At 40.5% G+C, this 144179-nt stretch overlaps 1 long non-coding RNA gene across 1 annotated transcript; it reads right to left on the bottom strand.

Moving 5' to 3' along the window:
- Positions 1–56321: 56321 nt before the first annotated feature.
- LOC141573196 (uncharacterized) lies at positions 56322–94203 on the bottom strand. The gene is made up of 3 exons (XR_012498873.1): positions 94042–94203; positions 58040–58126; positions 56322–56666 (listed from the first exon to the last, which is right to left on the bottom strand). It is a non-coding gene; the product is annotated as an uncharacterized LOC141573196 (long non-coding RNA).
- Between the last annotated feature and the right edge of the window lie 49976 nt (positions 94204–144179).

The following is a 144179-nucleotide window of genomic DNA, read 5'->3' as shown; positions in this document are numbered from 1 at the left end:
AGTCATGTGTGAGCACATGTGCGTACTTGGCTGCCATGTAAAATGTACTTCTTACAATAAGTCTCAAAAAAAGTTCAAAAGTCATTGTTCTAGAAGAAACTCTGAAGGGCCCAGTCCTCACAGGCAGGCTCTGCGTCCTTCACTCCCACCTACACCTCTTGGGGACATCAGAGGAGAATCTGGCTCCACCAAACAGGAGAGAAGGGTTGGGAGAAGTATGCTGGGTGGGTTATGAGTTTGGAAGTTGATCTGCAAAGCTTTCGCTCGGGAGAATATGTGACGGAGTAAGAGGAAAAGTATAGAATAATACGTTTGCAGTCTCCTCCTTCCTTTCTAAGGAGGCCTGGGAGCCTGGCTTTGTGTTGCTGCTGAGAATAAAAGATGAATTGAAAGAGGCCTAGAAAAGGCGAGCGTGTCTCCTTAGTGAAGAGCTGAGCACAAGTGAGGAGGGAGGGAAGCAGCCAAGCCTGGAGGAGTTCAGGAGGAGAGTTCGCGAAGAGAGTGGGGCAGGGAGCCAGGAGAGATGTCTGAGTGGCTGCTGTGGAGACAGCATGGATAGCTGAGGAGGGAGTTTAGGATAATTTGCAAAGAGTCATGCAGTGTATCTTGCTTTAGGCCTGTTTTAAACACTTCCAGAGAGTTTAAACATTTTTTCCTTGCCTTTTTGAACTCAAGCTAGTGCTTCCATTGAATGTCGCCCTAGGAGGAGGAGTCCAGTGAATGGCTAAGCGTCTCCGCCACCCCCTGCAGTATAGACCTGATTCTGCTCTTCTTTCAGGCTGCAGCTCAGGCAGCCTTGCTTCCAGAAAGCCAGTCCTTGGTGCTTCCACAACCCGTGCCTGTCTTGTTCCTCCATCTTCAAGGAAATAGGAATCCAACGGGGTCTCAGGAAACAATAGGGACAAATACAACTTGAAATAAAAGTAAGCATTACATTTATGGTATGGACTATCCTATAAGCTTTATGAGTTTAGAACAGAAAAGATGGGGTCATAACAACAACAGTGCTAAACACTTCCTAGTGCTTTCAATGTACTAGGTAGGCACTGTCCTAAGTACTTTACATATATTAACTCACCTAACCCTCAAAGAGCCCTATGACTTGGATACTCTCATTGTTCCCATTTTGCAGATGAGGAAAACAAAGTACAGAGAGGCTAAGTGACTTGCCCACGCTCCCACCGCAGGTGAAGGGGGGAACTGTGCAATCTTGTTCCAGACTCTGAGCTCTTAAACTGAGTGATACGCAGATGTTTTATGAAGAAGGAGGACTCAAGTCATTGAGAGGAGAAAGGAAACCATTCTGGCCCAAGTGTGAAAATGTGGGAGGGAATGATTTTGGTGTCTTTACTGCCCTATGAAGTAGCACCCTTCAGAAGGAGTGCTGGGAAATCAGGTTGGAAGGCACCTGTGGAGCCTAGCGATGGGGTGGAGAGAGGATGTTGTTGGAACTAAGAAGCCACTCAAGTCTTTGGTTGTAGAAGTGCTGTGATGAAGCCCACTTCCCAGGAAGACTTAGTGTGGGGCCACAGGCTGGCAGGACTGGTGTGTGTGTGTGTACGTGTGTGTGTGTGTGTGTGTGTGTGTGTGTGTGTGTGTGTGGTGAAGAGCATCAGGGGAGGGTGGGAGTCAGGGGGTCAGACAAGCGGATGTCAGAGTTCTGAGACAAAGGCCTAAGCATCTCCATGAGGCAGAGGTGCTCCTCTGTGCCACATGGGTGGGGGAATGGGGATCACAGAGCAGATAAGAGAGAGACTTGAGAGAAGTGATCAACTACCATGTTTCCCCAAAAGTAAGACCTAGCCGGACCATCAGCTCTAATGCGTCTTTTGAAGCAAAAATTAATATAAAACCCTGTCTTATTTTACTATAAGACCCAGTTTTATAATATAATATAATAGAATGGAATATAATATAATAATATAATATAATAATGGGTCTTATATTAATTTTTGCTCCAAAAGATGCATTAGAGCTGATTGTCTGGCTGGGTCTTATTTTCAGGGAAACACGGTAGACAGTGACTCCCAGGGCCCACAAAGTTTCAACCGAGAGGAAACAGAAGTGTCCTCAGGGTTCCAAGACCTTGTGGTAGAATGTGGGAGCTCTGGAAAAGGCACATTCATGAATCCGAAAAGCTACAATCCAAATTGGCAAAAAGGTGAGCAAGGTCTAGGGAGGATGAAAATGAGTGGCCTGTATGCCCAAGACTCCTCCCAGGGTCTGCTTGCTTCTCAGGGTCTGGCCCTGGCCGAACCTGCCAGGCTCCCTCCCTGAGAACTTGTCTCAGATCCCAAAGGGGCCAGGCATTTTCTGACCTGGGGGTTTTCCTGCATGCCCTTCTGCTCTCCTCCCCACACCCTGATTTGCTGGCTTTCTCCTTTTTATCCTTTGATCTTTGCTTAATGGCTACCTTCTCAAGGAAATGGTTCCCCTCACACACCTCTGAAACTAGGTTAGTCCGCACATTATTTGCTTCCATAGCACTTGACACTCTTCTTTATAATTCTCATTGCACTGGTGATTGTTTCATTTAGTTGGCTGACAAATATTTATTGAGCACCTACTATGGGCCAGGCACTGTGCTAAGGAGGCAGCAGTGAGCAAGACACTATTGTGGAAGAGAGACAGATAAGTTTAAAAATATATGCACATGAATGATGTAAGAAAGTGATCTGTGCTATGCAGAGAATTCCATCCTGCTAGGTTGGGTAGTCTGAGAAAGAAACATTGGAGCTAAAGGCTGAATAGCAAGAGTCATCCAAGCCAAGACTAGAGCAACTGCTGGTGCAAAGGCCCTGAGGTGGGAATGAACTTGGCCTGTCGCAGGAGTGAAAGAAGACCTCATGGCTAGAATGTGGTGGTAAAGGTGAGAGTTAGGTGAAATAAAGTCTGAGTGGCCAAATCATGGAAACAAGGGCATAGAGTTTAGAAACGAGGATACAAAGACACAAGCTTTCTAAGTGCAATGGCAGCCATGAGTAAGCTATTAAATGGAGGAGTCATATGATACAATTCACGTGTCTAAAAGATACTATGGATGCTCTAAGGAAAATGGATGGAGGAGGGACAAGAGTAGAAATGAGGAGGCTTGAAATTTCAGCAATCTGGTGAGAGAGAACAGTGGCTTGGACCAGGATGGAGATGCTGAAGCAAAAAGGAGTGGATGGGTTTTGGAGGTGGAGTCAATAGGGCTGCCTGCTGGATTGGATGTGGGAGTGAGAAAGAGGAATCAAGGATAACTTGTTTATCCTTGTAATGGGATGGTGAGGAAGTCATTTCCTGAGACAGGGAAGGATATGGGAGCAGGTAGGCAGCAGCCAAACATCTAGGGTTCTGCTGGGTCATGTTAAATTTCAGATGTCTAGTAACATACTGACCTGAGGGCCAAGCAGGCAGCTCGATGTGTGACAGTCTGTGGTTCAGGGATGGGATCAAGGCTGGAGATACGGATCCTGGGCCAGCAGCCGAAAGATGGGATTTCAAGCCAAGAGCCTGTTGAGAGCATCTGCAGCTTGTTTGCTTTCTGATGAAGTGATGGAGAAGTCATTGTGCCGGAGATAGGATCTCAAAGGGTGGGGTGATGTCCGGGGACACTTATCCAAAGAAACAAGAGAGAAGGTGGTGAATTCCACGTAGATGCTGGTAGATTAGGAGTTCACATGTTAGGTTGGGGAAGGAGTTCCCCCTGATTATTTCTGATATCGTGATGAAAAATGAGAACAGTCACCAGCTGAGCATGAGAGTAGGGGAGGGAGTATTTGAGGTTTGAAGTGGTTGATCCTTTTTTGTTCAATGTCTTTCTTTCTAAAAGATTGTCAGGGGGTGGACAGGTGGCTCAGTTGGTTAGAGCACGAGCTCTGGGCAACAAGGCTGCCGGTTCCATTCCCACATGGGCCAGCTAGCTGTGCCCTCCACAACTAGAATGAAGTCAATGGGCTGCTGCTCAGCTCCCGGGTGGCCAGATGGCTCAGTTGGTTGGAGCACGGGCTCTCAACCACAAGGTTGCTGGTTTGACTCCTAGACTCCCGCAAGGGATGGTGGGCTCTGCCCCCTGCAACTAACAATGGCAACTGGACCTGGAGCTGAGCTGTGCCCTCCACAACTAGGATTGAAAGGACAGCAATTTGACTTGGAAAAGTCTGGGAAACACACTGTTTCCCAATAAAGTCCTGTTCCCCTTCCCCAAATCTCTATGGAAGCAAGAATTGGGTCCTGCCATGTTCATCTCTTATTCCTAGTGCCTTGCAAGTTGCTGCACGTATAGTAGGTGTCCTGTAAACAGTCATTAAATGAATGAAAGAGCCAGTGATTGAATGAACGTTTGAAATCTTTTCCAGTTATTTCATATTGTTGGACTGCATAACAAACCACCCTGAACTTTATAGTGTAAGCAACCATTTATTTATTCGTATCTCTTACCATTCTGCAGCCTTGATAAACACAACTGGTGATTCTCACTTGGGATTTCTCATGGGGATGGCAGCTGCAGCTGTAGATATGTTACAGTTTTTTTATTTGTGTGTCTGGTGCTTGGGCTGTGATATGTGGGCCCTTTGGAGACTGGCTGGGCATCTCTCTCTCCCTTTGGCTTTTCCCTGTTGCTAGCTGGGGTTTCCTTAAGTCACAGTAGTCTTGGGGTAGTTGTACTCATTCGCGGAGGCTGGCTCCCTCCAGAACGAGTGTTTCAAGAGACACAGGTGGAAGTTGCACTGTTTCTTATAATCCAGTCTTACGAATATCACTGTGTCACATCCACTATATTCCGTTAGTTAAAGAAGTCACAGTCCCCCCACCGCCCCAGATTCAAGGGGGTGAGGGAATAGGCTCCACCTCTCAATGGGAAAAAGAATTGATGTAGCTTTTTCAGAGAAAAGACACAATATCCATATGAATGTGTCCTGTAGATCGTGAATTTAGATGAGAGGAAAGAACTAGACAGGAAGTGGAAATCACAGACCGAGACAGGGAGTTGAATTCATGAGAATGGATTGGATCCCTTAAGGGAGAAATTGGAAGAAAGCTGAGGTTCGGAGGGTGTCCTTGCCCTTCTTCCCCAATCAAAGGTTAAAAAAATACACACAGAAGAGAAGAGGGAAGAGGGAGAGGACCTGGGAGGAGAGAGGAAAAGAGGAAGGGAGGAAGAGAGAGAGGGAGAGAGAAAGAGAGAGATTAGAAGATTTGGTATCTAACTAGTTTGTGGCATAAATAAGAACCTACTTATCTGAAGGATAAAAGCAAATTCTCAAATGTTTAATTTTAGAGACTACTAACTCTATTTGACAAAATTAATAGCAGTTGTTGCTTTAGCCCTACATAGAGCAGAACTGTAAAATTTCCTGCTTGGGTTTTAGTTTCTAGTTACACCCAAGGTTCTTCCAGTTTGGTTTAGGTTGAAGCCAGTGACAGAGCCGGTCGGTTCAATTTATTCTCGTAAATATCACCATTCACATACCCCACTGTAATGCTTGATTAAATTTCACAAAACCTTCAAAAAGTAGTGATTTGGGTTCAGTTATGAGTTTGAAAAAAGAAAATAATTGTGCCAGATTTAAAGTTGGGTTTGAACTGGAGTAATTTATCTGGCTTATTCAAACATTTCCTTTTTTCCTTGCCAATTAAGCTAGTTTCCAGATATACTTTGTATCTGAGTCTCAATTTTCATTTAGAAGTGAGATTTTTATCTCTGCAGAGTCAGAAAAGGGAAAATACAAAGCAGTAGGGCCTGTCAAAAGGAAAGGTGACTTCAATGCCAAACGATGAAACGGCAAAATTAGAGAGCCAGAGGCTCTAATGAGGATGAACTGAAAACAGAATAAAAGGCGGCAGAAAATCATGGAAGGGACAGGAAGGCAAATTGTCTCTGTTGATCTGATATGTTTTCTCTTAGAAATAGGATGTAGCAGTCCTGCATCCTTGTATCCAAGGAAAATATTTCATGTATTGCTTTATTTATTGTAGAATCACACAGTGTGTTTGATTTTTTTAAAAAATGATAGCAAAATTAAAGTGTAGTTACCATCCTTTTATATTCGCCAGTAACTATAAATATGCCCTCATTCTTACACAGATTCTTCATGCCTTCTGCTCCAGGCTTAGAGTTCAGACTGGAGTCGGGGGATCAGATTTGGTCTTGAGTCTGTGAACTGTTCATGAAAAACAATTACTCTTAGTTTAAGTTAAATTTCCGCATGTTGAGATGGCTTCAACATGGAGAAATTCAATGCTGATGCTTCCTGTTGATGCTGAAAGATACTTCCAACCTCTTTAGTCCCTATCTTTTGTTTAACATATAAGAACACACAAGCACCAGGATCTGAGTGATGAACGTAATCATTTTATTGAAAAGACAGTGAATTTCACAAGAGATTTTGTAGATAAAATTGTATCGATCCCTTCAAAAAGATCATTATTGATCAATCTATTATTCCCCTCTGCTAAACTCATCCTTGTCATCAATGTTTTGAACTAAACCACACCAAAGTGTGAGACGTCTTTTGAACCTCACTTCCAATGTCTTTGAAATCACTATTCTGGGCTTTGTAAACTTCCTGACAAAATTAGTCCTATAAGTCTGAATAGAAAATATCAACATAGTGACACTGTATTAGTTAGGGTAACCTCATTGCTGTAACAAATAAAACTTCTAATCAATGGCTTATAACAATATTTGTGCTGTTGGGAAGTTATTTAATGTCTTTGTGTGTCAGTTTCCTCATCTGTAAAATGGGGATAATATTAGTACATACCTTATAATGTTGCTTTGTGTATTAAATGAGTCATATTTAGAAGGCCTTAGACCAGTGCCCAGCATACATAGTACCATATTTTGCTGTGTATAATGCGCACTTTTTTGCCCAAATTTGTGAGGGAAAAATAAGGATGCACATTATACATGGGTGGTACTAATTCGTATCTATATAAATGTTTTTAATTCTTTTATTTATGCTTATGAGTTAAAAGTGTAACTCTAGAAATCAATAACAATATCCGTATGCAAAATAATACCCTGGAATATGATAATCGGTTTTCTTGAATTTACCACAAACTTGCAATGACGAAGAGTTCTTGGCCTTCTATGATGTGTAAATATCATAAATTTGTTACCGGTACATAAAATTTCTTGTACCTTGCATTGGTACTTGTGTTTTGTAATTATTTGTTACATAAAATTTCTTGTACCATAATATGTTAAAAAATAAATACTAAAATTCCTTTATAATACAAAAACCAAGTACTTAAATGTAAACAAATAAAAATTTGAATTAAAAAAATTAAAATGAAAGATTTTTTTCCTCTGAAACTTTGGGCCAAAAACATGGGTGCGCGTTATACACAGGAGCACATTATACACGGCAAAATACGGTAAACCTATATAAGTGGTTGTTGAATAAATGAATGAATGAGTAAAAGTTTGCTTTTTGCTCACAGTCCAATGTGGGTGTTCCTGGTCTGTCGGTTTTCCCTGGGCTCCTTTAGGGGGCCCACTCTCCTTCTTGGGGCGCCACTCTCTTAGAGGTATTCAGGGTCCCTTCCCTCCCCCCAGTAGCATCCAGCCTCAGGCACCTGGTATGCCCTCCCCTCGCTGACATCAACATTGGAAATGATCTAAAATTGGCTGAGTGGGGCAAGATCCTGATTCAGCCGCCACTACAGAACACAGACCTTTCTCTGAGAGAGGTAGATCGTGACCCCATGTCCCTGGGCTCTTTTGAGAACTGTGTAAAATAGCACAAATAAAGTATCTGGCACAGTACCAACACATGGCAGCCGCTACTCATCTGTCATTGCTTGTTTACATTTGTTTTCTGTGGTTTAGCTGTTCTGTTCTTTCCTCTTCCTTCCCCCAGCCTTTCCTAATACCGTGTTTCCCCGAAAATAAGACTGGGTCTTACATTAAGTTTTGCTCCAAAAGGCGCATTAGAGCTTATGTTCGCGGGGTATCATCCTGAAAAATCATGCTAGGGCTTATTTTCCGATTAGGTCTTGTTTTCGGGGGAACACGGTCAGTGCATGTATTTGACGTTATTGTTGTAGGTATTTAATAACATTGTCGATAGTGTTAGATCTTATTCCTCAGAACATCCCCCCACCTCATCTGTGCCTTCTCGATTGTTCTGGCCTCTGGAAGAAACTTTCTGGATAAGGATGAGTGTCGTACAAAGGTGGCCTCTTCGTTAACAGGTGCTGATGCCCATCGGCTTTCAGGTTGAATTTTCCTTCGTTCCTTTCCAAGCCTTTCTAAGCCACGATTCCTGATAAAGGATGAGAAGCTGTGATGGGGAGTGAAAGAGGGTGTAGAAACGGAACACTTTATGTTATTATCGCATGTGACTTTTTTCAAAGTAATTTATTTTTAAAAGCATTTGACTATTCCAATAATAAAAGTGTTTTGTAAAAAATCAAACTTCATCATCACATGTTGACACCTTTTGGTTGTAATTATATCCATTTTGTGTGGATTTTATTTAGTTTCAGCCTCAGGTGAAATATTATTCTGCTTATTTCCAGGTACTTGGAGAAGTTTCACCTCAAGGACAGGCTTCACAGGTCACCTACCTCAGACCTTTTGCAGCATCAAAAATAGTTTAATACATTCACATTGTAAAGTACAGAGAATTAAAACTACTGCCCTTGAAGATTTGCAATGCTCCTAAAATGACTAGAGACTCTTATAGTGTTGCTGGAATGGTTGATAGCCACCAATTGCTCAGTTACCTCAAAGACAGTGCAGCAAATGTGGCTTTTCCCCCTAATAACATAGTGTAATATTAAAAACACTTTGTTTTTACATTACAACTCATTACAACAGGCTCTCTGGAGATGAGGCCCAGGCTGTCGCAGGCATGTTTTCATTCACGTTCCCAATTCTCATGTGCTGCCAGGGTTGAGAACCACTGGGGTTGACATTCATAATTCTTCCCAAATCCATAGAAGAGGCACCTGATTATTTTATTCAGTCGAATATTCCAGAAAATGGAGACAATGCGGAGGCTGCTCTGAAACATGAACTCAACAGGCAAAGTATAGTCAATGAAAGCCAGAAAGAGTATTTCTTCTAATCAGCAGCAATGGTTTTACGTACTGCTGTGATGATGTGACTGTCTTGTTAAGCCAGGAGCTCCCAATGGGTGAAGCCCCCACCTTGTCCTCCTGGGACAGGTGGTGGGGGTGCCATGCCCTCAGCTTACTCACACCCGGTCCCAGAAGGCTCTGTGCAGGGCTCCTCCATGACCTACGGATGTAACGTGACTTAGGTGCACTCATTAGTCACTGTTTGCCAGTTTCTGACAGTTCTGACCTGATCTTCTAAAACTGAAATGTATTTTGCATAATGACCTTAGGTTTTAAGTGAGAATAAGGACTTGAGTTCTACATTTTTAAGAGAGTGGCCCTACTCTCTTAAAACTGTGACATACAACATGACACATGAAGATGGGATGCCCTAAGACAGTAGGAGCTGAACACTTAGTCCCCTCCCTAGGCTGGAAGCCCCCATAGTGTTGGCGGGACCAGCTTTGATTCTCTTCTCTGAAGCCTAAGATTGCCTGAGAGGGTCCACTTGGCTTTTGGGGTAAGAGGTCAGGCAATGAGGCTGGTGTCACCCTATTGCTGAGAGTCCTGAGATGGGGGGTATCTGTGAAGGGGATTGGAGCACTACGACCATCATAGGTGGCTTAGTGTGAAATCCTAACTGACCATATTTTCCTGTTATTGGTGAGCCCTTTCCCATCTCCCTTCACCCTCTCATTAACTTCTTATTTAGCCAGTCATTGTGACAAGCAAGGTTTCTTAACTGTGTCCCCACCCAAATTAGAACCTCTGTATTACTGCAGGTAAGTTGTGAAAATAAAGGATAGGTATTGGAGGGAGGTAGCATAAGAAGTAAGACATGTCATTTGCTCACATGGGTGGATGTTCATACCAACATTTTCTAAGCACCTGCGTTTTCCCAGTCCAGGCATTGTTCTCAGGACTAAGACCAGCAGCATCTGCCAGAAATTAAAAATTTTCAGGCTCCTCCCTGGACCTAGTGGCTCCTCAGCTGGTTTGGATGTACATTAAAGTTTGAGAAACATGGAATTAAGACACAAAGATGACTGTCTACAAGAGGCGCCTGGCTTCTGGTAAAGAATACCTCTTGTGTATGTGTGTAAAGAATACTTTTTTAAAAAGGTAAAAACATGATCTCAGAAAAACATATAGTGAGTGTGTGTCAATGACGTATTTAATTCATTAATGAGGGAATCAACAAAATGTCAAAACTGGTTCAAAAGAGGACGGGAAAAACGGCTAAATTTAGTCAGTGGAAAAAAGGAAAGGCTGGAATAAGATCGTAAATTTCAGTATAAAACCGGTTAATGTCCTACAGGAACATAAACACCTTAACTTTTGTCTTTATTTTTTTGATTGGCATTTTCCCCTTTACTGGATAAAAATCATTTGCAGTTTATTAATCTTCTACCAATTAACATCTAACTGTCCAGAATCTGGCCTCTACTCAATAGAAAATAATAAGTTAAAGTTACTTTCCTCTTAGACCTGCATGTTAGATTATGCTTGAATATGACTTGAAAGGCTACGATTATGTTGTTTTTGGATACTTTTTCTTAATTCCGAGAGGAGACAGATCTAAAAATAAATAATTGCAATAAAATATCATAGGTAACGGTAGAAATAGTTAACATGGATGGAGTGTTGGGCACTGTTCTGAGTGTTTCAAGTATGACAATGCTAAGAGGCAGGCCTATTACTGTCCTCATTTCACAGAGGAGGAAATTGAGGCAATCTGGTTCCCGAGCCTGTGTGCGTACTGCTTTCCATGAACAAAATAGCTATGGGTACAGTAGGGTACGTGTGTGTGTGTGTGTGTGTGTGTGTGTGTGTGTGTGTGAATTTGACTGAAATAGAAACACATGCTGATGGTGGACTTAGATACACTCTTATTTTTCATTTCTAATCTAAAATCTGAGTCAGGCAACAAGGTATAATATGACAATTGTCTGTTACGTGGGCTGCCTGGAATCGCTGAGATGGTTTGTATAGAATGCTATGTAGATATATGTGGCCCAACTGTGGCCACTGCTCTTGGTTATCAGACCTCGTGTGTCAGCCCATTGAGCCATCATTCCCAATCCTAAGGCTGAAGCAGTTATACTGGCAAGTCTAGCAGCAGGAGCGCGAGATCTGTGTGTACATTATAATTCAGTGGTGTGGATGTGTCAGTTTTCTTCATGAAAAAAATGCAGAATTTCATTAGAATCTGCCTTTATCTAATTAGAAGGCTCCTTTGGTATCTGGAAACTATTTTAGCAAAAGGCCAATGAGTAGCCAAGAAGACTTGTTCTTTTTCTAATTAAAAAATCCAGATCCTAATTCTCTAAATATACATTAGTAAAGAGTGGAAGGAATGCTGCAGCCCATAACGCCCAGATGAGGTGTTAGTACCCTGCCGTGCTGTTCTGCCACCTCGTAGCTGACATGTGTTTGAAGTTGGAATTATAACTTGATGAGCCAAATTGTCCTCCCAGCCTCCTTTTGATTTGTCACCCTCAACTGCACGTGTAGAACTGTTTTCACATGTAATTGCTCCTATGAGGGGGTAATTGCACCCAAAAGGGGTTGGTTGCACCAATGGCAGGAGTAATTAGTAACAGAAATGCAAATAATTGCAGGCATTGAAATTGCAGTTTTAAAAAGGGGACATTCAGTAAAAGCTTGGCTAAAGATTTGGCCTGTTCTCTTTTTCCCACTGTGTATTTATTGTTTGAAACCAAATTTTGTAATCTCTGGATCTACTTTGACTTTAGACACCTCCAAGGTCCTCTTGGAAATGGTGTATATTATAGGACCAGTGAAAAACTGGACTGACCCCAAATGTCAGCTCATTTAGGAACTAGAAAATGGAATAACTCAGAGTCAAAATTATATATATATTTTTGGGGGGGGTGGTGGTGGGGGTGGGGGGAAGCACAGACGATTGAACAAATGAATTTTTATCGTAACTATGAATCTCACATTTCCCTACACCAAACGCGGGGGAAACAGAGTCACAGAAATAATAATAATGTTAGTTTTTCTTGACTCAGCCTCTACTCACAGAATTTCTGCAGCTGTAGCTACACCTCCTTCCCATTACCAAGTTATGCATAGATGGTGCAGGATGATGGCAGCTGCAGGGACGCATGAGCATCACATATCCCCATGGCTGTGCACACGTCCCCTGTGATGGCCCCCGAGCTCTCCATCCAGACAGCACTGGGCTGTGGCTCTGCTGCTCTGGAAGGCATGTCGGGCTCCCAGGCTGCCCCGCGAAATGGGGAAATACACTGCTGTCCATTTGTGTTACACTGTAACACAGGCCACAAGGTAGCATACCTTTCTGCTCTCAGTGCCCTCCAGGGGTTTTACTGAAACACCCCTCCTTTATTTTGTATTTCAACATCCCCAAGTCTAGCCAGAGACCTGGGGGAGAGGGAGTACAGGGGAAAACTAAGGGTGGGGGGGAAACAGGAAGGCCAATCAGAGGATACTGTGAGCCCCGCACTCTGCATTGTACTCAGAATCACACCTCTCCACTCACACTTGCACACACACACACACACACACACACACACACACACACACACACCAATTCTCCTTTTTAAAGGAGTCTTCTCTCATTAGCTTGTTGGATCTTCATGCAAAGGGACTTACAAATGGGCTCCTCTTAAAGGTCCACCGTCTTCCACCAGTAACTGGACCTGCCTGAATTTCCCTGGAAACAGCCTAAGCTGTCCCTGGGACCCCAGCTACAATGGGACTGGTTGACAGAGAAACATTGCTCTAAGGAATACAGGAAGAGGAGGCAATATTTTATAGCAAAGTGTTTTCCAGCAAGGAAATAGCAAACTCCTATTGATTATGAGCCCATAGGGACCAACATCACCAACAGAATGAAGAAAATAAACTCTGGTGTTGTGTGTATTGTTTAGCATTCTTATATTAGCAAAGCCTTTTCCTTGGGGAATAAGTTTGCTTCATGAATCGATGCCAATCTAACTAGAAGAATGTGGAAGAAATAAAGGAACATGTAATGGATTTTCTTCCGCTAAAAATACACTTTTGTTTTGCTTGCAGGGTAGAGGTGGAACTTGCAACATTTTGGGGTGAAAAGTGGAGGGTGAGGGGTGGTCTCATTTATTGACAAGAAATAATGTGGAGAAAACATTGGACCACCTGTGGGCAGAATGTATTTAAAAACCAAAGTTCGGCCCACGGTGGGATCTCACAGGCTGCTTGCTGCTTCCGGCATGAGGTCTTAGTCAATTTAATAATAGCCACCTCCACCCAGTGCCGATGAAGAAATGTCGGGTTCCATTTACTCCTGCTGTTTGCAGCATCTGGGGGTGCTGCTCCATCACCTGCCAATATAAATTCTCCCTCCTTTATTGCAGACAAATCCATCGTCCAAAAGATTTACTTTGCAGATAAATGGAAAGGCATTAAGTGGTCAAAAATCTAAGGTGAGGGGTTATAAAATGTTTTTGCTACTACAGAGAAAGGCGGTATAAAGAAAAAGAAAATGTGCAAGAATATTTAAGAGGGCTGCTCAGATATGATGGCATTGGAAGAAATCTGGTTGGGCCAACTGTTTGGTTTGTGTAACCAGAGAAGGTACGATCATTCTGAGTCTTAGTAAATCCTCTGAGGACAAGTGGCTGCCCGTGTGCCTCAGAGCTAAAAGAAACCTGGTGACTGTTCATGGAAGGAATTTTGTGTACAGGCTACGGTCAGATTCTGATTTTTCTACCTTGATGATCTGCTGTGTGATCAGTGGAGGGGTTTGACATCTGTGGCTCTGTGTGACGATGGCTTGCATAGACTTTCGTGTGTTGCAGAGAAGCGTTCCCTCTCTGCTTGTCTATGTTAACATTAATTTAAGCTGGGACTAAAGGCTTTAATTGCTTGCTTAGACTTTAAATCCAAATATTACTTGGAGGCAGTGCATTAGCCAAAAAAAATCACATTAAAGTGTCAACGACTGACGTGTACTTCTAAGTCAGAAGGAAGCCGTGGAATAGGGGAGTAGCAAAGCACAAGTGTAATCTCTTGAGAGCTCTGGGTAGACTGATGCAGGCCTGTTGGGTTGTGAGATGGTAGTTTCTGAATAGCATGACCGAGAAGGAGTTCTGGGTCAGCAGAGCATTTCAGGATGTCACAGGCATCTGTTGATTTCCTCTGATTGGTCTTCTTTCTTCTTTGTCAGATAACAGCATTCTCCTCTTCCTTTGGGGCACTATGCTTCTCATACTCCATGTGGTCATGGAAGGATTGAGTTCCCCCATGACCTTTCCCGCCTCCCTAGGGCCCTGTATGACCCATCAGAGGTCTCCATTCTTCAGGGCAGTGGCCTTGCCTGTCACATGATGTATGCATACTAGAAAAGAGAAGGTGTCTACTTTACTCTGGGATTTCTTACTGTAGAGAGTGTAGGAGACTTGTTCTGCCAGAGGCAGTTTTCCCCAGGAGTATGAGAGAAACTGCTTGTAGAACAAAGCCACCACACAGAGGAACGCAGAGCCAAGAGGTGGAGAGAGTTACACACGCTCAGCTTTGAGAGCATCACTAAGGGTACAGATCCAGTCATACCTGAAGGGAAAACACTACTAGTCACAAGAGCCTCAACAAAATCTCTTCGGCTTGAGAAAGTTTGAGTTGGATTTTTGCCATATGAAACCAAATGCACAGGGAATTAAAGAGTAGGAGAGGCCAATGGATTTTAATAAGAGTAGATACAAACTCTGTGTTTTTCAAGGACTCTTAAGTTTTTCAAAGGTCCTACCAAGAAAAAACATAACATTTTCCGTGTTTCTTTGAATGTGACTTTGCTCTAGGATGGAAATATGTAGGTTTTGGCTTTACCTGGGAAAGTTATTTAATCTTTTTGTTTCCTCTTTTGTAATATACGAATAGCAGTAGCACCTGCCTCAGGTTGGTTAATACACGCAGAGCCCTTAGAATGTGTCTGGCACGTGGTGAGTGCTCAGTACATCCCCTCTCGCTTTCTCATACTCTCCCTGGTCTCCCTTCTCTCTTCCTGACCCTCCCTTTCCCACCCCAAGTCTCCACCAAAAGGTGGAAGAACTAGTCTGATAAAGGCAGAAGTGGGGGCTGGGAAGTAACTGAACTAGTGATGGTAGAAGCCTCTTAAGTGAATGGGGATAGAAGAGCATCTGGCACGAACTCATATTCATTCAAAAGTGTCAAGTCTGTCACTCGTGGACTAAACACAAATGAATCATTTTATTCACACAAGCCCTTAATGTCTCTTAACCAGGGAAAATTCAATGCCTGCATATGTTTCCTGGTATAAAATTTTAAAGAAAATTTGAAGGTGCAGAGAAGTCCTTCAACTGAATTGCCCATGTTAATAACTTGGATCAGTGAACTGAATGCGCCTAACATGATACACAATATTAGGAAACCCAAAAAGTCATATTCAGGTTGGTGTTACATTATTTAGCCCAGAGTTGAAGGTGCTTGATTACAGAATACTTGAGATTTAAAGTAAAAAGAAAATTATTTTCCTCACGATGATTTATTATTTTTATGCTAAAATAATGCTATGGTCAAAGGCAGAGTCAATTTCCCATGAAGCTTAATGCAGCTTAAATCTCAGGGACCCTTTTGTGCGTGGCCCTTATAAGGCCCTGGAGGAATAGAAATCACGTATTCTCATGTTCATAAATTTTTGTAAGATTTGCAAAAGTAAAATATTTTTGCATTTTTAAAAAAAGAGAGCCCCCAATGGTACATAAACTATAGTACCCATAAAATTTTGACCCACCCTTCTCAAAGGCCTTGACACTCTTACAATAGGTTTCCTAGTGTGTTATTAAGAACAATAATCAATTAAAAGTTGGAAATGAGACTAAGAGAGTACATACAGCCTTTTAATATCATATTAGGGCATTGCTTAACAAACCCACCAATGAGTATTTAATCGTCTACGGGAATATGTTTTCATTTGACTCCTTTTTTACTAATGCTTAATGGTCCCAGACTTTGTGAAATTACATGTTAACTTGTAGGGTCTTTTTGTCTGGTAGAGATGCAAGTGATTTCTGTCTGGTACAAAAAATAACCTCAAAGATAATGGTTTTATGACCAGTTTTCTTCTATGTTGCAATCTCTTCTATTTTTTTATAACCTGTAAATACCCAGTTCCTCCAATGCTCTTTGCATCAGCTTTACCATCTTACTAGTTTCCGCACTGATGATTTGAATAAAATCTTTGACATGTTTTCATCTTATATTTGTCCAAGTGCTAGGTTTTAAACTTTTTAAAAATTATTCTGTGACGTATGTTAATCTCTTCAAAGAAAATCATTCTGTTTATAATTTACTATGACATGTACAAGTACATGTCACACATCTATGTGATTACCTCATAGGGGTCAGGCTTCTAATTTGGCCTGAGTTCTCACCACAAAATGGGATCTCTTCCATTTTATGGCACAGAGCCCCAACTTGAAGGCGTGCATGTAACTGCTCTGAGCCTTAGTTTCCTCATCTGTAAAATGACGGTTGTTGTTAAGATTATACAAAATGAGGTCTTTGAGGTATGGCATAGCACCTTACATTGTAACCCTAAAGAAATGTCAGTACTGTATCTTTCCTGCCTTAGCCAGTGTCTTTCTAGTTACCCACAGCAGCCCCAGGTCTCCTCAAAAACTCAAAGTGGAAGTCAAAAAGATTATACCCAGAAAGCAATCTTTAAGAGGGTTCAAATGATTCAATGTGTGCACCAGACTACAATACAACACTATTTAAAGGAATATAACAAAATCCAGCATGTAAACTTCACAATGTCTGGCATCCAGTTACAACAAGGAATATTATCAGGAGTAAAGAGGGACACTACATACTACTATAATAAAAAGGTTAATTTACTAAGAAGCTATAACAGTCCTAAATGTGTATGCATCTAACACAGAACTTCAAAATACATGAAGTAAAACTGATAGAACTGAAATGAGATATAGACAAATCCACAATTACAGTTGGAATCTTCAACGTTTTTCTTAGTAATCAACAGAATATATAGACAGAAAATCAGAAAGAATACAGAGACACAAAAACATGTACATAAATATTCATGGGGGGGGCAGCTGGTTGACTCAGGGGTTAGAGCACAGTTCTCATAACACCAAGGTCGCCAGTTCGATTCCCACACGGCCCAGTGAGCTGCTGTAGATTGAAAACAATGACTTGACATGAAGCTGATGGGTCCTGGAAAAACACACTGTTCCCCAATTAAAAAAACAATTTAATTCCCCAATTAAAAAAAAAAAATATATATATATATATATATATATATATATATATATTCATAGTGACATTGTTCATGGTGCCAAAAGTGGAAAAACCTAAATGTCCACCAACTGATGAATGGGTAAACAAATGTAATACAGTTGATAAAGTCACCATGAACACTGAGGTAGCTAATATTGGACCACTACGTCTAGGGGAAATGCAAGGTTAGGGTCCCGTGAGCCTCTAGTCACAACATTTTTTTGTCAATACATAATCTTATTTGATGTTTAGTTATGTTTAAAGTCGTCTTCTTTATTTAAAGACACTTACTTCACTAATGTTGAATCATGGCCAGAAGCACTATAACTCACACTTTACCAAAGCTTACTTGACACACCCATTTTCTCTATAAGGCATATCACAGCCTTCTTGTACTTAGGAACATTAGAAAACATGTCAGCACTATTCTTGGGGGGCCATTTTAAACAGCAAAATCATCAACAAAAAGCACAAAAAAATGCAAAAAACTCCCCCAAACATGGCACTAAAGAGACTGCAAAAAGGACACTTGGATATAGTATGAGAGCTGAAACAAAAAGACTGAGCATTGCCTCGTTTGACATGTGCATTGGGTGACCAATTTTTTGAGTCTGTCCATGTCTGCAAATGACCACAAAAACTCTGTGAGTATTGGTTTTGGGGTAACAAATAAATTTAGCAAGTACAGAATCAGTGACTAATGAGGATTGACTATATATCATGCAATGGAATATTATTTGGCCATAAAAAAGAACAAAGTTCTGATACTTGCTACAACACGAATGAACCTTGAAAACATTATGCTAAGTGAAAGAAGTTAACACAAAAGGCCACGTATTGTATGATTCCATTTATGTGAAATGTCCAGAGTAGGCAAAGTCCTAGAGGCAGAAAATAGATTAGTGGTTGCCAGAGGCTGAGGGTTGGGCAAACAGGGAGTGATCCTGCTACAGGTAAGGGGTTTCTTTTGGGGTAGATTAAAATGTACTGGATTAGATAGTGGTGATTATTGAATATACTAAAAACCACTGAATTGTACACATTGGAAGGGTGAATTTTATGGTATTAAATTATATTTTAATTAATAAAAGATTTTAAAATAAATAATATAAAAGGCCTGAACAACAATATCAACAAATTTGAACTAATTGATATTTATATACCATTCCACGCAACAGCAAAATACACATTTTTGTCAATTAGACATGGAACATTCACTAATATAGAGAATATTCTGGGCCATGAAACAAACCTTAACAAATTTAAAAATATTAAAATCATACAAAATAAGTTCTCTGTTTATAATTGAATTAAATAGAAATAATTTAATTAGACTAGAACTTAAAAACAGAATAACAAAAGATAGATCTGAAAAATCCCCAAATATTTGAAAATTAAACAGCACAGTGCTAAGTAGCCCACAAGTCAAATTGGAAATCACAAGATAAATTAGAACTTTTTGTAACTAAATGCAAATGAAAGCAATGTATCAACTAAAATTGTTCTTAAAGGAAAATTTATATGATTAAAGACATATTAGGAAAGAAGAAATATCTCTAAGTTTTCACTTTAAGAAACTAGAAAAATAAGAACAAATTAAATCCAAAACAAGCATAAAGAAGAAAATATTTATGAGAAGAGCAGAAATCAATGAAATTTAAAATGGGAAAACAAGAGAGAAAATCAATGAAACCAAAACAACAAAAAAATGGTTATTTGAAAAAACTCAATGAAACTGACAAACCTCCAGCAAGATTGACAAAGAAAAAGAGACAAGAGACAAATCATATCAATAATGAAACAGAAGTTATCACTACAAACCACAGACATAAAAAGGAAAATAAGGAAATGCTATGAACAATTCCACATGCATACATACGACAACTTAGATAAAATGGGCCACATCCTTGAAAAACTCAAACTACCAGAACTCATTCAATATGGCATAGATCATTTGAATAGCGCTATAACTATTAAAGAAATTGAATTCATGGTTACAAACCATTCAATAAAGATTACTTCGATCGCAGAGGTTTGAATTCTACCAAACCTTAACGGAGGAAATAAGACATTCTACACAATGTGTTCCAGAAAATAGAAAAGGGAGGGATAATTCCAAACTCATTTGATAAGGCCAGTATTATTCTGATACTAAAACCAGACAAAGATATTACAAGAAAACTACAGGTCAATATTCCTAGACACAAATATCTTCAATAAAATACTAGCAAATGGTATCCAGTAATATAAAAAGATAATACATTGTGACTAAGTGGGGTTTATCATAGAAATGCAAGACCAGTTCAACATTTGAAAATCAATCAATATAATTCACCATATTAAAAGACAAAAGAAAAAGCACATGATCATTTCAACAGATGCAGCAAAAACATTTGGAAAATCAGCATAGAGTCATAATGCAAACTAAGCAAACTAAAAATAGAAGGAAAAGTCCTCAACTTGATGAAAGGCATCTTTGTCCTTTTAACTTAACTGACATTTCTAGAGCATTCCACCTTACATCAGAATACACATTCTTGTCAAGTACACATGTGGCATTCACTATAACTACTACATATCTACAGCTACCATCATATTTAATGGTGAAAGACTGAATGCTTTCTTCTTAAGATCAGTAACAGGGCAAGAAAGTCCCTCTAATTACTTCTATTCAGTGTTGTAGTAGAGGTTGCAGCTGGTATAACAAGGCAAGAGAAACAAACAAACATGCATACAGATCACAAAGAAAACATAAAACTGTCTCTATTTATAGATGTCATGATTGTCTACATAAAAAATGTCAAAATATTTCCAAAATCTACTCAATTAAAAAGTTAGCAACTTTGCAAGATTCAATGTCAATATGAAAAAATAAGTTCTATTTGTATATATGCCATCAATAAATAATTAGAAATTGCAAAAGAAATAATAATAATAACATTTGCATTGGTAAAGAAAATCATGAAACAGGTATAAAGTGAACAAAAATATATGAAATATCTGAATAAAAGAATTAACATCTGATACACCTAACAACATAGACCAATCTCAAAAGCATTATGCTAAGTGAAAAAAGCTGGACACAAAAGTCTACATGCAATATAATTTAATTTAGATACAATTTTAGAAAAGGCCAAACTGCAGTAACAGAAAACAGATTAGTTGATTGCCAGGGTCCAGGTATGGGAGGAGGAGATTGCTTGCAAAAGAGCACAAGGAAAAATTTTGGTGTGATAAAAATGTTCTATAATCTGATAGAGGAAGTGGTTATATAACTATATACATTTTCAAAACGCATACAACTGTACACACAAAATTGGTGAAGTTTATTATACATAAAATATACCTAAATAAAATTGATTTTAAGAAAAGAGAGAGAGCCCCCTGATTGTCACAAAGAGGATGGATTGATGAGGATGATCAAGACTAAAAACAGATATTAATTATTTAGAGACAAAAGCTAGGATTTTCCAAAATAAACTTGAGTGCGAGATAAGAGGAAAGCCCAAGAAGATCAAAGGAAATAAAAAACCCAGAAACAGATGAGCTCCTCAAGAACAGATTTTGTGCCCTAAGATAACTTAACCCTTTCACTGCATTAATTGATTTCAAGTTTTTTTCAAAACGTGTCAAAAATCCACAAAAAATAAAAAGTTGATATTTTGACTATTTTATGCATATATACTCAAACTCCGCAGTAGAGGGAAAGGTTTTTGAGCTCGTGGGGTGAACTCGAATGCCACAGTCAGTGGATGGAAATATTCCTGCGGATCTATCCGAACATTGCAGCAAATGAGTTAAAGACAAGCCACAGACTGACATGACAGACTCAGCAATCTGGGTACACAGTCCCCTTCTTCCTTTTTGTGTCCCACCTTGCTCTCACTTGGGTGCTGTGCCAAGCTGCTGCGATGAATCCCAAGGTACAAACACTCATGCACGTACAACTGTTTCCATTTGCCAGTTGCATTTTTAGGTTCCCTTGAGGACCTGTTCTACTGTTGGTGGAATTTGGTTCTCAGCTACTTTTTGAGGCTGGAATGCCCAGACTCAAGTGGACCCAGTGGCCCATTTGGTTACTTTTTTGGTTGGTGAGCCCATATTCCCATTGAGCACTCATGCAGTGGCCATGTTTTGCCTTCACACGATTCCACCTCGGTAGTGTTGTCCCATGCAAGATTTGGCACTTACTTCCAGTAGTCATCTGAAAATTAAATTTAACTGGTCATCCTGCATTTTTACTTGCTAAGTTTGGCAACTCTCACCCCAGGCCACTTCCCCAGGCTTCTGCCTATTGTCTTTCTTAGGTAATCCCTCCAAAACTGCTTTCCTGAATCTTATTACTTAGCGTTGATAGTGACAATATGTTTACACATCCAGGAGCAAACACAGACTCCCGCCCACAAACTGGAAGAGGAGTTTGCCCTCTCAAGTTCAGGCTAGTCAGGAGAATGGGGTATTTTTTCTCTAAACAGCTGTCTTGTCCCTTCCACACAGGTAATCAAAAACTGCCATATCCCATCTCTTTACCTACAGGAGGGATATTTCCCTTTGCATGTTTAGAGAGAAATAAATTCTTGTCTTAGAGTAGTAGCAGTAAGTTTAAAATGTGACCAATCCAATCTAAGATTGATTTGCTTCCCTCCCCCCACAATTCCTTTTATATACAGCTTGTATAAAAAGATCTCATTTGACCTGACTTTTTTCCAAGTGTGTCTGAATCTAGCTTGAAGGCAATTTCATACCAAGAAAAACATCCTGAATCATGGCATTTAGTACATGAACTAGAAATTCTTCATTGTCTGATTAGTGTTCTAAAGTGTCTTATTCCTGAATAAGCCCATATTTAAACCTCAATCCCAGGATCTGAGAGTGGTGAGATCTGTACCCCCTCACCCCCTCCAAACTGCTCTACGACTGGGAGACACCAGAACCAGAGCACCCTGGAATCCCCTCATCTATGCTGGAGTGCTGGGTTCAGGGCCAAGCAGCCTCACAGACGTCTGTGCCCTGGGCAGCATGGGAGCCCGCGAATGGCCTCAGAGAGCAGAACTCCATGGACAGTGGGAGACCAGACAGGAAGGAAGATGTCTCATTCATTGGATGGATAATGACCCACAACAGCTACCCTCTCCAACTCCAGGCCTGGGTACACGGTTTCCTCCCAGCAATTTGGAAGGGAGAAACCCAACTTGACTGCAATTGTTCCCACATAAGACACACTAGCTTTGGTTATTAGGGAACTGGATAAAGTTATATATTTTATACCACTAAGTTTGTGGTCTGAAACACATAGCCATGATAGATGATAGATAGATAGATAGATAGATAGATAGATAGATAGATAGATAGATGATAGATAGATATCAAGTATCATATTTTATATATTTAAATTATGTGCATTCTTTATTTTATGTTTCTGGTTTGGAAATTTGCTGGAGAAGTAGACAATTAGAGTGGGCTTTTCTTTTCTATTTATGATGGAGACTCAAGAGGATAAAGAGAAAATTAAACAGAAACTGCAGTGGTTTTCATTAAGGGAAATACAAACGAATTGTGTGTGTGTGTGAGTGTGTGTGTGCGCGCACGCATGTGTGTAGCATATATGTGTGCATAGAAAGATGGATTTGGAGCTACCACTTCTCTGCCCAGAGCAGTTATTTAATGATGCAAAACAGCCAGCTTCCATATAAACCTGGATAATACATCTCCTACATCTCCTGGGTTCTCCAATCCACTTGGCCAGCCTTAGCTACAGCAGTTAATCCTGTGGCCTCTTTTGCTCTCACAGTGGATGGGCAGAATTCCTGCTGTAATTCCAGGGCTGATCTCGCTTTCTGAAACAGTTAGATGGTGAGTAGGAGACACATTGGCTTTGTTTGGCCCCGCAAGGTTTTTTTTCCATTAATGATGCAGCATAAATAAATCAAAGGCCTTTTCTGAAAGTTTTGGAATAAAGCACTGATCTTGAGTTTCCACTTTCAGGAAGAAGGAGATGATTACATTTATTTATTAAATAATGAAAGAGAAAAACTGTTTCTGGTTTCTTGTCATTAATCACTTAAACTAAACAAGAGGTAAATTTGTGAATAGCAAAAAAACGTAGAGATTTTAATTATGAGAGAAGTAAAATGGTGAACTGGCTGAAAGCAGGGACCCTGGAGTCAGGTGGCATGGGTTCAAGTTCCAGGTCTGTCTCAGTTTAGTCTCTATAGGACATATACCTAATGTCCCTACTCGTGGAGTGGGGGTTATAGCGGTCCTTATCTCATGGGATTGTTGTGAGGATTAAACGAATAATCTGTCAAGATATTAGATTAGTAAGTACTATGTGTTCTGCTTGTTTGTGTTATTTATTTACTCTTCACCACACAGGCAGAATTGTAAGGAATAACCTGGAAAGCAATAGAAGGGACTTAGGTTAGGAATAACGAAGAACTTGGATAGTTGTTTAAGTTTTGAAATAGTATACCAAAGAAGTTACTTGGGATTGAAAAACAGATGCCTTTGAAAGCAAGATTACTATCTCATGTGACCAGGATAGTTTTGGTGGAAACCATGAGTGCCAGACTTCTTGATCTGGATAAATTGGAATCATTTAGTTGTCACACTGTCTTCTGACTTTAAACTAGCAATGTCACTGGTGTCTATGGTGGATGGTTTGTTATTTCCTAAATGCACGTTTGTCTTGGGGGTAGACCATTTGCATATGAAACCCCTAGAGAAGAGACTGGTAGAGTCAAAGTTTTTTTAATGTTCTAGATAATGATTTACAAGGAAGATTTGATATTCATTTAGACTATTTGGGATGATTCTTCATGCTGATTTAATGCTTTTGAACAAAATAGAAGGTGTCTTAATGTTTGCCTAAACCTAGTTGTGTGATTTGATACATGCTTCTCAGTTGTTTGAACAAATGTCAAGAAGACACAGTATAGAACAATTAAAATAAAAATTTTAAACTAGGTTCTGTGAGCTGCTAGTGGCTTGCTAACAGGAACCAAAAACAATCTGTGGTCAGCTAATCTTTTGACCACAACTAATTCAAAGGATGCTTTGAGATAAGGGACATAAAGTGTTCCACATCTTGGAGCCTGGTTGGTTTTATGGATAACTCTTTTCTAAAGATCAATATACTTACAAACAAACAAAAACAGACAATCTGTAAGAGTTGTATTTGACTCCAGTATTGTCCTCACAGAGAGAGTAATACAGCATTCAATCTATATTCTATTCAAGTCATGGAGTTGAAAGGACCTAAACAATATCCAGGTCAATCCGCTTCCCCATTTTCCAGATGGCAAAACTGAGGATCAAATAACTTAAGAGCTTTATCCAAAGAGAAATAGCTTGCTGGTGGCAGAGCTAATAATTCAGAACAACTGCCCAGCCCTCCAGGGGCATCTCACTCCTCTCTCCCTCTCCCTCACTACACTGCAGGAACAGTTGTCTTCACTCTGTTCTCCTGACAGCCCTGGCTTGGTCCCACTTCAGGACTTGGGACCTGCTGTTTTCTCTACCTTCCTCCCCATGTATATACTCCCCATCAATATACTGTAGCTCCTCCTTCTGTCAGGTGTCACCCCAATTATGATCTTTTTAGATCATAATAATCCTTAATAACTCACCAGTTATGGTCTATTGTGTTACCCTGTTTAATTTTCTTCCCAGCACATAAATATTTGAAGTTGTTTTCTTTAACTATTTCCTTTTCTATTGCTGGCTGCCTGCCATTCGTAGGTGAACTGCAAGAGAGCTAGGGCCTCACCTGTCTTGCTCTTTGCTGTATGTCCTGCTTCTAGAATGGTGTCGGGTACAGTGTAGGTGCTCAGGGAATATTGTTCACTGCACTAGGAAGCAAAAGCTTTTTAAGAGTTGCTCTGTTAATCTGGAATTTATGATTACATTATGTGGCAACTTTAATGTAGCATGAGAATAATAGCTACTCTGTATTAAGGATGTGCTGTATTTTCAAATGTTATGTTAGACCCTTTTCAAATCGCTTCATTTAATCTTCACAACTACTGTAGGTGTTAGGTATAAATATCCTTATTTCAGTGATGCAAAAGCTGAGGCTCTGAGAATTTAAGTGGCGCAAACAAGAGGCAAAGCCCCATTCAAACCCATGATTGTCCAACTTAAAAGTAATCATATCCAGGACTTGCACTATCCTTTATTTATTATATCTGTTCCTAAGTGTTCAATATCAGGGCGATATCAGTAAATACAATTACAGAACACTTACCAGACTGTGAGAGCTCAGAATGGGTTTTAATTTTACATGAATAATGAAACAGTCAGTCGAAAGTACAAAGATACTTATAATTGCATTGATCTTTGAATGTTCAAGTAAGCTTTGGTGTCCTTGTTTGTTTAGGTTTGGATTTGTTCGTTGTGTCTGCGAGGGCTCGTGAGAGGAAAGGAGAAATGGAGTGTCTGTGAGGAGAGAGCTATTGATTGTCTTCATGGGCCAGGAGGACCTGATGCAAAGTTTGGGGTTCAGCCCTGCAGTTGTGCAGGAGGCCATGGCCTGAAGGAAATGGGGCTTATTCATTCAGGCGGTGAATCAGGACTTAAAGAAGAATGGAAAACAGGACCCACAGCTTAGTCTTGTTCGCTGTTCCGACTGCTAATTACTCACTGTCTTCAGCTCTCCAACCTGTAAATGTAGAGATCTGTGTAAATGTTTATCGACAAATAGGTTGGGAGATAATTGAACATCACTTTGGGCTGGAGACTTTTTTTTTCACTCTTTTCAAGGCAAGTATAACTTTCTGCCGTGATTCTTTTTTTTAAAAAGATTTTTATTAAAATATAGCTAATATACAATATTATATTAGTTTCAGGTGTACACCATAGTTATTCAACATTTATATACCAAAGGAAGTGATCACCATAAGTCCAGCAACCATCTGACACTGTACCATGTTATCACAACATTATTGACTATATTCCCCATGCTGTACATTACATCCCTGTGACTTACTGGTTTTATACCTGGAAATTTGGACCTCTTATTCCATTTCAATTTTTCTGTCCCCTTTTAAAATTTTTCAATACAGTTGACATTCAATATTATTTTATATTAATTTCTTGTGTACAGTATAGTAGTGAGATATTTATATAAGTTGAGAACTGACCCCTCTGACTATTCTAGTAACCACCTGGCTCTATACATAGTTGTTACAACATTACTGACTATATCCTCTATGCTGTACTTTACATCCCTGTGACTATTTTGTAGCACCAATTTGTACTTCTGAATCCCTTTTCCTTCTTCACCCGGCCCCCTGACCCCTCCCATCTATCACCCAAACAATTCTAATACCCATCTGACACCATACATAGTTATTACAATAATATTGACTATATTCCTTATGCTATAACCTATATCCCCATGATTACTTTGTAACAACCCACTTGCATTTCTTTTTCTTTTTTTCTTTTTTAAGGAGGACACAGCTCACAGTGGCTCAAGTAGGGATTGAACTGGCAACCTTAGTGTTGCCAGCACCATGCTCTAACCAACTGAGCTAACTGGCCACCCCCCATTTGTATTTCTTAATCCCTTCATCTTTTCACCTCCAAACCCCTTCACATCTGGGAACCATCAAAATGTTCTCTGTATCTATGAGTTTTCTATTTTGTTTATTCTATTCTTTAGCTTCCACATATAAGTGAAATCACATTGCATCTTTCTTTGTCTGATATACTCCACTCAGCACAATACCCTCCAGGTCCATCCTTGCTGCTGCAGATGGCAAGAACCCATTCCCTTCCATGGCTGAGCAGTATTCCATTGTATATATGTACCACCTCCTCTTTATCCATTCTTCCAGCGATGGACACCCAGGCTGCCTCCATGTCTTGGCCATTGTAAACAATGCTGCAATGAACATATGCCCCTCAAAGTAACGTTTTGGGTTCCTTTGAGTAAATACCCAGAAGTGGGATTACTGGGTCCTTCTTTGTCTCTTATTATAGCCTTTGTTTTAAGGTCTGTTTTGTCTGGGATAGAAGGTCCAAGATGGCATATAAGTAAACGCTATGCCTACTGCCTCCCAGGATCACACTAAAATTACAAATAAATTATAGAATAATCAACTTCAACAATCATCTGAAGACTAGCTGAACAGAACCCCTATAACTAAGGATACAAAGAAGGGGTCACATCGAGACTGGTAGGAATGGCAGAGACGTGAAATGGGCTGATCCCAAACCCACAGATAGTGGTTGAACACCAGGAAGGACACCTCAGTGACAGAGTTCCCCTGAAAGAGAGAGGGGTCCCAGCCCAACACTCCCTAGCCCAGAGGTCCAGTACTGGGAAAAGGAGTTCCCACAACATCTGGCAGTGAAATTCAGTGAGGAGTCTGTCTGTCCCAGTGAGAGGAAAGGTGGCTGGAAAGCCAGACACCCTCTTAAAGGGCTTGCACACAGACTCACTCGCAAACACTCACAGTGGAGGGGCGGCAACTTGAGAGGCACCAGAGACATGCAAGGAAATACTGAGTTGTGTGGCTGCGGGACGAGGGCTGGAGGGAGCCATTGTCCCTGTGTGGAGCCTGCTTCATGTATAGCCCACAGGAGGACGCCATCTTTTCTATGTTGAACCTTCCCCTAAAGGGCGAAATTTGAGACCACATTGGTTTGGTAAAATCCACACACATGTGCCACCGTGGTGATATGCTTGTTCCCTGCCCTGCACTAATAGTACTACATCGCTCTGTGGGTACTCCCGGCTCCTGGGCGCTGGCTGTGGAAAACTTTTAGAGCAGTGGATGGCCCACGACTATCTGGGGAGCTTTTGTTGGTGGGCAATGCAGCACAACTTGAGCTGCAACTTTTCATGCATGGCTCTCAGGGATCTCTGGGCCTGAGGCAAGCAGTAGTTGGCTGTGGTATTCTCAGGGCCTTTTGTGAAGTGGTCACAGGCCAGGCAATGGCACAAGAACTGAATATGCATTAACCTTGTAAAAACCACTGGCCATGGCTCTGGACTCCCTGGGACCCCACCTCACCCAGCTAGTGTTGCATCGCCAGAGGCACTCTCAACACTGGGTCAACCAGCCTCGCCTCTGTACATAACGAGGCTCTTTCAATGGCTGAGTCTTACAGGCAGCCATTGCCACCTGGCAGGTGGCAACAGGCCTAGGGGACCCAGGGCCTTTTCTAAGCTGCCCCAGGCCCAATACTGGTGGTATCCAGCCTTGGTTCACAGCAAGGCCAACTCCACATGCCTCTAGGTCTGGCACAGGCAGCAACCAACCACATAGAGCTTTGTGGTTTTTACCAGGTAGTCCTGGGCCACTCACAGGCAAGGCTGAAATTAGCCTGCATGGGAGCCCTTCTCAAGAGACACCAGAAACAACACACCCAGAGGCTGGCCTCAGACCACATTGGAGGACTACCTGGCTAGTCCCACAAGCAGCACACCCAAAAGGTGGACTCAACAGGCACAAGAGCCCACAGGGCCAAAGTCTCCTTTGAGGGGTCATACCCCACACAGCAGCTCATACACTGTGGGCATTGCCAATCCTCACAGTCAGTTAACCTGGGAATCAATTCCACCCACTGACGTGCCAAAAGCAATCAAGGCTCAACTACAACAGGAGAATACACACAAGGGATACTCCAGGAACACATGCACAAATGACTGAGGAGACTGTGCCACTGGACCACACAGGACACATACTACATATGGCCACCCAGCAAAGACTGAGAGACATAGGAGATCTACCTAATACATAGAGGCAAACACAGAGAGGCAGCCAGAATGAGGAAACAAAGAAACATGTCCCAAATAAAAGAACAGGAGAAACCTCCAGGAAGAGAACTAAATGAAACCAACCAGAGACAGGGTTTAAAACTCTGGTTATAAGAATGCTTAAGGAACTTAGTGACAATTTCACCAAAGAGGTAGCAAGCATAAAGAAGGACATAGAAACCATAAAAAAGAACCAGTCAGAAATAAAGAACACAATAACTGAAATGCATACACTAGAAGGAATCAATAGCAAATTAGATAAAGCAGAGGATTGAATCAACAATTTAGAAGACAAGGTAGCAGGAAAAACTCAATTAAAATAACAAAAGAGAAAAACAAAACAAATATAGTTTAAAGGATCTTTGGGACAACATCAAGTGTAACAACATTCGCATCAGAGGAGTATCAGAAGGAGAAGAGAGAAAGCAAGGGATCAAGAACTTATTTGAAGAAACAACGACTGAAAATTTCCCTAACCTGGTGAAGGAAAAAGACATACAAGCCCAAGGAGTAGAGAGAGTCCCAAACAAGATGAGCCCAAACAGGCCCACACCAAGACACATTAGAATGGCAAAGGTTAAAGACAAAGAGAGAATCCTAAAAGCAGCAAATGAAAGATAGCTAGTAACTTATAAGGGAGCTCCCATAAGACTATCGGCTGATTTCGCAACAGAAACTTTGCAGGCCAGAAGGGAGTGGCAGGAAATATTCAAAGTGACGAAAAACAAGGGCCTACCACCAAGACTATCACTGAAAATTGAAGGAAAGAAAAAGACTTTCCCAGACAAGAAAAAGCTAAAGGAATTCATTACCATCAAGCCAGTATGACAATAGATGTTAAAAGGCCTTTTTTAAGAAGAAGAAAAAAAGATAAAAAATATGAATATAAAAAATAACAATAACTACATATGTATCAACAATAACTTTACGGATAAATAGATTAAATGCTCCAATCAAAAAAAAAAAAGGGAAGGGATTAAGAAGTACAAATTGATTGTTACAAAATAGTCATGGGGATGTAGGGTATAGCATAAGGAATATAGTCAATAATATTGTAATAACTATGTGTGGTGTCAGATGGGTACTAGATTTATCAGGGTGATAGATAGGAGGGGGGTTAGGGGCAGGGTGAAAAAGGAGAAGGGATTCAGAAGTACAAATTGGTAGTTAAAAAATAGTCATGGGGATGTACAGTAAACATAGGGAATACAGTCAATAATATGGTAATAACTATATATAGTGCCAGGTGGGTACTAGACTAGTCAGGGGGATCACTTCTTAAATTATATAAATGTCTATCCACTATGCTGTACACCTGAAATTAATATAAAATAATTCTGAATGTCAAACGTAACTGAAAAATTAGAAAAGGGGGTGGAAAAGATGAAGTGGAAGAAGAGGCCTAAATTTCCAGGTATAAAACAAATAAGTCACGGGGATGTAATGTACAGCATGGGGAATACAGTCAGTGATATTGGGATAGTGTGGTATGGTGTCGGATGGTTGCTGGGTTTAGGGTGATCACTTCTTTAGGTATATAAATGTTGAACAACTATGGTGTACACCTGAAACTGATATAATATTGTATATTATCTATATTTTAATAAAAACCTTTAAAAAAGAAAGAAACACTGAAGGTTAAACTTTATTTAACCTAGAGTTTTCCAAATGTACTTATTTGCTTTTGTTCAACATCTGTTAGCATTACCGTAAAACCTTTCGGAATAGTGTTATTGTCCGCCTTCTGCAGATAAAGAAATTGAGGTTAAATCACTTGCCATAGGCCCAGGGTCTACAAAGTGTCCGTAAAGGCTCTGACAGTAAAAGTTTTAATCTCTGAGAGACTACGGTCTCTGGGTGACTACTCCACTCTGCTGTTGAGTGCAAACGCAGCCGCAGACAACTCATCAATGAATGAGCATGGCTGTAGTTTCCAATAAAATGCTCTTTACCAAATCAAGTTGGGGCTGGATTTGGCTGGGAGGTTATATATAGTTTGACGACTCCCACACTAGGCTGTATATCTATCGAAAAGGATGAAAAGCCAGGTCTGATGACTTCACAGTGTCGACCTTGTCCCTACATCACTCTGCTGACCTGTCCCAGAAGGACCCTGAGTGGGAGGCCCTTTGCAGCTTAGCTGGGTCTGAGGCCAACATGGGTCTCTTCCTCAGCAGAAGATGTCACCTGCCGTCACCTGCTGACACCTCCGTTCACCTTTAATGAGCAATCAATATGGATCTCAAGGCCCAAAGAGAAGGCATCCCCATAGGCCTCAGCTGCCAAGTACAAAGCTAAGTGCACTGTAACCTTTTAGGACAAATCAACACCCTCGCAGTTCTGGGCTCAATTAGGCCCATGTGGATTTCTTTCTTTTGTTGTTTAATAGACTTGTCCTTGAGTCAAGAACTTCTGAATAGTGCTGGTAATTGGATAGGCTATTTCTATTTTAGTTCTTCAAGGCTTTCATAATGCTAAAAAGTATTCACAAACCTTTGTCTGCTGCCAAGGAAAAGTTATTTACCTGGGAAAGGAATGCCATATGTGACCTGCCCTGATCTAAAGCCACACTCCCTCGTTGCACTGTCCTTGGGAAGAGGCTAAGAAAGTTCAGTTTTGGACAGAACCAAATGACTGTCCTTATTTCTGGGCAGAGATTGCTCTGTGGAAGCAGGAGTCCTCTGCGGCAGCTGCAAAATGCTTAAGAGTGTTCAGCAAGCCCTAATCAGTTTCTTAGCAAGGCCTCCATTACAGTGTTAACCTACGCAACAACAGAAAGAACCACTTTTGTTTTTCTGAAAATGATAGCAAGGGGTCACATCATGATGTGATGCTAAGGAAGGCAGATAGGATGCTGCTGAGATCTGCTAAAGAAGGACTGATTTGCCTAAATATTCATTAAGAGAGACCCTTCACACAACTGGGTGAATGGGAGGAGGTGGGAGTTTTTTGTTCAATAGTCTAGGAGAGAGATGATGGGGCCTGCTTTTAGGATGTGACTGTGGGGGGTGGAGAAGAGAGGGTGCATTCCAAAGAGAGGAGTCAAGGATAACTCAAGGATAACATTGCTATTGAAATTGTAGGTTGAAATAAACATATTGACAACCAGTTGAGAAATTGATTTGAGGGTAAAATGCTAACAGCAAACAAAATTTTCCTTGGGAAGAATGGGGAAAGATGACAGATCATGATAAGCTAAGCAGTGAGGGTTCAGGGGTAGGGAGGTGGGGGTTGCAGTTAGAAGGACTTCGGTCTCCTCTTACTTTCTGGTAGGGACAAGTGACATCTGCTCAGTATTATGAACGCTGCCATGCAAACGCAGCCTCCAGCCTTCTCTTCTATTTTCAAACATATCAGCCCCCTGAGCCCCTTCCGTGTAGAAATTTGGGGGCTGCCCTCGCCATTAAGCATTCTATAAAATGCATGGTTTCTACAACACGCGTGCTACTCTTCAAAATGAAGATCAGTGACCCTGGCTTTTTGCTTAACTCTAAATTAAACAATTTTTCTGCTTTATAATCATTACCACACACGCGGAGTAATATCTGGATGAATCACCTCCTGCAACAAAGAACAAAAAAAGTGTCTTACAACATAGAGTGTCAACTATCAAGTAGCAACATCATAGAAAAAAGCACTCATAGTTCAGTTGTGACAGTTTCCAAAATAGCAGCTGAGACAACTATCTTAAATATGGAATTCTCCATGCAAAGGCAAATGTGTTTTCTGCTCTCTCAAAGCCTGCCAGGGCTCAGACTGTGTCATAGATCAGTGCCACCAGAACCAAATGGCTGAGGACTTCTGGAAATTGTTGCAACGTCACAGATTGTTTCCAAGGCCTATCAGGGCACAGCAGGCATGACTCATTGTTTTCTTTGAACCTTCTCTCCTTTCTCTCTGGCCAGTTCATTAGCTGCCAAAGGGCTGCAGCCTTGCCTGCCACCTGACATTGCTTTGGGCTTTGTTCCTGCACCACTGGAACTCGGTGGCAAAATCAGATCCAAGTCAGCATCGTCACGGGGACTGCAGAAGCAGCCAGGCTCGGGTTTTAGGTGTTCCTCCACGTTTGGCTTCTTTCTCCTGCCTCCATCCTAGCTCTCTCCTGGACCTGCTCTCTGGGCTCTAATTTCTAACCTATGCTCTGGCTGCCCACCATAGAGGAGACTCTACGTAAGGGCTCTCGGATGCACAGGGTGTGGTCATTACCCTCAGGGTCTAGACAAATCAGCTGGAGAGAGAGGGATGTGAACATATAACAACACTCTCTTAAAAGCATGCAATTGTGTTCTCTAGTCTCACAGAGACTAATGCACAGACGCTCCCAATCAATGGGAGAAAATAAAATATTTTTTCTTGGTGGTCGTAGAGAGACTTCTGTTGCATTTATGTGCAAGTGTAGACAAATGTATATCTGGCTGGTGTGTAGGGAATAGGAAACCTTCATACACTGGGACAGAATACCTTTCAGTGAGGTCGATCAGACTCGTTTTTATGTCACATAAGTGTTAAATGTGGGTTTTTTGGAATTTTTAAATTTTGGGGGGTAGCTAGACCCTGGGATCATAAAAGGAATCTCCAGGAAACTAGGTAATGGTAGGTGAGGGATGGAACAAAAATCTTATATCAGTGTCAACCTGAATGATATGGTCCCAACAAACCCTATTCATTTTTAGTTTCTTGTCCCTGCCCTGCAAGGTGACACAGGAGTAAAACCAGCAGAAAGGATGAACAGAACTCCCAAGGGAGCTTGCACTTCTTTTCTTTTTCTTCATCCATTGATCACTCCACATTGAAGAAATTATATTTTCAGATCCTGGTGAAACTCGTCCACAAAACATTCCATTCAGACTTTTGTCCTATAAGGGAGAAAAAAAGTGGTTCCAAAGAGCTGGTCTTACTGTTATTGTTGGAAGCTCCTGAGTTCTGTTGCAGAAAAGCATCGCCTAATTAGTCAGGCAGCCAGCGAGTTGGGGCTGCTTGGTTTTTGAGGGAACAGGCATCGTACAAAGTGTATCTCTGACAGTTGGGATTTCTGCTTTCAGTTTGCTAACACTGAGCTCCTCTCTGTCGTGATCAAACGAGTCGGGCCCTTCTGTGGTTCCTAGCAGCAGTGAGCATTTAAACACAGGCTTATGTGTGGGATGGGAGAGGAAACCGTTAGGAGACAGGTTTGGGCTAAACTGCAGGGCTGAGCAGTGGGAGAATGGACTTATGCTTATAGATATCAAAGAGTGACTCAGAACTTCTTAGCACATTCACTCCAGTCATTTGGGCTGGGTTAGCTCATTGCCCCTGGTCATCTTTAACTTTTTCCTTTGTTCTCATGTAACTTGTCCTAACCAGTGAACTGTAGTTTAGAACTTCAGCACCAAACAGACATGAGTTCCAATCTGAATCTCCTTGCCTACTTTGGGTGACATTTCTAACTCTTTAAGTCTCAGTTTCTTCTTCTGTAAAATGGGGGTAATAATAGCATCTAGTGTTACTGGGAGGTTCTCCACAGTAAAGTATCGTGAGTACCTGGCCCATTGTCTAATCCATAGTGGGTGCTCAGGAGTTTGTTTTCCTCCCTGGTCCTGACTTTGCTGCTTAATAGCTGTGAGACTTTTAGCAAGTTATTTAAGTGTTCCTGGCCTCTGTTTTCCTCACCTTAGGAGGAGAACACAATAACACCTGCTCGCTGGGATGTTCTGAGGTGTGTCTGGTTAGACGTTCCTGTAGCTCTGGGTGATGACCACCACTGTGACACCTGCCTGATGGCTCAGTGGACAACTTCACAGCCATTGCCTTTGTGGGATGGAAGAGCGTCAGGATTGTGTCTGCGAGGTCAGGGGTGTGTCTTCCTGGAGCTGGGAAAAATTTGCGAGCATGTTCCTTGCTTGTGGAGATGCTGAATGCAAATAGTAAAAACGTTTTTCTTTTGGAAAGTGTGATGGTTAATTATTAAGTGTCAACTTGACCTGGCCACAGGGTGACCAGACATTTGGTCAAACATTATTCTAGGTGTGTCTGTCAGGGTGCTTCTGGATGAGATTCACATTTGAATCAGTAGGCTGATGAAAGCAGGTTGCCCCACCCACTGTGGCGGGCCTCATCCAATCAGTTGAAGGCCTGAATAGAACAAAAAGGCTTACTCTCCCAGGACTAAGAAGAACTCCGCCTGCCTGATTGTCTTCACCTGGGGACCTCTGTCTTTTCTGCCTTTGGACTTGAACTGAAATATTGGCTCTTCCTGGGTCTTGATCCTGCTCACCTTCAGGCTGGAACTTACACCACTGGCTCTCCTAGGTCTGCAGTTTGCAGATTCTGGGACCTGTCACCTTCCATAACTGTATAAGCCAATTCCTTATAATAAATCTCTCTCTCACACATATGTGTGTGTGTGTGTGTGTGTGTGTGTGTGTGTGTGTGTGTGTGTATTCTATTGTTTCCAGTTCTCTGGAGAACCCTGACTAAATACAGAAGGACTCTCATTTGTCGTTTTTCCTCTCTTGCTGCTTCTGTCTTAATCCAGACTCTTTTCATCCCAGTTATAAACAACAGCAGTAAAACTGATCTTTTGCTTTTAGCCCTCAGATGATTCTTTCTAAAATTTCAGTTACCTCTCATCTTTTTGCTACTCAAAACACCCAATATTTCCATCACCTCCTAGAGAAACTGAGGACCCCTCAGTCTGATATTTAAGACTCTCTAATCTGGCCCAATGGTATTTCCCACCATTCCCCTCACAGATTTTTCACTCATCCACTAAGTGGCTCATCACTGTTTTCTAAAGACAATGTGCATCTTCTCAAATACTAGCTTTTGTCCATGACATTCCTCCTGTCTGGTGCGCCTTTTCCCTCAACCTATCCTAAATATCACCTCATTTTGCCATGAGGCTGTTATAGCTATTGCAGCCCATTGGTTTGGGAAACAAGTGCCTGAGTTTCTGAGCTCAAGAATTGTCACAAAAATTGAAGCAGGTTTAATGGCGGAAATTATGTGGCAAATCTTGGAGATATCAAACTTGCGGTAATAGCATTTGTTTGTTTCTTCTTTCAAAATCACATTGGATGTCAGTGAAAGATGTGTTGTTCAGGGGAAATGTTTCTTAAGACTTTTTGTCTGATGGGCATCTGACAGTCGTCTTCAACTCTAATTTAAAAAGTAGAAATAGCGTGATTGTTTTCTTCTAGTTAGAAAAAAAATAAAGAATGAAAGGATAAAGCTGAAAAAAGTAAGGCTAGAAACAAAGATATAGAGAAGCAACAATCACCTAAGTGCCTATACTTCCAACACTAAAAAGAATTATTCCTGATATTTTAAGGTGTATCCATCCTGGACTTAAAAAGGGCATTTAAATTTTTTTGAAAAGGAATTATGTAATATATATATTCTTTTCTACGTTTTTGTACATTACATTCAACAATGTATTGTGAATGTTTTCCACGTCAATAAATATAGATCTAAATAATAATTTTTAATAATCATTTAAGGGTAGACTAAAATGTATTTAATCAATTTTAATATTGACTCATATTTAGCTTGTTTCCATTTTTCAGTTTTCATAAAAAAACCCCATCATGTACCTCTAATTATATTCTTGAAAGAAATTTCTCAGTGTGTGACATTGTAATTTGTATAGGTGGGTTTGCAAAATTGTATTAATTTTTAGAGAGAAAATTTGCATGTGCATTGTAAAAACAGAAGCAAATAGAAAGATAAGCAGAAAGATGATAAAATCACTCACAATTCCATCCCTTAGAGATAAACCATAGCTCCATCTTGAAGTTGATAGAACACTTATTACAGTGTTCTGATGATCTTCTGTTTTCCTGTTTGCCCAAGTGATCACAATTTTATCTGTATATTCATGTAAAACCCATTGATGTCTTCACATTTTACACATTAACATTCTTCTTTCTTAGATATGAGGTATCTCAGCAAAATCAAGATTAATTCTGACGTGATACAATACAAACACCAAGAAGGAAAATCATACTTCTACTGTTCTATATCTTATCGTCTATATATTTACAAAAAACATTTTTTTTTTTAAGCTTTGGGCTCCTGACTTGGAAAATTATATGATGCCGCAAGGCTGTGTCACCATCCTCCAGACACACAGAGTTCACCATACTGGGATCATATATTAGGAACTTCCCACCTACTCACATCATTAGTTTTTTGAGGAAACAGTACTTCTCTCTGGATTATTCCAGGTCTTTGTGTTTTCCTTCACTGCCCCTTCATTATCCGGTACTATGCCTGGTGAGCACCCGAGTTCAGGGAGCCCCCTCAGTCTTCAGATTTCACTCTGTTTAACAGTGTCTGGCTTATACTAATTTGAGTCAAATTATCCATTGGAATAATAATAGTAGAACAATAAGAGAAACAGAGACACATGATATTCATGGGCCCTAGGTGTTTTTGTATTCATGATGCCTTTCCTCCACTTAAAAAAAAAAATTGTAATCATATTTTATAATAAAGATTATTTTATTTCATTTTCTTCTGATTTTAAAATAAGTTAAGACCTTTTCATACACACTGTCTATTGGATAAGGTGCCCATCTGTGTTTTGAAAGCTAAGGGCAAAGAAATGCCATTCTAGAGGGAAATTCTCCTTCTGGGATTGGCCAGGGTTTTTTATTTTTGCACTATAAGAGCTTGATATCTTATAGTTCACTAGAAGTTCAAGCTGTCTGCTTATGTGTGTTATTCTCATGTAATGATCTCACCATCCCCGTGTTTATTGGTACTATTATTTCTCATTATACATAAAAAGTAACCAAGGAACATAGGCACAAAATTAAAACTGAAGTCATACGGTTAGTAAATGGTGGGACTGGGGCTTCATTCAATGTTCTCCTTGCCCAGGAGTCTGTATTTATCCTGAGGGTGTGAGGAGACAGTAAAGCGTTGTTAGCAGGGATATGAGAATGACGGCAAAGCTGGGGTAGGAACTGAGGCGAGACATTATGAGGGTGGGGGAGATGGAGAGAAGTGGGCAGGTTGAAGAGATGGCGAAGTAGAATGTGCAGAGCTTGGCGTCCTGGTGAATGTTGGGGGAGAGGGGAGTTCAGGGTTCGTGCCCTGGCGTCTGCAACACACCGTGAGCTCTCTTTCCCCAGGGTCTTTGCTTCTGACTGGACCCTCCCCCTTCTCACGCCAATCACTCTGCTCGCCATTCCACACTCACCTCAGGCATCACTTAACCTACATAAGGGTAAATAAGTCAGAGATTACGTTAGCATGGAGAGACAGACAACAAACATAATCGCAAATATGATTTACAAAATTTTAGATAGTGATAAGGACTAAAAAACGTAAAATAGGGTAAGAGAATGGAGAGGATCTAGGGGAGAAGGGCTACTTACCTAGAGTAGCCTAGCAAGGCCTTTCTGAAGAGGTGACATCTGGCCTAACACCATGATGAGAATGAGGCGGCTGCACAAACATATGGGAAAGAACGTTCTAGATGGGGAACAGTAAATGCAAAGGGCCCCAAATGGGAAAGAGTTTAAACAGGATGGAACCTAGTGGACAAGAGGAGGGTGGGAAGAGATGAGGTGAGGGAAGTGAGGCATAAAGGAGTTTAGACTTTATCCTCAGGGCACTGAGAAGTCATTATAGAATTTGTGGCAGGGAATTTGTAAGGGTCACTATCCTAACAGAAATCAGATTAAACCACGAAAGGGGTTAACTGAGGGGAATGGAATGAAAGGCCTATAAACAGAGGAGTGGGCAGGGGTTAGGGAACCACATAAGGGTGGAGATAGAGTCGGATTAGGGCGTGTTCCCAGCCATATGTGACAGGATGGATGGCACAGGAGGTCTGGGCTTCCAGGGGCAACAGAGCACTGAGCCACCTGCACATCTCATATGAAGTAAAGAGGCCGGGAAGAAGGAATTCCATCTTCCAAGGACTACCCTCAGTGCCGATATTTGCCAGCAAACTAACAGTTTTCATAAATGTAACACCTTCAGGATTCAGTCAGGAAACTGAGAGGTGCAGGGGGGAAGACGGTAACAGGCAGTGGGGACTGGTGAAAGGGAGACGCCAGCCTGTGAGAGGACGTTCCTTTGAACTGTTACACAACCTGAATTCAGGCTGGTTGGCGGGTATCTGCAGCCACAGCACAGCGTCACAGATGATTTATTCAGTCAGCTTCCCAGGCTTGCAAAACTTTCCCAAGTCCTTTTATTGCTGTGCTCCTATTGCTGACTGGGGGCCAGGAAAGCCATCAGGTGTAGTTTGAGCTGACTGAAGGCCCCGCTGCCTTGCACCTGCTCAAACAAGGGGCATCCTTTAGCTGGCCGGCTCAGGCTGGAAAAGAGAGGTGGCTTCCAAACCTTTGCTCTTAAATATGGAGAGCACAGAGTTCTCATTACAGCTAAATCCTAGGGAGAGAACACACTAGCGGGTTACTCAGGAAAAATAAATATGTAGTCTTTTTTCCCTCTGCTGGTTTTTTGTCTTGTAGTAAGATACATCTGAAAAAACAACAACAAAGAGTGTTGCTCTCTTAAGAAACCTCAGCTGCACCCCCCTCACATTAATCTCATCTGGTGGTTTCCAAATGTTTTTAGCAGTAGAACTCTTCTTACAATCAAAATCTGCCACAGAATCTTAATAAATAACCCCACCAACATCCCAGCGCCATCTCATCTGACTCCAGCCAGTTTAGTAGGACCTGAGTGTGTGTGACTGTATGTAAGTGAGGCTTATCGAGGTATAATTTGCATACAGTAAAATTCACCCTTTTTAGGTATACAGGTAGAAGAGCGTTGACACAGCTTTGTTATATAACCACAATCAAAACACAGAATAGCTCCACCACCACCCCCAATTCCCTCACGCTCCTTTGTAGTCAATCCCCCCCCCCCCCCATTCCCTGCAACCGCGGACCTGTCTGTCTCTGAAGTTTTGTGCTTCCAGAATGTCATATAAATGGAGTCATGCGGTACATAACCTTTTGTGTCTGGCTTTTTCCACTTAGTGTAATGCTTCTGAGAGTCATCCACAGTTTTGCATATGTCAGTAATTTGTTCCTTTTTGTTGCAGTGTAGAAATCTCCTGTTCTTGTGTGGTTTTCAAAGCTGTCCTTTAGCTTCTGAGTCTTTTCTGCATAGAATATAAAACCTCCATTCAAATAATTTTCCTTCTTCCCTAAAATCACCGAGATTGGAGCCCTGGTAACACCATTGAAAGAACACATGACGAGAGAGGTTGTTGACCCCAGAAGTGTCATCGCTGAGTCACACTGCTACATCAGAGCTGGCTCTCCTCACCTCCAAAGTACCTCTGTCTCTTCCCAAGGACTAGAATTCCTTGGAATTTTCTAATCAAAGCACGAGAGTACTGCTTGCTTTTCCTTTTTCTTTTTAAAATTATAATAAGCAGACAAATTCTTAAGCAGGAGAAAGAATACAAGGGAATGCATTTGTTCAAAAATAAATCTTGGCTGGTAATGGTCCTCCAAGGACAGACATGTGGCTCAAACACAAATTCCACACAAAAACTTCAATCAAAAACTTCAGCTTTGGCTACTGTTCATTTGACCACAGTTACAAGAATCTTTTGGATTTTTAATTCTGCCATCTGACAAATAGCTTTTGTTCTCCTCTCAAAGGCCACACCACCTGCTGACCATCTCACTAAGTTGGAACCTGTGTGTGGAAAATTGAGGTGGGGGAGGACGTGGAGTGGGGAGGTGCTCAGGGCCAAGTCACAGAGACTTGGTGCTCTGCTGCGGAGTTTGAACATTACCCTGGAGCCAGTGGGAATGAGCAAAGGGCTCAGGTGGGGAGGATCAGTAGGTCTCTCTACTGTCTAAAGTACTAGGGAAACCTTTTGGAAGTTCCCGCCATGATTCAAGTGAGAGACAATGCATCAGAGGATGATGGAGCAAAGAGAATCCATCTCAGAGACACATGGGATGCAGAATTGATAGAGCCTGGATGAAAGGTGAGAGAAAGGAAGGGGCAAACAACTTAATTTAGCTACCTCCAAAACACTGCGATGTAGGTGTCATTGTGTCCATTTCACAGATGACAAAACTGAGCTTCAAAATGTGAAATAACTTCCATGTAGTCACATAGCCAGTAAGGTAGAAACCATAGCACAGTATTGAAGCACTGCACTCAGGGATTACTCAGGCCTGTGAGATGGGGAGGAACACATTTAATGAATTATGGAAAATTACCTTAAATAAACAGAAAGCTATGCTTTGGGAGGAGTATCCTTGACTCCTTGGAGAGCAATACTATGGGTGGCATGAGCCGATTTTAGAAAGGTTTGCCCTGTTCTCAGTCTCCTCTACCACTCTCTTTCACTTTGTCCTTCCTCCAGCATCTGCAGAAGAGAAATTTGTATAATAATGTGTTAGTATTTGAGGGCATTTCAGCAAAGCCTGCCACCAGCTGCCTTTTCTGATACAGACACATCCCCAATCATTATTTTGTTCCTTTTGGGTAAGTGGCCTCCTCCCCACTTCCCAACTGCTTTGGAGATAAAAGAAGGCAGTGAGGGATTTACCCCTTTTTCCAGAATACCATGGCTGTAATTTAAAGCTGCTGTAACTCATGTATAGAACTGTGACATTATATCATGGAAAAGGCCATCATTCAAACCCCGAAGGAAGAAATGTGGAGCCTTGTTTCTTCCAGCTGTAAATTGCCTCAAAATCGGCAGACAGCTGCTGGCATAACCAGACAATGGAAACTAAGGTTTGGAAAGTTACCCGTGATGAATTGTTCTTCTTTTCTCTCTTTTTCCATATCTTCACCAGAGTCAAAATAGTTTTCTGTATTGGAAAGTGACCAGAACTAGATTATTGATCCTAACTGGACTAGGACATGACTCACCAAATCTGGGGGATGTCCTAAAAGACTCAGAGTTGGATTCAATTTGCAGATAATAGAACCTGGTCAGGTGGGGTGGGTTAGGAGACTAGTTCTGTGCAGACACCCGTCTTGAGTCTGCCAGGGACCATGGTCTGTTTTTCTGTTGTTCTAGGGTCATGTTCCAGACCAGTAATTTCTCCCACCTTGTTCTGGTCCCTGCTTCCCAGATGTGGGCAGCCATACAGTGGAAATTCACTGCTCTAATCATGCTCCAGTGAGCTCATGTAGGAGTTCATGAATCCCCTAAAATCTCCTCCCCACGTCCTACCACTGTTAGCTCTGTCCAGTATGCATATTTATACATGGGTATCAAGAACTTTCTAGATACTTTATGCTCACTATTTTATCTCCTTTAATCCTTACCACAACCCTGCAAGTTAGATATTATTATCATTCCCATTTTATAGTTGAGGAAATAAAGTCATTGAGTGACTCAATAAATAAGGAGAAGAAAAATTCTAACCTCTCTTGATTCACAATTCTTTCAGGAGGTAACATGTATATGATCTCTGTTAGAAAAAAGGAGAACAAAATTCTCATAAATGCTATGGAATGTGTAAACCTTTAAATCAAATATTACCAAAATATTTCTGAGATATTATTTACTTTTAGAAATGGATAATTTCCTATTCTTGTGCTCAGGCCTTCAGACTTGTGAGTTCAGGCTCTAGGGTTAGATGGCTTGAATTCAATCCCAGCTCTGTCACTTTTTACCGATGTGACTTTGGGCAATAAACTTCTTTGTGCTTAGGTTTTCTCATTTCGGAATGAAGACTCTAAGTAGTATCCACTTATAGGGTTGTTTTGGTTTTTAAAAAGGGTAATTCGATGTAAAATGTCCAACACAGACACAGTACAGAGGCTGTGTGGCTGACTGTGACACTGGTGGCTCCACATGAACCATGCCTCCCAGGATTGACGTCCTCACGTGGTACCCTCCCACACTGACTCTGGACTTGGCTGGATAAATTGCTTTGGCCAGTGGTATTCTAGCAAGTGTGAAGGAAGCCGAGTTTGCACATAGGGGTTTATCCTCCTGGGATACTTGTTCTTGGAGCCTTGAGCCATCATATAAAAACGTTATGCTATCCTATTGGAGAGACCTCCTGAAGAGAGACAGAAATACCTGGTCACACTGTAGCTGTTCCAGCCATCCCAGCTGAGGCTCTAGATAGCCATCTTGGACATGCCAGCCCCAGCAGATGTCATGTGGAGCAGAAGAGCCGCCCAGATGAGCCCAATCAACCCATAAAATCCCAAGAAATAACAAAATACTGTTTTAAGCCACTACATTAGGTAGTGGTTTGTTACACAGCAACAGATAACTGAGGTAAAATGCACTCAATAAATGCCAGCTATTTTTAAAAGTTATCATCATTATCCATTGACTTTATTTTTTTTCCAAAATAATTAACATTAAGACATGGAAGCTGTGTTGCTCAATAACTCCTTCACTGAACAAAAATGTGTGGTGTTCCTATGGGCAGAGCAACAATGATTTGTCTCCTACTGCCTTTTTTTTAAATTAAAGTTTATTGGGGTGACAATTGTTAGTAAAGTTACATAGATTTCAGGTGTACATTCTGTATTACATCATCTATAAATCATATTGTGTGTTCACCACCCAGAGTCAGTTCTCCTTCCATCACCATATATTTGATCCCCTTTACCCTCATCTACCACCCCTCTACCCCCTTACCCTCTGATAACCGTCTTTTTTTCAATGGCATTTTTTCCTCAAGTGTTTCTTATAGGAATTTTGAACTCCTAGAGTTGCAAAGTTGAAAATTTTAATTTCTCATCTTGTTGGAATTATTATTTATTGAGCAACTACAATGTTAATCCATTTTTTAAAAAAAAATTTAAAAAACACACGAGGGAATTAGTAAAGAACCAGACCTTATTTCTCATATACTCACTAACTCTCTTGATAGGAAGTTGAAAAATACTCAACACTACATCAAAACCATAGACTCTCAAGGATAAAAGGGCCTTTGAAAGGTCAGCCAGTCTGCTCTGCTCAAGGTAAGCTTTCATCTCAGCTCCCCGGAGAGCTGCCAGGGATCATGCATTTAAAGTTCTGCAAGCAGTGTTCCCTGGGAAGTAACCGCAATCCCTTCATGAGCAGCACTAGTGTGTTTCCAGGGGAAAACCACGGAGAGTGTTGACATTGCTTCCCTCTCAGCCTCCTACAGTATGGGCTGCTGTAACTTAGGGTCAGGTTTGTAGCTGTGCAGTACCATTTGGTCAAAAACCATCCATTCCTTGCTGGTCTTACACACAGCTTCTACCAGGCTCACACACAAGATGAGCTGAAACAAAACTGAAGTGGGGGAAGCTTGCTTTTTCTCCCTGCGGTTCTCGCTTTGCCAGGACCTGCTGGCCTTCATCTCCTCGAAGACTGGTCTGACTCCTGTTGTTAAGAGGACAAATGAGTTTTAGTCTTGTGTTATTCTCCCTCTACATTTGCATCTCAAGCGATATATGTACATGTAAGCATACATAAATCACCTAATTATAGAATTAAAGGCCTAGGGCCCTGTTAATCTAATTTAGAAATCAGAGAGACAGGAAGTGGAGGCTATTCTGACTCCCCACATTTATTTGCTCTAGTCATTTTAAGTTATGAATGGGGGTGGGAGTGGGGGTCAGAAAGGGACCAGGAAAAGCATTTGGCTTGGAGACAAACATTCACAAAGGAACTCAAATTAGACTTTTGACATTGTTTCCAAATGAGGTTATAAATAAAGTCATAGACACAGATGCTTCTCATTCAACTCTAAACTTATGTCCCCCAATTGAACCATATTACCGCTTGGCTGCTAGGAATTAATTAAAAGAAAACAAACTCTTGTAGTAATTACCTGTGAACAGCACAGTTACATGCTATTGTGTTTTTTGAATTAAAATTACAATTTGTTAATGTAAATATTAAAATATGCCACAATTTTATGATCTTGTTTTGCTAGTTCTTGAAAATAATAATAGCTAAGCATTTAGAAGTCTTTATCATATGTTAGATACTTTGCAGGAAACTTCACAACAGCCTAGTGAAGTAGGAATTATCATCTCAGTTTACAACTGAGGAAACTGAGGCACTAGCGTGTTAAGAATTATGCCCAGGGTCCGACGGTGATTAAGCTCAGAGCTGGGAGTTGAGTCCAAGCAGTCTGGCTCCGGAGCTAACCTGTCCTGTTGTATCAGTTTCAAAAGCCTCCGCATGTGGAGAGGGCTCCTTGTGTCTCCGAGAGAAGGGAAAAGAAGGTGGGGAGGACAAGCCTGGGAATGCTGCCAGGAAGAATGGGCCGTGTGACCTGCGTGGCTGCCGAAACACCACCTGCAGAACCTGCTGGAGCAGAGGTGGATGATTTGTCTAGACTGCCAGGTACGGGCCTGTTTCCCAGCAGCTCCCCCACCTGGGCCCTTCAGTATGCTCCTGCTCCCTCCACTTTCTCCCCCTGTTCCGAGCTCTGTCCCCATATTTTGGCCCCAAGATTCCTATATGTGGGAGTCCTGACTCCCTCCTCTTTCTCTGGACTGTTCTGCTCTCCACTCTCCATTCCCGTGTCTGGCCTCGGGCTCCCCAGCGGAAACCATGCCATCGCCCCAGGGTTAGCTGTGGAAAACCCAGGGCCCAGAATTCCTGTGGCCTCAAGATCTGAGGTCTGAGGTCCACAGAGTGGAGGGCAGCCTGCAAGTAAGAGGAAGGCAGAGCACAGGATGCTCCGTCTGCACTCTCGGGGCCTTGTAAGGAGGGGAGTGTCGAGAAATGTGTACAAAGTTACGTTGTGCGCTGTGCCGTGGAAACCTGCTGACGCTGCAGTACTGACATTACTTCTGTGTGCATGTGCGGTAACATGGAGACAATGCCATTCACCAGAATGCCAGCGATCCTGGCCACACAGACAGACCTGGTCACAGCCATTTGAATTATGAAGCTCCACGGGCACAGAGGACGTAAGCTTTGCAATGGCCTACGACATGTTGAGGCCTGAAAAAAATTGATTAGGCAACAGAAAAGTAAATTATAAAATAAATGTCTAATTAAATGCCTGCAAACCATAACAACATATCACCTAGTCAGCCACAAGTCAACTCACATGTAAATAGTATTTAATATGGAATGTGGACGGTTTCCGTATGATTTAATACATTTGCAATGATCTTAAGCTGGCACTGATGCAAAAGGGCTTGCCCTCTCCAATGAAACTGCCAATGGGGACAGGATGGCACGTGTTGGAAGATTTGCATACACAGGAGGTCACAGGAGGCACCATGGGTCCTGAAGAGGGGCAGAGTGAGACATAGGGGGCCTTATCGAAGATGCCCACATGTTCCCCAAGTAAGCCCCTCCCTCTGACCCCACAAATCTTAAGTAAAATTCCAATAATTACAATCCTGGTACAATTGAATTTCTTGTGAGGGAAATAGGTGGAGGATTGAGGATGAAAGTTGCCTCTCTCTCAGCATCTCTAAAACTGAACCCACCTCCACCTATTTCTACCTGTGTGTCTAACACCTCGTTGTAGTTCCAGCAGCCACTCTCTTCCCCTAGACAACCTCAAGAGCCTCGCAGAGTCTCCTGCTTCTGCCCAGTGTTCTCTCCACAAAACAGAAACAGTGGTCTTTAAAACTTCAGACCCCCACAAAGAATGAACTCCCATCTCTTTCTTTTGGTTTTGACAAAGGCCTTTGCGACCTGGCCCCTGAGACCTGCTCATTCCTCATCACCATCCCTTCTCTCCGAGTGTAACTAACCCCGCCACACTAACCCTCTCTGCGTTTTCTTCATCTTGTCCAGCTCAGCCTAGCCGCGGAGCCTTGACCCTGGTGATTTCCTTCACCCAGACCCCTTCCCTCAGATCTACAGGCCACCAAGCTGGCCATTCAGGTCCCAGGCAGTCGTCACCTTTCAGGGAGGACTTCTTGACGTCCCAGGGGAAATTTGCTGTCCCTTTTCTACATTGCAGGACCTCACACTATGATGCTTCATTTTCTCCATCAAACTTTTCACTATCTGAAGCTATCTTCTCATACACAGTATCTTGTTTGTTTGTTTGCCTATTTCCCACCTAACAGGATGTAAGTTTCCCCAGGACAGGGCCCTGCCTGAGGTTTTCACCGTTGTGTTGCTATTGCCTATAATAATGCCTGGGTAGAGTAGGTGGTCGATAGATACTTGTTGAAAGCTTGAGTAAAAAAATAAATAAATGAGCCTGAACCGACATGGCCCACATGAGTGTGGATATCATGGGGATTCTTTGAGGTCTTTGGATTGGGGGTAAACTAATTTTAACGAAATCTCCAAGGGGTCTTCAAGTAGCATCTGGTTTATGTATGTGTTTAATTACCTTACCTCACTGCAAAAGAATTTGCGGTCATTTTCAAAGCTACGTATAGTGTAATAAAATTTTTAAAAAGGAAATAGTGGATATGAAGAGGAAATAATCATTGAAAAAAATAAGACAAAATGAGGGCAAGATTAGTGATTAAAATACATATTACAAAGTTCTTTCTATGTTGCCAGAAATGGACTGCAAATTTAACTTTGAACTTCTTAATAGCTAGTGACAGCTCATCTACACTAAAATCCTTAAAAAGAAAAGAGAAAAAGTGTAAAACTTTACTTATTGAATTTTTACCTATTAGCCATGAGTCATAGCAACTATTAAATGTGTTTCCAATTAATTTTACTAATCTTAATTATAGCACTAAATATGATGTGCTGTCAATCAATATTTATTGACCATCTGCACTCCAAGGGCTTACACATTCCAGCAGACTCACATGCCCTTCTCATGCGCGGCCCTAATAACCCGACAGGATTCTGACTGCTTAAAACATTTATGAGGAGCACAGCCTGCAGTAAGGATAGTTGACAAGCCCCTTGGGTGACGTGGATCTGACATGGTTTACTTCTAATCAGGAGAAAAGTCTTACTTGAGTTTAATTTATAGGCTCCTTAATAATATGGAGGTTCATTTTCTTCATACCACCTTCTCAGCCCTCTTTTACAAAATAAAGCCCTTCAATTAGTCTAATTGTTTTTCTAAAATTTACATGCTTTCCAAAACTTTTCTCGTCTTTGTTTCTCTCTGTGGTAACGTCTGTGTTCTCTCTCTAGCTCTCCCCCTCTCCTCTCTCCTCTCTCTTTCTCCCTCTCTCTCCCCCGCCCCCACACTTTTGAAAGGCAGTACAGGGAAGTGTTGAAAGCTACTGGAAATTCCACAGGCCATGGAATACTGGCCAAGTTGCTTAATATTTTTGTGCTTCAGTTATCTGTTTGCAAAACTGGGGATGATAATTACACCTACCTCCCAGGGAGGTTGTGAGGATTAAGTGCGTTTGTAGATGTCAGGTGCTTAGAACAGAGCCTGGCACATGGCAAGCACTATGTGAACTGTAGCTGTCATAATGGTTACATGCCATTCCCCCTTAATATGATCCCCTCCCCCTTTCCTGCATTCCTCAGCAGAAAAGATATTGCTTCTTATTGTCTTATATCTCCATTTCTCTGAAAATTACTAGAATTTCTTTCCCTTTTTCTTTGCTTGGAGAACTCCTATTCATCCTTCAAAACTAATCTCAGATGTTTCGTTTGAACCATTTAGATGGACACACCCAACTTGGAATTGACACTTCCAGCTCCGCCTCTGGCCTTTTCAAGCAGCTGTGCATACCTGCCTATGACAGCATTTAAAATATGGTGAGGTATCATCTGTTCACTTGTCTGTCTCCACAAAGGACGGTCGGGACAGGGTTGGAACTTGTCCCTGCTTGTCTTCAGTGTCGAGCACATTGCTTGTTACAGTTGTTGCTCAGTTCAACGTTAATTGAACTAAGATGAGTACAGAACTGATCCCACGGGGAAAAACCAACCAACAAAATGACAGCATTACATTTCTTATATATTTTATACTTAAGCAATCCTATATTAGGCTTGCTTTTCTAGCTGGGACTAAAAGAAATGACTTATTTTTATTCTTTATTATTTAAGGATTTAACTCATCATGATAGGAGACAAAGCCTTATTTCCCTTGCAAAACACATTTCAGGAAGTGGCATGCAGTGTCGGGCAGTACGTTTTACTGGGCACTGGGTTTGAGCTCCACTTCTGCCTCTCCTAGTTGTGCGATTTCAGGCAAATTAGTTCATCTTCCTGGACTTTCAGTGTCCACATCTGTAAAATGGGCATTGTGATGCTTGCCTTGTCTCCCTCTGTCACTGTGAAGCTCAGACATGATGGTATATGTGAATGTGCTTTTAGAATATCACGTCACCTCCCTGCAGAGGTGAGATAATATATGTTCCTTGGGAAGAAACCTTTTTATCTAGATTATGCATTTATTCAACTAAGAGGTGGAAAACTATCCTGGCTGCAAGTTTAACTGGAGACAATATTCGTTTTGAATCCAGATTCAACTGTAAAGCATTTTGCCCATTTATATTTTCAGTTACGCCATTTCATTAGCTGTTAGGAGATGTTGTAGTATAGTTTACAGAAATGGGGCTGCTTTGGGATGCAGGGTATTAGTGCATCCCAGAGCCATAGTATCTCCGCGGGGCCCGTTGAGTCTTCCTAGGGCGGAGAATGACTATGAAGTTTCACCAAAGGAAGGTGGGGGCAGGGCTGTGACAGTGGGCGCAAAGGCCAGTTTGCACACTCCAAACACAGGGCTGTGTGAATTATGACTATTTTTACATGGCAACTGAACCATGACAACTTATACACATAATGATTTGTCGGCTAGAGGATGTCCACATGCCAGGCCTTTAATTTTTCCTTGCTGCTTTCTAATTTTACCGTGATGACAACAAACGAAACCACAGTGCTTCCATCAGAAACCGGAGCATGTCCATGAATAACTAGCAGACTGCATACAGTTTTCCCAGTGAATTTTCAAAGCCAAACGTGGATTGGCTTTTGTATATAAATTGCCAGTGCGCCTTTTTCCATTCCGGTGGGAGCTCTCTGAAGGGAACATTACAGCTGTGATGAATAACAGTCCCTCTAAAGAAGCTGGCACGAGGCATGCATTTCATCCCACTGAGTGGAACCCCGTGCCTGTCGCCAAATGTGCCGGGTCTCCCACCATTAAATAAATATATACGTATGTCACTTGGCTTTGTTTCCAAGTTCTAAGCGCTCTAGAAACCAAGCACTTTATTACTATTAATAACGCTATAGTTATAATAGATGCAAAGCCAATGGTGCTTTGCCTGAGAGGGTGCCTTTGATCAAACTTCCCGTTTCTCGTTACTTATTGCTTACATCGTTTAACTCCTTATGTATAATCAACTACAGTAAATGACAGTCTTCTTTCCAATATATTTATGCAGCCACTATTTTAATTAATGAATCTATAAAAACAATAACATCTACCTCGCAGGATAATAATAGTGAACATATATTATGTGATAGGTATTTTTCTAATTGTTCCCATCCCCATTTCATAGGAAGGAACTGAGGTTTAGAGAGGTTGAATGACTTCTCTAATACAGCATAGCTAGAATTTGAACCCAGGCCATTATATTCTAATGCTTTTTTATGTAAGTAAAGCATCATGGCCCTGTTCAATAAATCTTATTATTCTTTTTTTCCTAAGCAGTGACAGAATCATAACTATTCCTGGGCATAAGAAGTTTTTTTTTTTGTTTGTTTTTGTTTTTTAGAAAATATCAACTATCGTTGAGGCATGGTCTTAATCAGTATTGACTAGAAAGGTGGCTCATTAACACAGAAGATTAAAATAAAAAACAGAAGTTTTTTAGAGACAACACTTGTCAGTGATCTCTCAGTAATTATTGTGAAGATGCTTTCTTTCTTTTTGAAATGCCATTAAAAAAGTAACTCAGGGTATTGGTTAGAATCAAATAAGAGACTATAGAGGTCAACATCCAGTCTTCTGTTTGTTTTGAAAATTGTATTAGACTTAAATTTTTGTTTTAAGATAACATCAGCTGGCCCCTGGATTAGTCCTATAAACTTTAATTGATCTGTCTGACTCCACTCTCCCCACCCCACCATTAACCTGAGGGAGCTTACTGAAACTGCAGTTTGATGTTCCAGCTGCCAACCTCACATCCACCCCATCTCCTCACCCCAGCCTCAGTGGCTATGGAATCAACTCCAGAATCCTCATGTCAAAACACTCATCAGTGTAGCTTCATCTTACTCACTCTTATTTTCCACAGCCCATCAACAGTTTTCAATCTAGAGTGACTCCTCTGTTGTTCAGACACAGCTGCTGATGCTGGAGTCCTCAGCTTTGACTACGTAGTCCCCACACTGGGGAATGCTCACCCCCATCTTGTGAAGACGCTTCAAGATCCATTTCTTCCTTGAAGCCAACTATTCTAGCCCACTCCCTGTTGTTTTCCCATGACCTTCTTCTTATTCCATGTATAGTTATTAACAGTTAAGCTATCAATTATTCCTTAATTGTTAACAGGTGAAGTTTGGGCCACCAAACATAATGTCAGCTCCTTAGAGACAGACCTCACCTTATGTTTTCTCTTTGTATCCTCTAGAATATTCAGTGCAATGCTGAAGAAACATTAGGTGCTCCATATATACTCATTGGGGAATGAAATTTGGAATTAATCAAACTTCGATTTAAAAATCTTGGGTTTCAAATTTGCAATACAATAATTAACTTTATAATTTTATTTAAATAATGTTCTAAAATAATCTGAATGTACAAGAGTTAAGTGTCAAGTTATGTAAGGAGTGACATATACATACAATGGAATACTATGCAGCCATTTTAAATAGTGTTCTTGAAGAAATATTATGATATCAAATGCTTTGCAATATATTGGTAAGTTGCAAAATCATGGATGAAGCTAGAGGGTATTATGCTAAGTGAAATAAGTCAGACAGAAAAAGACAAATACTGTATGGTTTCACCTCTATGTGGAATCTAAACAAACAAAACAAATGATGCAACAACAACAACAAAATAAACCCAAAATACACTCATAGAAACAGAGACCAAAGGAATAGTTGCCAGAGGGGAAGGGAGTGGGAGATGGGTGGAAAAGGTGAAGGGGAATATAGTCAATAATATTGTGATAAGTTTGCATGGTGACAGATGATTCCTGGAATTAGGGGGGTGATCACATTGTAAGGTATAAAAATGTCACATCACTATATTATATACCTGAAACTAATATAACAAACATAATATTGTATAGCAACTATATTTAAATAAAAACATTTTTAAATGTTATCAAAAGAATATATGGAATAATCCCAATTTGGGAATGAAAGCAACATTAACAAGATATTAAAAAGTACTAACCATAAAGGAAAACATTTATAAATTGGACTTGACAAATAGCTTCTATTCATCATAAGATACCTTTAACAGAGTATAAAGGCAGGCCTGACAGAGAACTCAATCTAGAATATATAAAAGAATTCCCATTAAAAAAGAAACCACCACTTAAAAAATGGACAAAAGTTTGAGCAGGCAAAAAGAAGATATCCAAATGGTCAGTAAACAAATGGAAAGGTGCCCAACATCACTGGTTACCAAAGAAATGCAAATAAAAACCATAATGAGATACCAGTACACACTCACCCGATGGCCAAAATTAAAAACAGAAAACAAAAAAACAATAATATTAAGTATTGACAAAGATACGGAGAAGCTGGAACTCTCAAACATTACTAAAGGTAATGTAAATTGGAACCATCATTTTGGAAATTCCTTTTTTTTTTAATTTTTTTTCTGGAAAACTTACAGAGATCTCTGACTTTTTCCAATCTGACCACAGATGCTGACTGCGGACTTCCCTTTCTCTTCTATCTAGAACTTCCCACTGTTCTCTGATGATGGATCCTTTGTTTCTTTGATTCAATGACTGATTATGTCTTAGCTAATTTCCTATTTTTGCTGGTATATATATTCTTCAATACTTTCCTAAGAAAGGGTGGATAAGAATTAAATTTTTGAGGCCTATTAGAAGTTTGATGGCATTTCTCCAATGTCTCCTAGTATCTACCATTATTGTTGATAAAGCTGGAGGCATCTTGATTCTTCTTCTACTGAATGTGGACTTGAAAGGAATAATTATCAGAAGCTTCAAGATATTTTCTTATCCCTGTTGTTCCAGAATGTTTAAATGATTTGCTTTATTTGGATTCCCTCCACCCCCACCCACCCCTGTCCTCACTATGATTGACTTCCTGGGGCCAATCCCTTTCCATCTAAAACTCACACCCTTCGGTTCTGGAAAATTTCTGTATATTTCCTCCTTCTTCCACCGTGCACCCTTTGTTTTTCTTTTCTGGATTACTAGTGGCTGTTGAACTTCCTGGCTTATTTCTTATCATTTTTTTTCTTTAATTTCTCATTTGTGTGCTTTTTGTTTTCATTTGTAGTAGATTTCCTTGACTTTATCATCCCACCCTTACTGAAATTTTTATTTTGGCTATTATATTTTTAATTTCTATGAGCTCTTCCTTGTTATTTGATTGGATTCTTTTCCCCAGGTTTGATTTTTTTTTTTTTTAAATGGATGCAATAGCTTTTCTTTTCTCCTGGAATATATGAATGTTTCAGTGTTTTCTTCTGTCTTCTTCATTATCTCTCAATGATTTACATTCCTTCAGTCTGTATACAGGTATTCCCTGCTTTTTGAAAGTTTGCTTTATACCACTTTGCTTTTATGAAAGAATTACATTAGTACAGTTGACCCTTGAACAACATGGGTTTGAAATGTGCGGGTCCTCTTATATTTGGGTTTTTTTCAATAAATATGGTGGGCCCTTGTTATTCGTTGGTTTTGCGTCTGTGGATTCAACCAACTGCAGATCAAAAACAGTAGTTTTGAATTCCCAACTGCGGAGTCCCAACTGGTGATTCCCAACTGTGGATCAAAAATACTGTTTCAATCTGAGGTTGGTTGAATCCACCGATGTGAAGGGCCAACTGTAGAGTCAACAGTTAAGAGTATATGCGGATTTTCGACTGCATGGGGTGTTGGCACCCATAATCACCACATTGTTCAAGGGTCAACTGCACCTGTTTTCACTAACTGAAAGAAATCATAAGAGGATTTTAACTTTTACAAAAAAAAGGCAAAAAGTGGGGCAGCCAGTTGGCTCAGCTGGTTAGAGCACAGGGCTCATAACATTAAGGTTGCCTGTTCCATACCCACATGGGCCAGTGAGCTGTGCCCTCCACAACTAGAGTGGAAACAATGGCTTGACTTGGAGCTGATGGGTCCCATAAAAACACACTGTTCCCCAATATTCCCCAATTAAAAAAAAAAGGCAACGTCTGTGTTGCAGTGAGCTGTCATAGAGGCAGTGCACGTTGGTCAATGAAACTACTCTGTACATACATTATTTCTACTTTATATAGACTGTGTATTTATCTCATCATTCCTGTTTTTACTATATGTTGCTGTTATTCTAGGTTTTATGTATTATTTGGTATTATTTTTAGGTTATTTTGGGGGTCTTAGAAAGCTCAAACAGTTCCCATATAAATTAATGGTAATTGCTTTTTCACTTTATGCCATTTTGGCTTAGGAAAGGTTTCATAAGAATGATCTATTTTCGGATAGTGGGGGAAACCTGTATTTGTTTTTGGGTCACTTTCTTTCATAGTGTAGCATTTTCCCAATGTCGGTGATCCTTGGTCTCTGTTCCTATTGTAGAGCGAGGAAAGAAAATGTGTGACACTCATGGCGTATGAGTAGTGTGTGTCACATAGTGACTTCTCTGTAGAAGAAAAGTGGCAAATTTTAATCAAAACAATGTCCTGAAATGATTTCCAAAATAGCGAGCCATTCAATACCAACGATTCATGAATAATGAAAATTTTGTTCATGAAAAGAATGATTGGGCAGATGCAGAAGGCAGTTATTATACTCTAGAATCTAGTTTAACTGTGCACTGCAGAGAAATAGTTGAAATAACAGATCCTTAGTAAAGCAGCCCCACAATTTATAACAACATACAATAACTCTCTTGGTTCTCAACAGGTACACAGAGTTCTTTTTTAAAGCAATTGTTAAGAAAATGAATCTGACAAAATATTTAAAAACGTATTGGTGCCTGATGGAAATTTTTGAAAAACATACTTTAGAGACAATTCCATTAATATACCGTGTTTCCCGAAAATAAGACCGGGTCTTATATTAATTTTTGCTCCAAAAGATGCATTAGGGCTTATGTTCAGGGGATTTCATCCTGAAAAATCATGCTCGGGCTTATTTCCAGTTAGGTCTTATTTTCAGGGAAACATGGTAGTGTACACTTCCTTATGGTTAACTTTTCTTCTTTGTTTTAACCATTTTACAAAATTTTACATTTAAAAGCACCATGTCTGCTTAAGAGTTCTATGGCTTGTTGGGTTTTATTCCTTTTTACCGCCTGCTTTCATTTCACCAGTAATTAAAATTGCAATAAACCAAAAAGAGGTGAATGAGAAAAATATTCCTTAAGGCTGTTTTTCCTGTATTGTTAGCAGAAAGTCTTCAAAATAGAATATTCTTAAAAGTTTCCAGGAGATATTGAATTCACTGAGCTACTCAAGGGAAATGCAACTTGTAAATACCATCAAAGCCTCATTAATTTGCTTTCACGTACTTGCCATTAAACCATTTTGTCATAATTGCCTCATTAATTCGTCATCCTTATTTCCCCCCCTTTTCCTATTCTCTTATCATTACTTATTGGTGACTCCAATACGTAAAAGTACCTGTGGTCTTTGTTATTTGCTAGCTCTTTGTCTGATTTATTAGGGGGAAGAAAGTAGAACGTCATGAATGGTGACCGGGCTTCATGCAGGTGCGTGGAGGACGGTTCATTGATTAATGACATTCTCATTTTGAAAAGAATTACTCAACTGGTTTTTTACAGCTTGACTCTCTGCCCAATGAGGTAATGGCAGAAAATTTTCACTTGCCTAAAGACAATTCCTTGTATGTTATATCAGAAAGGAGCTGAGGGTTGCAATTTAACTTGTAAGATATAATATAAAGTATTAAAATGGAGAAAGGGCAGCCAGAAGACAAATTGAAGTGGCTTAGGGAATTAAGATCGTCATCTTGGTTCATATAATACAGTGGCCATTGCTCTTAACTGCATATTAGAATCACTGGGGAGCTTTTAAACAAATACCCAGAGGTGGGCTGCATTCCAGACCACTGGAAACAGAGTCTCTGGGAGTAGGGCCTGAGAATCTGCGTATTTTAAAGTTCCTCAGGTGATTCTGCTGCACTGTAATGGCTGAGGACCACTGATATAATAGGACAAGATGCACTGCACAGTCAACAGAAATTATTCAGCTCCCTCTGTCTTCCCAACTCTGGGTCGGACACACGATGGGGGAAGGTGCGAAGACAGAGGCACGGCTCTCAGGAAGGTGAGAACACCTGTTACCTGACCTCAGACAGGGAGGGTTTGCAGGGTCTAGGTGGAGAAGCAGGAGCAACGTGGCCTTGAATGCGAGAGAACCTGAGGCCCTGGTCAGGAACCCAGGTGAAGGTGAGGAGGCTCAGATGTCAGGGCCCCCAGGACAAGGGCAAAAGATCAGAATGGACCTGATGGATGCAACATTGGAGATAATGGCCCTGCCTACAGCTGGGCAGCCTTGTGTGTGAAGCAGGAAGTTCTGAAATGGCCATCTGGGTGCCACAGATATTTTGTAACCTAGAAAAAAATTAACATGCAACAGTTAGCAATAAATATTATTATGGCAATATATAGTATTATTTTTAAGCAACATGCACCTCAGCCTGTCTCACCCCATACCTGACCCCCAGAGCTATAAGGAGGCATTTTAGCACCTGGGGCAAACAGCAGGAGATGTTCTCCAAATCAATTTTAGAATTCATGATATGGCTCACAGATGGGCATTCTTAACAGTGCACACCATCTGGCAGCTTCCCACTTTAAACCATCATTCTTCCTAAGTAGATGTTAAGCTTTCAGAGTCATTATTTACAATTTTTGTGTCCTCTAAGTCTTAGTGCCTTATGTCTAAGCCTTTCCTCCTGCTTGAACCCAGGGCCACCCCTACCCCAGACATAGGGGTGTGGCTTGGGAATGGGATAAGGGTATTGTGCACATATATTGGAAGGAAAACAGCTAAGAGTTTAATGGTCTGCTTCTTAGGCTCATGAAAGAATGTGAAAGTTCCAATATTTACTACAATATTTTCCAAGTGACAAAACAAGCCTCAACAAATTCAAAAAGATTTAATTCATACAAAATATTTTTTCTGACCACAACACAATTAAATTAGAAATCAAAACCAGAAAGATTTCTGGAAAATCCAAAAATATTTTTAAGTTTAATAACATACTCTCAGTAATAACCCAGAGGCCAAAGGAAAAAATCAAAAGGGAAATTAGAAAGTATTTTGAACTGAACAAAAAATAAAATGCAAAAAAGTACTTGTGAGATGCTGCTAGAGGAAAATTTATAGCACTAAATGCCTATATTTGAAAAAAAGTCTCAAATCAATGACCACCACATGGATGGATCTCCAAGTAATTATGCTAAGCGAAAGAAGCTAGACAAAAAAGAATATATACTATATGATTCAACTTTTAGAAAATTCTAGAAAGTACAAACTGTAGTGACAGAAAGCAGATCAAAAGTTGCTGAGAACTATGCGGTGGGCAGTAGGGATCAGTCACAATGAAGATCAGGAAACTTTTGGGAGTGACAGACAAGTTCATTACCTTAATTACGGTGATAGGTTCACAGGTGTATGTATGCTACAATTTATCAACTTTTACCCTTTATACATGTCCAAGTTTATTGTTTGTGAATTACACTTTAATAAAGCTGCATTTTACACTTAAAAAAAAAAAAAGAACATAAAAGTATTTCTCTTCATGGCACCCAAGAGGCAAGTTCCCAATAGTACAAAGCCTTCACGTGATGTGATGAGTCCCCATAAGGGACCCAGGAGGGACAGAAAGCTTATGGAATCAAAGCAAGCAAGTGGCACAGATGTGATTTGAATGTAGTGTGTGTGACTCCAAAGCTGAAAATTCCTTTCCACCCCATCATACCCTGGCTCCCCAGACACTGTGTGCACTGCAAACACCAGCTATAGTTCTTGTTCTCCAGGAGTTTCCACCGTAGCTGCACTGGCAGGGCTGGAATATAAGAAGATAAATAATAATTCCTCGTTAGCATTGGATTAAAGCCAAACAAGATGAGGGGACATTAGGTGCTGAAGTAGACCAATTCTCCAGTGATTCTCTTTGGAACTTACTGATCTAGATTATTCAACATTGAATTTTCATTTCTGTGATTTATTTTTTAACATACGCATTTTTGAACAGGTATTACAGGTACATAGCAAAATATTTACATGATACGAAAGGATATACAGTAAATAGTAAGTTTTCCATCTTTCTTAGGCAGGATCCTGGCAGAAAACAAAATTTACCTCCAGAAGGTTCAACTTCAGAGACGTTGATGAAAGGGCCACTTACAGAGGTGCGGGCAGGGCCAAAGGAAGACAAGGGATGGGGACGTCCCAGAGACGCGCAAAGCTACAGAAGGACACGGTGTGAGTGGAGCCCACTGAGAGCTGAGGCTAGCTGGGGACAGATGCAGCTGTTCCACACACTGTACCAAGGTGGGGAAAGAGCGTGGAAGAGATCTCTCAGTCTTTTCTCTTCCCTTCCTCAGATCTCCTGCAGGTGCCTCCCATTGGCCAAGCCCAAGAGGAAGTCAACCATTAAGGGAAATGGGGTGATGGAAGCTGTGGGGGACAGACTCTCTTTAGGGAGCAGAGAAAGAAAAATGATCTGGGGTGGTGTTGGGGTTGAGGAGGCACCCAGAAAACCATCAACATAGCACCCCTGGCCCTTAGCCCCCTGCCATAAAAACTGTTCGCATTTTCTTTATAACCATCCAGAAATAGTCTATGCATATACAAGCTACAAGTGCATATGTCAACTCATTTTCTACATAAATGGTAGTGAACTCTTCCTCTGCTTTCCCCGCCTTTGCTTTTTAGTCACTCAACAGTATATTTTAGACTTGGGGCCCTTCTAACCTCCGTGGAACTACCTTATTGTTGGAGACTACAAGTTCTAAATGTGTGGTCCCCAGGCAGCCAGCAACAGCGTCACTGGGAACTTGTTAGTTATGCAAATAAGTTAGAAGCTCTGGGAAGAAGGCCCAGCAATGTGTGTCTCATCAAGCTCTCTGAATCATTCTGATGCACCAGCATTCCAAACTTTCAAGAACCAGCATTCCAAACTTTCTGAATGAGTTTGGGTCCCCACCTGCTCAAGGCTGCTGGCTCCTCGTATGCCAAAGGACCGAGGAACTGGTGGACAGAGAACCACATTTTCAGGCTCTCACAGCATGTCTTTCCACTGTACCTACTCGTAAGAAAAACAAAAATCACTAAGTATTTATTCGGTATCTGATGTCAGCGCTCAGTGCAAACCAGAACCCCGAAACAGCATGGAAAGGAGAGGCTCACTCTCTTCCTCCTGACACATCCCCCTTTCTCTCTGTCTTTTTGTATATTTAGTTCTTTGGATGCAGACACTGTGTTTTAATATGTTTGGTTGAGTACATGACGCAATACAAGCTAAATATAATCCTGAAGACGCACAGCCACCACATGCTGAGGGTTGGCATCTGCTTGGAACCCACAACTATGAGATTCGCTACCCTCCCTAGGCCCTTAGAGCTCAGACTCCCTCAGGAGGGCCCCACCAGACATCGCTCAGGGGTTGTTTCATGTGGCCATAAGCCCATGGCCTGACAGAAGCTAGACTCCTTGTCCTTTGGAAGCTTGCAAGACAGTCTGAGTCTCGGGAGGCACTTATTGGCTTTGCGACTCTAAGATCCTCTATATGCCTCAGGCCCGCCATCTGTAAAATGGCTGTGATAGAAATGGCAGGGCCACCGGTTTGCACAGCTCCCGGAAGCACCATTCAGGCAGAATGAGTACCATCCCCTGGAGGGTGAGGGCGGAAGAAGTGATCAAATGTGAGCACCTTCTCCTGGTGCCCGATACTGGGCTGAGCAGTTCTGCTGAGTGGAAGTAAGTGCACGTGGAGTCACAGCCTGAAGCTGAGCCCAGGCTGTCTTTCTTACTTAAAATTTTGTGACTCGGGCAAGCTTATTCACCTAGAGGTGTCACTTTGATATATCACCCAGATCAGTGGCTGGCACATAATATTTATGGTATGCAATACATGTTTATTGAAAAAAATGAATGTACATTTGTGAATCTCAGTTTCTTACTCTGTATAAAGGGGACAATAATATAGTTTATCTCAAAGGGATAAATTAAGATTGAGATTTAAATATTTTAACAAATGTCTTAAAAGGCCTGGTATAATGGAAGGAATATGAACAGCTACGGTAAACATGTACCAGGGGATAATTGGAATGTATTACAATGTTTTTGGACCTGGGGTGGCATATCCTGAGTCAGACGCCAGGCATGGAGTCAGTTTAGGAACAGAACGGTTCTAGATTATTCAAGATTGAATTTTCATGTCTAGTAGGAACTGTAAAGGCAGGGAAGAGAGGGAGAAACACTGATGACAGTGGGTGCATGACCCTGGCTGTATGTTAGGTTCCCATGGGGCACTTTTAAAAATTGACAATTAGTTTCAAATCCCTGGGTCCTGAGCATGGGTGTTTTTAAAAACTGCCCTCAGTAATTCTAAGGTGTAGACAGGAACGAAAACTCTGATTTATGGGCACGTGTGCATGCCAAGTGTTGTGTTAGACACATAACATTTGCTTTAGTCCTCAGAACAGCTCTACCTATTAGATATTTTATCTCCATTTCACTGGTGGGGAAGTCAAGGGTCAGAGGGCAGAGAAACATCTCCAAGGTCACAAACGGTAGCTAACTGGTAACCTAGCATGGTAACCTCATCTAGGGCCATTTGACTTTTAAGTCAGTGCTCTTTTCACTGCTTCACACCACATCCCAAAAGATCTCGGAAGAAGAGCATCAGAGGAGGTCATTACACCCAGGGGAAGGAGACAGGGGAAGGCTCCTGGAACCAGCTGAAGTCTGATCGCTGGGACAAGCACAGCAGCAGTGCCAGAACAATGAGGTAACATCCAGAGCGCATTGTTTCTGATTCGTCTCCCAGTGGGCTGAGGATGGGCTTGTGAGGGGTTCACTGGCCTCCATCGTGCGGGCAGGACCCAGCAGGATGGGACAGTGTGTGATTGTGCTTCCTTAGCGACAACGGGTCACTTATAGCAGAAAGGCATGGGAGTTGTTTTTCTTTCCAAATAAGTGACATTTCCGGGTAAAATAGCAAGGAAATTCCCGAAAGTGTCAGAAATGGAATGTCTCAGTCTATTTCTAGCTAAGAAAGATTGGTTTTGTGGCAGTAATTAACAGCTTCCAACGTGAATCAAATCCAAAATGCTTTCAAAATGTCAGAGTTTGTATCTGAGGCAAACTGGCTCTCTTGCACATCTGTAATTGTCACATTATTGTGACTCAATTCTCTTCCGGTCTAGAGACCAAATTTTTCACTTGTTAATACCATTCCATAAAAAACTATAAAAGTTGAAAACCCAAAGCTTGGATGGAGACAAACCCAGTGTTTTTGTTGGTCTTTGAAAGAATAATATCTTTCCCCCTTAAAATTGCCGTCAGAAGCAATTTCAGGGAGCGGGGAGATGAAGTTGATACCATTTCTTTTGGTTATATATTCACTTGTTTGGCTCTCCTGGGCCCAAGCCATACATTTGAGTTGGTTGGCCAGGGCATATTTCAACAAATGGATAAGGTAAATATCAAGACCTCTGGGAATAAAATCTGTGCACAATTAACTCAGTAATCATATAAGCAGTTTGGACTACCCACTGCTTTTACAAATTACCATTGAATTATTGGGAAGTGATCTAATCTGTAATCTGGGAAGTTTCCTCATCTGTAAATGGAGGAGGATGAGGGCAGGACTTGGTGATATTCCAAGACCATTCCTGTACAGAAATTCCATGCTTCTCTGAAACTCTACTTATTGAATTAACCCCTTAGGTCAGATCTAAAATAATGTGTCTTAAACCAAGGACTGGGCTCCAAAGTAGGGTTCAAAATATAATATTGTATATCAGAAAGTTCAGAGACAGCCAGACAAGTGTTCAAATCCTAGGATGTTCTGCTACTTCTATATCAGCCATCCCTTTGAGCCTCAGTAAAATGGGAATAAGTGACAATTATATCATAGAATTATTAGGAAGATCAAAGGAGAAACTATGTAAATAGTATAGTAGCGCATAGCAGGTATCATTATTGTTACTATGATGAATGAGGTGGTCTGACTTCTTTAACCACCTACGTTCTCCCTCTATTATGCACTACTTGGATCTTGAAGATAAGAAATTATATTGAGAGAGTGACACTGGAATTAGTATGTATCAGAGGTTTCTCAGATTGGTGGCAGCATGGGGAATTGATAACTGGAAAAAGGCTGAGGATGACTGATCATAAAGAATTAATTTAGAATAACTTATATCTAGGTTGAATGTACACTTCTTACTGAGATTCGGAGGGTGGGTGGGTGATAATACCCCTTCCTCCTTCTTCCAAATTTGGAACCAATTGAGAGGTAGACACAAAGTCGCACAGATGGAAATCAGAGTGACACTTTGCTACTGATTAAGCTGGCTTAGACGACATACCGTGTTTCCCCGAAAATAAGACCAGATCTTATATTAAGTTTTGCTCCAAAAGACGCATTAGGGCTTATATTCAGGGGATGTCATCCTGAAAAATCATGCTAGGGCTTATTTTCTGGTTAGGTCTTATTTTCAGGGAAACACGGTAGCTGAAGCATATGGCACATGGATCTTAACGCCCCCCTAATTTAAGACTGCACAGCTTGGAAGGCCAGCACCGCTGCAGCGACCTGCTTCTCTAAGCTCAGTACGCAGTTGCAGAGTCAGCCTCTCCTCCGGCCCCGTAGCTAGGATGTGCATTTCCTTCTCCCAAACGCACCTTTCAGGTAGGTCTGCTGCCCCAGGACGTGAGAGTGAGCAGCCATAAAGAAGCTCTGGAAGGGAAATGCTCAGGCTCTTTTTTTCTCTCCTGGGAAATGGAGTGGTTAATCCATTCCATCTACAGAAACCTAAGAGGAGGCTGGGAGGAAGTGTGCCCTTTGCTGACATTTCTTATCTTGGATCTGCATACTTGCCTGGAATTGTTGGAATGCTTTATCAAATGAAAGTGAGAGATTTTATTCTTTTCTCTTTATTTCTTTCTGTTGATCTTAGATAGGAGAATTTTATTGGGAAAGTCTATACACACACACACACACACACACACACACACTTGGCTACTATAGTGTATCTATTAGTTACCCATTATTGCATAACAAATTACCCCAAATGCAGTGACTTAAAACAACAATACATAATTTCTATCTCACATAGTTTCTGCAGGTCAGGAATGGCTTAGCTGGGTGGTTCTGGCTCAGGACTTCTCATGAGGTTGTACGAGGTCAGACAATTAAGTTCGTGAACTCATCCTTGAAAAAGTGCTACATACCTCATTGCTGAATATCACTATGGTCACCTTCAAAGTACTCCCCTTGGGAAGCTATACACTGATGCCAGTGCCTAGTCCACCCTTCAAAACAATTTGGAATTCTTTCTGGAATGACCTTCAGAGCTGTCATCGTATTACCCTTGATGTCCTGAATGTCATCAAAATGTCTTCCTCTCAATATTTCCTTTATATTCAGGTAAAGAAAAAAGTCATTGGGGGACAGATCAGGTGAGTGGGGAGGGTGTTCCAATACAGTTATTTGTTTACTGGCTAAAAACTCCCTCACAGACAGTGCCATGTGATCTGGTGCATTGTCGTGATGCAAGAGCCAGGAATTGTTGGCAAAAAGTGTAGGTCGTTTTCGTCTAACTTTTTCATGCAGCCTTTTCAGCACTTCCAATAGTAAACTTGGTTAACTGCTTGTCCAACTGGTACAAATTCATAATGAATAATCCCTCTGATATCAAAAAAATTTAGTAACATTGTTGCAACAAGTTCACGAACTTAATTGTCAGAACTTTGTAGTTAAAATGCTACCTGTGGCAGCAGGCCTGTGGCCATTTGGGGCTTGACCAAGGCAGACCCACTTCCAAGATAACTCACTGCATAGTTGCAGGTAGGAGGGCAAATTCCTTGCCATGTGGACCCATCCTTAGGGCTGCTTGTGTGTCCCCAGGATATGACAACTGGCTTCCTGAAAGTAAGCGATCCAAGAGAAAGCAAAGCAGAATCTGCTATGTCTTTTATGACCTACCTTTGGAAGTCACATTTTCTCATTTCTGCAATGTCTTATTCATTACACAGGTCAGCCCTTTGCAAGTGCGAGGGGCCTACACAGGTATATGAGGTCTAAGAGGTTTGGATAATAGCGGCCATCTTGGAGGCTGGCTACCATAGGGTGTGACTTGCTAAAGACTGAATTTTGTTTTCTTCACTTCTAGCAATAGAACAGTCCATGAATCCCACTGGTGGTCTTTAAGACATTGTGGGGACAGAGCCAGGAGTGCAGTTTCCAGGCTCTCGCCCTCACATGGAAAGGTGCTCATTCGGGTAGTAAGTGGCCATCAGCTGTGATTGGATGGCCATCAGCTGTGGCTAGTTGGCCGTCAGCTGTAACCAGTGAGCCATTAGCCACTAATATAACTGCTGTGGCTACGCTAGTAGCAAATGGGGGCTAGCAAGAAGATGGTGGCTGGGCTAGTAAGAGCGGATTGCAGTTGGCATGGAGGATTGCAGCTAGCAAGTGAGGTTGGTTGGTTGAGAAAAGTGGACGGCAGGTTGCAGATAGTGTGGCTCCGGCTTCCTGTGTCTCCAACCAAGACGCCAGCGAGACTATAGTGGTATGACTCCCCTATCTATGGCTCCGTGGGTGTTCCTTTTTGGCCTCACTATGTCCTGCGTTCTTATGTGGGGAGTGGGACCAGAGACCCTGCATGCCACCCTGCATGACTGGCATATCAAAGCTACTTATCACTGTCACCCCCAGGTCAGGTATTAGTAATCAGCCTTCTGTACATATAGGCTGAGAAAAGACGCCCTTTAGTAACAGATGTAGCAATGCAGGATTTCTGGGGGGCAGGGGCATATGGCACATTACTCTTACTGAGCACTTACTTTGTGCTATGGTTTACACACAGGTGCACACTTCCTCCTTGCAACAGGCTGTGAGGTGGGACCTATTTTTATTTCCATTTTACAGATGCAGAAACTCAAGCTCAGAGAAGTGAGGCGACTTGTTTTAAATGGTAGAACTGGGCTTTTATCTCAGACTAGTTGACTTTAGATCAGTGCTGCTCAAACTGACAAAGCCAAATCACCTGGGGGTGGGGGCAGGTAAGATGCAGAATCTGCTTCAGCAGGCGCTGGTTCTGCATATCGGACAAACCTCCAGGTGATGCTTCACTGATGTGGGCCCTCAGTCTGAGTGAGGAGGCTGTAAAAGCCCCTCTTCCCAGCTGTCCTAGAGGGTGAGGACTTCTAAGCAGCACGGTACCTGGCACAACTAATTGTCAACCCAATGGCAAAACTTCTCTGAAGCCTGATACCCACAGTCCCTTCTGGAAGCGCCTTACAGTTGTGAAAGAAAAGGGTCAGGATTGGTTTGAGGGGCTCCACTGGGAGGCCAGGAGTCCCAACCACGCCCTTTCTGAGGCTGCTGCCTTTTTTCTGGGGCCACACTATCTCCTGGAGCCACCACCCAGAGGTCCCTGAAGGACATCTGCTTTTGGCGGTGCGTTTGGGACCAGGCAGGAAGCGTCATTTCCCAGCCTCACTACCCAGCTTTCTCAGTGAAGGCTTCCAAGTTGGGGAATGGAGTCGGGGTGACGAGGTTTGTGTGTGGGTGTGGGGGAGCTGAAAAGGCAGCCCCAGCTGGGCTGGGGCACTCTGGTGCCCCCCTCTACAACTGTGGCAAGAACACAAAGCCTCGGAGTGTGTGGAGTACCTCCCAGAGAGACAAGATAATGAGTATTTTTCTGCGTTCACTCATGAAGTTAATGTCTAATACATTCTTAATTGCATTTAGGAGTATTTATTCAACTGAGTGTAACTAGTAATTTCAGAAAATGCCCACTAATACTGATACTGTAGCACACTTGGAGTGCTTTGCTCCAAAAGCTCCATTTGGCTTTGGGGACAACGCTGTAACTCTGCTCCAGAAGCCAATCTCCCGAATTCCTGTGGGCTCTGTGCTCAACCTTCATTGCCCTTTGCTTCTCTCAGGCTAGGACCTGTTAGTTTACTCACCTTTGTCTTCAGATCACTGCATCTGCCCACCAGCCCGATTTCTAAAAGCCTTGAGAATGATGTGTGGACCACTCTCCACCTCACAGCAAACCTCCCTTCCCTTCACTCTCACAAAGCCAGAGCCAGGGACAAAGGGAACCCAGAGTAGATTTCACCTTCCCAGGACTTCCCAGCAAGTGCAGAGGAGGCATGCCTCCAAGCATCTGCTACTCTCTCTGGATGGGGAAATGCTGCACTCCTCACCCTTGCAAGGGGCTGTGAGGCTCTCCCTCCACAGAGCAAGACCCCAGAATCTTAAGTGTTTTGAGAAACAAGATGAGTGAGGCTAGAGAAGTGAATCAGAAATGCCCAGCAGCAAATGTGAAAACGCAAGTCAAGCATGGTTCCGAGGAACTGAAAGGCTTTATGGCAGAAGGTTCCAAACCTTTTTGATTGTGTCCCCTTAACACATATATACGAGAATATCCATTCAGAAATGTCGTTATGTACTACTCCACTAATATATTCGTATACATTATAAAGCATGCATACGAAGGGAAAGATAAAGGATGAGAGTTTTAAGTCATCCTCGATGAAAGCTCTGCTCTTTCCCCCCTGCACTCCAGCTACTGGTATGGGGTCACCTCCTGGAGTGTCCGCAGCCCATTTGGAGTGTCCTGTTGGGAATTAGCACTGGTCAGACAAATCAGAGCCCTGTGTGGGCTTTGCCACTTGATCAGCCATGTAACCCCGGCGAAATTGTGTAACTTGCTACACCTTGGATTGCTCATCCATAAAATGCAGGCATGTTAGTACCTCCTTGTAGGGTTGTTGTGAGAATTAAGTGAGACTTTGCATGTAAAGCGTTTAGCACAGGCCTGACCCATGGTACACGCTCAATACTTGTCAGTAATAATTATTCAGTGACTTGAGGCTCCCAGTTTAGAAAAATGATCAAACCTTTGGAAATAAGGCAAGAGGATGGATGACTGCCTGCCTTCCAATGTCATATTGGACAATGGTCCAATAGGCCTCTACCGGTCATGTGACCCCGTAGAGAAGGAGCTTTGGCCCCCAATGGACTATTGATTAGGGGCCAGGTTCCTAAAAGTTTGATGTTACTTAATTAAGTTGCATATGATTTTTGTTTAATAGAAATATAAATCATTTTTGTCCAGTGGAATAGATATTCATGGAGGCGATCAGTTACCACTTTGGTATTTTGCGTCTAATGTAGGAATTTGATTCCAGCATCCTGTCTTTTGCTGACTGTGTGTATATCAGTCTCATGTCTCCTCCTTTGAACCAGCTTTACCATCCTGCTGCTTCCCTCATTAATTAGTTAAATAAATCTTTGATACATACACACTATATCATTGCGTAGGGGAGTCGTGTTTTAGCTTTTTTAAAATTATACTTTGACATCAATTAATTCATCTTTTTGCCTCAGTTGCCAGAGCTGGGTTCTTCTGACTGCAACCAAAACCATATTAAGTAAAGAGCTATATTTGTATTATCGTAGTTACAATTGTTCTTTTATTACAACTTTCCTATCAAGCTCTTGGCAACCAGGTGCCTCAACCTACCCTTAAATATTCCCAAGGAAAACAATTCCTAAATGTACTTGACTATTAAATGCTTAATTTTCAGGCAGTTAGCATTTTATTTTCACTCTGTTTATTTCAGGAAATAGTTACTATAAAAACATTAACTGTGATTTCTTTTACCGCCTTTGATGCAAAGTATAAAGGTGTGAGCATAGGTGTGGAACAGGACAGAAGACAAGTGCAGATGGAGGCGGAACGTACTGTGTTTGTGGGGAAAAGGCTGAGGAGGGAGTGGTAGGGGAAAAAACTAGCATTTGATAACCCAACCAATGGCTAGGTACTTAATGTCCATTTGTTGCATGTCGACCACACTCCCAAATTCTTCATAGGCATCTCATTTAAGCCTTTTCATTTTTTCATTGTGTTAAAAAAACACAAAAACATGAGCTATACCATCTTAAACTTTTTAAGTGTACAGTTCAGTTGTGTTAAATATATTCCCATTGTTGTGAAACGATCTCCAAGAACTTTTTCACCTTGCAAATTTAAAACTCTATACCCATTAAATAACAGCTCCTCTTTTCCCACTCCTTCCAGTAACCACAATTTTACTTTATTTCTATGAATTTGACTGCTTTAGATATTTCATACAAGTGGAATTATGCAATATTTGTGTTTTTGTGACTGGCTTATTTCACTTAGCATAATATCCTCAAAGTTTATCCATTTTGTAGCATGTGACAGGATTTACTTCCTATTTAAGGTGAAATAATATTCCAATGTATGTATATACCACAGTTTTGTGTGTATGTATCTGTCAATGGATCTTTGGGTTGCTTCACCTCTTGGCTATTGTGAATAATGCTGCCATAAACATGGGTGTGCAAATATCTCTTCAAGACCTTGCTTTCAGTTCTTTTGGATATATACCCAGAAGTAGGATTGCTAGTTCATATGATAGTTCTATTTAATTTTTCGGAAACCTCTATACAGTTTTCCCTAGTGGTTGCACCATTTTAGAATCTTACCAACAGTGCACAAGGGTTCCAATTTCTCTATATCCTCGTCAATACTTACTTTCTCTCTTTCTTTCTTTTTCATAACAGCTATCCTAATGGGTGTGAGGTGCTCATTGTGGTTTTGATTTCAATTTCTCTGATAATTGATGATGCTGAGCATCTTCCTATATGCTTGTTGACCTATGTTATCTTTGGAGAAATGTCTACTCAAGCTTTTTGTACATTTTAAAATCAGGTTATCTAATATTTTTGTTGTTGAGCTGTAGGAGTTCTTTACATAGTCTGGATATTAACTCCTTATCAGACATATGACTTGCAAATATTTTCTCCCATTCTGCAGGTTGTCTTTTTGCTACGTTGATTGTGTCCTCTGATACGCAAAAGCTTTTTTTTTTTTAGTTTGACATAGACCCATTTGTCTGTTTTTGCTTTTGTTTCTTTTATGTTTTCATGTCATAGCCAAGAAATCATTGCTAACCCAATATCATGATGATTTCCCTCTATGTTTTCTTCTCAGAGTTTCATATTTTGGCTTTCTCATATTTTGGCCTTTAATCTATTTTTAGTTCATTTTTGTATATGATACAAGGATCTAACTTTATTCTTTTACGTGTGGATATTCAGTTTTCCCAGCACTATTTATTGAAGAGACTATCCTTCTCCTTTGAGAAAAGGACACTTCTTGGCACCCTTGTCAAATGTTATTTGACCATATATGCAAATGTTTCTTTCTGAGCTCGCTATTCTGTTCCATTAGTCTATTTGTTTTTATGCCAGTACAAGACTGTCTTGATTAATGCAGCTTCATAGTATGTTTTAAAATCAGGAAGTGTGAGTCCCTCAAATTTGTTCTTTTTCAAAATTGTTTTGGCTATTTGGGGTTCCTTGAGATTCCATATGATTTTAAGATGAATTTATCAATTTCTGCAAAGTATGCCATTGGGGTTTTGATAGGCATTGGGTTGAATCTGTAGGTTGCTTTGGGTAGTGTGGACATCTTAACATTAAGTCTTTCAATTCATAAACATCATATGACTTTCCATTTTTTTTCAGAAGTATTTTGTAGTTTTCAGTATACAAGTCTTTCACTTCCTTGGTTAGGTTTATTCTTAAGTATTTTATTCTTTTTGTGCTATTGTAAATGGAATTGTTTCCTTATTTCCTTTTTCAGTTGTTTGTTGTGAGTGTACAGAAACACAAATAATTTTTGTATGTTGATTTTATATCCTGCAACTCTGACAAATTTATTTACTAGTTCTAACATTTTGAAGGAGAATCTTTAGTGTTTTATACAGATAAAAGCTTGTCATCTGTGAAGAGATAATTTTATTTCTTCCTTAATTTAGGTGCCTTTTATTTCTTTTTCTTGCCTTATTACACTGGCTTTAACACTCTTCATTTTATGACTTAGGAAATTGAGAAATTAGAAAGTAGCTTACTACTGAAGACATTTAAAATCTTCATGCCCTAAGATTCTTGTTTGTCATATTTTATGCACATACTTAATTCCAATGGAACCACAGGAAAGCTGTCTTTCCTCCAATGTGGCACAGAGCCCTCCCCAATACAGTCTTTAATGGGGAACTTAGGCCAAGAAAATAGTAAAGCCCTGGGGAGAACCAAGTTTGTCGTGTTGAAAACCAAAAATTTCTATTATTTTCTGAGGACTTATCTTATTTTCTTGTCTTCTTTTTTGGAGTAACTCTTCTTTTAAAATCATTAATCTCTAAATGATACCCTCCCATATTTCTTCACATACACAGCCCCCCTCCACTAATTTATGGTATTAAAAAAATCAAGTGTTGGGTAGCTGGTTAGCTCAGTAGATTAGAGTGTGGTGCTGGAAGCACCAACGTTGCCAGTTTGATCCCTGTGTGGGCTACTGTGAGCTGAACCCTCCTTAAAAATAAAATAAAATAAAATAAAAGTCTTAAATATTTCATAATTATAATAATGCCAGGCACAATGTTAAGAATTTTTTATGGATTACCTAATGTATAGACATCTCTACCATGTATACAATATGTAACATTGTACAACAAGCACTGTATGCTGTTATTATTTTACAGATGAGGAAACTGAGTCTTTGGGAATTTTTGTATCTCACCCCAAATCATAGAGTTTGGGAGTGATGGTGGCAGATTTTGAATCTAGGTGTCCTGGTCTTGAGCTCCTGCTTACCAGCACAGCCCCAAATCCAGCTTCAGCCTCGCTCCTACATTGTAAATGATCCTAAAAAAATGAATTCCCAGAAGACCTCAGAATGGGGATGTGTATGTTTAAATCGCTGGGATTTCCTTCTATTTGGTTCTTTAGAGAGGCATAGTCAGTTTCTGGAAGTCAATCAGTTTTGAAACAAGAACAAACCTCTTGATATCCATATGGAGATTTGCTGTCCTGCCTACACTTTAACTTAAGCCTATTGATAGATTTCCTGCCAAGCTTAGTTTCATTCATTATGCATATTCCTTTTGGTAGGTGGAAAAAAATATGTGAGAATTATCCACTAAATAAAGCAATATATAAGCAAGGCTGATAAATTTTCTAAAGTTTATTTTTATTTGCCATGCTCTTCTGTACGTTTTTGGGGATAAATGTTTGTTTAATAAAAGGAAAAGCAATATCTTGAAATAAATATATTTGAGTAGTAAACAGCCAGGAGTGGATCTCTTTTCTCTTTTATTCGTCATTGTCAGCTGAAGATATTCCCAGCCGGCAGCTAGGGGTGAAAGTTGTGGTGTCAAGATGGTGAACCACTTTACTGCTTCATCCTGAGCTTAAAGAAATTTCAGACTGAAACCCCACCCTTTCTGGATTCTAAAATGTGACCTCAGGTGAATGTATTACAATAGTTGGGCCTAAGACTTACTGCAGGGCTCCAAAATCAGGATCATTATTTATTGGAAGTGATGTGGGGAATGCATACCCGGGGGGGGGGGGGGGGTGGTTCTCATTTTAGGAAGAAAAATATGAATCGAGGAAAGGGGAATTAGGGAAAGTGCCTTCATTTGATCTTTTTTGACATTACCTAAGATAGCCAGACAATGCAGTCTGTCTGAAATACTCTTGGCTTTTGATGATCTGGGGGGAAATTTGGGTCAGTGGTACTGATAAATGGCTACTCTGTCCCATTTAAACCAAGTTGGAGTTGGAGGGAAGGAGAGTGGTTCCCAAAACTGTTCACAGCTTAGTGGATGCTTTAAACATCTTGGAGCTCTAAAACTTTGTGTCTGACTGGGAAAAATAATGACCTAGTTGATCAGTTACATATGTGGACTTGTTCAGAGAATTTCTGATAAAATCTGTGATTGCAACACTTTTAGACCCCATGCTCCCTTTTATAACAAATATTTGAATACCTTTTTAACTATCCTGAAATGAAATTTATATATTCCACGTTAAAAAATAAATATAAGCTCCTGTTATAAAATGAGAACTAAAAGGAGTTTTCAGTAAGATACGCATCTCAATTTGCAAATACAAATACCCAGACGAGGCCACTGTTAAAAGATAATTAAAAAAACACACACACACACAAAACCAGACAGGTAAAAATCATGACTCTCATCCAGATATAAAAATGAACACATGTATATCTTTTAATTAACTTAGAACTGAGGAACTAAGCAAATGTTATAACCTGTTCAAGAGAGAAACCAAAGAATGGACACATTTATAGATCAGGAATAATGAAACGATAAAAATGTAGGCAAAACAAGTTTCTTCAACAGTAGGGAAGAGAGATCAATTGAACGTCTGCAGACATAAAGAATTTGGATGTCTGCAGACAAAAATTATTTTGCACTGTTATCAGTTAGCTACGTTTTACAGAGTTGTAAAATAGCTCCCATTGGATCAGAATCAGATAACCCAGAGGGGTGTGCTATAAGTAGTGCACAGGTTTCCATGAATGTACAAATCTTTCCTTACATTATCCTCAATGAAGTAATCAGACATTTGCACCATAGATGAAACCCCCTGAATGAAGCATCTACACAGGCAGACTGACTCAGTCAGTTGAATTGTCACCCCACATACACTGAACAGTGATGCCTTCAGGTAGTTTCTGAAATGGAGACCAACTCTTGCTACATTTCCAAACAAAGAAAGTACACTCTTCCCTCAGTTTACACAGTGCCTGGATGCCTAGAAAATTCAGTGCCTATTAAAACAATTTGAGAATGCGTTGCATTTTTACGTACAATGGGGTTGGGTTCTAGGCTCAGATAATTATAAATAAGTTTTCACCGATATGAATAACTGATGGGCCACTCAAAACCTGTGGGGGATATGGCAAATCCTTTACTGTGGGGGATTTTCCTGCACATTGCAGGCAATCTATCACCTTGGCCTGACCCACTGAATGCATGCAAGTGGTACCCTCCAATCATTGTGACAACTAAAACAAGAAGGCAGTGAGTTATCGACACTCTCCCTAAGGCTGGGGTTGCCCTGATGGAGAGCACTGTGGTAGCTGAATCATGCCCCTTGCTTCTTCCCCACCTCCAGCAACACCATCTGCTCAGCCAGGCAATCATGGAGAAAGGCAGAGGAAAGGGCCTTGTTAAACAGGGTTAGGCCAGAAATAATTTTTAATTTAAAAAATTGACTCATCTTCTCTGAATCCCTCTCTTCCAAGTTTAACTACCCAACCAGCTGAGAGACAAAGGAGATTCCTTGTTGAAAAATAATACCCACCCCAGTCTACTTCAGCTGGAGTTTGCTCTTGTCTTTCTGAAGAGTTGTTATCACAAGACCTTTGGTATGGGGTTGATAGGGGAGAGCCCCCTCACTATAGAAATTGTAAGTCTCCTTTTCCTAGTTTCTTAGCTCCTTAGCCCCTGGCTTTGATTACTCTTCTAATCAGTTTCTGAATCCTAGACTAAAGATTGTTCCTAGCCTGAATCACAGAATGTCTCTCACCCCTGCTTCAGATAACTAAGGTAGTTAGACCCAGGAATAATAGTGACCACACCTTAGGTCCCTCCTTCGAATCAGAATGAAAACTAAGGGATGGGTATTTTACCCCCATTGCGGAGATGAGGGAAAGGGGGCTTAGAGAAGTGAAGCAATTTGCCTAGATTTAATCAGGGCTGCTCTGCTCCTGATACAGGGTTGTTGCCCAGTCTGTGAAGGGACCACAGGACGTTGTTCTTGTCATCTTATCGACTCCAAGACAAAAACAAGCAACAGGAATAATTTCTGCTGGAGTTTGCGTTTATGCATGTACTTAAGTAAAACCAACATCTATGCATTTCTCTGAGTAAAACCAACATTTCTTAAAGCTTCTTGACTGGGTCCCTGTCAGGAGCGTAGGGCACTGTCTGTAGAAGGAAGAGTGTCTGAGTTTTGAGTGTCTGTAGCGAGTTGAGTGAGTCATTTGTGTGTGAGCCTGCCATCCATCAAAGCTGGTGACGACAATGACTGAATCCCTGGGGCTTGCTTGTGGAAAATGTTAAAAGCCTTAATTGAAAGGATCTCCAACACAGGCCACAAGCAACTCCTCATTGTGAATTCCTATCTTGCCCCCAGCTGCCCTGGGCCCCGCCAAACGCCAGGTCCAGGTCATTCTGATGTTCAGAAGCCTTCAGCCCCTGGCTAGCCTTTGATGATGCTCCGCTTGGAGTCCTGCACAGCCCCCAGAGGGGAGGGATACACTGGGAGCAATGTCAGTGTGAAGTCTAACCTCTCTTCTGGGTATGTCTGCAAGCTGTATGGAAAATGGAGACATTTACTATTTAAAATGTCCCGATTGCAATGCTCATATGATGAAAAAGAAAGGGTTAGAACTACCTAAAACGGTATTTGTGGTAACAAAGCAGCAGGTATTCCATCAGAAGCTTTTCATGAGCTTCTTTTACCAGTTTCCTTTCCTTTGTCTGCTCATTCATTCATTCATTCATTCATTGCTCTCACCCAGTTCAGGGTGTTACCCAGGCTTACAAGTCTATTCAAATAGCAAGCATTTGTTTTCCAGGTCTACTTCTGGGAAGGTGTTTATAAGCTTCCCCAGACTGTCAAAGGGGAACATAGAGCAAAAGTAGTTAAGCATTCCTGAGTGAACGCTCTCATCCAGAGCTTTTCAAACAAACAAACAAACATCCTGCCCCCAAAAGTTTTCATTGCATCCATAATGCATGCTTATTAAAAACAAAGATTTGTTTAGTTGGTTAGAGTGCGTGCTCGTAACAAGGTTGCCGGTTGGATTCCTATGTGGGCCGGTGAGCTGTGCCCTCCACAACTAGATTGATGACAACTTGAGCTGAGCTGCCGCTGAGCTGCCAGTGTGCAGCCAGATGGCTCAATTGGTTAGAGCTCATGCTCTTAACAGGGTTGCTGGTTCAATTCCCGCATGGGATGGTGGTCTGTGCCCCCTGCAACTAGATTGGAAACGGCGACTGGACTTGGGGCTGAGCTGTGCCCTCCACAACTAGATTGAAGGACAACGACTTGACTTGGAGCTGATGGGTCATGGAAAAAACACACTGTTACCCACTAAAATTTCAAAAAAAGAAAGGAAGGAAAAAAAGATAAACAAGAACAAAGGTCTTGCTGATTGCACTTAAAAAAAAAGTGTGTTATTTAGGGTGAGTTGCAGGAGAAGGCATCTGTAGTTACCTCTGAAATGTTCTCTGAGTCTAAGGAGAAGTTAGGTGAGAGCTGGCCCCCAAATTTGTTACATTCTCTTCTTACAGAGCCTGGCACAAGGAGTCTGGCACAAGGTGGTCATTCAGTTGCCTAATCTTCCTGTGGATAAAATTCTCTTGTTGATAGATAAGACTGCTAAAAGAGTTATTATCTGTATTTAGAATAATATATAAATAGTTTAACGATTACACACCAATAGATACTCTGAACTTCAACTCCAAAGCAATTTAGGACCGTACTCAATATGTATATTGCAAATCATGTACCATTATGTGAGCCCTTACCATGCTTAGGAAGGAGGCAGAGAACACAAATGTGGGAATGAAATGCAGGGAATCACAACTGTGTAAATGAAATCTAGACTGTTTCTGGGAACATAATTTCATGAATAAAGATGATCTAGCATCTCTGAACTATGTATTTTAAGATTAATATTTCTCAATAGTACTTGTCAAAGTGAGTGGCAGTAGAATCCATAATAAGTACTTTATTGAATTACATTTAGTTTAAATATAAATGTAAAAAGGCACCATGAATTCTCATGTCAAATTATGTCAACCTAAAGTTAATTAGTTTTACCACGATTCAAAACAAATTTCTTTTTAATTTGGCAAAATACAGGTTTCTGTTTCTAACAATTCAATCATTACTTAATTGATAAAATTTATTTTTAGAGCAATTTTAGGTTCACAGTAAAACTGAGCAGAAGGTACATATACTCCCTGTCCTCACACACGCACAGCCTTCCCCGCTATCAACGTGCTTGCCACCTAAGGTTCCTCCATGTTGTTTCATGATTTGATAGCTCATTTCATTGTAGCACTGAACGATATTCCATTGTCTGGATGCACCACAGTTTTATATCCATCACCTACTGAAGGACATCTGGGTGGCTTCCAAGTTTTGGGAATTATGAATAAAACCGCTACAAACATCTGTGTGCAGGATTTTGTGTGGACACAAGTTTTCAGTTCGTTTGGGTAAATACCAACCTCCTTGTAGCCAGTCTGGAAACTGGAAGTCCTCAAAGACCCTATTTTTTAAACGTCTAGAAAACTAAATTAAAGTACTGTGGTCAACTGTTTTGTTGGTTATATTGCTTAGCCTTTCATCTCAAATTGAAATCAGAACAGACAGGCCCACTTTTAGAGAGTTTCTTTTTCTGAGCTACTTTTTAGTATTCACTGAATGTTATTTACCAGGGAAGGCAAGAAAATATAGTTTTGCCTCTGGTTTCGTGAATCAGGAATATACTTAGCTATTTTAACAAATCATTTTTCCAGGAAAAAATGGGAAGGAATCAGCAGGGTGTGTTTCTACATTTCCATTTGTCATTTCCTTTTATGTCTATTTCAAATCCAAGTCCATCAACCCAGAATACGAAATGACACTCCCACCACCAAAAAAAAATAATCATCAAAGTAATTCTTTGTCCCTACACTCTATAGGAAAAATAACCCCCACCCTCTTTCTTAGAAGATAAAAATCTAATCTGCTGAGAATCAAATGACAGGTTTTGTACCAGTGGGTGACAGAAGTGGTGCCAATGCGCGATAAGTACATTGATGACGTAAGTCCATAGGCTCATCACCCTCACTGTAATTATTTGTTTATTGCCAGTCTTTTCTGCGAGACTATAGGCTCCCCAGGTCAGAGACAAGGCCTGTCTGATTACTCTCTAGCACATAGTATTTTAATATATATATTTGTTTAGTATATCTTTGATTCATCAGATATATTAAATATTAATCAACCTCATTTGTTTAATAGTGATTAAGCACCTACTAGGTACAAGGCTGCATGTTGGGTACGTGGGGCATATAAAGGTGAGTCAAGTTCATTCCTTTCCTGCGAAGAGCATACACTACTGTCATTGTAGAAGCAGTACTTGTCAAGTCCTTATCCCCTCAACCTCCCGCTCCCCCACTCTGGATAGTTCCCCTAGAGGCTATGGCTCCCAGCATCTGTCCACAGGAAGGCATTCTTTAGCCTTGGAGCAGCTGAGCAGTTGGAGACCAGAAATGTCAGAGAATTAACATCTCCACAACAACTCACATCCAATGAGGGTGGCAGTTTTTTGCCCTTCGGCAGGACACATTTGAGCATGTGCCACTTAGAGCTCGGGGAGTCTCCAATGGAGTTGAACTCCAGTTACTCACAGCAGTGAAGTGCTCATTAAAATGCCATTATTGGCTTTTCTTCTCTCTTGGTCTCACTTCCTACACCCTCAAGTGCTTCTTGGGATCTCTTTCCAAACAATCAAAATCCCCTACTCTGGGTCTGATTTTAGAGGAAGTATGGGCAGGTGTGCTATAAGTAAGAGAGGCATGGGAATGCAAAGGGGAAGGGATTAATTCTAGCGGGGAGAAGACTTGGCATTGTTTGAATGGGGCCTGACTGAGGGCAGAGAGTGCACCTGTAAGAAGAGATGCTTCCGGCAGAGAAAACAAAGGTACAGAGATGCTGAAGAACAGAGTCTCAAGGAGCTGTAGGCAATCAAGTCTGGAGGGAATGTGGGTGGAAGAGCTTCTCAGACATTCCCGCAAAGTATCCCAGAGCCTCTCACACCAGCCAGGAGGCATGTCAGCCTAAACTTTAGCTCCAGTTACTCACCCTTCTTATATTGGTACTTTTAAATGTCCACATTTTATTTTTTTGGTAGAAAGATCCAAATATAGAAACAGACATGGTTACACATAATCTGTGAAAGTAGCCCTACGGTAGCCACTGAAAGCGCATTGTCTTTTCTAAGCATGGCTCTTTCTTTCTGCCTATAGATTTCAATTCATGTCTTCTGAGTTCTCATGGCATGCTAAGCATTCATATTTTGCTTTTTCTGAAGTTTTTCAGTCTAAATACAGCGTCCATGTCTCAACCTATGCAGGGAAATTTTCTGCCTTCTGTTAGAGGCTAATATTAAACTTTAAAAAAAAAAAAGGAATAGTGTGCCATGGAGTCAAAGAAAATGACCCAACCTAACCCTACTTTGGAGTCTGCTCTATTAGTCTCCAAGCAAGTACAATAAGTATGTATGGTCCTGCTCATTCTCTCTCCCTGTGTCCTGAAAATGCTTTCCCTCTAATGAAATATTCTGACAAGTCTTTCCATCTTCAGTACTGACTCAATTATAGACTCTTGCTGTGATCAACAACTGCTACTTTGGTTATAAACCCAGAATGGGAGCTGAAAACCGAAAAAAAAAACAGAGGTGTGGCAGGAGGACGGGAACAAAATAATTTGGTCATTTTCCCAGCATAGGAAAAGCCAGTTCAGGAAAGACAAAATGAGTACTTATGGAGCAGGTGTACAATACTGGAAAATAACAGAGAAATTAAAGAAGTTATTAAAGCTCACAAGAGAATTTGGTGAGAGAACACTACTCATTTCAGCTCAGTGTGAGCTAGTTTGCATTATTATGTTTTGTTCTATACTTAGCTTTGAAGAAAGTCACAAATTACAATGGCTAAATAGAGCTTCTGAAAATTTCCATTTTCAGGAACACTGCAAGTACAGAACAGTACCGGGGTACAGCACCCTCCCTACCGCCCCCCGACTGGGACGGCTATGGAGAGCTTCTGGAATTCCTCTCTCCCTCACCCACCTCCGAGAATTTCAGCCATGTCCTTCATGAATCCCCATTGCTATAATGTTATTTGTGTAATAAATACAGCTTTGTTTTGTTTTTCAACCCAGAGTTTCCACCAAACACTGGGATAGAAAGAAAGTTTCTGGGGAACTTCAACGAGGTTGAATATTTTGAGAAGAGATTAATTTAAGATGATAATCACATTTATTGAGCTCTTTGTATGGCTAAAGCACTGATCTATAGCCATTACATGTATTAACTAATTTATTCTCATAATAACCTTATTAAATAAATATTGTTCCTAAGCCATTTTATACATGGGGGGACTGGGGCACAGGAAGGCTAAGTAATTTGCTCAAGTTCACATGGCTGGTAAGTTTCAGAACCAAGATTGAGTCTGATCTCAGAGCCTGTGTTCTTGACAACTGCACTGTACTGCCTCAGAGATCGTGCCATGGCCTGAATGTTTGTGTCTTCCCCAAATTCATATGTTGAAGCCCTAACTCCCAATGTGATGATAATTGAAGATGGGACCATTGAGAGGTAATTAGGTTTAGATGTGGTAACAAGCGTGGAACCCCATGATGGAATTTTTACCCTTATGAGAAGAGGAAGACATCAGTTTCCTCTCTCTACAATGTGAGGACGATACAGTGAGAAGGCAGCTGTCTGCAGGCCAGGAAGAGAGCCCTCACCAGGAACTAAATCTTCTAGGTAGCACCTTGGTCTTGGACTTCCAGCCTCCAGAACTCTGAGAAACAAATGTCTGTTGTTTAATCCAGCCAGACTTTGGTATTTTTTTATACCGTGTTTCCCCAAAAATAAGACCAGGTCTTATATTAAGTTTTGCTCCAAAAGACTCATTAGAGCATGTTTTCAGGGAATGTCGTTCTGAAAAACATGTGGACTTATTTTCCGTTTAGGTCTTATTTTCGGGGAAACATGGTAGCAGCCCAAGAAGACTGAGAGATCACTTTCCAGAGAGTCAGAAGAGTTTCTGTTCATACCAGGAATTTGTTTCAGGTGCTTCTCTGGATGCACCAGGCTTCCTGCAGGACAGGGTTGAGTCACAGATCCTGCTCGGCCCCAGGGTAATGTAGGGTGGGCTAAAGACCAGGAATGAGAATTCTGTAGGAAGCTGGGTAAACTAAAGTTTGATACCTTTCTAATGATCAATGGTAGCTTCATTCCTGAGTGAAGCAGCAGTTAGGAAAGAAATATGCAGGAATTTCGATCTGGAATAAGAAGGAGGAGCAAGCCAATGGTAAAACCCCTCCCCCTCTCATCCCCTAGGAGATGGTACAAATCAAGATCTGTGTTAAATATAAAGAGAGTTATTTGAGGTGTCCCAGCATGTCCCTCTCAGCCTTTCAGAGAGTCCCAGTCCCAAATGACTTGAGTCTAACTCAGTTCTTCTTATTGACTGTATATTTAAGGGCACAAATTTAATAACTCTCAGACAGTCACTGAGAAGTAAAAGACATGCGTTTTGTTACCAAATATTTGCCACAAAGAATAATGCTACTATAATGTCTCTATGCATATGTGCTCTTATGTATGGGTAATTTTGCTTCTGTGGAACAGACTCTGAGAAGTGGGATTATTGAGGAAGAGTTTTTAATTTGAAAGGTGTTTTCAGGTTTGCTCTCTAGGCTTTAACAAATCACTTTCCATTGGTACTGTAGACATACTTGTATTTATCTGTCTTTCTTAAACATCATTGCTACGTTTAAGGTGTTAAGAACACAGATACTTTCCCAACATCCCTTGCAATTTGAGTGTAGACATGTGATGTACGCCCTGCCAGTCAGCTACCACAAAGTCTTCATACTAATGAGACAAAAACACAGGCGCTGCATATGAGTAGAACCCAATCTGGTGAGGTGTCTGCAGATACTTCCAGCTACTAGACATAGCAGAGGTTGTCCTGCCTCATTCTGGAAACTTTGCTGCTCTAAGACAAATTTCTTGTCAACCCTTCAGTAACAGGATCTGATTGATCTTCTCTTAAGTGCATTTACTTCTGTCTACCCCATTGGCTCCACCCCAGTTGAGGACACCATGACCTCTTGCTGGAACCTCCATCTGGTCTCCCAGTCCCTAGAGTGATTGGAATCCATTCTTTTACCCTGCAGCTTGAATGATCTTTCTAAAACTCAAATCTGATCAGGTCACCCATTGCTTGTAAAACCTTTCCCTTTTTCCGCTGTGCTCCAGGCGGAAGCTTCTATTCTGTAGCCCAGTCCACAAACCCCTCCAAGAGCTGACCTCAGTTTCCCTCTAAGGGACGCCTCTTAGCCCTCACTTTGCATTCTGCACTCTAATCATACTGCACATTTTTCAATCCTTTGATTGTCCCACGCTCTTTCTCACTTCTGAGCGTTTGCAGACACTGTAACCTCCACTTTCTTCACTTCTCCTTTGCCTGCCTAACTTCTTAATTGTCAGTTTCGATGTTGCTTCTCTAACTGCCCAGGAGAAGATTATGTGTCCCTTCTCTGGATTACCAGAGCATCTCATAGCTCTATTTGTCTTATTTCTGTTTCCCACTAAGTTACTTGAAGGCAGGGACAATGCCTACTTTGTTCCCTGTTGCATAATTAGTGTCTAACACAGTGCCTGGCACATAGTAGGTAATAAATAAAAATGTGATGAATTAGTAAATAAATAGATAAGACAGACACTATTATCATTTAGTGTTTGACATATTACTCAGAGAGTAACTGAGGTTTAGAGCATCTATCTCCATAATGTTATGAGTCTAGTTAACAGAAAACCGGGGACTAGGACACAGATCTTTTGGCTCGATACATTTTCAACTATCTCTTCTTGCCCCCTTCAAATGCAATCTATCACTCTTCTAGGCTTAATAAACAGCATTATGATATGCAAACACTCGATAAGGCAGGTTTCTCAACCTCAGCACTATTGACATTTTGGGCCAGATAATTCTTTGTTGTGGGGTTGTCCTGTGCATTGGAAGGTATTTAGCAAGATCTCTGGCCTCCACTCACTAGATTTTAGTAGTGTCTCCCTCCCTCTAGTTGTCTCCAGACATTGTCAAACATCCTCTAAAGGGCAAAATCGCCTTCCAATATGAACCAGTGCTCTCAGACACCACTCACCATTTGTTCAATCTCTTGAGCGTATACGTTTCAGCATAGAGACATCTCCAGGTGGAAAGATGGAAGGCAAGAGCAAGCTTATGTCTCAATAGTGGCCTTGTGTCTTTTAAGCCACAGGTCTTAACCTATTATTCCTGCAAAACAGGACTAATAATGCACAAAACTGCAGTGAGGATTGGAGAGAATGTACATAAAATGCTCAATGAGTTGCATTAACTGACCCAGACAACTGCTTTCCTTTGTCCAGTAACTAGTGAGTTAGCTCACCAAAGCATGCATAAAGGAAAACACGATGAAAGACAGGAGCTGGAGATTCAGGATGAAATGGGATAGATTGACAACAGAAAGCTTTTGCATTCTGGGAGGACAAAAGAGAGCTCCAAACTTCAGGGATAAAAACAAATACGATATTTGAACTGACAAGCTTATGGGCATGCTGCCTCTTATGTATTCTCTCATAATTACATGGTCTTACGAAGAAAAGAAGAAAGAAAAAGTGATGCTTAATAATCAGCTACAATTTTCTAAAATGATTCCACACCCAATATTGGATCTGGTAGGAGGAGGGCTGTGACTTGCGATATCTATCAACAGTGGAGTCAGGTGAACTGGCAATTGCTCACACTCTTCTTCTCCCTTATGAATTTTAATGCATTTTCATTTAGTGTTTGACATACTGTGTTTGTCAACAAGACTCCTTCAGTTTAGAATAGCAAGTCTAGACGAAATATTTTCCTGCTAAGCATCTACCATTCTTTGTGCTGACTTCCTACTTTGACACAACAATGCTGCTCCAGAAAATGCTTCTTAGAGAATTCCACAAGGTGTCATTGCCTGGGGGTTCAAGGATTAAACTGAATGGACAAGGGCATTCCTGCTGGCAGAGGTAAGAGGTAGAGCTCAGCCGCACTCCTGCAGCTCCTCAGAGCCTCTGACCCTTTCTTCCTTCCCCCTCCTCCCCTCCCTCCGTCCTTCTCTCCCTCCCTGCAACTGTAGAACTGCTTGCTCCCTTCCATCCCTAGGGAGATGCTGCAAAATGCAACCTTTTGTCGCAGAGCTAGATGCTCTTGCTTAGATCTAAGGATATCTTCCTCCTGAAACTTAAACCTGAAAATGTAAGGAAATAATATCAGCCAAAAGACATGAATGAAAATGCCCACTATTAATAATAGCCCAAACCTAGAAACATCCCTCACAGTGGAACGGATGATTCCTACCGTAGAATACCACAGAGCAAGGGGAATGAACAAACCGCCACTTGATGCAAAGACACGGATGAACCTACTAGTAAACTAAAGAGGGAAGGCACAAATATCCGATACTCTTAAATGAAGTTAAAAGGCAGAAAAATGAATATCTGCTGTTAGAAGTCAGCCTAGCGGAGGAGGGGATGGTGGTAACCCTGTGCCAGTGGTTGTGACAGGGAGAGTTTCTGGGTATAGGTTACAAGGGTGTTCACTTTGGGAAAGAAAATTCACCAAGCTCTTCACTGAGGACTTGTGCATTTTTCATATACAGATTATACTTCAATCAAACATTCACTTAAAAAAAAAGAACAAAAAATAAAAACAAATAAACCTCCAAATTTTCAATACTTTAATTTCTTTGAAAATCCTCTTTCTTTCACTTTAGGCCTCTCTCTCATAAGAAGATATATTCTTGTAACAAAATTTCTTTAAGCTGTAATAACACTTTTCAGGAACTATAATGGAAGAAGAGCTGGGTTCCACTTAATTTTCCCTATCGATTTCTGTGAACTATGCATTAAGCACAGAATGTTATTGCTTTAACTTCTTCCTGCTTTAATTTCTTTGTTCTCCATAGTAAGGAAAAGTGAAGTGACTTACTCAGGGCCATATGTTCTTTAGTAATAAAAGTGGAATTAAAAAAAAACACACCTCAAAATGAAAGTAGCAATGACAGTTTGTTGCCCCAAAGCTCCCACGATTTCTCCTTCTATTTAATAATGAACATATTACTAAGAGAAAGAAGCAACTGGGTCAATCATTATAGCAATACAGGAATTTAATTAATTTGCTCCACTTAGATAAGAGATAATGCTTTCATTTGGTTATTAGGTCTCCTAAAAAGTGTCCCTCTTAATTGGCACTTATAAGATAGTTTCTCCTTGAGTCTTAAAAAAAAAAAGGTATAAAAGGAGAGTGTAGGTTATGTTCCTATAACAAAGAGCCCCAAATCTTGATAGTTTAAAACAGCTAAGGTTTATAATTATGCCGGGTATCTACCAAATATTAGTAGGAGCTTAGTATCACTTTTGTCTGTCTCTCTGTCTGCGACCTAGGCTGAAGGAAAAGCCATTTTGTGGGTCGTGGCTTGTCATGATGGCAGTGGAAAAAGAGCTTGTGGTAAAACACCCACTGGCTGTTAAACCTTCTGTGTAGAAGTGACACCACGACTGCCACATCCATCTCGACATCAGAGCCAGTCTCATGACCACTCCTAACCTCTCCTGGTCAGGGATGTACAATGCTACCTTGTCTGGAAGGAAGGAGAGATGGAACATAGTAAGTCGTCATGTAAGTCGTCAGTATGGTCTGCGACTTGAAGTGAAATGACATATAACAAAACCAAATTGACTGTAGGCTAATTGATATCAACAAGAATTAACTTTCTACAGCATGTCATCCATGTTATAACAAAATTACATTATTCGAGGACCTGCTGTATGTGGGAACAGCTCGAAAGACTATCTCAAAAAAGAACTGAAACAGTCTCCGGTGGGAGTCCGCATTTCCTCAGGAGTTTTACCGTAATCACTGTGACCTACATTATTTAAAGATACGATGGAGTGAAAACACACTGTGCAGAAGGTAAGACAGACATAAAAGGCAGCACTAGCAGGTGTAAATAAAACTCTTTCAACTATAATTGAAAGGATTTTTATGAAAGACACAAGTGGTTTCATCTGCCTTTCTGCAAATGGTTTCGCGGGCTGAATGATCAATATTCCTCTAAAGTGCCGGGAACCATTCTGACCAAACGCAACTACGTAAATGAATTGCCCTCCAGGGCTATGACATTGAACCCTTTCAATGAAGGCGGCTTACATGAATGCAAACAAAACATGTCCCTTGTGGTCATTGTAACTAAGAAACATCAATTAGGAGAGAGTGCTTTTAAGTTGGAAGGAGAAAAAAATCCATTTTGTTGGGGCTATAATCTCTAATGTTAAATTAAAAAGAAAAGGAAAAATAATTTAACAGGTAGTTTGTTTTGCCTGACTTTCTCCTTTTATTTTCTCTGCACATAAACCTAACCATAAAATCACCAGTACTGTCACTTTCTGTGCGTGGTTTCAAGGGACACTGTCTTTCGTGAGGAGCAAATAAATTTTTTATAAAATAACATTTAGTTAAGACATGCATTTAAATGGATACTGGTCAAAAAACAAAACTGGAATAAAGTAACAGTCTATTAAACACATACACACAATGCAACTTGTCTCGTTAGCAGGTGCCAATGCACGTTTTTTTCCTGAAATTAAGTATCCTGTTTATGTGCTTTCACACTTCAAATAATGCCAGGCTCAGAGATTTGCTTTACAGCTTGAAATGATGTTCATACATATAAATATATCCTTCTGGTATCTCTGTAGGAACATAGCTGTTGCTCAACTATCGTATTGTTAGTTTCATTGTCCTAGTGTCGTTGTGTATCATGGTATAAGACCATATATGGACTTACGGTGTCAAGGAATACAATTGATCTAAGTTGTGAGTTATTTTCCTATTATTTTTAATTCTTAAAATAAAAAATTTGAAATGACACTTTCAATTTCAGTGCGGAATGTAAAAGTAAAAAAGTGACATTCGAATAAGATTCGGGAATATTGAATAAAGTTTCAATGTTAATGGCTTGTAATAAAGATACAAATTTTGAGGACCACACCAAGGATGTGGGTTCCTGGAATAGAGGTCCAGGTAGGGTGACAGTCAGGTGCAGGCAGTGATTCAGTGAGGCTAGGCAAACGCTGGGCCAGGGGAGGGTGTGAGGGGTGGTGGTGGTCAGGAGGGCAAGGAGAGGAAACAAAATGTGAGACCATCTTGCCTGTCAGAGGCAGTCCAGATACATGAGAGCGCTCCAGGAGTGAAATTACTCTGACACCTCTGCAGGACTTTGATCCTTCCAGCTGAAGGTGTTTTTGTTTTTCGTTTTTTTAAAGATTTTATTGGGGAAGGAGAACAAGACTTTACTGGGGAATAGTGTGTACTTCCGGGACTTTTCCAAGTCAAGTTGTTGTCCTTTAGTTGTGGAGGGTGCAGCTCAGCTCTAGGACCAGTTGCCATTGTTAGTTACAGGGGGTGCTGCCTACCATCCCTTGGGGGAGTCGAACTAGCAACTTTGTGGTTGAGAGCCCGCGCTCCAACCAACAGAGCCATCTGGCCACCTGGGAGCTGAGAGGCCAACTGAAGGTTTACTTGCCTGCTATGGTCTCCAATTCAAGTTTAGTCCTTCTGGAAGCAAACGGCAGCCTCATTCTGCTAAGATTTCTCTAGTTGGAGATGACGGTCTTGCTTTCTGGCCTGACTTGGGCCTCTCAGGGGGAATCTCTACATCCACATCTGTTACCTCAGTGCTTGAGCTTGGCACATATAGGTGCTTGATAATTTGTTGAATAAATGAATGTTGAAGGAGAAATATGAGTGGAATGGAAAGTGGAGCAAATACTGGTGACGCATTCTCTTCCATCTGATGACCCATCTTCAACAAATCATTCTTTCAGGGTCCAGAACCCGGGCCATTACAGGAACCTCTTTCAGAGATGCAGATGTTTCATTCAACCCTTTGCCTGGGTTTCTTCCAGGTTGAGGGCCTTTGTTGGCATTTTACATTTAGTTCTGTTGAAATAATTTTCTCAGCCCACGATGGAGCTGCTTCTGTTGGGGTTGCCAACATCAGCAACTCAAACTCACCGTGTTTCCCCGAAAATAGGACCAGGTCTTATATTAATTCTTGCTCCAAAAGACGCATTACGGCTTATGTTCAGGGAATGTCATCCTGAAAAATCATGCTAGGGCTTATTTTCCGGTTAGGTCTTATTTTCGGGGAAACACGGTAGGTAACTTTCATGTAATAAATGCTCTGCCTGACCAGAAGTGCAGTCAGCCAATCCCCAAGCCAACTCTGGGCCTTGTCATTCCAAACAAGGCTGACTAGCTGGCCGCAGCCAATCAGATATTTTCTATTTTTCTCTTTCTTGTTCTTTATTCTTTATTCTATAAAGCTTCTTGCCTTCCTCCCCATTTAGCGGTTCTACAAAGGAGACTTGTCTGTTTCATGAAGTATTAAAGTTTGTATCACCTACATTGCCTTCTTTAATCATTTTTAAACAGATCTTACATAGGAACACAACACACCTTTGTTAACATTAATTTATGCTACAAGGTAGTTGGATTAAAATTGTCAACACTCTCATGACACAGAAGGGAGACAAAAGGTACAGGTATAATTTCATGGGGAGGGAATGTGGGATTAGAAACTACATCGAGTTCACTATTGACCTGTGAGGAATTATTAGGGACCTAATTTTGTACCACAGCAGCAGAAAAGCACCCATGTATAACCTTTCAAATGAATTTGACCATGATTACACGTTGAAGCCGTAATAACTCTGGTCTTTCAGTGACTATGCTCGTCTTCAAACTCTTAGCTAAAATCTGGAACAGATGGACTGCTGTTTGAAGCCTAACACCCTTAGGTTAATATTTTATATTACCAAGAATATGCATATAATTACAAAAAGGACATTGATTTTTTAAAATAGTTTTCAAATACTCCAGGCCCTAATATACATTTTTTCCCCAAACCACACATTAGAGACATCATAATTCTGATATTCTGAAGGAATATCTTCTTGCACTAATAACTATCCCTGAAAGTTTATTTTGAGAACACTACTGCAGAAGCAGTGTTTTCAAAAGGTGTTGTGTTCATCTCTTGTAAAGCTCTTGCCCTATTGGCTCCCTGGCCAACAGTGCACATCTTTAAGTTCTTTTTGACTGGATTGATAGTGGATTCAAACATAAGACAATTCTGGGATGGAGACAGCCATGCAGTGGGGCTGAGCCAAACTCATGTGCCTCTAAACTTCCAGTTTCAAAAGGATTCTCTGAAGTTCTCAGCATTTGTTCTCACTTTTGTACGTTAGAATAGCCTGAGACGTTTTTTTAAAAAAATGGATATCCAGACCTCCCGGGAGACCATTTGCAATCTTTAGAGGATGAGGCCCTGGCACTTGCTTTATCCAAACTCCCACGTGATTCTAATCCAGGGCTGTGGTCTGAATGTTTGTGTCCCCCCCAAATTCATACGTTGAAGTCCTAGTGCCCAATGTGATGGTATTAGGAGGTGAGGGACTCTGGCAGGTGATTGGGTCATGCAGGTAGAACACTCGTGAATGGGATGAATGTCCTTATAAGATGGGTCCTACAGATGTCCCTTGTCTCTTCCACCAAGAGTCTGCCTGGTAGAGGGAGCTGACCAGCCATGCTGGCATGCTGACCTTGGACATCCAGACCCCAGAACTATGAGAAATAAATTTCTGTTGTTCATAAGCCACCCAGTCTGTGGTATTTTGTTACAGAAACTCAACCAGACTAAGACATCTTGGGTTGAGAACCCAACAGGTTACAACCACAGGAACTGAACAGCTGATGACGTCTCTTAAATCTAACCTTCTTTATCTAGAAGGCCCAAATATTTGTTGGCCAAGAAGTAATAGCTTAATGGTATTTCTCAAAATTCTCATGTTCTTATCACCTGCATAATTTCTGCCTCTTTCATGTATCGTGTATTCTACTCTTTCATTTTTTCCTCTAAATTTAATTACATCTTAGTACTGAAATGTAAGTAATTAAAAACAAAATTTGTTATTTGGTGAATAAGAAACCAGTTCTATTTGCATCAAAAGAAGGCAACTGGGGAGGGGGGGGGAAGCAAAACAAACACCCCTCATATTATTCAAATCAAGCCAGACATTGTTATTTGCCCAAAGGCATCCAGCCAGAAGCCTTCTCTCTTTTTAACAAAGGAATGGAGAGTCTTCCAGCACACAGCCTCCTTGTAGGGACTGGGGCCTAAGGCTTAGAGCTACTCTTGGCCATTGGGATTGCTCAGAAAAGGTCATGTGAGCTGATTTGTGCTGATGAAACATGAAAGGGAAATTTCCTGGAGGCTTCTGGGAAAAAAAAGGATTTTCTCTCTTTTGGGAACCCCTGAAAGAGAATACATCTCTTCCTCTGGATATTGGCTGGGGCCAAGGTTGGGTACAAATGCAAGGCCTGGAGCTGGCCCAGCCATCAGAAGAGCGGCTGCCAGCCCAAGAGTGAGGCCAGCATACTAGAGGCCTCAGAGCCAGCTGAACAGACCAGCTGGGGGTCCTCCCTCCCACCCTCTAGGCTATTTGAGTTACTGAGAACACTGTGAGTCGGCTTTCTGTTGTTAGCCACCAATCACATCCTAATAAAGGGAAAGAAGCAAGTGTTCAAAGACATACTAGCACCCAACAGAGACTTTCTCCTTGATATAATCAGGGAGTAATATCCTTATTGATTCAAGGTCATTTAATGCCATATCTATCCTTCAGACGAAATCATCTTAGTGGCACACAACCCTCACTTGGGAAATATTTTTCTTAGTTTGGGAGAAATGGTGGCTTAACAGAAACAAAGCTGCAGAAGGCAATGCTTAGCTTGTGTTTACTTCTTGATAAGTTTTCTCAATAAGAAAATCTAAAGTGCATATTGCCAGCTGCAACTGAATTCCCACAAGAATCTTTGAAAGTTTGGGCTGGGCATGGGGGAGAATAAATTACAGAAATAGTGTCTGTGACTCTGGCAGGAAGCATGGAGCTCTCTGAGCATTTCCTAAGTCATTGGGACCCAAAGTGTGGCCCATAACCCAGCAGCCTCCATGATGTCACCGAGGAGCTTGCGTAGTCTCAGGTCCAACCCAAAACTACTGAATCAGAATCTGCATTTTAACAAGATGCCCTTTGATGTATGTGCACATTGAACTCTGAGAAGCCCTGTCCTAGATGCAGATCATCAGCTTAGTGCTGCTTAGACCATAAACAGCTGATGAGTGCAGAGCTTGGACTCCTAAAGGTCTGTCTCCATCTGTGGAGTGCCAGCTCCAACTTCCAACTTCCAGCCCATGACTGTCTGCTTTGTTTTCCTCTGGTCTCCGGAGGAAACTGATAGGTCATCTCCACAAAAGAGCCAGTTTTCATCAATTCCTTGGGATTTCACTTAATACTAGCGTATCTCAGTCCATCGCCAGCACGCTCGCATTAGAGTTGTAGAAATCGTAGATACTGAGCCAGATGAACACCATGAGGGTGTTTTTCTTTGTGATTAGATCCCCTATGTCTTATAATTCATTCATTCACTAACTCAGACACAGACAAGCCTCCTTCTTTAGGTCATTTAAAACCCCATCACCCAGATTCTTTTTTGTCAGTCATGATGATGATTGGCAATTCCCTGAGGCCTTTCAAATTCTAAGCTGTCCCGAAGGAATATTCAATCAAGATCTTTCCTGCCTCTGTGAAGTTTTAGAAATCAATTTTTTCTTAATGTAACAGTCAACAATCATGTAAGTTACAAACCAATGGCCCCTAGTGGGTGAGTGAATGCAGGCAAAAGGAAAAAATCATAGCCCCCTCCCTCTAGCTGGGAACTGTCTGTACTTCATTTTGCACTTGCTCTTCAGGAATGATCCCCGTAGTACTTTAGTGACCTAGAGTTTAACTCTTTGCATCTATAAAACAGGAATGGCGGTCCTGCAGATTCCATGTGAGAGGATGTTTTGTACCTAGCACGTGACCAGCACGCAGTGATGCTCCATGAAGTGAGGGCCCTGGGGGAGTACAAGCAGGGACCCGATCCCCTAGAAAGGGAAAATGATGCCAAGTCCATGTCTTACCCAAGGGAAATATAAGTAACCAGTGATAAAGAAGGGAGAATTGGAAGGAAGTGACTAGGGTTTAGCTGCTACTGATTTCTGAGAAAGGGGAAAGGGCCCAGGGCCAAAAATTCTGGGGAGGAGGGGCTTTGTGTCGGTTTGGTCCTTAGCATGGAGTTAAGAGTGCATGGGGGGAGGGGACTGGGACCGGCAGTGCCTGTGAAACACTGAAGGGAAGGACTGGGCACGCAGACTGGGATGAGGATGAGGCAGCAGGGGACAAAGTCTCTGCCAGCCCAACGGGATCTCTGGAGCAAAGATAGCCCCTTAGAAGAGTCCCGTGGTGGGCAGAAATGGCAGGGTGTCCCACTATGCTCTGCTGTTGGCTGGGCCCTGTTAGGAAGGAAGAGTGTAGCCTCAGCTCAAAAGCTGAGAAAGAGCCTGAAGGCGCAAACAGTTGGGCCTGCCAGCTAATGGCATTCTTGCATCTGAGTGGCAAGGGGGATCCAAGCTGCACACTCTGTGGCTGGACAGCTGGGATAATGGAAATCCCCCCAGATAAACTTAGAAGGATCCCAGAGCAGAAGGTACCATTGGTTGACTTTTCAGGAGAGGCTGAGCCTATGACACGGACAGTAGAATAGCGATGTCTGGGAGGTGTTGAGGCAGACGAAACTGGCCAGCTTCATAGCATCCCGCACCTCCCGCCTGGTTCAGGGAAAACAACTGAATGTTTCTGAGCTCCTGGGAGGGGGACAGAAGAGCAGATAAAGAGGGAAAACTGGGAGAGACTTCCTGGTAGGGCAAGGAGGAGACAGAGCACGCGGACCCTGGTTGGGCAGTGGATGCAGCAGGGACAGAGTGATGCCCAAGAGCTGTTGACAGCAATTACACGCCAGGGGATGTCAGCAAAGCCAACGGACGTCTGTGGACCAAATTTGTACCTCCCTGGGGACCTCACCTGCACTCAGATGCCACTCAGGGAGAGCCACAGGGAGGAACAAGAATCCTAAATTGATGTAGTTTAAATGGAATTTTAAGCTAGAGGGACTAACTTACCTTGAAATGGTGCAATTAAGTTTTTAACTTACGAGGAGAAACAGGGAAGTGGGGGCTAGTTAAGTTGAGTTACAGAAAGTAATTTACAAACTACATTTCTGAGTTTTGGAGTCTATTAAATTTCATCTCTGCTACATATGAAAAGGTTCATATCCTTTAATATAATCATTTCACTTTTGGGAATCTAATCTTAAAAGTAAAAAAAAAACAAACTATGCAATTTTTAAAAATTTCTGTATTATTTATAATAAAGTCACCTAAATGCCCAAGAGTAGGAGAAGAGTTAGGTAAATTATAGTACATACATCCACTTCATGGCCTGTTAGATTATTAATTAACAGTGACATTTCCACTAATATGCAATAGCATATAACCATTTTTCTATTAAATTGGTCAGTGGAACAAGCAGAAAAGAAATATTGTACAGTATTTTTGAAACCTTTTGACCACAACTCACTGTGAACAGTTCAATTTGCATCTCGACCCGAGACACCCATGCATATTTTTACTACTGACACAAAGGTTGCATAGAACAGTGCCCACACTGGGTGCAATGCATTTGGGAATTTTATATCCTTTTCCATTAGCCCTTTTTTATAGCTAGTTAGATCCACTACATGGGTTACATCCCAGCGATGGAAAAGAACAAATGACAAAACCGTATGTCTAGAAAGTGTGCTTGAGGGGAGCATGCCAAAAAATTCAACAGAGCTGGAACTTTCGAATATTCATTTGTTTTCCAATTTGTCTCTAGAATATGAGGTAGGATAATTAAGCTCATGAACTCATCCTAGAAGAGGTGCTACATACCTCATTGCTGAATATCACTACAGTAACCTTGGAGGTACTCCCCTTCGGAAGCTATGCACTGACACCACCCTTCAAAGCAATTTTGGAACTTTTTCTGGAATGGCCATCAAAGCTGTCATTAAATTACCATTGATGTCCTGAATGTCATCAAAAGGTCTACCTTTCAATATTTCCTTTATCTTCAGGTAAAGAAAGAAGTCATTGGGGGGCCAGATCAGGTGAGTAGGGAGGGTGTCCCAATACAGTTATTTGTTTACTGGCTAAAAACTCCCTCACAGACAATGCCATGTGAGCTGTTGCATTGTCGTGATTCAAGAGCCGTGAATTGTTGGTGAAAAGTTCAGGTCACCTAACTTTTTCGCACAGCCTTTTCAGCACTTCCAAATAGTAAACTTGGTCAACTGTCCAGTTGGTACAAATTCATAATGAATAATCCCTCTGATATCCAAAAATGTTAGCAACATCGGTGCAAGAAGTTCATGAACTTAATTGTCAGACCTCATACATATACTACTGTTTATAATAGAAATAATATTGCCATACTAATTTTTAAGTTGTTTCCAAGGCTTCCCTTCTCCAGGATGAGTCATTTCAGTTCCTTTCTATTAGGTGAGTTCACTGTACACCTCCCGATAAACTCCTGAGACCAAAGGCAGAGGTGCAGCCGGAGCCTCAGGCAGCCTGTGAGCCTGAGCCCCTCGGGAACAGCTCTATGGCTTCAGCTCCTCCTGACTCATGGCCCCACGTGGCCACTGCTGAATTATGTACATTTTAATGAGGAGAATGATATCACAGCTATCCGTATGCTTGACTTCTTTTTTCCTCCCTTCTTCCCTCTCAACACAATTTTATCTAGTGCCTGTTATGTTCCAAATACGATTCTAAAAGCTATATAAAAAATCTTTTTATATTTACCGATTTTTCTATAATGCGCATGTATTTCTTTCACAATCAGGAAAAAAAAAACATATTGTTTTAAAAGAGGACCTTAAGACATAGATCTTGCCTTCAAGATGCCCACAACCTCAGAAAGAAGCACTCATATAAAAAGATAACGTCAGTGTGGGACTTACCTTCAGTCCCTTACCCACTTCCTGCCCTGCCACAAAGTGGCTCCTCCAAGTAGCTTTTCATTGTTAGGGGCTGAGGTGTTTGTCTCTCTCCTTTCCTAGTAGGACACCGTGAAATTTGTCAGACTCTCATTTCTGCCCCCACTTCTTAAATCTGCATGTCCCTTTGCTGGTTGAGAGAAAGAGAGAGAGAGAGAGAGAGTGAGAACAGAAAGGAGAGAGAGAGGGAAGGAGGGAGGGAATGGAGGAAGGATGGAGAGAAACTGAATGGTGTCTAGTCCAGTGGGGCTCAGAGGGCTTGGCTGTAAGGTGGGTAAGTCCATACCTGGCCATTGACATTTGACTGAGATTAGTGTTGGGGCATCCTGTGGTGCTCAGAACCCCTTGTAACTACCTTTCTAAGCTTGAACTGTGTAACATGTGATTAGGTGGTCTATCAGAGTTTATTTTCCTGGTTTCCTAAGCTTTTCATGAACAGCCTGGCCCGTGACCTCTGGAGGAGTGAGACAGTAGGCTCCATATTTGTCTGGCATCCATGGCTGCAGTCAGATCTTTCTGATTATTTTCAGGCTTTCTCAGTTAATGAGTAATGTCTGATAGTAGCTTCTATTCAGGACATTAACTTCTGATTCTGGTATTTCCCCAAAACCTTTCAGAAAAACAAGCTGGCCGACAGCAAGCTGGGTCAGTCACTGGAGAAAACTGCGTGCTACTCCCAAGTGTATGCTTTAGTGGCAGAGGCTCCTGGAGAACAATTGATTTATCACCGTCTTGTTGAAAAGCGTGTCTATTTGTTTTCCAGGCCTGGGCGGCCGGTAAAATTTCATATAATGCTAGGGGCAACTGCAACCAGTCAGGGGTGTTTTAACTCAGTGCCTTGGTCTCTTGGACTCTTGTCTCCTGCTGTAATCGGAAAAATTTCCCCTCAGCATATTCTTTTAATCATCCCTTGGACGCAGTTGTGACAGAGTCTGACATGCCTCACCATCGTACACTTTCACTCAGCGTGTGTCTGCCTTCCAGGGCCCCTAATCTGCCCAAACATGCTCGTCTGATATTTGTGGGGCTCCGCAGGGTAGCAGGGTGTGTTAGCCAGGCCTGGGAGGCCAGTTTCAGGGTTCTGACAAACATGGTGAAAATCATTCCTCTCCAATGCCTCTTTTGTTTGCACCTCATGATAAATGTTCCTTTGGCAGTTTTATAAACAGACTGCTAAAATGTCACCTTTTTAGAAGTGTGAGCAGCTTGTTGGAGAGGAATGCTGGGCGTCAGGCGGACCAGGTGCAGTGGCAGCCTGGGCCTGAGCTGGCGATTTGACAAGAAGCAGGTCATTTGTCTCAGCGTTGGCCCGTTCTGGAAAATTTCAAGGTACCATCCTTCATGCAGACAAAAAAAAAGAAAAAGGCGTTGCTGACCTTCTGAAAGTCGCCCGGGGTTTCTGTGTGCATTTCAGTCTCTGTGAATGTCTCTCAGCCCTATTTGTGAATATCAGGGAAGATGGCTCAACACAGCATGCTAAGATTGTCTTAGAACTTGGAACAGGAGGAGCCAGCTGGTCTAGAGTGGGAACAAGCCTCACCCTCCTGCCTCCAGCCATGTCTCTCTTAGGAGCAACGAGCTCTGGCTCATGGAACGAAGCAGACTCAGATAAAATTGGGCATCTACCAACCAGAACAGCCAGTCTGCAGAGCGAGAATGAATTAGGTCATCTTGATCATGCATTTGGGATCCCAAGAAGCCTAATGTTTTGTGCATCAAAGGAATATGTTATTTGAATCCGTGCTTGTTCAATGAATGCAGAAATCAGCTGCAACCGGGTTCAGGTCCATCCACCCCAGAGAGCAGATGGAGCCTGTTCTGCTTTGCTCATCATCGCACCATGGATGTAATTCCATCTGAATTCCAGAAATTCCCGAGGCTCATAAATACATCTTAGTTGCCATATAGCACACATTGGAAAACAGGAAAATTAAAGTCTTACTTTGTAAAGTGAGGAAAAACCCCAGAAGCCTAGGGAAAGGAAAATGCCCAGGTCTCACAGCTAATGGGAGCTGGTCTTTCTGGCAGAAAGTCTCTTTCCATTCAATAGCCCCCAAGGCCTCTGTCCAGCAGCCCCAAAGTTTTCTCAGCTGAAAGGACACATTCTCGTTGGCAAATTGGCAAACCAACCCGCTTTGCATTTGAGTGATTTAGGTAGACCAATGTGTGACCTTCCAGTCTCCACCTTTTGAAAGATTTCAGAGCTGTGCTGTCCAATACAGTAGCCACTGGCTACATTAAGCACTTGAAATATGACTAGTCCCAATTGGCATATGCTGGGCGAATACAATATATTCAAGGTCTGACAATTAAGTTTGCGAACTCATCCTAGAAAAAGTGCTACATACCTCATTGCTGAATATCACTATGGTCACCTTCGAAGTACTGCCCTTGGGAAGCTATGCACCAATGCCAGTACCTAGTCCACCCTTCAAAGCAATTTTGGAACTCTTTTTCTGGAATGGCCATCAGAGCTTTCGTCATACTACCCTTGATGTCCTGAATGTCATCAAAATGTCTTCCTTTCAATATTTCCTTTGTCTTCAGGTAAAGAAAGAAGTCATTGGGGGCCAGATCAGGTGAGTAGGGAGGGTGATCCAATACAATTATTTGTTTACTGGCTGAAAACTTCCTCACAGACAGTGCCGTGTGAGCTGGTGCATTGTCGTGATGCAAGAGCCATGAATCACTGGCAAAAAGTTCACATCGTCTAACTTTTTCACACAGCCTTTTCAGCACTTCCAACAGCACTTCCAACAGTTAACTTGGTTAACTGTTTGTCCAGTTGGTACAAATTCGTAATGGATAATCCCTCTGATAAGAAAACTGGTTAGCAACATTGTTGCAACAAGTTCACAAACGTAATTGTCAGACCTCGTACTGCCCAGATAAATTTATTTCTATGCTCCTTACATATTAGACATAATTGTGATTGATATTAGGTTTCTCTGGCATTTACTTTCTGCTACTTTGGTTCGTTAATGCTCCTCCACAATAGTATCATTGCTTATTCTCAGCTACACTAAAGTACAAATGACTGATATTGGATCCTTTCTGGAGATCAGGTTTTATACCTCATCTTTCATTATTGTTTGACTTATGTATATAATCAAAACATCATAAAAATATTAAATTAATGTTTTTTAAATAATAGCACCACCACCCTAAGACAGCTGTTAATTTCTTTGTTTCTTTTGCCGAGATTATATCCAGTATAAACCACCAGGCAGAAGGTTATCATTTGCTGAGGCAAAGAACAGTGGAAAATACGGAAATACAGGAGGTGGGAAAGCACCAGTTTGTTTAAGGTGCTGTGGGACATGCAGGTAGAGATGTTGAGCTGGCTGGGATATATTGGGGACACGGGGCTGGACTTCAGGAGAGAGGACTAAGCTGAAGACATCCAACTGGGAGGTGGTGTGGGTATTAGACTGAAATGACACTGCTGAAGTGACCCACCGAGGGGATGTAATCTGAGAAGAGAACAGGGCCTAGGAACAATTCCTGAGGAATGACAAAACAAAACATCATGTTGAGGGAAGGGGAATGTGTCTGGCAAAGGAGATTGGGAAGGAGAGGTTGGAGAGGTAGAAAGAGAATTGAAAGAGAGTGAGAGTACGGCCTCATGGAAACCAGCAGCATTCCTGACCCGTGTGCCTGACATGAGGGCAGGTTCCTCATATTATCAAAATTAGTTCTACCCTTTCTCCTCCCCCCCTTTTCATGTTGTACTTTTCTTCATGTACTATCATGAGATAAGTAGGTATGTAATTAATTAATATGTTCATTGAACAAATATTTACTGAGCACCCTCCATGGACCAGGATACTGTACTAGGACGCAGATATAAGACAAAGAAGGGCTCTGTTTTCAGGAAGTTTCTCTTCCATTGAGGATTAACAGGTGGGGAGAATGAGGCAGGAGGTGGAAGAGGGAGTGGCTACTGTGTCAGATGCTTCTGGGAAGTTAGTGACAACGAGGAGTGAAGAGCTTCCCCTGGATTTAACCACATGGAGCTCATTGGAGATATAATGCAGTGGGACACAAATCAGATCAGAAAGGGCTAAGGGACAAATGGTGAAACGGTTGAGAAAGGAAATGCAGACAACTCTCATGGGAAGAATGAGCAGGAAGGGTGGGAATAGAGAACGATGATTACATGTATCTTCGTCCATAGAAAAATTCAGTTAAGAATGATCAGAACACATTGAACAGATGATAGGAAATATTCAGTTGCTAAAATAAGGCTGAAAAAGCAAAAGTGAATAAGGACAGATGCTGAGTAGCGTGGGGTTTCTCAGAAGAAGGGTAGAGGCAGGAGCCAGAACGCGTTTGAGGAGATTTGCCTTGGAGAGCGGAAGGGACTTCATTCATTGTATTAGGCGGCAGGGATTTTAGGGGAATAATGAAATGTAAATAACAGTGACAGGAAGTGTGCTTTGAGGTAAGAAATGTGCATTTTTTTAATTCCCTGTCACTGACTCAGGGACATTCATTGTCTCAGGAGGAGCAACGGAGGAAGAAAGTGAGGAGCCAGGTGAGACCAAAGAGGAGCATCAAGCAAAGACACTGGAAGGAGAGGAGGCTGAGGGCCAGATGGGGATGATTGAATAAGTGGATTTGAAAGATTTGTGAACAGGAGTGGATACGGTGAGTATAGGGGAGGGCCACTAGAGACGAAGACGATCAGGGAGTGCACGGCCAAGGAGCTGGATGGTACTCCAGGTTCGTGCTTATGTTGCCAGGAAGATGGAAGGAGATGGAATGGAGACGAAGGCTGGGGCGACGTCGTCAGGGGCAAAGCCTTTAGGTGATTGGCCTGGCTCATGAGCTCCACCCAGGGACTAAAGGAGGAGAGGTGGCTCCCTGAACAAAAATCTTGGCAGTCAGAAGAAGGTGCAATGTGTGCTGGGAGGCAAACTGCAAATGTTGCCTGTGGGTTATTAACAGTGGTCCTGAGTAGATGCTCTAAGACCAGCCTGCCTCATGGGGCCAGTCCTGGAGTTGGGGCCACGGACTTCTGTTGTCCCCTTCTACCTGAAAGCCTCCCAGTTGATATTTACATGGTACTTCACAGCTCACCTTAAAGCCAGAAGTCTGCATGTTGGGTCAATAGTGATTTCTGTCTTTAGACAGAAGTCACGTGTTTCAAGCAGTGTTTGGGGCAGGGCGGGCTTGTGTTCCCTTTGGCTGCAGGTGGAGGGATATGGCTCTTTTATAAGAGCAGTGTTTCTCAATAATGCTGCAGCATATACCAGAATTACCTGGAGAACTTGTGCAAGCACAGACTGCTAGGTCCTACTCCCAGAATTTCTGACTCAGAGGGGCTTGGATGGGGTTGGAAAATTTGCATTTCTAAAAACTTCCCAGGTGATGGTGACCCTGTTCGCCTGGGACCACACTCTGAGAACCACTGACTTAGAGCACTGTTTCTAAATTCTAGCTGCACGTTGTGATCATCTGGAGAGTTAGAAAAAACCCATGTTGTCTTGGGTGAGTGTGGCTTGAAGATCAGGAATTGTATTGTAATGTGATTGAATGTACAGTGAGGGCTGAGAGCCTCTAATTTAGAGTATAGTCCCCAGTTGAGAAAAGCACACGGGACAACTGATTTTTTTTTCTTTCTATTCTTCCAGCAGCAATGGATATTTACTCAACCTATTTGGACATTCAGTTTTCCAAGCGATAGTTCATTACATAGCGATAGTTAGACCCGTGCTATCCAGAATACAGAAGGTGCCAAAAAAAATGTATACAAGCAGACACTTTGGTTGCTCAAGCAGTAGTTCACCATAGAAAATTGTGGCATTTGGTTGTCTGAAAAGACCCATTTAGAAAAATTTGCAATTTAAAGGGGCATTTGGAAATGTGGTATATTTTATGTTATTAATGGAAATGACATGGCTCATTAAGCCCCACCAGTAAGTTTCCACTTGAAAAGCTATATAACTTCCTGGTCAGGCTTGGTGGGGGCTTTGTGTACTTGAAAAACACATTTAACTCTGTAAGAGTTTATATTTTGGAACCCACAGAACTTGCTTCTACATTGTTCGCATTAAGCAGCTAATAGTAACCAAGACAAAAGTGCTACGCAGCGCTTTTTGCACTCAGGAAGCCATTGTTTATTTCTTATATCTCAGTTGATTTATACTTTGCTAATTGTGGCTCTACTGTTCACCAGTTATAGCTCCTTCTCTGTAACTGCTCTGTAGTTACAGCACTTAATTTTGCACTTTTTTTTAAAAAGCCTCCCTATTAACATAATAAAATCGGTTTGTGGTACTATTTAAGATTTTGGCGTCAGAATACCAGGGTTTAATCCCTAGCTAAAGCACTTTACTTTAGGACAAATTATGTAACTTCCCTGGGTTTTCTTTTTCTTATCTGTGAAACGAGATTATTAAATTGCCTGGCTTAACTACTTCAGAAGTTGTATGAAAAGACACAATGTGTGTGACTGCTTTCTATAAGCTGTTAAAGAAAGTACAAATGTTAATTGATTTCTACCACAGTGCTTACAGAAAGTAAAATTCTAGAAAGTGGCTTTTTGTAGATATTTGAGTCTTCAGTACAAATATTTTCATTTCAATTAGAATGGAAACAAACATATTTTTCTCTTGTGTTTAACAATCCTGGGACCAGACTAAATAATTGAACTACTTGTTCCAGGAAATACTTGCTCCTAGAGAGTATGACTGAGAATCAGTTAAAATGACTTACCAAGAGTAACAGCTTGCCATCAAGACTAGCTATAAGACCCTCTCCTCCCTGTACCCAACAACCCACAGCTATTGTGTTGTAATCTCTGCCCAATCCAACCCTTGTCTTATAGTCATTCATCCCAGACCCTAAAATCGTCTGAATATCCTCCCTCAATTTTCCCCTTTTGAGACACAATCTAGATGCCAAGGTGATGTTTTCTCTCACTACAACAAGACTAAGAAGCTGAGTTTTTCTTAATGAGCAGGTTTTTCTGGTCATCTTTTGGGAAGTCGACACAGTCCTGTGAAAAATCTTTCCAAAATATAGTATTCCAACTTTCTTCCATGGCTGGGATGGCTTACCATGAAAAACATAAAAGAATCTTATTTATTTCCAGATATTATTCAATGCCTTAGGTGATCTTTTAGATACTTCGAAAAATACTTTATTGATTTTTCATCCAAATGTATAGTCTACTGAACAATGCAGGGGTTATAGATGCTGGTCTCTGCACAGTGGACAATTCAAGTATAACTTTTGACTCTCCCAAAACTTCAGTCATCTCTCAGTATCCCCAGGGGATTGGTTCCGAGACCCCACCCCCATACCAAAATCCACAGATGCTTGAGTCCTTTATATGAAATGGCGTAGAAAAATGCATGCAGTTGGAGTTTCACATCTAAGGATTCCTAACTGTGGATTGAAAATGCATACTGTTTTCCGCCTGGTTGGTTGAATCCGTGATGTGAAACCTGTGGCTATGCGGGGCTGACTGTATGTTTATGGAAAAAATCCACGTATAAGTGGACCCATGCAGTTCAAAACTGTGTTGTTCAAGGGTCAGCTGTATTCCGAACCTCTGGATAGTTGAGTTTTCATTGAGAATAGAATGGAGTAGTCTTCAAAGCTGACTGCCTCAGCATCTCTGCGTGGGGCCCAGAAACAGGGTAATTCAAGTTCCAAGGGGGCTTCTGATGCTTAGCCAGAGCTGAGATCCTCCGGTTTAATGTATCATTCATTACGGAGAGTGGAGGTTCTCAAACTCCAAAGTGCATAAAAAAACCTGAGGAGCTTATTAAAAATGCAGATTCCAGAGATTCTAATTCATAGGCCTAGGGTGGGGCCTTGGGATCCATATGTTAGTTAATCAAGCATCTGTAGTCTTCTGTAGACCACATTTTGAGAAGTGTTGATTAATGTAGGGAAGGAAGATCCTCGTAACTGCAGGAAACTGGTTATGATTAAATCTTTAGATAGTATCAAATAATGAGGTACCATTTCCTGAAATAATACTTCTTATTCTGGGCTTTAGTTTCCTCATTTGCAAAACGGGATTACTAATATTAATTAACCATGAAGAGATGCCCCATTTTTTTTTTCTGTGTCAGGACCCTGACTAAAATCTGCATAATGAAAGAACAATTGACAGTTTTATTAATTCAGATCCTGTTTTCAATTCTATTGTTAACATTGTTAAATGTCTTTAAATTCAATGTGTTGACTTGAATACAATATCCATTCTCTAGGAATAAGTCAAAGTAGGTATAGGTTTCTCAAATATAGTATTTGATTTTTGCTCATCTTGGAATTTGAACTCAGCCAATATTTTCATATATGTACAAATATAATCAGCACACCAAGTCTTAAGTTAACAAATAAACAATTGAGTTCCTTAAAGTTCCAGGTACTCTAGGATATGAGTAAAGGAGATATGACAGGTACATAATAATTATAAAACAAGGTCAATGGTAATAAGCAAACAAATAAGTCATGGGCCCAAAGTATAGGGGACAAATTTCTGAGAAGATAGCAGTTTTAAAGGGGGAAATTTATGGTATGTGAATTATGTCTCCATCAATCTGTTATTAAAAATGCACATTTGGACAGCAACCCCACTTCTGGATAGGTATCTAAGAGAACTGAAATCCGAATCTCAAAGACATACCTGCATGTCCCATGTTTATTGCAGCACTATTCACAAGATACAAAAATAACCCAAATGTCTTCAACAGATGAATGATAAAGAAAAAAATGATACACTTATACAATGGAATATTATACAGGCTTTTAAACAAAGAAGGACATCCTGTCACATGTGACAAGATAGATAAACCCGGAGGATATTATGCCACGTGACATAAGCCAGAAGGACGAATACTACATGATTCCATTTACATGAAGTATCTAAAATAATCAAACTCATAGAAGCAGAGAATAGAATGGTGGCTGCCAGGGGCTGGTGGGGAGGGGATAATGGGGAATTGTTCAATTGGGGTAAAGTTTCACTTATGCAAGATGAGTATGTTACAGAGATCCACTGCACATTGCGCCCGTGGTTAATGGCACCGTGTTCCTAAAATTCATTGAGGATAGATCTCATGTTAAGTGTTCTTACAACAATAACAAGTCACAAGGAGACTTTTGGAGATGATGGACATGTCTGTTACCTTGATTGCAGTTTTCATCATGCGAAGGGGATCCAAATATGCCACCCCAAGTATGTCACGTTGGCATAAAATAGTTTTGAGCTGAGGATAATTAAGAAGGAGCAAACATACAGTGCTCTGCCCTCCCCCGTCTGCCTAAAAGCAGGATATAAATTTTCCTTTGTGAAGGCATTCTCCTCCCCTCTGCTGGATCAGGAGGAGGACAGCCATTATCATTGGAGACAGAAAGCGGCACTGAGATAAGTCTGCACAAACGAATCTTACTGAAATAACTATTCCATTAGTTTTCCCGTATATTTACCTTCCCATAATTTACCACCCCCAGAAGCCCAAACCTCTTTTCCTTTGTCTTGCTGTTCTTTAGAAATTTACTGTCCTTTGTTAAGACGGTATACAAGCCCCAAATTCTAACCGCCCCTTTAAACTACTCATTACTGAGTTATCCAGTGTGTACACACATTGCACACATAAGCAGACTCTTATAACTCCCCTGTTAACCTGTACGTTGTTAGTCTAAATTGCAGAGCCTCCAGCACTGAACCTAGGATGGTAGAAAAGAAAGTTTTCCCTCCTCTACACTTGTTAAATTAAAAAATATATATTGCAAGAAGGAAATATACCAACATGCTAACAGTGGTTATGTAGAATGTAGCACATTCAAACAGAAAAAAGTCATGTCAAAGCAACATTTTGTAAGGACTATAGATTATCTGACCAGCATCTCAGCTGTTACAGATTTCGTTCAGGTGTTGATCAATAATAATACCTCGAGGGGTTCTTTAACTTGATAAAGAGAACAGAACTGGATGAGAATGACTGAACCCATACTATGAAGCAGGAAATACACAGTTTTCTAAGAGAGTTAACAAAAGCATAATGAAGAGTCAGGGTCTGGAGTTAGAATATTTACTATTTGCAAGGATTGGGGCAAGTTATATATCCTTTCTGTGACTCAATTTCCTCTTCTTTAAAATGGGGATAATAGTAACTACTTGCTACTGTTGTTGAGAATGAAACAACACTTCCTGCATACAGTAAATGCTCAATAAAAGTTACGAAGTAGTCTGATAATGATTCTCTTTTTATTTTCTTGCTGAGAAAAATGTTGATAATCATTAGCTACATGTAGCAAAAGAATGGCTGTGTCAAGTGTTTGGCAACTGTATTGGCCCCTCCATTTGTTTGATTGCCTAAAGCTTCTCCCTGGGTGGAGTAGCCCTGGTCTGGGAGCTCTGCGGTTTCTCTTTTGGGTGGAAAATGAGCTCCACAGATGGAATCCAAAATGAAACTGATTTCCACAAGTGGCAGAAACACAGATGCCGTATTTCGTATGAAACTCTGTCACATACCCTTCCCCGCTCTGCAGCACCCAGGGATGTTGGAGCTTTGACATGCAGCTGGCATCACATCAGGCATGAATAGTGGGTATCATGGATGGGCAGTGGGTGAGTCAGCTGAAGGAGGCAGGAAGCATCATCATGAGAGTGACAGAATAGGACGACGGACTAGCGATAATGCTCTGCCACACATGAGCTTTATGACTTTGGGCAAATGGATTCACTCTGCCCCTTAGCTCCTCCCCAGGGAAAATGAGGGGGAAACAACTGGGTAGATTCCTTCCAACACTAACCTTCTATGAGCCTATACACCCCCTCCCATGGATGACTTCCTCTGAAAAGAGGGAAGAAACAGTGCGGCTCCTTCTACCCTCTACTGACTCACAAGATTGGGCAGATTACAATGTCCCCCAACCCTTTCTTCACCAATAAAGTCTGACTAACTAACACTCAAGGCTGACTTAGGCTGGACTTGGAGGCAGAGGAGCTGAGCTCCCTGCCTGGGCAGTCCAGGGCTCTGCCTGTACAGGCTGTCCTCGTTGCCATGGCCCAGGGAAACCTCATTTTTGAGACCCTTCGTGCTGTTTACTCTGCCTGGTTCTGTCTCGCAGTACTCTCCTGAATTGTGCTGGCTGATTTCTCCCTTTCCTTTTCAGAAGTTCAGTTTACTTTTGGCTTTAACTTGGAGCTTTGGTGATGAAAGCAACAAGATCATATTTCTTTTAGTCAGAGCTATATTTTCAGGGCACAGCTGCCTGGTAGACCCACTAGAAATAAAACAAGAAGAGATATGAGGTCATGGGCAAATCTTACCCAGCTCCCTCCTGCTGGGAAAAGAGCCCATTGAGAATTTAATCTCTGGAAGGTTGAGCTCAAGCAGGTTTGGGGTTGGTGCTGCGGGCTGGTGTGTTATGATAGGTGAAAGGAGAGCTTTTTTCTGGGTGTTGGATGGAGCTGCCTCCAATCCTGGTGCTACTCCCAAGTTCTCCGGATCACCTGAGGACTTGTGGGATATTGGAACTAGAGGGTCTCCAAGAGCTGTTGTGCAGTGGTGACACAGAGCCCTGGTTGGTGCTGCCTTGGAAAGCTGTGACACATATGGCTGGTGCAGAACACACTGAGAGGCCTCCTAAGAGGATTAGGAACTCTGTCATTGTATATTCATCTTGTGTGACCAATACACACATGTACTGACTCGCGCAAAGCAGGTGACTGGAGAACGAATGCCGTTTGCCAAGGCATTTGGAATATTCAGTCCAGGACAGAAAATAGCAGTGAGTACAAGTCTTATGATCTGGTAACAACAGCTTGTGTGTACAGTATTTATTGAGCTCTTATGGTATGCTAGATACTTAAAAAGGATTATATCATTTAATTAATATGTAATTTAATGTTCATTATAATCTTATCAGGATGCAGCCACATTTATACACATTTTACGGATGGAAAAATAGAGGCTTAGAAAATTTAAATAACTATTCCAAACTCATAAAGCTACTGAGTGGTGAAAACAGAGTGTACATAGAAGTAATCAGTCTATTGAATCTGTGCACCTATTAAGAATGCTGAACTACTACCCCACCTGTGGTCTCTGTCCCAATGACATTGGTTAAAACGATTTATTCTACAGTGAATTTCATTTATTATAGGTTAAGAACCAGGATTTTGGAGCCTTACTGCCTGGGTTCAAATCCCAGTTCTACCATCTATTGATTGCTGTAGAAAAACAGATTTGGGCAAGTTGCTTAACCTCTGAGCCTTAGTTTCCTCATCCATGAAATGGGGATAATAAGAGTACCAAGCTCATGGACTGTTGTGAGGATTAAATGAGACAACACATGTAAAGCTCTTAGAACATAATAAGTGCTAGTCCTTCTTATCATGCTGGCTACTATTAATGACAAACATTTATTGATTGCCTACTGTATGTCAGCTACGAGATTCTTACATGTAGGCATAGGAGAGGGACAGGATTTTATGGTTAAAAAGACACATTATGGGGAGGGAGAGACAGATATTTAAACCACTTATAGTGTTATACGCCACAGTGGATCACTAAGAAAGGAGTGATAGGCAGGAAATAAAGCTGCAGAGGGAGGTTTGGGGCCAGACTCCACAGGACAAGGAAATTGTATGTGCTAGGGGGTTGGGACTTCATCGTGTATAAGCACCCCAAGGAGCTGGGGCATTGTAAAAAATCATTTCAGAGTCTCACTAACCTCTGGCTGAGCCCTGTTTAACCAAAGGTGAGCATAAGAAAAGATCCAACAGGAGAGGGGTAGTTCTTACAAAACTTTTTGCCATATTTTTAAAAATTCTGTTTGGAAGCCGATCTGTAGATTTTATGTAATGTAAGAAGTTTCATTGTACAAAGGAAAGGACTTCAAATAATTTTATATCCTGATCCCATATGCATCGTGCAAGTTACTCTTGTTGACTTAAAGCATTTGGCACCTTCTAGCATGTATAAAACGTGTTGTGTAAACAGCGACATAAGCCATGCTGCCGGGGCCTCCTCTTAACTCAGACGAAATGATAGTGTATTCTCTTAAGAATATGAGCTAATGCGAGGCAGTTCCCTTACTACGTATAGCAGAGAATGTTTGAGGTGGGGGCATAGTCTCCAGGGAACAGGAAAAATTTTAAGAGTCGAAGCCAGGGTTGGCTGGGTTTTACAGCAGTAAACCGAACCTGTTCCACCAGTTCCAATCTGCATGGCTGATTAAATGACCAGTATGACCAGTCAGGTGTTCTGGGCTACGCACGCCCCGCTCCAACACAGAGAGCAAAAGGAAGTGGAAAAACCCAGGTTAACAATGAAATAACAAAGAATGTGCACAAAGATTTAGCATAAAATGCTCTTCACAGTGTTGATTATGGTAGTAAGACTGCCCAACAATTGGTGACGTTTTAAAAAAAAATATTATAGCACATATGTAACACTCACTACCACGTAGTTATTGAAAATGATGACGTGGAAGTGTATGTACATAATGACCACCCAAGCAGGTTGCACGACATCATTATGTTGGAAAAAAAAAAAGAAAAAGGAAATCTTCTGAAATAATGTACACCAAAAAATCTTATTTTTGTAAAAGAAATAAAAGGCTCATGTTTTAATAGCAATTATCTCTAGGTGGTGAGATGATAAGTGATTTTTGTCTTACTCTTTTGCTTATGTGTATTAAGTGAATGTCTATTAATTTTATATCCATAGTTAATACCAAAAAAAAGAAAAAGAAAATCACCTTCCTCTTCCTTTTCCTGGGTGCTGCCCACAGAGATGGCAGCCATCTCCCATTTGGCATCGTGGTTGCCCTCAGAATCTTGTGAAGCTCCAGATTGTCAAAAAATAGACCGGGAAGTTCATGCCCCAGCAGTAAGACTGATATGCCAACATTAAGTGTGATTGGCGAAAACCAGAGGCATAGACAACAGGGTGTAGAAACGATTCAAGAGCCAAATCGTGATGCCCAATACTCGTGATGGGAACAACAAGAAAGCAAAACACATGCTGCCCAGTGGCTTCCTGAAGTCTGTAATCCACACATCATGGAGCTGCCAACGCTGCTGATGTGCTGAGATTGCTCAAAAACGTTTCCTCCAAGAACCACAAAGCCATCGTGGAAAGAGCAGCCCAGCTGGCCATCAGAGTCACCAATCCCAATGCCAGGCTCCACGGGGAAGAAAATGAATAGAGAATTCATGTGCATGTTTTATTTGTGGTAACAAAGCCATGAAAACTCTACCATCTGGAATTGTCCTCCCTTCAAGCAGAAACAAAACCCAAGAAAATCTAGATAAAATGGAATAAAAATAATACTTGTAAATTCTTCATACGTGTTGCTTTTTCAGTCCTCACGACAATCCTGTGAGGTTGTGGTTGAAACCATTGGTGATCTACCAAATCTGTGTGTTTCGTGGCATTTCCCAGCCTCCCTTGAAGTCGGGTTGGTCATACAACAGACTTCTGGCAGACAGAATACAGGCAGACATTATGTGCACCTTTCCAACCTCACACAGTCCTTTCTGCTTTCTCTTCATCTACACACCTGCAAGCAGAGGACTCCAAGTTATGCCCAATGAAAGGAGCTTAGATGTTCAGAGAGAGCTGTCCAGCAAAGCCATCCATCTGCACCCACCATGGAATAAGAAATAAACTCTTTCTATATTAAGCCATCAAGATTTTGGGCTGTTTGTTACTGCAGCATATCTTGTCCTACCTTAACTAATACAGGTTTATACGACTTTCATCCCATTTTACAGATGAAGTAAGTAAGGTTCAGAGAGGTGAAGTAACATTTTAACTCCCAGAGCTATCTATACAGGGTAGAATTGGGAATCAACCAATGCTTGTTACACTCTAAAGCCATAGACTGGAAAACCTCCACAGGAAAGTTACATTGTTATCCTGGGTGGAAAGGTAACAATGCTTCCAATATATGCAGATTTATAGAGTGATTATCAGGGGTACTTATGAATTGATGGGGGTATATTAAAGCTGAGGTACATAAAAATCACTTGGGATGTTGGTTTAAAACATGACAGTTCCGAGACCCCAATCTCATTCTGAATCATTCTGATTCAGTAGCTCAGAGGAGGGCACATGCAATCTGCATTTTTAACATGCAGTAAAAAATAAACCTAGTGTTACAGTCAGGGCTTATGAGAAAGTTGATCTCAGTGGTAGACAAGTGCACGCTCCTGGCTTCCCAGCCTATGGTCTTCTGTAGTGTCTGGAGAAATTCCTCCTCCTTTGGGGTCAGTGTGTCAGAGAAAGCCCACCACCCACCACAGAAGCTGAAAAATGACAATTACCTACTTTCCCAGATCTCAGGGGCATGACCTGGACTTGTCTGACATCTCAGACATGCCCACCCCAGACTTGGAACCGAAGTTAGTGAAGGAAGGGAGAGTTGAGATGAACCAGGTGATAAAGCTTATAAAAAGACCTGTGGTGAGATTCTAGGATCATTCTAAATATATAGCCCCAAACCTAGTTCTCCTGCTCCCTGTAATTTCTGTGAGCTACCCCAAATCCTTTTAATAAATGTCATTTCAGCTTAAATCCACCAGAGTGGATGGCTTGCTGTTGCTTACTATTAAGAACTCTGGCTGCTATATGGTTATGCTCCAATAGTGATCCAATCTCAACCATCTCCAAGTAGTTTCAAAATATCTGCAGTTTTTACTATTTAAACAAAGTAAAGGCTATAAGCTAGACTATAGCAATAATTTGTAAAGTTACCTTTTCCTCTCCATCCACCTGCTTCACACCTTGCATGTCTGCAAAAATCCCCTCGTTCCCCCACATACACACCACCAGCACCACCAGTACCACCACCAAACTCCTCCCAAGGACTCTAATAAGATTCCCTTCTTTCTCTACTTTCCCCTTTGCCTCTCAAGTCTGCTGTAGAAAACCCTTGGGAGAACCTCTTTGGCAAAGGCAGATCTCTCTCAGAGGGCACTAAATGATTAATGCTGAACAGGGAAACGCAGAATCCACTTCAATGAACTTAGAAGATAAAAACCTAAGAATTCTTATATGTTTCTACTTTTTTTGCTGCCGTATATCCTAAAAGTGAGTGAGGCCACCTCTCCACGTCTTCTATGCTTCACGGTGTCCTAGAGATGGAAGGAGTAGTGGGATTTTGCACAGGGAAACCCAGTTTCCAGATACGTTTTGTAGTGCTGTTGAGAGTCTGATAAGTGGAGAATTGAAATACACGAAAACCAAAAGCTTGCACTCCAGAAAAGCATAAGGTATACAAACCTCAGGACAAATCCCGCTTGTGCAAGAAACATAACTTTTTTTTTTAATTTATTGGGGTGACAATTGTTAGTAAAATTACATAGATTTCAGGTGTACAATTATGTATTACATCATCTACAAATCCCATTGTGTGTTCACCACCCAGAGTCAGTTCTCCTTCCATCACCATATATTTGATCCCCTTACCCTCATCTCCCACCCCCCACCCCCTTTACCCTGTTTTTCTTTAACTGTATTCATATTTTAGTTTTCATCCTGTCTGGTGGCAGGAACTTAATCTCAGTCAATTCAGGGTCCTCTTTCTCTCTGAAGTTGGGTCTAAGTTCCAGGAAGCTTATGTCATGTCACAGCTTTGGAAATGGACATCTGGATCATGATAACCATCTACTGGGCTGGCATCTGCTTAGATGCACAGCATTTCCTCTCCTCCTTGGTCCACACGTGTGCTATTTTTATCTCACCCCTAGTCCTAACCTCTGGGCCTCTCCAAGTATGGTTCTTTTTGCTTCTCTCACCCCACTCTTGGGTCTGCTTTCTGGTGCTTCACCCTTTTCTGCTTGGAAGCATGAGGGAATTTTATGAGGCCACTGCAGGCCCATCAATGTAGACAACCCCACGTAACCATTTTCATGCATTGCTCCTCCTTCCTGCCCAGTACAGGATAAACTGGGGAAGCTTATTACCCCTAGGTTCTGCCTCAAAAGCAAGAATAGATGCCTTCTGCCCTTGGACCCTTAAAACCTAGCTGGGGTTTCTTTCATTCCCCCCATCTTCACCCCCAGGAGGCAGCCCAACAAGACAAGGCACAAGGGACCACTTCAGGAGCCCAGCTTGTTATACTTCCCTCCAGTCCTCTGCTCCCATCAATCCAGGGAATTGTGTAAAGCTGGTTTTGAGGATGGTAAAAACCGGCTGAGTCATTACATATTCTTTGGAATTGTTTGTGCTATGCCCTGTGCTGTCTCTGGTCCCTACTGTGGGTTAAGCTTTTAGAAATACAAAGGCTTCTTTCCCTCTTGCTGTGTCACTCCTTCCCGGAAGCAAATTTCATTGAGCTGGAGTGGGAGGAAAGGCTCTGGGAAAATCCTGAGGCCGGGATGGGGGTCCAGGAGTTAAAATCTTAAAATATTATTCCACCGCAGGGATCTGGTATGTAATGTTTGCTCTGGGCTTTTTTTCTTTTTGGCTTTTTATGAATTTCTAAGAACATCATTCTCCTACTCAGCCTCGCCCATTACATAGTGACCAGATTATAAGGCATTGTGTCTAGATGGTTGGTATAATTAATTCCTTTGATCATGTTCATTTAGTTAAAGAGCAGAGATTATTTTATCTTTATGTACTATACAAGTACAAGTTTTGTGTACATTTGAGATTAATTGCTATAAAATGATGTAGACCATTTTTTCTTGGATTCACATATATGGAATCATCCAGTGTATATTTTTTGTGTGTCTGTATTCTTTTGCTCAGTTAGTATTTGTGAGATTCATTCACATTGTTTTGTATATTTTTTTTAAATTACTGTATGGTATTCTGTTGTATGAGTAGGTCCTATTCTTTTGTTGATGGACAGATATTTGGGTATTCCCAATTTGGGGTTATTATGAAAAAAGCTGCTATGAACATTCTTGTACATGTTTTCTAGCAGATTTCATATCTCTTGGGTATATATACCTAGAGTAGGATTGCTAGGTCATAGGATACTTGTATATTTAGCTTTACTATAAAGTGCTAAATAGTTTTCTAGGAGTTGTAGGAATTTATACTTTCACCAGCAATGTATGAGAATTCCGGTTGCCTGACATCTTAATAATAATTTGTATCATCGGACTCTGAATTTAGCCATTTTGATGGATGTAGAATCCATTCTGATGGGTTTTCTCATTGCTTTTAATTTGCATTTGCCCTACAATAACAATTAACAATATTAAGCACCTTTTCATTTGCTGATTAGCTATTTCATTTACTTATTAGGATATCGTCCTTTGTGAGGTATCTGTTCAAGACTTTTGCCCATTTTTTATTTAGGTGTTTGTCCTTTCCTTATTGATGTGTAGGAGTCCTTTACACATCTGGATACAAGCCTTTTGTTGTATATGTGCATTGCAGATATATTCTCCTATGCTATGGCTTTCTTTCTCACTCCCGTATGGGTGTGTGACTTTTGATGACCAGAAGTTCTTAATTTTAATTATGCCCAATTTATTCATTTTTTATAGTTAGTAATTTTGGGGTCTTGTTTATTAAATCTCTCCTTAATCCAAGTTCATGAAAATATCCTCCTATGTTTCTTCAAGAAGCTTTATTATTTCACTTTTCACATATAGGTTCTACTACTATCAATCCCAAATTAATAACTTGTGTTTGATGTGAAGTAAGATGCAATGCTAATTTTTTCCATATGGATATACAATTACTATAAAGCCATTATTAAAAAGATTGTCCTTTTCCATTGTGTTTTTGTTGCATATGAAGTAACTATATATGTAGGTATATTTCTGGACTCTACAGTTTATTTTTGTTTATTTGTCTATCCTCAGACCAATATCACACACTCTTAATCACTGTAGCTTTATAGTAAATCTTGAAATTTGGTAGTGTAAACCCCTCAACGATGTGCTTTTCCTGTAAGATTGTCTTGGCTGTACTAGGCCACTTACATTTCCATAAAAATATTATACATTTCCACACAAAAAATTAAGTGGAATTTTGATTGGGGTTGCTTTGAACCTGTGGATAAATTTAGGGAGACCTGACATCTTAACAAAATTGAATGGTTTAATCTAATAGCAAAATTGCTGGATATTTCTATGTATATTGGATCATACCATCTATTAATAGAAAGTGTCACATCTTCATTTCCAGTCTTCATACCTTTGAATTTTTCTTTTCTTTCCCAATGCACTTACCAGATCCTCCACCATAATGTTTATTAGAAGTGGTGATAGGGGACATCCTTGTGTTATTTCTGGCCTCAAGTATAAGGATTTCAATATTTTACCATTTATTTAATGTTAGCTGTAGGTACTTTGTAGGTACTCTTTTTAAGGTTAAGGAAGTTCCCTTTTAGCCCTAGTTTGCTAAGACATCTTATCATGTATGACCACTGAATTTTGTCAAATACCCTTTCTGCGTGTATTGAGGCGATCCTGTGATACTTCTCCTTTCTACTGTTAATTTGGTGAATTACACTGATTTCTGGGTATTAAAGCAATTTTGCAACTTTATAAAACTTCACTTGGTCATAATGTATAATCTTTCTTATTTATGACTGGATTCAATTTGCTAATATTTTTGTTTAGGATTTTAGTATCTGTACTCTTAAGACATAATGGCCTGTAACATTCCTTTCTTATTATGTCCCTGGCAGTTTTTGGTATCAGGGTTATTCTGGTCCTATAAAACTAGTTTAGAATTGTTTCTTGTTTCTTCCTTAAAAGTGTATTAATTCTTCCCTGAAAAAAGTTACCAACAAAGCCATCTGGGCCTGCAGGGATTTTGTTGTTGTTGTTGGGGGGGGGGGGGGGAGGGGGAGTTGGGGAGAATGGAGGCTTTTAATTGCAGATTCAACTTCTTTAATTGATAATCAACACAGGACTATTTATTTTTCCTATTTCCTTTGTGTCAGTTTTTAAGTATTTGTATTTCTCAAGGAATTTGTCCATATAAATTATTTTCTCAGTTTTTTTTGGCATAAAGTTTTTATGTTGCCCTCTTAAAGTTTTTTTTAATATTTAGGATTTGTAGTTATGTTCCCCCCCCTCCCACTTTTGTTTTTATTCCTGACCTTTATTTCTTGATCCTATGCTTGTGGGTTATCAATTTTATTGATTTTTTCCCCCACAAACCAATTTCTGGTTTTATTCCTGTTTTATTTCAACCTCTGTTTCTATTTCCTTAATTTCTGTTTTTGTCTTTATTTTTCGTCTTTTGAAAAAATTTTTGCTTCGTTTGCTTTTCTTTTTCTAGCTTTTTGGGATGGAAGCTTAGATTATTAAATTTCAAACTGCCTTCATTTAACGCCCAAAATTTCCCTTCAGGCTCTGCTTTGGCTGTGTTCCACAACTTTTGATGCATTATATTGCTATTTCTTTGATGTGCTATTTTTATTTTTTGTATTTTTCTAATAGGTAATAACAGATGTATAAATAAATGTATATGCAATGAAAAGTAAGTTTCCATCTATTTCACTTAGAATTTGGCAAGAAACAAAAATTTCGCCACTTAGGTGATTTCAATGGAGATGTTTTAATAAGAAATGATTACGAAGTGTCAGCAGGGGTAGGGGATCAACCAAGGAATGTTAAATTGTTGATTCATCATCAAGAGGACATCATTATCACTTCTAGGCCTAAAGGAGCAAAGTAAGGGAATAGTGTTCATAGAAGCTGGTAAAAGCTAGAAGCATAGAGACAGGGCACTAGACAGGTACCACAGTTATGGAGGGGCAAGGATGCTGTCAGAACTGCTTCACTAAGCAAGAAGGAAGTAGGACGAGCACGATCCTCGCCTCTCCTCCAGAGCTTTCATCTTCTGCTGTTGCTTCTTTTATAGCTGAATCCAAGCTAGTCTTTAGATAGTAATCCCCAGGACAGAGAATGAGTCAAAGAAAGGTAGAGAATGAGGGGATGGGGAAAACAACTGAGGAAACTATAGGGGATGTTCATGGGGTGCAGAATGAGGGTGAACCTGTGACATAACTCTGCCCTGAGTTGCTAGGTTTGTTGCATAATGAACAGATGTGAGGAAAGGTAATTGAGAAGACCAGGAATCAAGCGGTCCTTGACTTCACTCCAAAGAACAGTAGGATTTGGAGGAACAGAGGGTATTGCCAAGACACTCTTGAACTGTGCCGCAGTGTGGGCTGTGTACCACGGTGGTACACAGCATGGTACAAAGTCTGCATATCATAGAATGTTGAATCACATGCTGAGAAATATATTCCCTTTTAAATTATCCTTCAATCCTTCTGATTAAATCAAGAAGAAAGTTTTTACTTGAAAGTTATAACAACTCTCTAAGAAGAACAGGCCCAGGTTCAGAGTTTTTGTCAAGCAACAAGATTGAGCTAGAAGTTAATAACATTGTTTGGTTTTCATGGCAGTTATTTTCAAAGTTACTTCCAGTTTAAGGACATAATGTTCATAGAAGCTGGTAAAAGCTAGAACCATGGAGACAGGGCCCTCAACAGGTGCCACAGTTATGGAGGGGCAAGGATGCTGTCAGAACCGCTTTACCAATCAGTCAGGGAGTAGGATGAGCACGATCCTGGCCTCTCTCCTCTGGAGCTTTCATCTTCTGCTAGGAATTTTCATATTGTGGTAGAGCAACTAAATTGCAGGCACAAATTGTTAATTGTATTTAAAATTTAAATTCGTGACAGAAAATTCATCTTTAAGTTAATAATATTGATATCCATTTAGACCTGACACAGATTTCCAAATCTTATTTAGCAGCAAATAATAGCTTGTTAGCAGCTTGAGAACAGATACAGAGGAGAAGGTGCCATATTTATTAAATGAAAGTAAACCACCGTTCTTCTAAAAGCAAAGTATGTGTAACCCTAGTGCGGGTTTGGTTTGCAGATGTCCATGGGCTGTAAGTGAGAATTGAATTGTTCAGAAGCAAAACAGGAAATGCCAATCGACCTGAGCTCCCATAACTTTTTAAACCCAAATCTGGCAGGCTTGTCCCAACACTACTGACAGTGCATTCTCTCACAACATCAGATGGAATGCTCATTTAATTAGATTTGGTCAAGAAATTGTTCTAAGGTTTCACAACCTATGAAAGCACTCAATAAATATATCAGCGCACTCAAAAATCTGGGATGAGGTTTTTAAAATGTAGATCATATAGGCAAGACCTGACAGAATACATAATGAAGTGTAGGATTTCCAAAACAGGGAAGAAGAAGCACAAACTCCTTAGGAGGGCAGAGTACTACTGCCTGGATTGAAGGAAGTGGATGGAAAGCTTTCTTAAGACATGCTCCCCACCTTTCTTTCCACCTTTACAAGATTTTTATCAACTTGGTTGAGACATAGTTCACATACTATAAAATTCACCCATTTAAAGTGTACAAGTCAGTAATATTTAGTATATTCACAGAGTTGTGCAACCATCAGTATAATCTTGCTTTAGAACATTTTCGTCTCCCTAAAAAGAAACTCTATACCCAGTCGCAGACTCTCTCCATCCTCCCTCTTCCCAGCTCCTGACAACTATTGATCTGTTTTCTGTCTCTATGGATTTGCCTGTTTTGGGTATTTCATATAAATGGAATCATACAATATATGGCCTTTACTGACTGGTTTCTTTCAGTTAGTGTAATACAGTCAAGGTTCACCCACATCGTGGCATGTATCAGTTTTTCATTCCTTTTTATTGGCAAGTAATTTTCCTACAATGAACTTTGGTTCATTTACATGCCCCTCCCTGATGATATTAAGAGATGGAGCCTTTGGGAGGTAATTGGGTCATGAGGGTGAAGCCCTCATGAATGGAACCAGTGCCCTTATAAAAAGACTCCAGAAAACTTCCTCGACCCTCCCACCATGTGAGGACAGTGAAAAGACCGCCGTTTGTGAACCAGGAAGTGGGCTCTCACCAGACACTAAATCTACTGGCACCTTGATCTTGGACTTCCCAGGCTCCAGAACTGTGGGAAATAAATGTTTGCTGTTTAAGCCACCCAGTCTATGGTATTTTGTTATAATAGCTTGAATGGACTAAGATAATTCCCCTACTTGAATATTCCATATTTTTTGTCCATTCATTAGTTAGTGGACATTTGAGCTGTCCCCACTTTTTGGCTATTATAAATAATGCAGCTATGATCATTTGTGTATGGGCTTATATGTTTTCTTTTCTGTTGGGTAGAATTGCTGGGTTATATGGTAAGATTATGTTTAACATTTGGAAGAACTGCCAGAGTGTTTTCCAAAGTGGCGGCACCATTTTCCATTATCATCAGCAGTGCATGGGGGTTACAATTTCTCCACATTCTTGCCAACACTTGGTATTCTTTTTATTATTGCCCTCCTAATGAGTATGAAGTGGTAGCTCACTGTTGTTTTGATTTGTATTTCCCTAATAACGATTGGTGTTAAGCATCTTTTAATTTTATTGTTAAGTTGTAAGAATTCCTTATATATTCTAGACATAAGACTTCCCTTTCCCCCACCTCCAGAGGGTCACCCTTGCCAGTGAACTTAGCCATTAAAGGAAAGAGCAAGAAAGAGATGAATATTAACACACTGAAGGGTTACCTTGCCTTGTGCGGTCTGGAGGTCGCCTACCTAAGTGGGGGTAGGCTAGGCCAAGGCTGTTCCCAAAAGGCATTTGGGTTCCTTGCAAATGCTTGGAAGCCTCAGATATCCACACCAACAAGAGTGGAAGAGATGACATTGATAAGGAAGAGTCTGAGTCTAGCGATCCTCAATAGCCACCTGCTACCATAAAAGTCATGTAGATTTTGGTCTTCAAAATGTGGCCCTTGGACCAGCAGCATATGTACCACCTGGGAGCTTCTTAAATATACAGAATCTCATGCCCCACTCCAGCCATACTGAATCAGAATCCTTTGAATAAGAATTCCAGTGATCTGTATGCACTTTAGAGTTTGAGAATCACCGCTGCAGGATACTTAAAATAGATTTTAAAACTGCATTGCAGTAGGCCTGCCTGGATACCTGTGCCAGATGGGGCTGGCTGGTATTGAGACTGGTTTGGGGGGGGGGGAAATGCAGGCAAATTTATCTCCAGTGTTCCTAAACCAACCCCTCCAATTCCAATGATTTCCTTTTATATTTAGGATCCCTCTGTTTTAAACAAATAACCAGTGCCTTCTCTTTGTCTTATCCCTCTCCTATAGCCCAACATGCTCTGTGCAACCCTCCTAATACCACCACACCGCAAAGAACAGTATCGTCGATGACCACATTTATATTTTCCACAATTAAGAAGTGAGAAGACGTGAGCTTTCGGAGAACACTGAATAGACCGGAATGCCCAAGGACTTTTCCAGATATTGAAATGACACCAGAGATTTTCTCTATTAATTATATCCTATATCCTGCATTGTGCCAAAAAGCATGGAAGAACTGAAATAAGGGTAGAAAAAACTATAAATAAACCACCAACGGTAGGGTTTCTGAACCAAATTTCTGCCATATCGAACAGTATAGTTTGCTAGAAACAGGTTGCACATCTGGTTCTAAACTTCCAGCAGCCAACAAAAAGGAGGAAATACTATGAATTACATCTTCAGTGTACAAAAGATAAAAACCCATCAGCTATTCAGAGTTGCCTGGCCATTCTTGGTGCTGATGTGTATGAGAATTTTCTTCTTCAATCCTCAAATTTCTAGGTAAGAGCAAGCAGACCCAAGCTCATGAACCCTCAGTGAGTTGATGTCCTCTTAGGAAAAGGGCTTTAACATGAGCATCTTGGATAAGCACAGAGGTGAACCAAAACAGACAGGGCCTTGGACTGGGGACTACTCTAACATACCCACAAGCAGTTAGCTGAGGCCTGAAGGGTTTACGCCATAGAAATTGTACCTTGTCGGCGGCCACCTGAATTGGGCCAGTCTAGTGAACTATCTTTTTTCCCCTTTTTGTTTTTCTTCCTCAACTACTACCCTACTGTAGAAAATCTTAAGGAGTCTTACCTTGGGTCCAGACAACTGGATCAAAAGATTTATTCTGTTTTACTTAACGTGGAAACCTGCCTTTGCTTTCTTAGCTCAAATCCTCTGAGAACATTGGGAGGGGTAGGGAGTTTGGAGATCATCTAGGTTATTCGCTAAGCCAGAAAGCACTGGAAATTGGCTGCTTCCGTGAGACAGTCAGTGCACACTTTGCCAACAGGAAAGGGCTGATGTCACTCATGATACCAGCAGTTGGCTGCCAAGTGGTTATGATAAAAGAGGGCAGCTAGAAAATATGTGGGAAAGTGGAAGGGAGGGCACAAGATAACTTACTTATATGCAAGAGGGGTTTGCTATAATGGAAAGAGTGCTAGACTAGCTCGTGTGATCTTGGACATGTCATTAATATCCCTGGATTTTCTTTACCTGTAATAAACAATCAAAGCAGTTAATACTTACTGTGTTCTTAGTATTTTACATGAATGATTCATGAACATTTTTCACAACAATCTATAACATTCTGCTATTTCCTCCATTTTACAGATAAGGAAACTGAGAAGAAGGTTACTTGCCCAAGGCCACTCAATTGAGCCCAGGCAGTCTGACTCCAGTGTCTGAGCTGTCAACTGGAGAGGGTCAGATTAGATGAATGCTAGAGACTCTTGGCACCTCTGTGGTTAATTTTCTCTCTTGTTAACTTGGGATAATAGAGTTGTGACGATTACGAGATAATACAGATGAAGTGCTTAGCACAGTGGCTGGATCATAAGTGCTCAATAAGTGTCAGCTATTACGATTGTTCAGACTTTTACTATTACCATTGCCATTGCCATTTTATGGAACAAATCACTTCTGTCATCTCCTCAACAGCTGCCTGAGTGTACAGTTAGCACAACTAAACTGATTAATAAATTCAAACAATGGGTCAATTCAGTCATAAATTCAAGAAAGTTTGAATTGATGGCGAAGTAATTTGCCTAGTTCAATGGTCTTAAACAGCACCAATAGAACCTACTGTGATGATGAAAACGCTCTGTATCTGTGCTGTCCAATGTGGTAACCACTAGCAGCATGTGCCTATTAAATACTTGAAATGTGGCTAGTGTGACTGAGGCACTGAATATTTCACTTATTTAATTTTACCTACTTTACATTTTTATCTTAATAGCTACAGGTGACTAGTGGCTGCCATGTCGGACACCTCAGGGGGAAGCCTATCTGGCAGCCAAAACCATTGGTGAGAGGACACTCAAGTGTTAGGTACAAGAAAGAAAGTTGGGATCCCATCTGGCCACAACTGTGTTTTGTTTCAGTTGCCTTAAAAAATCATGGATCAAATATATGGTGATGGAAGGAGAACTGACTCTGGTTGCTGAACATACAATGTGATATATAGATAATATATAACAGAATATACACCTGGAACCTATGTAACTTTACTAACCATTGTCACCTTAATAAACTTGAATTTTAAAAAAAAAAAGAGAGCGTCATACTACTTGATTTAAAAAAAAAAAAGAAATCATGGATATTAAAATGCTCAGAGTTTAGAGGATTCCCTCCACCTGGTAAGTGGGGATATGCATTTTAGGACGATGGGAGGAAAAAAGACAATTTCACTTTCCTCATTGATTCTTTGTAAAATGGAATTCTTTATTGTCGTTCAGAATTGTTTTTGGAGTCTGGCTTGTTTATACCTATGCTATGTGACAATACTATGCCATTCCATCTTTCCATTGCTCAGTTTTACTCCATGCAGAAACCAAAAAGAGATTTCAGGTCATGGCTTGAATGTTTCATTAGGAAAAAGATGATCAAAATGGATGATTAAAGAATTATCGGCTTGGAGGAGGCTATCTCGTAAGTATATCCATTACAAATTGGCATCTTAGGGAAGCCACACATGCATTTCCAGGACACAAGTGTGACATTTTGCCTTGCTTTTTGAACTGATTGACTTCGGATCAAAGGAGGGGCAGTCAGCCAGGTGGTGACAGTGTCACCCTCAGCTGTCACCCTGGTCCTCTGAGGCGCCTGACGATTTTTTTTTATTTAAATGAAGGTATTTCCTGATGCTATGCGGATATTAGTGAGCTCATTTTGATCTAAGTTGCTAAGCATGTGACTGCTACCCTAACGCAAATTACTTATATCATGTTCTGGTTCTAAATATTTTGAGCAATGAAGAAACCCCCACCAACTTTACTCCCCTCACGTCTCCCTACTTCCAGTATTAATTGGGTGAATAATTCAATGGCTGCCAAAATTTGCAGAAAATGAAATTGAAATCCAATGAAGCTTGCTTGTGTTAAACCAATTTTTAATGACAGTAATTAAGAGAATTTTCAGATAGGAAAGGCTTTGTTTATGTTGAAAGGTTAAATACCACCACCAGAAAGACAAGGGTCTTCTGCATAAAGGATTCTCTTTTTGCTGCGTCGAGATCATGCCAGCCAGTGTTGGAGCAGTGACTGCTGATACAGTGTTCCTCCCTGGAATTTGCCCCTCTTCACAACTGTCCTGTTGAGTTCACCTCTATAGGGCCTTGCACCAGAGCTGTAGCCCCTCAGGCTGTCTGCAGACAGACAGCAGGCCATCTGCCCTCTCGCTTTCCACCCAAACACAGCTGCCGGGCCCCATCCCAGCTCTAGCCATCTGGAGGAGGAACAAAGGGCCCCCTCTCCTCACCCTCCTGCTGGATGCCCGAGAGACTGGGGAGTCTTAGCACCCTCTTGGCCTCAGTGAGGGAAGAAAAATGAAAGAAGCGGCCAGATCCTCTCCTAGTGGCAGGCAGCTCCTCCCTGCTGGTTGTCCGAGCAAATGAAACCCTTCATTTAGGCCCCAAACATGTGTTGAGCTCTTGCAAGTGTCACACCCTGGACCAAGCTCTGGGGACTCAAGGATGAGACACAGCGCTGGCCTCTAGAAGCTCACAATCCAGTGAGGACGACGGACGCGTGCACTGCCAAGTTTACTGTCAGCAGAAGTGAAGGAGTCATAGGAGCCAGCAGAGCGATGCTGGGCTCAGGCAGAGGAGACCAGAGAAGTCTTCCCACAGGGGGTGACATCCAGTCTGACATCTGAAAATGAGTCTGCACTGGGCACCAGCAAATCAGAATGGGGAAAGGTTGGCCCAAGTGGGAAATGTATGGAGCCCTGCGTGGTAGGGTGAGAAGTATGAAGAGGAAAGTGATGGAGGGAGAGGCTGAATAGGAAGAGCCAGATCCTAGAGGGCCTTGGTACCCATCAGAGAACGAGAGGTAGGCAGTGAAGGGCGGTGAGCGTGGGAGGCTCGCAGTCAAATTTGGGACTTGGGAAGATTTTTTCGATGGAAGAGAAGAAGAGGGATCTAAAGCAACAAAACTAACAAAGAGAAGTCACAGTAATCCAGAGGAGAAATAGGGTGGCCGTATGAAGTCATAGTAGAGATGAAGAAAGTAGCTTGAAGGAGAAATCTTCACACAAAATATTAGCTCTACACCCTCCAAACCAGTTCCCGAAGAATTCTGAAGTTCCTAGTCAGCTCTGCAAAACAGGCACTCAAAACTGCTCTTCCGTGTGCCTGGATCTCTTCTCAGGTAGGGAAGAGCTTGGCCGCACAGGGACCACTCTCTCCGGAATGGGCCCAAGAGCCACCTGGCAGCCACAATGGTATAAGATGGCATGTCAGGCTATTCTCAGAAAGGATCGTTACCGAGAGGTATCTGACTTGCTGAAATAGCTCAAATCTCAACGACAGCATGTCCCTTTGAGCCTCATTCCAGTCAGGTCCTCAAATCTACCAGGAGAGGTCTCCTTTCTGAAAGCAGCTTGTTCAGCTGGCTGCAGTCAGTTCTAGGCTGCTTTTGACCTCCCTGGGAGCAACGTCAGGGCACTGGAGGGCGGCCTCACGGAAGAGCGGTCTGTCAGCCATGGCTCTCCCACTCCTGCCCTCTCCACAGGGGCAGACGCTGCCTACCAGGTCAGAGGCCAAGGGGCTGTTCAGTTTCTTTTTTTGTGTATGATTAAAAGGAAAGAAGGTGAAGGCCCTTTCTGTTCCAATGCCCTTCATTCCCAGCCTCCTTAAAATGCAGGAAATTCATAATTTTAAGAGCATGCATGAAGAATCAGGAGACAAAAAGAAGGAATCGAAACTGGCTACTCTTAGAAAAGCAGGGACCAAATGTTAGTGACAATCTGATTTATGATAGAAGAGGAAAAAATGGATGCCCCAGCTCCATCCCTTGGATCTATGCAACGGACTTCACACTGGTTCCAAGAGACAGGACCTGAGGTCTGGTCCACTGTTTAAAACCTCAGTTTCTAATCATAAAACTACTTCCAAAGCACTTTATTATTTGCAGATTTTGCCATTTTTAAAAACGTGAGGCATCGAGAACTATAGTAAGTCATCGATCTGGCAGCTAGATTAAAACTCTCTTTAAGAGAGTTCAATCTGTTTAAGTCACTGAAAACTCATACCATTATTTTTCTTTCTCAGTGATGAATCTTAATTTCTATTCTGAGATTTTTACTTTCAACACATAAAAATTCTTAAATTACAACTGCTAAAAATAGCCAAGGGTAGATTTTCTATTCCTTTTCCTTCCGTTTCTCAGCCTCTGTATCATTGCTGCTTTCCTCTAAGGAGGGTTGTTTGGGTTTGTTTGGTAGGTTTTTTAAAAAATAAATATTTTCTATTCCCTTAATTCTTACATTTTAGAGTATATATTTTTTTACTAATGTTACCCTAAATTAGACATTATAAAAACAGTAGATAAGCTTGTTAATTCAGCTGATTCATAATTTCTTACATGAAAAGCTTATCAGCAGTTTTAGAAGACATGATAAACTAATATTATAACCTTCCAAACAGACTGCTGAAGGGCCCAAGGATTACCAGTTAGTGTCTTTTTGGGGAAAGTTTTTTTTCTTTTTCCTCGAGTTATTCCCATGTTTTAAAGGAGTAAAAGAGAGTACTCTTTGAATGTCAATCTTGTTTTGAAAATTCATACTGTTTTTAATCCTCTATGCAGTGAATCCAAGAGCACTGATCTTTGTAAAGTCCCATCACTTCTCTGGGCCTCCGTGTTTTTATTGTGGGAGGAAGTAGGAGAATTAAATGATAAGGTCTCAAAAGTTTGAATGCTGTATAGCTTCCTCATTTAAATGCTGTTTCCTCACTCTGTTTAACAGAATCCACACTCTTTGCTCCTACTGCAGTTCCTGAGTGTCCCAATGACCTGCATTCCCGATGACATCCGCCTTCCGCCTTGCTGTGGGCTCTCTATTATTGTGGCTCTTGAATCACATTCTTTCAGCCCAAGAACCCTCAACACAGTTTGCTCTCCAAGAACCAGCATACTTTTGTTGGCCCAGAAGGGCAAGTCACATGACTTCCTCCGCTTGTCTGGAAATTGCTCAGTCAAAAGATTTCTCAGCAGTTCTTTCACTTCATTTATTCCAGATCCTTCAAATCCCACTTTGTTCTCTTGCTCAGAATTTCAGCAGATGGTCTTCTAAAAGGAAAAATATGTCGTGGTGTTCAATTCCCCTCTCTTGTAGTGCTTACTTGTATGCCCCTTGAAGTCTTTTCTCACATCCTACCCTCTTCCAAGGGGGTATAAATATATATTTTTTTCTTTTGAAGTAGTAGCCCTCTCCACTACAATTTCTTATTCTTTTTTGCTTGAAATATGAGTATAAACTCTTAAGACAAATTCTGCAGGCAACACAGCTCTGCACCTCCAGACAAATGCTGAGGTTTTCGTTGTAACACTTGTACTTGTTTTCCATTAAGAACAAGACAAAATGTTTTAGGAATTCCAGTTTCTTGGGAACAAAACATAGAAGCACAAATCAAGGTATTTTAGAGGAAGAGTCTTTGAGATGATGTGATGATGTGTCCCCATTTTACAGATGAGAAACAGCCAGTTTGCAACTGGGAAGCTCAAGGTCATGTAACCAGTTATGGCAGAGTCAAAACCAGAAGCAGAGATGGCAGCTGCCTCCCAGACCAGAGTTGTCTCAACCTCAGTTTCTTCAACGGTAAAGTGCAAACACAACTGTAAATGAAGTACCCGGTGTACAAAAGGATGTCGAAAGGTAAGTGAGTTAATATATGTAAGTACTTAGAACAGCGCCTGGTACAGAGTTGATGTTCCATAAATGTTAGTGCCTTTTAGCAGAAGTAGTAAAGATCAACATTGTAGGGAAAGGATGCCCTATAGTCTCGTCGTGTGAATTTTGTCAAAACGATTGCATTTCTTTATTCTATAGTTTCTATGAAAAATTTGGAAGATAGAATTTGGCACAAAATGATGATACTGATAAATAAATTTACCAACAGAAAATATAATAATAATTTTAAAATAAAAATAGAAGTATCCAGTATTACAATATGTTTTATAAGGTAGGTAGCATTACCAAGGACACAAGGAAATCCTTCATAAGCTATTCTTTTTTTTACCATATTTATCAACTTTCAGTTTTATGATGATTTTCTCCAAAGGGTATATATCTTCCTCTACTTTCATTCCTCAGTGTTTTTCTCTTTTCACTTTTCCATACTGACTATTCTCCATTGAGAAACAAATTTACAGCCTTCTAGAGTTATAAAATGGCCATGTATTTGAAAGTAGCAGTCTGTTCTTTCTATAACCCAATAATGCTATTTGTTCATCAAACATTCAACTCTGTTTTTAGTTATATTCTCTGCTCCCTTACCCCTCTGACATGTTCATTCTTAATCAGGAGGAGACAGGACATGGTAGTGAGAAATCTTCAAAAAACAATGGCTTAAAATGAAGAGTTTGAAAATGTCAGTATGTCAGTACACTTACAATGCAATGTTCATGGGCTATAAATAGAAGGAACAGGAGAGAGATGAAAATAACTAAGTTATTTGTAAAGTGGTTGAAAATGCGGTATACATTTAGAATTCCCTTTCAAATGTCAAGTTTGTGAGACTATTTTAAAATGTATGGCTATTCTACATATGCATAATAATTTATATAGATCCTTAAAAACATGAGATTAGTTCTGGGGTAAGTTTGGCCCTGATTAAAGAACTGCACTGTACATGTGTGTTTATTTTCCTGTTAGTCATATAACCTCATCATTTCTTCTTAATTAGAAAAAAAAAAATCCATACACACCCAAGGACGAAGACACACACACACACACACACACACACACACACACACTCCCAGCATGGATATTTTAGCAGGAACCAGCTTTTATTTTAGACATAGTCTTTATTTTAGGTCTTATTCAAGATGGGTTTTCTTGGAAGTACTCTCTGAGATGAAGGTTATTGTCTAGGGTGTTTATTCAATAATGCCCTTGGGATCAACACTTGTGAAAAGGAGGAAAGAAAGCGTAAGTAGAAAGCTGGCCCACTAACTACTTGACAGCCTCATTGAACCCTACGTGCAGCTCTGGAGCTAAAATGGCCCTTCAAAGTGTCCCACATGAGGTCAAATGGCTGGGCTTTTCTGCTTCCACTTCAGTCAGTCATTAGCTATGGGCTGCCCCCAGAAAGGCCTGTGCCTGGGCAAAGCTGAGGAGAAGCCTAAAGAGGCGGACAGCTAAAGACTGTTTGCCAACCCAATTGCCCTCCCCGTAGCAGAGGCAACAAATCCTTCCTTTAAGAGACATGTGGGGGTCCCCTCACTGAGACCCTCAAGGATCCGGTCCTAACTAACTGTGTGCACTTGGCCAGTTCACTTTGCCTCTCTGAGTTTGTATTTGTGTCCTACAGAGGGGCTGGTTGGATTAAATAATCTCCAGGATTTTTTTTAGTTCTAAAATTCTAAATTTTTTAAAAATAAATTTTCATACCCCAACTTCCATTTTGTTTTTGCAAATTTAGAAAATAATTCCATGGTGTATATATATATATATATATACACCATGGAATTATTTTCTAATTATTTAATTATATATATATATATATATATATATATATATATATATATAATTTAAAAATTGCACATGCATACATATAGATGGAAAGTCTTCTTGTTCCTTTTGTCACAATAGGAATTTGACCAGAAAGTACATGCAAGAGGAAAAAATGTAGGAGTGAGTAGATAAGAACTCAATTCTTGGGCAGTGCTGACGAGCTACCAAGGAGGTCATATAATAACGTGTGTCTCTTGAATATAGAATATAAAAATAAGGTGGTTTTCTTACGCCTTTAGAGCTCTCTAGCTAACAGTGATAAAAGTGAGCTCTCTCTCCCTCTCTCTCTCCAATTATGGTAATTAGGCCCCATTGTAGGAACATTAAGGGGAACAAAGTACCCTTCTCATTTTTTCCTTTATCAGCCAGCCCACAGGATCTTCCACCGCCTCCCCAGCTAGATTTTTCAAGGCTCGTGTGGGCATCTGCAGTGTGGAAACCAGATGGCAATTTTCTTGAATCTGCCTGTTCTACTTTAACTGCCTCTTTGCTCTAAGCTCCCCAAGAGTGTGCTGCAGGTAGGGTTAGCATGAAAAAACACTGGATTCCAGTCATCTACTAGGTAGATGTGAAGACAGTTTAAAGGAACAAGTCAGCACAGAGACTTCAAGGGTCTATTGCTGGGTAAAACATGCAACATGGTGAAACATATTCAGGAACTAGGTCTCTGGGGTTTTTGTTTGTTTGTTTGTTTGTTTGAGTTGTAGAAATGTTCACCCATTGTAGGTAGGGGCTGATTGGAAGGGGGAAGTTTTGATGTCTAGTAGAGCTTATCATTTTCTAGACTTTGGGGCATATCTTTGTCTCATGGTGACAATATCAGGATGCATCAACTTGGTGGCTGGTTTTTGTTTGCTAAGAGAAAATGGTTAGAGCAGCATGGATGGTGAAGGGAAGGGGAGATACTGTAGGATTCTGGGGTGAATAAAGATAGAGTGCTCCATGGGTTTTCAAATGCCAGTCTGCAGGCTGGAATCAAGCTGGCTTCTTCAGAATCACTCGGGGAACTTGTCAAAAATAGAGATTTCCGAAAGCCATCCTCAGAAATTTTGATATAGCAACAAATTCTCCTGTTTGATTCTGACATCCTGTCATACAGGAGTGGTTAGAATGTACCACTTAAATCATTTTCATCCATTACTCAAATATATGGTTATTAAGCATCTTCTACAGAAAAGTTGCTCAGCTGAGTTCTGTGGGATTTATAAATATGTACAAGGCTGCCTGAAATCCCTTTAAACATAAACAGAGGACTAGATAGGTAGGCAGGTAGGTGACAGACAGAGATGTTCTCAGACATCAGTTTATAGGCCAGTGGAATGGAGAGAATAGAATGGAACTATGATGCCAGGGAAAATAAGCAGATGTTTTAAACCACGTAAGGGAAGAAGAAGGAGACAGCCTGGCAGATTTCCCAGGAATGGTCCTTAGTTCAGAGTTCAAAGGTTGTAGAAAACAAATATGAATATTAACATCATAAATTTATAGAAAAATTCAATGAAGGCATATGTATAGTACGTAGCACAGTATGTAATAATTGTCAATAAATGGTAGATATTAATAACCACAGGAAATTTAAAGGGCTATGGGTAAATACCTTTTTTTTAAAATATCTCTCCCTCTCTGCCTGTCACAGTGCCTATAATTCTTTTACTGACTTTTGAAGTCTTATTGGAAAAGACTTTTATTGAAGAAACTATTTCGAAAGGCTCAGGCTTTAAACTTTTGATTGTTAGTCTAGGAAGAAGAAGAAGAAAAACAAGGAACAGTGGTCACAGTGGAGGACACAAGATGGAAAGGAGTTGAGGTGGTGTCAGCGGCTAAATTCCATCTACCCAGCATCATTACTGTGGAAGCTGCCCTCCTGAGAGTGGGCCAACCATCCAAGGCAGGCTGTGTGCCCTATGTGATCATTCAGAGCCCAGGCCCCCTCTACTAAGGGGTCCTTCTTCCTCTCAGAGCTAGCAAATGGGGAAAGGGACTGTGGAGAAGGTTCTTTGGTTTCTTAGCTACTTGAGTTTTTACAAAACTCTTGTGCTCACATTCCTTTGGTGAGAATCAATCATTTGGCTCACCTAGACATAAGTGTGTGAGTGGATGGAGGAGGCTGAGAAATGCAGCCCCTGGCTGGGCAGAAGGACTCAGGGCTGAGTCTTGAGGGCTCCTGAGAATGTGACAGCAATTTCCTAAGCAGAGTCAGAAACAGAGACACATAGGTGTGGCCAGCAACAGAAAGGCTAAAGTTAAGAAACAGATCAATACATAGATGCTCCTCAAGAGAAGAAAGGTGTAAATCTAAAGAGAAGAAGAGAAAGGAAAGCATGTGGGGAGCTTATAAGGGATTAAAAGTAGAAGCCTTGGTTGAAAAGATGAGAAATTACGCTAGAACAAGGTATGAGACTTAATGTCTTCAGAGGTATGAGAAACATGGCTGCATGAACACCAAAGCTTCATGCTCCCCCCAGCCAGCCAGAGGCCACATCTAACAGCCTTCTCACCCTTTACATGTAGATGGGCTGTGTAATTGGCTCTCACCAACAGAATGTGAACAGGAGATTTTTGTAAAAGATCCAATGAGCCAAAGGGCCACAAAGCACATGTATGTCCATATAGTCCCTCCATCAGCCAGTTGCTAAGAGGAGAAAGCAGAAGGAGGAGCGATGAGGTGTGGCCTCTGAATGATCACTTAGAAGACCATACAACCTGCAGTGGACTGCAATTTGAATGGGAAAGAAACTTTATTCTTTTAAGTCTCTGAGATGTTAGGGTTTATCTGTTTCAGCAACAAGCTTTACTTAACACATATGAAAGGTCAGAGGAGGCCTATGGGAGCAGAGGCAATTCAAGAACCAAGGTAATGAGACCTTGAATTCCTCTCACCCACAAATAAAAGACCAAAGGCTGACAAATACAGCTGCCCCATATGCCTCCTAAGGTAATCACCAAGACCAAGGAAAGGGAAACGCCCCTCCCCCTCTGCACTCCTACACTAGGCTTCAGACTACAGATTTTGGGGGGATTTAGTTCTTTTCCTTAAGACCCCTATCTGTCATCTTTTAAACCACTTTTTAGATAAAAATGTTGAAAGGACAGTGGGTATTAGGCTTAACATTTTGGGGGGGTGGGGTGGGGAGATGGGTAACAAAATCATTTAAACAGGTAAAAATCTTAGTTGTAGAGAAGAGGGCAGTGCTACCATAAGAGAACTTGATTGCATCACTGACATGTGGGTATGCTGAGGGAGGTAGCTCTTTAGTTTGACTAATTGTTGGTGGGCTGCAGGTGGGCAAAGCTGGGCTTAGGGTTCAATTTGGAAGAAAGAACTGGAGAAGAGTTGAGTTACTCTACATGAAAATGTGAGGAAGAGAGTTGAAAAAGGAAGAAAGGTGGAAAGAGAGGAGTAACCACAAAATTCTGAGATGCCAGAAAAGTTCGTGGGTGGGAGCATTTAGGGATGTTGTCAGTTACCGGGAGGGAGATTCCACTGCTACACCCATGAAGCACTAATGTCCAGTGTTAAACTCTCTGGTCATTTCTATGTAAGTCCCGCTTTCTTCCCAAATTTTCCGTGAAGGCCTTCACACCAAAGACACCTTCTGTGGGAGATTTTTCAGGGGTACCCAAAGAAGGGCTTGAGTTCCACAAATAAGTTAAACTGTGAAGCAGGGACAACATTGTACAGGACGGGAGAAGATCTCTAAACAAAACTGATCCAGATGGAGCTTGAAATCATACGTGACTACCCACTCCACAAACATTCACTGAGCACCTAATATGGGTCCAGCACTATTCCAGGACATGAGGACAATGCCTTGAACAAAATGGACAATTAACAAAGAGAACTCACCATCTAGGGGAGTAACAGTCAATAAGCAACTGAACAAATACATGAGAAAACAAATCAGAGGGGTGTGATGGGGAATGGAGGCTTTGTTGAGAATGGCTGATCACCTTGCAGAGGCTGTACTGAAGCTGAGATTACTGCCGTTAGAAATTTGCAAATATCTTAGAGGGTGGCGGTCTAGATCTTCCCGGAGCAAGGTGATTCCAGTACACGCAGGTTACAGACCAATCCTTGACTCATTTGTGCTGCTAATTCTCTCCCTCTTCTCTGTGGTGATGTAATGTTATTTTTCAATGAACACTAAACATGTGTGGAGCCCTTCTTTGTATACTACGGAGAGATATTTGCTACTCAGAAGGATAAAATCAAGGTTGTTGGTGAAGAAAGAGTTCGTGGATTCCGCTTCCCTGGGGTTCATAAGGCAAAGGCAGTGAACAGCCGGATTCAATTATTTGATCTCACGCTTGCCTAGAAGCAGAATCAAGCTGACCAGAAGACCCCTTACTTAAGCTGCTTAGCTGTCCTGAGGGAAAGATGCACTCTCCCCTCCCCCAGAGTGAAAACGCCTGGATTTCCTCCCCGGTGGGCGGAAGGTGACGTCCTTGTCAAGCTGGCAGTGCAAGGGTAGGAGCTCCCAGTTCTGAGAAACTGCTGAGCCCGGCTGAGCGAGAGACAAGCGGGAGGGAAAAGAAGGAGCTCCATCTAGTGTTAAACCAGACCTAAGGCGCCCCTAATGATTTATGTGGTGAACAAACACATCTCACTCAAAGATACAGACCACAGAACAGTGGTTACCAGAGGGGAAGGGGCTGGAGGGAGGGCAGAATGGGTCAAGAGGGTCCAATCTGTGGTGAAAGAAGCAAACTCGATTTTTGGTGATGAGCACGCAATCGGTATACAGATAACAAATTATAACGTGGTACACCTGAAATTTATATAGTGTTACTAACCAATGTTACTGCAATAATATACACAATATATATTAGCTATATAGTATATAAATATACATATATACATACTTTTTAGAAATGTTTTATTTTTTTACCAGAAAAGCCAGAGCTGCTGGGTTGAGGGGTTTAAGCGCGAAGTAGAAGCCAGACTTCACCTGTGACTGCACATGGGTGCGGAAACGGAAAGACGACTACGTTGTTTTAACTCTTGCTTTCAGTGACTACACATAAAATGCCTCCTCCTAGAAAGGCAAACACCACCACTATGCGCAGGTGCAGTTATAAAAATCAAGGTCTGAGGACTTGACAGCATCCAGAAAACCTGGGAAGACACGTACACTGGGTCCTGTAGATATCTGACTTTTGGAGCATTTGTACACATATTTGTAATTGATGGGTCATAGGCTTGCGTATCTTCAACTTTAGTATATAATGACAAACTGATTTCCAAAGTGCGACATGATTTACTCTCTCACCACACTGTATGAGGGTTCCCTTTACTCCTATGCAGGGGTGTCCAAACAGCCGCCCACGGGCCAACTGCGGTCTGCAATCCATTGTTAATTGGCTCGCAGCAAATTCCAAAAATATATTTAGTTTACTTTAATAAACCAGGTGAGGCAATGTACTTCACCTCAAGTGAGTGTCCTGGCTGTTTGTGTATTTACCGCATATGACCCTTGGTGAAAAACGTTGAAAAAAGTTTGGACACCCCTGGGCCCTATAGTCTCCAAATCTTGGTATTGTCAGCCCAGTATTTTCATTTTTGTCATTCTGGTGGGTGGAGCTGTGATATTTCATAGTGTTTTAATTTGCATTTTCCTACTTTGTACTGAAGTCAAGCACTTTACATATATTTCTTGGCTATTTGTATGTCCTCCTTTGTGAATTACCTGTTCAAGTCTGTTGGCCATTTTTCCATGATCTCTTTTTTTCTTAGTTATTTGTACTTATTCTTTATCTATGTATTCTAGCTAAGAGGCCTTTATTAATTACATATGTTGAGCTATATCCCCTTATCATGGCTTGTTTTTTCATTCTCTTAATGGTGTCTCTGGCTGAACAGAAGTTCTTAAGTTTAATGGAATCCAATTTATTAATCTTTTATGGTCTGTGTTTTCTATTTCCTATTTTAAAAATAATTTCCTACCTTGATGACAAGAAAATATTGTGTTATATTATCTTTCAAAAAGTTTGTTGTTTTGCCTTTTACATTTAACCTGCAATCTCCTGAAACTGAAATTTTGTTGGTAGGAGGTAGCACCCAGTTTTGTTTTCTTCCATGTAGATTTCCAGTTGTCCCAGGTCCATTTATTGGAAAGATCATCTTCTTCCCACTATTCTGCGGTACCAGCCTTGTCATAAATCAAGTGTTCATTTGTGTCTATGTTTTGGAATGATCTGTTCTCTTCCATTGTTCTACCTTGCCTCAATATCAAACTGTCCTAATTACTAGAGCTTTAGAATATGTTTTCATATCTTGGAGAGCTAGTCCTCCCACCTTGTTCTTCAAGTGTCTTGGCCATTCTTAAGCTTTTGTATTTCCACATAAAATTCAGAATCCCAGGATTGCATTAAGTCTGTAGGTTATTGGAGGAGAACTGACATCTTTATGATATTAATTATGTAATCAATGAACATGGCTTATCTTTCTATTTATACAGGTCTTCTTTAATTTCTCTCAATAACACTTGGACATCTTTTGTTAGACTTGTTTCTTATTTTGTTGATTCATTATGTTTGTGTAAATGTTCTTTTTTAAAAACAGACTTTTTTGTTAGAGCAGTTTCTGCCCCATAACAAATTGAGCCGGAAGTACAGAGTGTTCATCTACCCTATGCCCACACATACGCATAGCCTCTCTCAGAGTCCACATTCCCCACCAGCGTGGTACCCTTGCTACAGTCAGTGAACACACATTGACACATCATGTATCCCAAAGTCCATAGTTTACATCAGGGCTAACTCTTGGTGTTGTATGGATTTTGACAAATGTATAATGACGTGTATCCACCATTATATTATCATACAGAATAGTTTCACTGCCCTAAAACTCCTCTGTGCTCTGCCTATTCATCCCCCCCTCCTCCCTAATCCTAGCAACCACTGATCCTTTTCTGTCTCCATAGTTTTGCCTTTTCCTGACTGCCATATAATCTGAGTCACACAACAGGTAGCCTTTTCAGATTGGCTTTTTCCAATTAATAATATGCATTCAAAGTTCCTCTATATATTTTTTATGACTTGATAGCTCATTTCCTTTTAGCTCTGAATAATATTTCATTGTCTGAATTTACCACAGTTTATTTATCCATTCTCCTACTGAAGGACATCTTGGTTGCTTCCAAGTTTTGGCAACTTTGAATAAAGCTGCTGTAAGCATCCATTGTGGGTTTTTGTGTGGACATATGTTTTCAACTTCTGTGAGTAAATACCAAGGAGCACAATTGGGTCCTATGATAAGAGTATGTTTAGTTTTATATGAAACTACCAAATTGTCTTTGAAAGTGGCTGCACCATTTTGCTTTCCCATCAGCAACTAATGAGAGTTCCTGTTGCTCCACATCCTTGGCAGAATTTGGTGTTCCATATTTTGGCCATTCTAATGGTGTATAGTGGTATCTCATTGTTATTTTAGTTTGCATTTCCCTAATGACATATGGCACATTGAGCATTTTTTCATATGCTTATTTGTCATCTGTATATCTTTTTTGGTGAGGTGTCTGTCCAGGTCTTAGGCATATTGTTTATTTTCTTATTGTTGAATTTTAAGAGTTCTTTATATATTTTAAATAACATCTCTTCATCAGATGCGTCCTTTGCAAATATGTTCTCCCAGTCTGTGATGTATCTTCTCAATCTCTTGATACTGTCTTTAGCAGAGCAGAAATTTTTAATTTTAATGAAGCCCAAGATCTCAATTTCTTTCATGGATCGTGCCCTTGGTGTTGTATTTAAAAAGTCACCATCAAGCTCAAGATCATCTAGATTTCCTCCTATAGTATCTTCTAGGAATTTTATAGTTTTGCATTTTACATTCAGGGCTATTACCCACTTTGAGTTAATTTTTGTGAAAAGTGTAAGGTCTGTGTCTAGATTCATTTTTTTGCACGTGGATGTCCATTTATTCCAGCACCGCTTGTTGAAAAGACTGTCATTGCTCCATTGTATTGCCTTTGCTTCTTTGTCAAAGACCACTTGACTATATTTATGTAGGTGTATTTCTGGGCTCTCTGTTCTGTTCCATCGATCTATGTGTCTATTCTTTCACCAGTACAACACTGCCTTGATTATTATAGTTTTTAGAGTAAGTCTTGATGTCAGGTAGTGTTAGTCCTTCAAATTTGTTCTTCTTCTTAACCTTGTGCTGGCTATTCTGGATCTTTTAGCTCTCTATGTAAACTTTGGAATCACTTTGTCAATATACGCAAAATAATTTTCTGGGATTTGTGTGGCATTGTGTTGATTCTTTAGATCAAGTTGAAAAGAACTGACATCTTGACAATATTGAGATTCCTATCCATGAAGGTGAAATATCTCTCCATTTATTTAGTTTTTCTTTTATTTCATTCATCAGAATTTTGTAGTTTTCCTCATATAGATAGATCTTTTACATGTTTTGCTGGATTTATATCTAAGTATTTCATTTTGGGGGGTACTAATGTAAATGGCAGTGTGGTTTGAATTTCAAATTCCACTTGTTCATTGTTGGTATATAGGAAAGCAATTGACTTTTGTATGTTAACCTAGTATCTTACAATCTTTCTATAATTGCTTATTTTTTTCAGGAGTTTTTTGGTCAGTTCTTTCAGATTTTCTACATTGACAATCATGTCATCTGTGAATAAAGACAGTTTTATTTCTTCCTTCCCAATTTGTATAACTTTCCTATCCTTTTTTTGTCTTATCACATTAGCTGAGACTTCTGGTGCAATGTTGGAAACAAGTGGTGACAGGAAATTCTGACCTTGTGCATAATCTTACTGGGAAAACTTGGAGTTTCTCACCATTAAGTGTGATGTTAGCTGTAGATTTTTTTGTAGATATTCTTTACCAAGTTGAGGAAGATCCCTGCTATTCCTAGTTTACTGAGAGTTTTTATCATAAATGGGTGCTAGATTTTTGTGAAATGCTTTTTCTGCATCTATATAATCATGTAATATTATTTTTAGCCTGTTAATGTGATGGATTACATGTAACTGATTTTTAAATGTTGAGCCAGCCTTGCACACCTGGGATAAATCCTCCTTGGTCATAATGTATAATTCTTGTTATATGTTGTTTTGGCAGATTGCATTTCAAGGAATTCCTTTTCAAAGAAACAGCTTTTGGTTTCTTTGATTTTTCCTCTATTGATTTCCTGTTTCCAATTTCATTGATTTCTGCTCTAATTCTTATTATTTCTTTTCCTTTGCTTACTTTAAATATGGTCTTTTTGTTCTAGTTTCCAAAGCTGCAAACTTAGGTACTGATCTTTCTTGTCTTCTAATATACGCATTCAGTGCTATAAATTTCCCTCTAAGCACTGCTGTTTCTTCATCCCACAAATTTTGATAGCTTGTATTTTCATTATGATTTAGTAAAAATATTTTAAAATTTCTCTTGGGGTTTTTTCCTCTGATCCATGTGTTATTTAGAAATATGTTGTTTAATCTCCAAGTATTTAAGGATTTTCCAACTATCTTTCTGTTAGTGGTTTCTAGTTTAATTCTATTGTGGCCCAAGAACAGACATTGTATAACTTCTATTCTTTTAAATTTGTTAATGTTAGTTTAATGACCCAGAATATGGTCTATTTTGGTGAATGTTCCATGTAAGCATGACAAAAATGTATATTCTTCTGTTGTTGGATGAAGTGGTCTTTTTTAGCCTGTTAATGTGATGGATTACATTTAACTGATATCAATTATATCCAGTTAATTAATGGTGGTGTTGAGTTCAACTATGTCCTTTTTTATTTTCTGCCTGTTGGATCTGTCCATTTCTTTTCTTTTCTTTTCCTTCATTTTTTTGTTTTTGGATCTGTCCATTTCTGATAGAGTGGTGTTGAAGTCTCCAAGTATAATTGTGCTTCACCTATTTCTCCTTGCATTTCTATCCATTTTTGCCTCATGTATGTATTTTGATGCTCTGTTGTTAGGTGCATGCACATGAAGGATATTATGTCTTCTTGGATAATGGACCCGTTTATCATTATGTAATATTCCTCTTTATCCCTGATACTTTTCCTTGCTCTGAAATCTAATTTGTCTGAAATTAATATTGCTTCTCCCACTTTCTTTTGATTAGTTGTAGCATGATAAATCTTCCTCCACCCATATATTTTAAATATATATAAACATATATATGTATATATGTGTATATACATATATATACATATATATATATTTAAACTGGGTTTCTTGTAGACAACATATAATTAGGTTTTGTTTTTTTTTATCTACTCTGACAATCTCTCTTTTAATTGGTATATTTAGGCTGTTGGTCCTTAAAGTGATTATTTATATGGTTGGATTAATATCTACCATATTTCTTTTTATTTTCTTTTATTGCCTTTGTTCTTTGTTTCTATTTTTGTCTTCCACTTTTTTTTATGCTTTTGGTAGTTTTATTGAGCATTTTATATAATTCCATTTTCTTCCCTTTCTCAGTATATCAATTATACTTTAAAAAGCATTTTTTTTAGTGGTTGCCCCAGAGTTTGCAGTATACATTAACAGCTTATTCAAGTCCACTTTCAAATAACATTACAGAACTTCATAGGTGGCGCAAGTACTTTATAATAACAAAATCTCAATTTCTTCCTTCCATCCCTTGTATCATTGCTGTTATTCATTTTATTTATACATAAGCATATACATAGATATGCATATGAGGTGTGGTTTAAATTTTAAAAATTTATTACAGTAAAAGACACATTGCCATTAATCCTCCTCAAAATAGTCCCCCTCACTTCGAACACACATATCCCATCGTTCTTACCACTTTCTGAAGCAGTTCTGGAAGTCCTCTTTCGTGAGTGTCTTTACTTCATCCTCCATCATGACAATGCTCCATGTCACACATCACTTCTGATATACGGCAATTTCTGTCAAATAAAAACATTATGGTGTGTCCTCATCCACTTTATTCACTGGATCTGGCACTGTGCAACTTCTGGCTCTTCCACAAAGTCAAAATGACCATGAAAGGTAGATGTTTTGAATCGATTCAGAACATCGAGGCAGCCATAACAGTGCAACTAAAGACACTCACGAAAGAGGACTTCCAGAACTTCCTGAAGAGGACTTCAGAAAGTGGCAAGAACGATGAGGTAACTGTGTTAAAAGCAAGGGGGAGTATTTTGAGGGGGATTAATGTCAGTGTGTCTTTTACCGTAATAATTTTTTTAAAAATTTAAACATTCATCGTATTTTTCTGTTGTACCATATATATATTTACACGGCATACATAATCAAATACATTGTTGCTATTATTATTTTGAGCATACTATTATCTGTTAGATCAATTAAGAATAAGAAAATAAAAGTTTTTATTTTGCCTTCACTTATTCCTTCTGTGATGCTTTTCCTTTCTTTATGTAGATCTGAGTTTCTGAGCTATATTTTTTCCTTCTCTCTGAAGAACTTTTTCAAAACATTTCTTGCAAGTCAGGTCTATTAGCAACACATTCCCTCAATTTTTGTTTGTATCAGAAAGTCTTTATTTCTCCTTAACTTTTGAAGCATACTATCACAGGGTACAGAATTCAGGTAGTATTTTATTTTTCTCTTAACACTTCAAATGTTTTACTCCACTCTCTTTTTGCTTGCGTGGTTTCTGAGAAGTCAGATGTAGTTCTTATCTTTGCTCCTCTATAGATAAGATGTTTTTATCCTCTAGGTTTTTTTCTCAATATTTTTTTCTTTATCTTTGATTTTATGCAATTTAAATATGATATTCCTATGTGTAGTTTTGTTTGTTTTGCATTTATCCTGCTTAGTGTTTTCTGAGCTTCCTGGATTTGTGGTTTGGTGTTTGACATTAATGTGGAGAAATTCTCAGGCACTATTGCTTCAAAAATTGCTGTTCTTTCTTCCTTCTCCTTCTAGTGTTCCCATTATGCATGTGTTAAACCTCTTGTAGTTGTCCCACAGTTCTTGGATATTCTGTTCTGTTTTTTTATCAATCTTTTTTCTCTTTGCTTTTCAGTTTTGTAAATTTCTATTGAGATATCCTGAAGCTCAGAACTGACTTCTTTATCATTATGTAATGTTCCTCTTTATTCCTGATAACTTCCCTTGCTCTAAAATCTGCTCTGTTTGGAGACAAAACTCACAAAAATGTGAGGGCCCCCTAGGGCTGAGTACTCTTGCAGTTTTAAACTCTCTTGTCCACATTGAGCCTCCAACAATTTTCCAATTACACTTTTGGTTTTCCTATGGTTCCCAAGGAGGTTTCTGCTCATAGGTTTCTGCTTCAATGTATTGTGATTCTCTTTATTTGTCTGTCTCTCCAATTTTGAAAGCAGTTTTCCCTGTAACCTCAATTCTCTGATGGATCTAAGAGGTTGATTTTTCAATTTGTTCAGCTTTTTACTTGTTATTAGGACAGAGCGATGATTTCCAAGCTCATTACATGATAGACCAGTAACTTGTGTTATGTTTATTTTTAAAAACAATGTAACAATCTTTGTTTCTTATCTCCAAGCTTTATTTTATTCACCGTTACTGTAATTGACATATATATTTGGGTTTTATCTCTGTTACTTTTTGTACTTGTTTTATCATAATCCCTTTCTTTCACTTTATTCAGATTGACTGAGTATTCTCAGTATTCTTCCTAAGATATTGTCTCCATTTTTAATGTTCTGCTAGATGTCTATATACGTATTTCTATATATTAGTGCTGCTTGGCATTAATTTGGATTCTTGATTCTATGGATTGATATGTTTCATTGGTTTGGGAAAATGCTCAGCCATTTTCTATTCAAATATTGCTTTCAACTCATTTTCTCTTTCTCCCTTTCTAACTCTAATTTACATAAATTATATCTTTTCACTGTGGTTTTTATGTCTTATATTCTTTGTCTTTACAGCACCCTTTTGTACCTCTGTGCTTCATTCTGCATATTTTCTTCTGATCTATTTTTAGTTCACTATTTTTTTTATCTGTGAAATCCATCCATTGCATTCTTATTTTTTTGTTCTAGAATATCTATTTGTTTTTTTAAATTGGCTCTATATTAACTTTTGGTTTTTTTAACTACATTTTTAATTTTGCCTTTTGTCTTCTTGAATGTAGAAGCCTGGTTATTTTCATGTCTGTTTCTGATAACTCTAATATGCGGCGCTTGCATACATTTTTTTCTATCATCATTATTTCTACTGATTCTTGTTCATGTTGTCCTATCTTTTTGTGTGCTCAGTTACCTTTGTTTGAATTTTCATTGTATTTGAAAAAAATGTTTCTAGAAATTGTTTGAGACCAAAGTGATCCTACATTCCTCTTATCTTGCTTCTGCTAAAAAGCTGGAGTTTCTAGCAACACTGAATCACTTGTATGAGGTCTGCTCCAAGAAATCTGTGAGGGATACTTTTTTTCCAGTTCTAGCATATAGCGTTTTGTATCCCAAATCACAATGTGGGGAATCTCAAAGGCCCTATGTTGGCAGGACATTTACTCCCACTTTTATCTCTTTGTTCCTCAAGGCTAACAAAAGTACTGCTCAGTCTCTCAGCATTTCAGCTGTCTCTTTGAAATCCACAACAATCTCAAGGCAAGTGTCACTTTTATGAGTTTTCATTTTCCCATTTTTGGTCTTATAAGCTTTTTCATGTTTCAAACATATCTAAATATAATTTATTCAGTTTTTTACCCATTTTTCTCAGTGAGTGGATTGCTCTTATTTATGTACTCCCCCATTATCAGATGTTAGAAGTCCAGAGTTTAGTTTTTTTGTTGCTGGTGGCAGTGGTGGGTTTTGTTTTGTTTTTTGTTTTGTTTTGTTTTGTTTTGTTTTTACTTTCAGTGGTACAAAACAATGTAATAGGACGTTTTACCCCTCACAAAGTGATAACCCCCCTCTCCCAATTTATTGCCCCTCTGACATCATATATAGCTGTTACAGTTCCATTGACTCTATTCCCTATGTTGTACTCCAAATCCCGTGGCCATATATATATCTATATATCTATATATCTATATCTATATCTATATTAAATTATAGTTGACATACAAAATTATTCAGCTTCAGCTTCAGGTGTACACTGCAGTGGTCAGGCACCTACAGTCCATGAAGTGGTCTCCCTAGTAAGACAAATGCCCATCTGACACCCTACAAAATCTTTACAGCATTATTGATTATATCCCCCAAACTGTCTTTCATATCCCTGTGGCCATATTGTAGTTACCAATTTGTGCTTTCTAATCCCCTCCCCCTCTCCCTCATCCCCACCCCACTCCCATCTAGCAACCATCCATTTTTCCTTCGTATCTCTGAGACTATTTCTGTTTACTTTGCTCATTTATTCAGTTCTTTAGATTCCACATATAAGTGAGATCATATGGTATTTGTCTTTCTCTGTTTGATTTATTTCACTTAGCATAATGTTCTCTAGCTCCATCCATATTGTCGCAAATGATAACATTTCATTCTTCTTTATGGCCGAGTAATACTCCATTGTATAAATGTACCATTGTTTCTTAATCCAGTCGTCTACCTATGGGCATTTTGGTTGTTTCCATGTCTTGGCTATTGTGAATAGTGCTGCAATAAACATAGGAGTGCATAACTTTTTTCAAATTAGCGTCTTGGATTTCTCTGGATTGATACCTAAGAGTGGAATTACTGGGTCATAAGGTAGTTCCATTTCCAGTTTTTTGAGATACCTCCATACTGATTTCCATAGTGGCTGCACCAATCTGTAATCCCACCAACAGTGCAAGAGGGTTCTCTTTTCTCCACATCCTCACCATCACTTGTTGTTTGTTGATTTATTGATGATAGCCATCCTGACAGGAGTGAGGTAGAATCTCATTGTGTTTTTTATTTGCATTTCTCTAATGATTAGTGAGGTTGAGCATTTTTTCATGTGTCTGTTGGCCATCTGTATGTCCTTTTTAGAGAAATATCATGTCCTCTGCCCATTTTTTAATTAGGTTGTTTGGTTTTGTGTGTGTGTGTGTTGAGTTGAATGAATGTTGTTGTTTTTTTTCAAAAACGAATTGTTTTAAACTAGTTTTAAAGTATGGGGGAGGGGGGCTTGGAAAAAGAAGAAATACCTAAATGTCATTTAAGTATAAAAATAAGAATATGTGTGAAAAATATATTTGATTAAATGCCCTAAAACAAATAATTAGCCTTAAGCATAGCATATTAAATAGAAATATATATTTTTTTCACCACAAATACAATTTTTGGTCCACTTAGGTGTTACCACACTCAGATATTATGGGATACCAGGAGACTAGTTCTACTTAAATAGACTGACCCTTGTCTGTCCTGAGTTTTAGGTCTTAAATCTCCAGACAGATGTGAATATGCTGTGTTCCATTATCCACCTTACCCCAACCCAACTAATACGTTAGAGCAAAAGTATTCAGTATTATTTTCTTCTTATTTAGAAAGCAGTTAGCTGGAGGTGAGCTTAAAGAAAATCTATTATGAGATAACTATAAGTTCCCTTCCATGGTCTTATCTTTCCCATCCACAGATTAATCCATAAACCAAATAATGTATAGTGTTTGTCATTCTAATGAGCAAAACACAGCTTATCATCAATAATTTCATTTGATAATGGGCCACTAATCTTTATTTAGATATAAAAGTAGATTTTCTTGCTTTTCTTCTGTATGTAGTATAGCTAAAGCACACGGGGAAAAACAACAACTAATAGAGTAGGGAGAATTGACTTTAAGTCTATATATTTGGGGGTCCTGCTTAAGATTTTAAAAACACTAGGGCAAGTCTTTATTATGTCTATTATAAGAACTTAGGATTCTGTATCCACATGCTAATAAAAGGAATATTTTTTAAAAATAGTTTTAAAAGGAAAAGTATGTGCTGGTAACACCAGGGACCATGTTCTTATTGAGCATACTCTCTAGATTTAAAGCCATATTGGCAATAATGAAAATGAAATCTCATTAAATTTAGATTAAATGAAATCTGTATTTTGGAATCTATAAAACAACTTCTAGAACTAATATGTGAGTTGAACTAGTCTGTGGATACAAGACCAACAGGCAAAAATCAATTGTATTTCTATAAACATCACAGTACCATTTAAAATCACTGAAAAAAATAAAATGTTTAATTATAAATCTAATAAACCATACACTAGATTTGTATGAAATGAAAAATGCTGATGAAAAAAATTAAAGACCTTTAAAAAATGGAGGAATGTACTATGTTTATGAATTGGAAGACTCAACATAGTAAAGATGTCAGTTCTCCCCAAACTGAACTATAGCTTTAGTCCAATTCCTATCAAAATGACAACAAGAATTTTTGTAGATATGGGCAAGCTTATTTGAAAATTTATATGGAGAAGCACAAGAACTGGAATAGCTAAAACAATTTTGGGAAAAAAAGAATAAAGTGCATTGAATCCTTCTACCTTATTTTCAGACTTAGTATATAGTTACAGCTATCAAGACAGTGTGGAAATGGCATAACTCAGAATGGATAACTCAGAAATAGACCCTATACCCAAGTATGGCCAGCTGATTTTCTACCAAGGTGCAAAACCAGTTCCAAGGAGAAAGGATAGTCTTTTCAATAAGTGATGCTGGAACAACTGAACATGTATAGGCAAAAATAATGGACCTTAACCTAACCCTCATACCCTGTACTAAAATCATCTAAAAATAGATCATAGATTTAATATAAAACCATAAAACTTTTGGAAGAAGACAAAAGAGAAAAAATCTTTAGGATCTAGGAGAAGCACAAGAACTGGAATAGGTAGGGTTAGATGAAGAGGTTTCAGACATGATACTAAAGCATAGAAAAAAATTGACCAATTGGACTTTATGAAAATTAAGAACTTTACTCTGTGAATGACTCTGCTAAGAAAATGAATGGACTAGATACAGACTGGGAGACAATACTTGCAAACTACATATCAGGAAAAAGATATATCTAGAATACATATATTGATATAAACAGAACATTAAAACAAAACAAAACAAAGCATGATAATTAGAAAATGGGCGCAAGACAGACATTTTACTAAAAAGGATCTGAATGAAATTATGCTGAGTGACAAAAAGTCAACCTCAAACGTACAATATAAGCATGTATGCAACATTCTCAAAATGAGAAAATTATAGAGATGAAGAACAGATTGGTGGTTGCCAAGGGTTAGAAGATGACGGGCAAGGAGGTGGGTATGACTATAAAAGGGTAGCATGGGAATCTTTGTGGTAATGAAATAGATCTGTACTTTGATTGTGGCAGTGGG

Source organism: Rhinolophus sinicus, linkage group LG01 (genome assembly GCF_036562045.2).
Source record: "Rhinolophus sinicus isolate RSC01 linkage group LG01, ASM3656204v1, whole genome shotgun sequence".
Lineage (NCBI taxonomy): Eukaryota > Metazoa > Chordata > Mammalia > Chiroptera > Rhinolophidae > Rhinolophus > Rhinolophus sinicus.
This window is presented reverse-complemented; position numbering and strand designations above follow the sequence as displayed.